A 144,179-nucleotide genomic window follows, 5' to 3' on the forward strand; every position below is an offset into this window, starting at 1 on the left:
AACTATTTCCTGGGTCCCTGCTACATTTACCTCAGGACAAACCCGCCTGCTTTCATATACCAAGAGAGCCTATGTTCAACTAATAAGCTGAGTTTTAAAAAAACATCATGCCAGAGCCAATCATAAATTAGTGATGCTCCCGGCATCCTTGGGAGATGGGCCTGGGTAATTGGTCCATAAATTGGTCCCCTTGTGCAAACATCATCTTTCCACCTTCACAGGGCAGTGCTACAGAGAACCCATGAAGGACTACAACAGTTGCTGGAGCACTCAACCCCGTCCGCTTTGATCACCACAGTACCCCTACTCACACTTGGGGTAAAATTTGAGCAGAATCCAGAATTCACCAGAATTTCTGCATGCCCCATGTCAAGGCATCCACCTTCCTTGCAGCAAACCATGAGTCTACCCTGGAAGATATGCAAGACAAAGAGACCATTAAGAAAACCAAGACTGCAAAGCAGTGGACATCAGGGATGGTAGGCCGGGTGAGGAAAAGAATACTTTGGGGCTATGTGTCCAGGAGTCAGCCGAAGGGCATCCAGGCAGGGGAAAAAGAGGCCAATGTGCCAGGCTTGCCAACATAAAAATGCTGGCTACCGTGGTGCCTTTGAGCTACCCCTGCAGACCCCAATCACGGTCGGAGCTGAGTTTTGCTCAATTTCCTCCGGTCAAATTTCTGACAAACAGTTCAGATGCATTGCTCTTGTAAGTCACACCCCTGTTGAGCCTGCACCTAGGCATCAATGGGTCCCCTGCTGCCCCCCCCCCTCTTTGTTTCATAGGTGAAAAGCCGCTGAGGAAGTGTGGGGAGACCCAAGAGCAACCCTTACACAAAGTTATTCCCACCTGCCAAGAATTACCTTGAGACCCACCTTACTTGTTGTGAGAAACCATTCTCAGGCCATATTTAAAAGAACATTAAAACAATAATCGTATAAAAAAATGCATTATTTATAGCATACATTGGTGACCTGTACTGAAAACTAGACATTTAGACCACCTAACTGTCAGTGCTTTTACTAGAGTCATGGCTGACCACAGCTGGCCCTTTCAGCGTCAGCCATGTGAATTGGGACTCCTACAACCTCCTAGGGACCCTGCTGCATTTAATTCAGGATGAATTTACCTGCTAACTAACAGCAGGGAAACCACGGCCAACTGGTAAACCAAGCCCCAAAATAACACCATGCCTATGCCTAATGAGGGATCCACCATTCCACCCTGACGGGTGGCCTTGACAAAAGGGGCATAACTTGGTCCCCTGGTGTAAGCACCATCTCCGAACCTCCCCAGGGCAGTACTCTGAAGTCCCCATGAAGGACTAGGGACACTCACTTTACCATTACCCACATTTGAGTTAAAATGTAAGCTGAATATAGAAATTGCCAGACTTTTTAAGTGTCTGATGCCAAGGGGTCTACCTGACTTGTGGAAACAATGAGTATATCCCACCATAGGCTTAGATGGTTAACTGACACTGTGTCGTTTGCTAACAAGGCCCACCTTCCAAACCGGAGAAAAATACTGCACAAAGAATGTTGGCAGCGAGTCCACATCTCATTACCTGGGCAGGTCAAATGAATGTAGCATAACTTTTAAAGCAATCTGATTCACATGTCTGAATTGGTTTAACCCCATAGCTGCATAGTGTAGGAGGCTGGCCTGGTTTGTAGGGGGTACCTAAGGTACTTACACCTTATACCAGGTCCGGTTCTCCCTTATTAGTGAAATGTAGTCAGTGTCTAGAAGCCAGGCTCTCTAGGGATAGCTGTAGCTGAGCAGCCAAGGCTTATCCAGGAGACACGCAAAGCTCATGAAATACCACTGTAGTCACACAGTACTCGCACTCATGAAAGAAAATACTCATTGTTACAAAAATAAAGGTACTTTATTTTGGTGACACACATACCAAAAATACCATAGAGACTATACTCCCATAAGAGGTAAGTAATACACAAATTATACACACTAGTATGCAGGAATGTGCATAAAAACAGTTAGAAAACAGCGCAATTAGTGAAAATCACAATAGTTAGAAATGGACCTGGGGGAACACAAACCATATACTAAGAAAGTGGAATGTAAATGTCGGTTTCCCACCTAGACAAGTGTAGTGTGTAGAGGGGCACTGGGAGTATTAGAAAACACCAAAGCCCAGGGAAGCAGGAGTAAATCACAGTAACTTTCCTAGAACACACAAGAACATGAGAATGAAGAGAATGCAAGAACCAGAAGAGACTGCAAGACACCAACACTGGATTCCTGGACCTGAAGTCCTGTGGAAGAAGGAGACCAAGTCCAAGAAGCACAGAAGAGTCCAGGGAGAACAGGAGCCCCTGCTAACCTGGATGAAGGTCCAAAAGAGGAACTACCGGTGAAGAACAAGTCAGTGCTGCAGCCAAGAAGATAGATGCAGGTTCCTGGTTGGTGCAGATGATGTCCCACGCTGGATGGATGATTGCAGTCTGGTTTGCGTCGCTGGATTCCGCCAACAAGCCTTGGCACACATAAAGCTCTCGGTTAGCAGAAAATGGAGCTGCCCGGGACCAGGAGGGACCTGGTGGACTCTACCCAGGAGGCGGTGTCAGAGGGGCTGCTCAGCAACTCAAAGAACCCTTAGAAGACCAGGCAGTACGCACAGGAGTCCCACAGCACGGGGACAAAGGAGGTGCAAAAGGAGGCCCACGCAGCACTACAACAAAGGGTCCCACACCGCCAGAACACCGCTCAGGAAGCTGTGCATTACAGGATAGAGTGCTGGGGGCTGGCGCTGCATGGTGCATGAAGAACTTTGTGGAAGGATGCCAACAAGCTTTGGCAACTGCAAAACACGAGGTGCACGGAGGTACTGTCTTGCGTGGGGAGGCAAGCTCTTACCTCCACCAAAGTTGGACAGTAGGACGTCAGGACTGTTGGAACCACTGCAGTCCACCACCCATAATGCTGGATCCACGCAGATCATCAGGAGAGGGGACCCACCCCACTGTTTGTCGATGGAGAGAGATGCCTGCTGAAGCAGGGGAGTGACTCCTTCACTCCAAGGGAGATTCCTTTGTTCTTCTGGTGCAGGCTGAAGACAGGCTGTCCTCAGAGGATGCACGACCTGGAAACAGTTGCAGTTGCTTGCAGGAGCTAAGATACAATGTTGCAGAAGTCGTCTTTGCTTCCTTGTTGCAGTTTGTAGAGTTCCTGCAGGGTCCGGATGCAGTTTCTTCGGTGAGAAGATGAAGTAAAGAATGCAGAGGATTCCTGCTATAGTCTAGCAATCTTAATCTGAAGAACCACCTGTCACGTAGGTTCTCATCATCCTAATGAGTCTACTGGATTTGGGCGGCAGATTCACTTGCCCTGCGGGGGCTGAGTCTTATCCCGCACTATGTGACACCTGTCTGCCTAATCCGAGTTTTGTTCCGGCTAACTAGCAGCGCCTCATCTCCACCCAGGAACAGGGATGATTGGGCAACCAGTCGCATGACATAAATGACTCCTCAGGGAAATCGTGGTCACTCAGATCTCATCCGTTTCTCTCAGTTACATTAGTCTCACGTATGCAAGGACAATCAGAGGTAGAGTATAGTTCAATAAGGTTTTATTGAAGTAACTGCATCTTAGATAATAAGGCATGTATTGCAATAACTATGGCGATGAAGCACTACAAGATTAAAATTGTGACAAGGAGAAAAAAACACAAAAATAATGCTACCATATTGTCACTAAGATTGTTAAGATAGTACCTAACAAAGCTATGTTAGAGCACAGCATGTCAAGCTCTTATTCTGCCCTTTAGGTTTCCCTTGGGAAGACTTCATCCCTCATACCTGAGCAAGAGTCCTGTAGCCTACATAAGCAGCTCTAGCGAAGCAATCAGCATACAGTCGTGGTCTTCTGGCTGGAATCTCCCGCTAACGTACATGGGTCAAAGTAGTGTTTTTATAATAAAACAGCTGATGTTCTAAGAAAGGATCCCCACGTAAGAGTGTGTGTTTCTGTGAACATTGGAGACAAAGCGTACCACTTTTGCCGGCAACCTATCTTACTGCAGCCTTGAGAAAAGCACAGAGTGGAAGAAATGTCTTGTTTAAGAACGCAGTGCTGACATAGGTGAAGAACAGCTAGCTAGAGAAAATAAAACAAGAACGCAAATGTGGCTATTGGTAAAAATAATATAACAAAGCTAAAATAATACCTATCTAGGTTAAAGTGCACAGTGGCAGGCCTAGTTTGCTAAAATAACATGTATAAAACTATAGCTAAAATGGCTACACAACTCACCCAAGAGAGAGACCCTAAATAGCCTTGAAAGGGGGATTGGTCAGCTAACAGGTAAGCACCTATCAGGGGAGGGCTCTGACATCACCTGCTGGCACTGGCCACTCCGATACTCCCAGAGTTCCCTGCCAACTTGGAATCCAAGATGGCAAAACCCAGGGACCCTCTGGAGGAGCTCTGAGCATCACTCCTGGGGTGGTGGTGGACAGGGGAGTGGTCACTCACCTTTTCTTTGTCCATTTCCGCGCCAAAGCAGGGACTGGGGGACCCTGAACCAGTGTAGACTGGATTATGCAAGGAGAGCACCATCTGTGCCCTTTAAAGCATTTCCAATGGCTTGGGGAGGCCACCCCTCCCAGGCCTGTAACACCTATTTCCAAAGGGAGAGGGTGTAATACCCCTCTCCCACAGGAAAAACCTTGTTCTGCCTTCCTAGGCTTGAGCTATTTTTGCAACAGGAGAGCAGAAACCTGTCTGAGAGGAGGCAGCAGATGGGGGCTGCCTGGAAAACCTCAGAAGGTTGCAATGGCAGTACTGGGGGTCCTCTAAGGAGCCCCCGAGTGCATGGAATCATACAACCAATGCTTTTAAAAGCATGGGGTATGATTCCTACATGTTTGATACCAAACATGCCTATGTTTGGAGATACCGTTATGTAGCTGGACATAGGTAGTGACCTATGTACAGTACACGCGTAAAATGGCGTCCCCGCACTCTCAAAGTCTGGGAAAATGGTCATGGAAACACCTTTGCTAGTGCAGGGGTACCCTCACACACAGGTACTTTGTATCCTGCCCTCAGGGCTGGAGGGCCCGCAACAGAGGTGACTTATAAGTGACCTGGTGCAGTGAAAGGGTGCATACTCCTTTTCACGCAGGCTGCAATGGCACTCCTGCAGAAGCCTTGGCATGGGCTCCCTGTGGGTGGCAAAAGATATGCTGCAGCCTATAGGGATCCCATGGAACCCCAATGCCCTGGGTACCTTAGTACCATATACAAGGGTCTTCTAAGAGGGCACCAGTATGCCAATTGTGGGTGAAATGCTGGGTTACTAGTATGCAACAACCAAATTTAGGGGAGCGCATAACTACTGGGGTGCTGATTAGCAGGATCCTAGTAGACACAGTCAAACACACTGACAAACAGGCCAAAAGTGGGGGTAACCATGCTAGAAAGAGGCTATTTTCGTACACATAGGCACCCCATTCCTCCCCCCCACCCCATTGCAACCTCTGTGTTTTTATCTAATTCTTTGCATCATGTTTCTCCTCCATGCTGGGGATTCTAAAGGTCCCCTTGGTTTGTGTGTTTTTTTTCTAAAAAGGGCAATAAAAAAGGTTGTTGTGCTAAGACCATAGGTGAAGGACAGGGGAATGGTCACTCACCTTTTCTTTGTCCATTTCCGCGCCAAAGCAGGGACTGGGGGACCCTGAACCAGTGTAGACAGGCAAGGTTGTTAAAAAAAATTGTTTACCCTAGTGTTAGCATTTTTCTATGTGGTATTCCATTTTTTCTGTTTTTTTTTTTTTTTTTTTTATCTACATGCAGTTTGTGGTGGATACAGGTGTGAAAATCATTGGTGAACACAGGAAGCTATATATTTTTCCTAAGTGAACTAGTAACAATTGGACAAAATAAAAAGAAAGCTGACTTTTTTCCCCTACTGCTGATTTACAAACGTAATATAACATTATACTGGTCAGTGGGATATATAGTACCAGCTGGTTGTTCCAAAACAAGCAATTCCCAGAGCCAACAACTGAGCTGCAGCTTTTTATAGTATCTTCATTATGTACTAACTATGCCTCACTTCATATGGTAAAATCTAATGATAGAAACATGGGTATGAAGAGAACCTGTGAATTGTTTTTTTTAAATATACCCAGATATTGAGCTTAGCAATAGTGGATATTTATACAACTCTGAATGTGGGTTACCCATACTATCATGGAGATCACAGAGCAGGTGGAACAATGCGTTCTTGGCTTAAATTTGAAATCCAAAAAAAAGAGAGAAATTAAATTGATAATAACAAATGGTCTACTATTCTGTGCTCCCACTCTTCTCTGAATACAAATGCTACCCCTCTTGTGTGGGTGGGCATATCACCCAACAGAAAAGGCTCCAAAGCACAATGTAGATACATCAATTTTTTACCATGAAAAATCACCCATTTGTTTAATTGTGGGTATTTGGGTATGTGCTCTGCATCTACCCAGAGAAACCTACTAAATCCAGAGATTTTAGAGATACACCTATGAAAGTGATGTGATTTGTGTGGATCCCACTATGTTTACGCAAACAGAATGCCCTGTATACGTCCAACATTTCTGAGACAAAAATGTTCACAATCTGTAAGGATCCACACATTTCCTACCACCCAGCATTTCCACACTTCTCCGTATTAAAACAGTACCCCACTTCTGTAGGAGGGCCTGTTGCCTGCGACAAAAACATATGAAAACTGTCACCATATGTAGTTAATGTGATCTTCGCACGATCCCTGGTTTGGTTCATTCTTATCTAAGGTAATTAGCTCATCCACACAAGTGGGGTACCGTTTTTCTTGGCAAAACGCAGGGGCAGGACCAGTGCCTGGACATGCTGCCCCCCACCTCTTCTCAGTCCTCAGGCAATCCCCAAGCAGGATCTACTAAGAAGGACCATGTCCCCTTTCCAGGGGTACCTCTAGTGCTTAGATCAGTGCTCGTAGCTTTCTAGTTGCACAACTTCAGTGAGCAGCATAATGTTTTCTCAGAAACAAGACTTGTGCATGCATAGTTGCGAGAGGGATACCTACATGGTCTTCTATTTCCTGGCACAGCCAGCCATGGTCCCTATTCACTCCTGATGTGCACAACGCTAGATTTCCTTACTGGGATTCCCATGCACCATGAAACCGTAGCTTTATTAGCATTGATAGGGCTACCACTCAGTGAAAGCATTCTCATGAGGAGTGCAGCAGTGGCCTGGGAGGAAGCTGGGATTACTACACTTGAGTATCAAAGCTCCAAGAAGAGTATATTCTGCATGGCATAACATTCTTGACCTATGGCACCATCAAGCAAGCATCGACCATACACTGAAATTTTAGAGGGTCAGATCCCGCCACCAACTCCCTACTACTCACAATAGACAGCATTGGGCATGGTGGATGCTTGATTACCTGGCTATTCTGGGCATTTCCATGGGAATCCCCACTGGCTTTGGTACACCTCAGAAATAAATGGGAGGACTCATTGAGGCATATATTTAATGGCTCGGATTGGCTGAAGGCCCTGGATTAACAATGAAATTTTCCGGAAACACCTGTTTCAGATGTATTGGAAATTCTCCATGCCCCCTTCCCCCCCCCTACTCTTGATCATGTAATGGAGGGCTGAGGTTACTAAATTACCACAGGCGGAGACCACAGCACTACACAGGGATGAAAAACGGGGCCTGCGAAAATTATTCCTGGCAATACATTGGGATGTGATCATTAAGGACTTTATAGAACATGCTAAAGAGGATGCCCGGCTGCACTAAACTACTGAAAAGATTACTTAATACTTGTGGTATGTCCTTCTGGCTGATTTGGGAATCCTTAGGGTGAATCCCTATACCAACTAAGCCCAATCCACAGTGTTTCATCATTCAGTCACACGTGCCTCCCAAATGCCCTCAACATTTCCGATATACCAATATACTCTTGCAATCTGACAGTAAGGTAGTCTTCTCACTGGAATGACAAATCACTGTAGGCTATGTGATGAGCTTCTAGTGGGGGTGGGTTTTTAGTAATTTTCTTTTTTATGCAGGTTGTTTCCTTTGTTAGCCAGTTCCTCCGTGCCGAAGAACTCGAAGATTAATTATTTCTTAAGCGAGGCACAACCTTCACCAATATGTACCTAATACTATAGTACGTGGTCTGTCTGAATGGACTGATCCGATTCTGTAAATTCACTTGTAACTGTTATGACCTCGATGCTCTAGCACAAGGTATACTGTTACTTAAAAAACGTTAAACAAAAAATGCATTTAAAAACCACAATAGACCAGTCTCACAGGTTTCTAGTACGTGAAGCAGAAGGATTTTCTTTATCCTTAATGAACCGTTCACTCGATGCGAACTATGGAAGTAGTGCACTTGAGGTCAATGGTTCGTTAAGTGCATTTAAAGGGTTACCTGTGACTGCATCAAGGCCCAACCCTATAGCATACGTGGATGCCCTAAGCCTGAAGAAGTGAGAACTAAAGCTGGAGTCATCTTACCGTGCTGCTTGTAATGCCATTGCCAGAGCCCTGCTAAACTGGAACCTGGTCAGGGGGGCTCCTCTACCATGTGCGAGTAAGGAGATAGCCCGACAGTTAAGATGGAGGCTCAGTAACACCTTCAGAGCTGAGACTGGTCAATCCACAAGACCCTTCCTCTGCTTCAAGATCATTTAGACACCTCTCCCTCGCTGGCCAGGCTTCGAAAGGGGAGGATGACCATCAGGCCCTCTCTCAATCAGGAAGCATTTTACAGATATATAGATATCTGTATTCGATCTTGCCACCAGTCCTGATACTTGGAAAGTTAGGGAAAACGTTAGGCAAATAATGGTGGAAAATAAAGCTGCCGAATAGTCCGAATTATAGACAAAGAAAACGGAGCAGATTCACCAAACAGTTTTTGTCAATGGGTCGCCTCTCATTCACCCTTTCCCCTCCAAGTCTTTCCCAGCATTTAGGGGCTTCACCAGTGAGGAAACATTTCCTTCCTCAGCTTCCTAAGGGGAAAATCTATATGTCCCCATGTGTGGAGTTATCAACATATGGCAAATAAGTGGAAAGCCCCCTCAAAGGCCTTATTTGTCTTAGGCGCTAAACTGGCTGATAGAAGGCCAGGAGGTCTGAGCAAGAAGACTGCAAAGTTGTTCTCACAAAGGGAGGGGGGGAGAAGGGGTGTTCCACTGCCCGAAATGAAAACGCCAGAACTCCTTCGACTTTAAACACGATAAGGCATGAACAGTGTTATTTAAGACACCAGGCACATGTTTATCTCAGTATGACATGTTGTTATGTAAATGAACCAGCAAAATATCTATTTCAGTCTCAACACCATCTTATCCTTGGCATAGTGTAGTTTAATGGACTTGACCACTGACACGCTGCATAACAGACTAACTACAGAAGCAGCCAGTCCAGACATGGAGGGCCACCAGAATGGGAAACAATTCTAAATAGGTAACATTCCTGACCAGTAACATTTAAATCACTGTTAAGGCCTCGGTTGTGCATACCACTCCCAACCTGAAATGGCACCAAAGCCACATTGCCTTCCTCATCACTAAAAAGGCCTAAAATGTGATTTTGCATAATGGGGCAGGCTATACCATTTAGGTGTTTAATTTTTCCTTGATTGATAACCCGATGCTATGGTCTTGCTTTAGCTCAGCTGATGAGAAATACAAAAAATGGTGGATGCAATGCTTGCAATTATCTCAATTAATGATAATTACTTTGGCCACATCCCAGTCCATTGTTTTCTTTGCCCACCATGCCACCTCAAATTAGACCCAGCCACATGCACATCAGGCTTGGTCCTGCTCTAATCGAAACAATCCAGCCCGAACCTCCAAGCCAGGTCCTCTCTGAACCAGAATACAAGCAAACCCAGACTGGTGCTGGCATAGTTTAGCCTCTTTGGTCGGGTGCTGCTAGGTTCCAGTGGCACATTGAGTATGGAATCCATGTCTGCACATACCCATTGCACTGATGAACACAAACAAGTGATGGCCACTGGTAATTACCCAGGGACGAATCCTAGTCAAAATATTTTTTTGCTCATCATGCCACCTCAGATTACAATCAGTCATATGCAAATCAGCCTTGGTCCTGCTCTGAAAGAAAACATCCACCACAAACCGCCAAGCAAGGTCCTCTCTAAACTGTAACACAAGCAACTCAAGACCAGTTTCAACCTGCTCACTGTGACCAAGCTCAGCTGATGGGCAAATCCGATAGTGCTTTCACCCCTTAGCCTTACAGCCTAGGAGATGCACCTTGAGGAGGAGCACCCCAGTGGAATGCTATGCAGGGCTACTTTGAGCTGTGACACCAAAACCTGGAGTTTATGAAGCATGACTTTGTGACCCCCAGACAGGATATTGTAGACTTCTTAAACATTTGAACCTTCTCTTGTGGCAACATGCACCCTGTCTTCAGTGAATATGTCTCTATCCCCAGAAAGATCAGCGGTAGAAGGCCCTGAAGTGTTTCCCCCCACAAGAGACACCCAAACCTTCCATAAGTTTGGAATAACATGCCATAGAATCTGCACACCTGTTGGAGCCCCCACATTACCAAGAATAGGAAGATATCCAGTAGGGAATGACCATGTCCATTCCTACCGTCTCCCTGAATGCGTACTTGAGGTAAGAGCTGAACCGTTCAAAATAGGAGCAGGACACATAACACCCTACGGGCATACACTTGTCAATAAAGAAGCCACCCTCAAATCGGAGACCCAGAAGCTGATATCGTCCAGGTGGACAAGAAACAAATGAAAAGTAAACTCAATGTTAGCCTTTGCTATGAGGGCCCTCCACCCCAAGGACCTCAGCTTCACCTAATGAAGCATAACTCACTGAGTACAGGGTGTGATTATTGGGATCATTCACTTTTTTAAAAGTCTGAACTCGCATGTCCCTTTATGAGGCCCCCCCTGGGTGAGGAAATAAAGTTATCAAAAGGAGGATCTCTTAATCAGCCTGCCACATTCCCAGGTCCGTTTCTCCTTCGCTGTCTTCTTCCTAGCCAATTAGTTGTTAAGCAGTACGGATTGTTTATCCTTGCAAACCTGGGAGCCAGTAGCCCTCACTGCTGGAGATCTAAAGCTGTGGCAGAAGAGTAGTGTTGCTGCACCACACCAGATTTTTGGGGTAAGAGCTCAGCCAATGGATAAATGCTTGTGTGCCACTGGGGGTGGAGAGGAGCACTTTGCAAGCCATATTCCCTTTTAATTCATTTCTGACCCCCTTTGTCTTTGGTCTTATTGAAACACATAAACTCAGGGTGACTCGTAGATGCACAGAAGAAGCCATTGCACTGAAATTTACAGATGCCAGCTAGTCATGTGAAGGCTTTTTTTTTTTTTTAATAAAGGCCCAACATGACCCCTTCTTGTGTCCCCCCCCATAAGAAGGTACCCTTTCTTCAGTACCATGCACTACAACCATGTTATCATCCTTTTGGTCCCAGAACATATTTATTTAGACACCTGTTTTGACCTGAAGGCCTTGTCATGATCCTTCTAGCAAGATCCCCCAAATTTATCATGTGCGCAGAGTGACATTTGGAGGCCTCAGGTAGGTTATCTCTCCAGCATGATATACTGATAAACAGTGAAATCCCTAATCCAATTATTCAAATTCTCGTCCACCTCCAGCTTCTTTTGCCAGTTTGAGAAGCCTTTCGCTATTTCTGATTCCTCTGCAAACGGTTTTTTCAAATATAAGTTAAAAACCATCAACATATGCTACCCTCCTAATTGTATAATTCACCTCCTCCATCAAGTGCAGGTCCAGCAGATCCCTCATGGATGGGATCAGAATATGCAGCAGGTACTTAAGCAGCCATTCTTTGCCTATTTTATCACTGCTCCCTGCAATGGCCGATCAGCTGTGGTAGCAAGGGTAACTGGGCTGTGAGCCAGAGTAGTTGCAATTGCTTGAGGCATGGCCAGGCTTTGTAGTGGAGTAGTTGTTATAGTCCGACGATGAGGAGCCCATGGTCACTCCTGGTCTCTGAGCTGCTGCTGCACTGGTTCTGCCACCCCAACCCACCCCCGCCCCCCACCCTGGCTGCTAGAAAAGCCATCCTTACCAGCCCCCACCTTAGATAAACATTTAAAACTCAAACCAGACTTGCTTCAAGGTCCCCATTGCTGGACCCATTCTCACCCACATCACCCCAGCCTACGTTCCTACGTCCCCCCACCAAAAAACAAAGAAGCACACTGTCTAAAGCATATCCCAGGGGAAAGGTTACTACAGGTAGTACCCAGTCAAAACAACCGCTTTTCATAATACGTATGAGTCAAGGTGGGTTTTCACTCTGGCCTTGCATGCCACTGGACACTGGGCCCAGGATGTGCTGTGTCAACATGCTGAGTAGGCCATAATAAGGCAAACGCACCTCAATCGAATCAAGATGCCCCATAACTAAGACCATGTCTACATATCCTATAGTTGGGGCCTAGAGCAAACTATTCGGCAGAACTGTCCTTTGCCACCTGCCTTTGCCAAACAGCAGTAATGTAGAGCAGTTAAATTTACTAAATCACAACATGAAGCCCCCTGTGCTGTCTCGACCTCCTCCTTATCTTGAATTAACAAATGTGTCTCAGATAACCCACTCCCCCAGTGACGGCGGAGCCCAGTTATGCGTGGAGTAAAAAGCTCACTTGAAGGTCCGCGGCTCCCCCTGCAGATGAAGGAGAGCAGGCTGAAAGGTCCAAGAAAGGGACTGCCTGCAAGGGCAGGAGACTTTGAGGGAGGCAAGAGCTGCAGCTGGCCCCACAGCGTTGCAGTCCTCATGCAAATGAAGGCGGCAGAAGTAGGCAACAAAGGACTCCTCCGAGGTAAATGTTGATGAAGAAAACATTAACTGGAGTCAGATATAAGGAATCAGTCAGGCAAAGAGAGGCCTATGCATAGAAAATCATATGATCTAAGAAATCCAACAGCATTGCTACTGGAAGTCTCTCCTCCACCGCTTCCGCTGGACCCACACCTAGTACGTCGTATATTTCAGAGCCCCCTTCGTTTCAGAGGCACCTGCGACTCAGCAAAGAATAACAACACTATTAGCGTTGGTGCAAAGCAAAAAATAAGAGCTAACAAATATAGAGCACTTAGATCAGCGAAGCCAATGTAGCCGAGTCCAAGAAATGACAGACAAGCATAGACAAACCCTTTACTAAAGAGGATTTGGGAAAAGTCTGTCACAGGATCAAAGGTATATTGAGCAATGTTCGATTTACGCTAGTGCAATGTAATTATCGCCACGTGACCACCTGACACCGCTTAAACTACAAAATATACCCAGGACGAGCATCCAACTTACCACGATGTTGGGAAGAGAAGACCGACATTCTGCATATTACTCGGTGGTGCCACAGAGTGAAGACGTTTAGAAGCCATGTCTAATAGGACTGATTCCCAAAAAGAAAAGAGAAATGGACAGGGCGTTTGTGGCGCTGGGAACTGTATTTACTAGGGGAAAAAGCCACCTGAAGGCTAACCTGAAAACAATCAAAAGCTAGTAACTGGGTAGAAACACGGTTGGCTAAATGTGGGAAGGAGTAATGGTGGTGGGCTGTTGGTATAAGATGTACTTAACATTTTATATTATCATGTTGACTGTGTGTATGCTTTGGATGTGTTGCTTTTTTGATGCCCTTTACAGCTCTTGTATATATTGCATATATTATATAGCACTTACTACCTCTATATGGAGAACTGAAGGGCTTGCTTACATGAATAACATGCTACATCATGTAGGATGTGTGGTTGGAAGTATTTTGTCTTTGTTTTGATCCTATGTGGAAAGTGTTTCCATGTTGTGAGTGATTATCACCAAGAGGCGGTTGTCATGTTATGAGACGGAGCGTGTAGTACTGTGGTTGATGAACAAGTGTGAGAGACAGATGCACAGTTTTATGGTTTTCAGTATCCTGGTACCTTTGAATTGCTCTGCTTCTTTATTGAATTTCTTATGATATACACTGTTTAGCTGGTTACTGCACTGGGTTGTGCAATCTAAGGTTTTGTATATAGTTGTAGTCCTGGGCTGGCATGATTACAAGTAGAAAGAAGTGAAGAGATATGTAGGTTTGGGCACTTTTATTATCATCCATTATCCAAGTGTCTTTGTGAGGTGTAAAGAAGTTGGCAGATTGTATACATATTCAGAATCTGCAGTGGTAGAACTTATGAAACTCCTCTGAATCGCCCAGCAATGACTGACAGATCCCTTCAGTCATTCCATGCCTGTTCGTTTGGAGAGGTTTGTTTTTTTGGACGCAAAGTGCTGGTGATGGACATCTCTGATATCAAATATGTAATATGTGAATTTAAGAGGTATAAGTTACAATTTGCTGCTGACCGCTGAGTATTATGGTCTTAGTATTATTGTGGGCTATTAACTGTTAAATATGCAAATATATAACAATATAATGCCACAGCGACCCATAGGTCAGCCCTTCTTAGTTTACATGCATATCGAAAGCAGTTTGCTGGCGAAGTTGTTTCTAATTCATGGGATGTAAGCTGAGGATTGAGTTTGAGGGTGCAACTTTTTTCTGTGTTCTTTTGCCAGGGTGTGGGTGGTGGAGTTATCTATGAAATAGTAATGTTTTCAACTGTCTTCAAAAGTGTATATGCTCCTGGGTGCTGGCAGTGGATTCCAGAAGTTAGCTTTTTGTACTGAGAAAGCAGTGCCTCCTACGGAGTTCTTATGGTAAGGTGGCAAGATGATAAGTGGAGCAAGCCTAGAGTTAGTGTTGTGATTGGTTTAAATCGCTTGAATTTAAATTGCAGGTATAGCAGTCCTTTTCCTTGAGGGGTTCTGTGGACAATGCAGAATGTCTTGAACATTGCCATCAAGCTATAGGTAGCCAGTTTCTCCAACCCGGCAGTGCAATCCCGCTGGGTTGTGAGAAATGTCAGTCCGCATGTCAGTTTGGCCAGCCTAAGAGGGCCGGCCAAACCAGCATGCGCCCTTTACAGTGTCCACCACTCCTCCTTCCTATGGCCCAACCCTGCCCCACACTTGCAGGCTCAGTCTGACAGTGACAATATTTGTCACTGCCTGACTGAGCAGGAGGGGGCGACGCTCCTCTACTAGTACAAAGGAGTCACCCCTTGAGAAGTGTGTGAAATGTCACCCCCCCGCGTCCTCTTCACTACTACCAACAAGGCCTAGGAGCTAGTGACCACTGGCCCACTTTGTCACCTGCATCACTGAGCAGGTCATGGAGGCATGTGTGCCATCTTACTTGCTCCTCTGTAACCTGCAAAATGTGGGCCACAGAGAAGTGCCTCAGATATTACCTGTACCTCTGCTCTGGTTAGCTTACATCGCAGATCAGTCAAACATTTCGAAAGTTATAAAAGGAGGACAGTGGGCACGATCACCTTTAAAATAGGATTTCCTAAAGGACATTTTTGTGCTTTGGTAACGTTACAACTGCTGAACAAATGTTTACCAAGAGTTTATGGCACTGCAGTCTTTTGCTGCCTTTTCTTGGTTTGGTGAACATCTGTTAAACCGTTTTGGAGATCTATGGCAAATTGTGCGTCCAGGGAGAGTTTGAGAGTATGTCTATTTTTCAAAAAGAATGTGAACCTAGAGTATACGTGTGCAAACATGCTGGACCACTGTGCATATGCAAAACAGGTGTATATATGCACTAAACACTCAATAGTGTTTTCCTCCTACTGTTCACAAACATTGATAGGAAAACAAAGGAGACAAATTAAAAAAGCAGCACAAGGGAGAGGCGAAGCAACATTACGAAGAAGTGGATGAGTTTTAGAGGCCAGGGAGATATCAAAAAAGAAAAAGCTCTTTTCCCCAGGCCTAGCCAGGATCAGGGCAGCTGATCATCCTCCACCCATCCAGTCTGCACAGGGCAGGAGAGACTGATACCCATGCCCTCCCAACTTGCGCCAGGCAGGATGGTAGTGTTAAGTTCAATCAGGGCACCAAAATCACACTACCAGCCGAGTCTCCTCATTTACAAAATAATGCTCCGGTGGAGCAGTGTGCCGCTAGGTAAATGTGGCCATTACAGAGCACAAGATCAGAGAGGCCATTCCCAGCTCCCCATATGTAAAACCCTAGGACCCAGTTGAGTTTTTCAAAGCCTACGAGGACCTATTGGTCCCTAAAATGCTTGAATGGTATCGAACTGTGTTACTGGAAGGCTGTCTTCTGCCGCCCCTCTGAGAATCCCTCATCTTCTCTCTTTAAAGCCCCACAAAGACCCCCCAGAGGTGATGTCTTATTGTCCCCTATCCATGCTGGGGACCAATTATAAAATCCTTAGTAAGATAATAGCAGTGCTACTACTTGAGTGCCTTCCTTCTCTGTGCCATAAAGACCAGAATGGGTTTATCCCCGGGAGGTCCACCACCCTCAAAATACACAGGCTCCATAGGGTGATGGAACTTGTAGCGGCTCAATGGCTGCATGCAGCTTGTCTTGTATTGGACCTACGGAAGGCATTTGATACTGTAGACTGGACTTCAGGTTCACAATGTTGTCATCCATGGGTATTGATGGCAGACTCCATGCCTATCAAACTCTTCTACATGGACCCAAAAGCCCGTGTGAAGACTAGATGGTGTATCTCGGATCCCATACAGATAAATAGAGGGAGGCCCACTGTCACCCCTCTTTTTTGCCTTGACAATGGAGCCGCTGGCACAGCGGCTCATGCAACAGGGGCAGAGGTGGGGCATCCCAAATGGGGATGAAATACACCTCGTCTCCCTCTATTCCAGTGATGCACTTACTTACCTTATAGACATAGGGAACGGTATAGCACAGATCTGATAGAGACATCCAGTTGCAGATTCCTTACCTTAGAATTTCCCCCAGGTGTCAGTCTCGATCTTGAGATTTGTCTTGAGCAGTACCCCTGCACGCCGTTAAGTGGTGTTGATCAGCTCCACATCCGGTGTTGGTGGCGTCCTTGCCAGATATAAGATCGCAGGTCCTATATAGGTGCCACCCCAGCATTCTGACATCATTTCTTTTCTTTTCATGCCAGCTAGCGCTGATCTAAAGAGAGCTACCCCTCAGTCGACTTTTGACTGGCCTCATGTCATCGAGGAAGACTGGGTCATGCCCTGAGGGTCATGTCATCGGGCAATGTCCGTGACAGATCCGCACCTCATGTGCCTGGAGCGCGACCATGACCCAAAGTCGTCCTCTGAGTGTTGGGCCATGCATCCGAAGTCTTTGAGGGCGTGGTCCCTAAAGCTCATTGCAGCCAACTCCGATGCTGGCAGGACCCTTGCCTCCTATGTCAGATCCTGAGCCCCTTTCTTATGGGCTAGGTTATGGTGAGGAATGGGAGGGGTCGCTAGACCCTTTAGAATACCAGATCTGAGACCCTATGGACTGATGTACACACTTGGGTTCTGCCAGTGGACTGAATACCTCCCCAGATACTGGCATGCTTTGTCCCCCTACTGTGGCTACAGAGGAGGGAGCGTCATATTCTATGGTGGTGCGAAGAGCAGCTGAGGTCCTGGACCTTGACTTGTTCCGGTGGCAGTCAGGACTAACCTTCTAACAAAGTTACTTCAAACTGGAGCTTTATCCTCCAAATCCCTGCTCCCCATCAATGAAGCTTTGCATGTGTCCTACTGGGTACCTGGTCCAAGCCCAGCACAGGAGCTCCTGTGAACAGGACAATTGCCCGCCACCATTGCCCTGCTCCGGGCGACCCAAGTTTTCTTATGCAACATCCCACCCCTGAGAGCTTGGTTATCCAAGCCTCCACCTCACATGGCGCGTTCTCTTCCACACCTGCGGGTAGAGAATCCAAGAGGCTGGACACACTTGGGAAGAAGATGTTTTCTTCCACCAGCCTGGCATTGCAGGTCGTGAACAACGCATACCATTTGGACTGTTACTCCCACACGCTGTGGGATACATTTGCGCAAGTGCTGCCACAGGTCCTGGAAGAGACCTGGGCTGTACTTTCCCAAGCAGTTCTTGATGGGGGAGAGGCAGCAGAGTTTGTGATCCAATGTGGACTGGACATGAACGACTCACTGGGCAGACCGGTTTAACCGACACTGGCCCCGAGGCACCACACCTGGTTGAGGGCGTCTGGCTTTTTTGGGGAATGTCCAAGACAATCTTATGGACATGCCCTTTGATGGCACCCCTCTCTTCGGAGACAAAGGAGACTCAGTGCTCGAGCGCTTCAAGGACTCTCATGCTATGGCCAGGCCCTTGGGCCTGGCGGCAGCCCCTCATCACCCTCAGTCTGCTTTTTGCCCCTTTTGTGACTAAGGAAGGGGTGCCCAGTGGTGTTTGTTGCTGTCAAGCCCCTGTGCTGCACATGCTGCCCAGCCTCTGCATGGCCAGGGACATGGGATCCACTCATCTCGTGGATCAGGGAGCAAGCAGTCAGACCAGTTCACCACCCTTCCCCACGTGCTGCCTCCAAACCTTCCTAGTCTGACTCTTCCCCACCAGGGACCAGTCAGAGGCAGGATCCCCCATAACCTGCTCTGCTGGCAATCCATCACGTCAGACAGGTGGGTTCTGCAGATAGTCCCGAGAGGCTACTCCCTCCCCTTCGAGACTAACCCTCCATCCATGCCACCATCCTACAATCAGATGATGGAGCATCACTTGGCACTTCTCCGAGAGGAAGTTATGGCTCTCTTGGCCAAGGAATCCATAGAGAGTGTTCCTGTGCCCGAAGTAGGTCATAGTTGCTATTCCCACTACTTTCTATTACCCAAAAATGACAAGAGCCTCTGCCTGATCCTAGACCTTCTTCTCTCCATCTCTTCCTCAAGGAGAAGTTCACAATGTTCTGGCTCAGGTTCTTTCTGCCCTGGACCCAGGAAACTGGATGGTAGCATTAGACTTGAAGGACGCTTATTTACATATTCCCATCCTGCCTCCCCACAGACGTAACTTACAGTTCACAGTAGGACACGAGCACTTTCAGTTCACCGTGCTCCCTTTTGGCATTACCAGGACCCCTCGGGTGTTCACCAAGGTGATGGTGGTAGTTGCAGCTCATCTGCGCAGATCAGGGGTTTCAGACTTCCCCTATCTAGACAACTGGCTACTGAAGGTTGGCTCACCCCAGCCTGTCGCCTCCTACTGCTAGACTGTTGTGGACCTCTTGCATTCACTGGGGTTCACTATAAAAGTGCCAAAGTCACACCTGTCTCCCTCAGAAATGCTCCCTTTCATAGACAATGTTCTGGACACAGTGCAGGTTTGGGCTTATCCTCCAGAGCAGCGGTTACAGTATATTCAGGCTATGATACCGATGTTTAAGCCTCTATTCTGGATTTTGGTGAGAATAACTCTGAGGTTGCTGGGCCTCATGGCCTCCTGCATCCTGTCGCTGACACAGGCCAGATATTTTGCAAAACATTGACTCTTGAGTCATAAACTCATATAATTTCTTTCCACAATACTACATCAATTATTACTGTGTAATCACTGTTCGTGTTACAAAGGAATCAATTTATCTTTACCTTCCCACATTGTAGTCCTTATTGATTTTTTCCCCCAAGCAGGGTAGAGGCCCGCTAGCACAGTCATCCTACCGTCCATTGTCAATGCTCAGATCAGATTACAAGATTCTGAGCAAGGTAATTGCAGGTCGGCTGCATGCCTTCAAACTGAACCTGATTTACCAGGATCAGTCCAGCTTTGCACCTGGAAGATCAACCTCCCTCAATATCGGAAGTCTCCATAGGGTTATGGAGTCTGCTCCGGTCCAGTAGCCATATGCTGCTTGTGTGGTACTGGACCTGGAAAAAGCATTCAACACTGTGGATTAGGAGTACTTTTTCTCAGTCTTCAGCAAGTATGGCATGTCTGGTAGGTTACAATGCCTAATTCGCCAGGGTGAAAACCGGCCAATGCATCTCCTGCCCTTACCTGCCCTTCCAGGTGAGCAGGGGGATGCGGCAAGGTTGTCTGCGGTCCCCCTTGCTCTTCACACTGGTGACTGAGCCGCTCGCACAGCGTCTCCATCAGATGGGAGACAAGTGGGACATTCCTCTACATAGGGATGCACATGCTGTTTCATTATATGCGGACGATGTGATAATGTGCGTTAAAGATATCTGGGAGGGACTAACGTCATCCTGGGAGTACTTCAGGAATCCAAGGCCGCTTCTGGGCTGGGAATGAACTGGGTCACATCCTGTCTATACGCCCTGCATCCGCTCTGTCCTCACCAACAGCTACTTGTGGGTGGGCAGACACTGCTCTGGCATTGGCATATGCATATACTACAACACGAAAGATCTCATACATGGCAACCTCACTAGAGCTATAACATCATTACGGCCCCAAATGGCTTTTTAGAGCACCTTGCCCGTAACAGTATAGGGCAGGGTCTCATTGCCAAAAATGGTGATGCTGCCTCGCCTTATTTATGACTTTCAAAATCTCCCAGTGAAGATCCCTCAATCCACTTTTCGCATGTTGCATTCTGCACTAGGCAGTTTCATTTGGTACAACGGGAGATGCAGAGTGACACTCTGTAAATTGCAGCTCCCAGCGGAAAAAGATGGGCTGGGAGCCCCAAACTTTGACACTATTACTTTGTGGCTCAATTCCAATGGCCAGTGAGGTAGTTAGCGGGTCTGCATACTGAAGAGGTGGGGGTACCTAACCCTGGCTCTGGAGATGATCCGCCAGACGTTTTTACTTGGGACCAGGCTCGTAGGATCTGTCAACAATTTTGAGTGGGTGGCTCATGCGAGCTTTGGCAGCCTACGATTGACCGGTTGCTTCATTGACATGATGGGGGGTAGGTGTGGAGGCATGGGAGCGTGCTGGTGTAGACACACTGGGTTCACTGTTTCTCTTATGCCATTCACTAGATTACAAGAGGAGCATTGGGTCCCGGATGGACACTTTCTGGCCTATGGCATTTTACTAGCTGAACTAACTAGGCTTTGGGGTATCACGGACATAGAGCCGGACCAGCAGCTGCTACTATACATACACTTCATATGATGGGTGGGAGTTGTCGAATTGTCACATGGAGTGTGCGGGCCCTAGATTACACCAGACAGGACCCACTGTCCGCCACATGCAGGAGCTGGGAGATTGACATAGGTAGGGAACTAGTTAAGGAGTGAGACGGGGCACTATTATACCCCAGGAAACTGTTGCGGAATGCGAAGTTCCACTACATACAGCTTATCCTACATAGGGCGTACCTGACACCGGCCGCGCTCCACCGTATGTTTGGGTCATCTGCCTACTACCACCACTGCCTCCACCAAGGGGCTGATTTGTTGCACATGTTTTGGACCTGTCCGGCTGCAGGCAAACCATGGGGTGCCATTGAGATCATTTTAAAAAGAGTGATGGGCCGCGACACCGTTTGTACGACAGAGGGTGCTTTGCTCGGGCTTTTCAGCAGATCCAAAACTGATGGTGTTTCCAACCGCTTCCTTGACCCTGTACTGCTTATGGTCAGGCGGCTAATAGCCATGAATGGAAGGCTCCAGCCTTGCCAGATGTACACCATTGGTCCGCAGCGACCCTTAAGTGGGGTAAGGCAGAGGCTGCAGCTCTGAGAAGTGAGAAAGTGCGAGGCCTGCGTAGGGTGCCCATAGCAACTGATTGGGAACATCTCCTGCAGAACTTGGGATTCCTCCCAACACATCTTTTGCCACCCCCGGTATTGACCCTCCCCCTGTAGGTAATCCTCTATCACTCAACAATCATAGCCTGGGTTGCCTTAGTCTCCAGCAAGATCCGTGACATGGATAGAAGAAGTCATGTACACTTGTACTTTTATGTAGCTTTGGTACCATACTGTAGTTCTCATGCTGCCCTTGACTGTACTATTAATGGACCATTATCATCTTAAACCCTGGTTTTGTTCATGTTTCATCTTCTTCTTGAAGTTTATGCTGGTGTATTGAATAAGAACCTCAAATTCTAAATGCACTGTATTACATGAAGAGCTGAAATGTTTGCCGGCGCCTTGTTGCACTGATTATACTTCTCTTCATGTACTCAACATGTACTAAAACTCAATAAAAATGGTTAAATAAAACTGTACCAATTGCTTTAACGTTTAGTCCACAGGCCTAAATGTTCCAGAATCAAGGTCATTGGTAAACAATTCTTGTTCACTGAACAATGGGACCCTTCACTGGTCATAAAAAAACAAACTAATGCAAAAATTAATGTTAGAGAAAGAATGATTCACCATTTTCACATGACTGCAAATACGAAGTCTACAGGCCTAATTATGCTAACACAAGAAACATGAACGCACTAATATTGCAGTTAATTAAACATGCACAATATTCAAACTTAAAAATTCATGCTAATTAATATGTCAGCTAAAAGGCATAAACATTTCATTTAATATTGCAAACTTTCTTGAGGCACCACGTTAACTATGACAGAGAAGTGCATTTATTTCTATGCGCATGTCTATTTAAATTCATAATCCACATTTAAAGCATTATAAATCCAAATTCGCTAGACTACAGTCAGTTATTCTAATGTCTAAATAATACTTTGGCATACTTTAAATCTGGTTAGTACATTGCTAAATCCAGTAGGCAAAATTGTGACCAACACAAAAACAAAAACGTGTGAACTTTTAAAATGCATGTTAGTGCAACTTTCTACGTTAGAAATGTAAACTGTGAATATAAATGCCACCTAATGCTGACGTCTGAGTCACTAAAAGCATTACTAAAATTCTTGCTCCAACAGTGCCATTTCTCTGTGAATATGGTGCTCTCCTGCTCTCTCCCTGTCACGCAGCGCAGCTTCTGAGGGTGCTGCGCTGCGTTGCCTGACAGCTTTGAGAATCTGGGCCAGTGACTTTTTGTCCATCGGGTAGAAGTCCTCCAGTGCACCATGTGTGGGCTCCGAGTCAACGTCATCATCACCTAAGGTGAGGAAGAGGGGGCGTCCTCTGGTCCCTCTCCGCTCCTGCCTTGTCTAGTTACTCACCGTCTATATCGCAAACTTAGTCGTCTCAGTGGATCTGCAGATCGTAAGGATTTTTGCTGAGAATTTTCACCTCGTGGGTTACTAGAGAGCTTAATGTTGCAGTGGATTTCGAGCCATTCCCACATCCCTTTGGGGCTGTCAAAAATGTGTTTTACCTTTATGACCTATAAGTGTACTGGATACAACATGTAGGTAAGTAGCATAGCCCAGAGTTTGTGTTTAACTTCCATAAAGGATTGACACTGACGTTGAACAGGAAAGGGCATCGCTGCTCCTGTCTTGAATATGGGGACCCCCTTTTTCCCTCTCCACCAGAAGGACCACGTTGCGGTCCCTGTAGTTAAAAAAGTAGATGAGGAGGGGTCTCACAGGCACATGACTGCAATGCTGTGAACAGGGTTTTAGACTGCTGTTGGTACAGTGTAGCTACTAGTCTGTGAGGGGTGTCCTATGGTAGTGTATTAGACTTCTAGCCTGTGAGCGATGTGGAAGTGTTGTTGCTAGTGTGAGCTATGTGTGACTGCTATCATAAATTCCAGACTGCAATTCAATCAGGGACTCCTGTGACAAAGGAAAATATATGTGAATGATATGGCCAAACAATACAGGACGTTGAACTCCAAGGAGCTTCAGATATTAAGCAAATCACTGAAAGACAGGTTAGCTCCACACTCCAGTCATGCAATCTAATGGTTAGCAATAGGCTGCAGACATTTTTTCATGACAAAGGAGAGTTTTCTGACCGTCCTATCGACATGGAAAAACAAATAAACCACAAATATGCATGCCATATGACAGTCACCATGGGAATAAATAAATGCACATCACACTGATACCTACTGTAAAAATAAGAGATACTGCCCAAGGGTGAGCTAGCATAAAAAGCAACCACGAAAAGGAAATCATATGTGATTATCTTGCTAACATCTGGTTTGAGCTTTTGATTTGCTCTACAGTGCAGATATAAACTTTTAGTCCCAGTGCCAATATGTAAGCAACAAGAGTATTCCTAACTATAAAGAAAGCTCTGATTGTCCTGCTGAGATGAACTACAACGTCACCATGGCAACTTGTCGGAGACACTACCTGTAAGATCGCTATATTACCTGGGATTCTGCAATACCTGTATAAATGCACATCTGTAATTTCTTTATAATTGGCGCCTAGTGACGCACTCAGTCGCAGGCATCTGAACTCGACTGTAATAAATTATTACTCTTGAGTTTTGACATCACCATGCCTGCTACCAGCAGCTGAGGTGAAAGGCAGGTTAGGTCACGGAGCAGCTGTTTAAAGCAACAAAAATGTAACTTTGCTTTTCTGATTATTTCTTGCATTCCTTAGATAATTATAGAAAAGTTAAAATCGTTCTGCATTCTTCTACACATTCTGAGTTACTGCAGCCTTTTTTTAAAAAAACTGTTTCTAATATATTTTTGCAACACATTTCTAACAGGTTTTTGATGTGTTTAATTTTGCACTAGAGGTTCTATATTTATTCTCCATGTTTGCAAATATGCAGTCCTTTTCTGAAAGGTTCTCGATGATGATGCAGGACCCTGCATCGCAGTCTCGCAGCACCGCTCCAACTGGATGGGGCATTTTCAACACGGATCCTTGCAACGCTCTGCAAATTAGGATTTGAGGTACTTGTTCAGCAGCATAACTGGATTCCTGTAGCCGGCCCACGCTCCATCACTGTCTGCTTGCGCCTGTGACTTTATCCTAGTCCAACTTGACCCAATATCCACAGTTGGCACTTTGTGTTTTTTGGCGCTATTTTCCCTGAAATCTTTAAAATTGCATATTTCCAGTTCACATCATTGAATTTTTGTTCTTTTGGTTTGGGTTCCTTTTGTGGTGTTTTTCACTCTGTTACTGTTTGAAGTGTTGCACAAATACTTTATACATTGCCTCTAAGCTAAGCCTGACTGTTCTGTGCACTGCTACCAGAGGGTTGAGCACCGGATAATTTATCACATTTATGTCACACCCTAACAAGGATTGTAGTTGCTGCTTAACTAGGGCTCTCACCCCAGCCAACTAGCAGCCCATATTTTAACACCCATGTATTATAAAGTATTTTCTGTCAAAAAAATGCCAGAATAAACCTAATGAGAACAAACAGGATGAAAAGCTCAGCCACAGATAAGGGCAGAATTACTTAGCAGTAATCTCCATTAAACCCATTCCTGGTATTACATGTCACAGCGTTCTTTCAGCTGGAGATTTTGAAATGCATAAGCAACCCTGCCATAAACTTTGATGCAGAACCCAAAATGTATTGTGTGTTGCTTGCTCCTAACACTGCAGAACCAATGTCACTGGAATGAGAGGACCCTTCTAATAAGAAATGTTATACAACATTACGTAGGCTGAAGTGGGTGCATTGCATATGTAAGTGACAGACGTAACCCTCTGCCCTGCCAATGAAGCGGCTTTTCCATTTTCCAATCATTCCCGAATACCTGAAGGCAGCAGAAGTCTTGCCCAGCAGTAGTATGTCGATGATGCTAGACAGATCCAGGGACAAGGTTTGCTTATAATGGTTCGTGCCCCTTAGTAGCCTGCTAATGCTTTGGAACTAGAGTAACTAAATGGAACACCTGCCATTTGCTGCAGGTAGCACAATAAATGTCATGTATAAAAATGTACAGCTGTGGAGTCTGTGCAGAATCATGATTAGGCAAAATGATAGTTAATATATGTCCCAATTTATATGAAAAGGGGAATCGGCCATTGGAACAAATATGGACGGGGCAGAGTCCCACCTTGTCAGGAAACACATTAAGATAAGGTTCCATTTGAGACAAGGATGGGCAAAGAGGCTCTGTCATGCAATGGAAAGTCTAGGGGGAGAGGAAAGGGCGGGGGAGATCTCAGAGTAATGTGGACAGATGACTGCACTTTGCAATTGAAGAACAACATTGCTTTGGGCTCAGGAGGTTGGGGCACCCACTGGGCGGTGACACGGACAGTGCTGCTGAGCCGGTCGAGAAGACAACACTGGCTGTTGTGGACACTGAGCTATCCCTCGGCTGAAATTTGACTGTGCATTACAGGTGATGGTATAGTGTGGTGTGTGTGGGTCGCTGGCTGGAGGGAGCGTGAAATGTATGCAGCCAATGGGCGACAACATTATGGATACTCCAGTTAAAGAATATGCGGTATTATATAGGCATGGGATGATGGGACGAGTATACAGCCCCTCTCTTAGGGTGCATTTGTTCTCCCTCCTGGCAGAATCCGCATCCACTCAGCATACTGGATGTGTACATTTAGGGCCCTAGGTCACTAGGGACGACTGCCATCTCTAGGTGTGCGACGCCCTCGGGAATCGGGGCCCTCGCAAATTATTTGACGGACTAGGTTAGACTGATAACCTTTCCGTTTGTGGCTATAATTTTGAGAATGTGCTTTTGAGCAGGCATTTGCTACAGAATTTCTAGGAGTTATTTGCGGAAATACAAGCAAAACTTTTACCCGGGGATAGGGAACCAAAAGTTGAGTTTGAGTGTGGGAGGTTGTGTAACGCTGACATTGAGACTCACAGCTGGAATGTACATTTCAAAAGAGAAAATAAAAATATAACGAACGAAGCAGAAGTCATACTTAAATAAAAGGCACAGCATTGAAATCCAATCAATAAAATAACCCCTCAAAGGATCAGGCAAACGCCTGAAAAAGGACAAACGTGCAGGCCGTGAAACCTCAACAAATTCTCCATCATCATCACTTCTCAAGCGACTTCGCATCCAATCACCATTATCATCGGGACTTAGTGCCACTCTGTCCTTTTTCCAGGCATGACAATCACGTGTGCACACCATATGTCCATCATACGTATTTAGACTCCTCTTTCACTACAAGGCCCAACTTCATTTTCACCCAACATCCTTCTTTAACATTCACACCCCCTCTACAACAATTTTTGTTCTGATAGCCAGATTGAAAGCCCTGCCTGATATCCATTACTGCCAACTGCAACTTGTCTTTCAACATACAGTTGAACAGTTCACCCAGTGCTTAATTTGTAAATAAAAACGTGCCACTGCCACAAAGTTCTCATATGAAACACACGGCTGCTGCCTTTAAATGAGGGAGCACTGAATACTGAGGCAGTGTAATGCTATAGCCATCTCGGGTCTCTTTAATCCGTTTACAGACACTCCCTGCCCCTTCAGATCACTCTTGCAGCTTTCTGCTTTCTCCTTCTGTGAAGTTTTTTCATTTTTTTTTCCTCCGTCTTTCCCATATGTGTCTTTTGCTCGCAGTAAATGCCTGATGCAGAAAAATAAGTGCCGGCCCTCAAAAACAATTGTCAGTGCCGCCCATAGGAAGCCACAGGTTCAAACTAAGCCCTGCATTCACCCAAACCATTACTCCTGGGATGGTAGAACGGGGTGAGTGTGGGATTTATGCCATATTTGCTTACAAATCTCTTCATCTCCTCAGAGACCATTTGCCTACAATTGTCAGTCAAATGCTCATCAGGATAGACTTACCTTCTTAACTCTTTTTGCAAACACTCTATTATAGTATGAGTTTCAATATTATTTACAAACGCCACTTGAGGGCACCTAGACATATAATCCATAATTAATAACCCATATTTGGAAATATCACCTTGAATCTTAAACGGGACGGAAATATCTTAAGCCACTTGGATCATGGTGCCAGATCAGTCGCTACTGGAATTACTGGAAGCGGTTTCATACTTTGGTTCTTGTCACTCATAATACAACTCTCATAATCACGTACAAAACACTCAACAGTCTTGTCAACTCCTGGCCACCAAAAGTCTTCTGTGACTCTACATTTCATTGCCTGAATTCCTAAATGAGACAAAACCACAAAATGTCCCTCATGACAAAAGGGGGGATCCTAAATATTTAGGAACCTCCCTTTTGTCATGAGGGACATTTTGTGGTTTTGACTTGTTTTCCCTAGTCCCACTTCTATATTAGTCAATGGGGAGCCCTTCTTGCTACTGAGTTCCTAAATGCCCATTCATGGGCCGACTAAAGAACCCTCTTCTTTAAGGTTATAGGTACGACCAAGTACTCAGTCCTACACACCAGACTTTCAATACAAATCATTTCAGATGCTATGTGCACACAAGAAACAAACTCTGAACTCACGCTTTTAACATGCAGCTATCGATTTGCCACCCAACTGTTAATCTGAGGCAGACTAATGTCTTGTTCAAGGGCGGCATCTCTCCATTTCTATTCCAAAATAGCACCACTGGGCAACATCAGCACCTGGCTCGCAGCACACATCATAACCTCTTCATCAGTGGCACAATTACCATATCAACTAATGGCATCCTGGACAAATAATCTGCCACAGTGTTTCTCTTACCAGGTACATATTCCATTTGATGGTGGTACACATACTAGAAACGCGGGCATTTGGCTAGCCTAGGCATAGCTCTTCCATTCCCGTTAGTGCAGAATAAATCGACCAGTGGTTTGTGGTATGTAACACAAATGGGACACCCCACACAAATGTCCTAAAATGTTGGACAGTCCACCATAATTCCATTGCTATTTTCTCAATGGAAGAATCCAATTATTTATTTCCTCCCGCCTTTCCTTTTTTGCAATAACACAGCCCCAGGGCCTTAATTTGATGGCATCAGTGACTTCATTTTATTTTTGAGGGTTAAGCGGCTTGAAAGGTAGCGCACACAAAATATCAGATTTAATTTTCTCAACAGCACATTGGCACTTCTCACTCCAAATGTATGCACTGCCTTTTAAGTACATTTGTTAGAGGTGCTGTTTTATGGGCAAAATTTGGAAAACATCTGAATAATATTCAATTAGACCTAAAAAAACTAAAATTCAACCGTTCCTTATCTTCTGGAGGTGGAGTTTCCTCGGAATCTTCATCTTGAGTTCCACACCCTTAATATGTTGCTGGTGTCCTAGATAATCCACGCTACTTGCGTCAAATTGTCATTAAACAGAGTGCAACATAAGACCCTTCTTTTTCATCACAGTCAACATTTTGTCCAATCTTTCATCCTGCACAACTGCATTTCTGCAAAACACCAAGATGCAATTCTGAAAATACAAAACCCCACTCAGACCCAGGAACATTGTCCCTATGAGTTTTTGGAACGTAGATAGGGCTGATGGAAGCCCGAAGGCATTCATTTTGTACTGAAATACTCCCACAGGTGTAACAAAGTAACAAACAGAGTTAGATGTTTGGAATCCTAGGTTAAAACTATCTGGTTATAGACTGTCAGTATGTTTAAACTGGTGAATATGAGGCCCACCTTCAGAGTGCACAGCATCCTATTAACAATGAGTAGAGGTGTTGCAGTCCTTGATCCTCAGGATCAGTGTGTTGCTCAAAAGGTCCAACTTCAGGCAGCACCACGTCTGGATGCTCTTACAGTGCTGATTATTTGTGCTGTCAGGTGAGGAAAAAGGGATTAGGGAAGGGGACAGCAGTGAAGGAGACCTGTGAAGAACAAAAGAATGTTACAGGTTTTATTTCTCAGCTATGTTACTTAGTACTCCCTAGATATTTATCTCCCAAATGAATGATAACTAGTGAAGAAGAATGGAGTTGTTTTCTTGAAATGCACTTTTCTGTTGTAGGTAGATAACTCCGGTTTGGGGGCTAAGCATAAACAAAGACTTACTTTCTTTCTACCATAGAATAACATTCATAGAATACATTTTAGTGTTGTCAGAAATTACATATCAACATATCATAATTAGGAGACTAATTCGTGCAAAGTAAATCGTTGACAAAACATTGAAAAATGTTAATCAAAAAGTGACTAAGGGGTAGCTCTTCTGCAGATCTGCACTGACTGATGCAGAAAGAAAAGAAATGACATCAGCGCACCTGGATTCTGCCTATATAGGCCCTTCTGGCATAGATGACGCTGACAACGCCATGCAGACCCGAAAAATGCCACCTACCGGCGAGCATGGGTGCTGCTCATGAAAAAAATTCCGGATCCAGTCTGACAGCTGGGGATAATTCTAAGGTAAAGAATTTAAGGCTAGAAGACTCTATCAGATACACCTTCAAATGAGTAGATAGCCTGCTAATTTCACTGCAGTGGTCTGCAAAAAGAAGCATAATGAAATTAGAAGTGCTTAAAAGAGACAGGCAGGAGAGTGGGTTGGGGTTGCCTGATTTGGAACTATACTATACGGGAGCTCCATTGCAGTATGCCACCACGTGGTGGGAAGAAATAGACAACTGGGAGAAATGATTACTATGGGGTACACTTGCAGAAAGGGGGCATTTGCCGACTCTGTAATGATGGTCAGAGGAGCATTGGGACAGATGCCACCTGTGGTGGTGTACACAGCCATTGTATGTGAAGACATGGTAAAAAAGAGTTCTGGGTCGATCTACTTTTGCTAGATAGCAACCATTCCGCTATATATATCACAGGGCATACCTGTGGACCTTTGGAGGTGTGAAAGAAGACAAAAATATAGACCTATATAGACCCATATATTTGAACCATTGTTCAAACATTAGCAATAGATTCTCCGTTTTACAATAGTTTTCAAAGACGTGCTCACATTCTTGTGAAAAAAGCCACTTAAGATGCAAAGCTTTAGTCTTGCTGAATTAATTATAAAATGCAGGTGCAAGAGTGTAGGCACACAAGGCCGTCTTATCTCAACTCTGTGTATGCTTTGTAACCCTGAACTCTGAGAAACCCGAGAAAATAATTGGCTAATTTGCAATGAACATCCTGCAAGAGCACTCACTTGTGAGAATAGTATTTTTTAGTTAAGATAAAAGTGACATGTGTTCCAAAATTATAGCTTTTTACACCATGTAACCGGAATGTGAACTTTAGGGAGGCTAGGTTCTTACATATGAAATGCATTTGCCCCAAACAGGGGTCTTGAAGCAGAGATAACAGACGAGTACAGGCACCCTTGAGATGTCAAAACTATCATAAAATACCCTTCTGATAAGCTTGTTTTTCTTTAAAATGTAATTATTTTTCTGTCAATTATAGGCCATGCAGCTGCTTGTAGATGATGAAATAGTGCTTGTAATGCAAACCAATGAGTGTTGAAATCTATAAAAGGTTCCTCCCAACTTGATAAACTTGAAGTACCCCACAGTGCGCCACGGTGTGCTTCTTCCCCCTTGGGCTTAATCAAATAAATGTTTGCTTCTCTTCATCACCATGACTGAGTATTGACTGTTATTTCTCTTCCAGTAAGATTTTGCTTTGACAGAGGAAAGTGGGTTGTCATATCCTTGGAGATCAGTAGCCCATGGTAGAATTTATAATCTTTGATGAAGCCCGAGAGGCATTTGGGATTGGTGCATCACAGTTCCTTCAGTATGCAAACTAGCCGGTACAGCAAGGAGGATGTGGCTGGGATCCCCCAATACCCCAGAAACGTCTGCTACTGTGATGGAAATGTTGTAGATGGGACAGTATTGACTGGTAATCTCACAGCTGTGAGACAAGGTAGGCAAAAAAAACATTAGCCATCAGACAACATTGGGACATGGACTTAGATACACGACTGACAGACTGTGAGTGAAAGATAGCATATGTTCAAGTACAGGAGGTGTTTAGTAATGAAATGCTTTAAATGAACTCAGTTCAATTTCCTGCACCGCCCCTAACATACACCACTTAAACTGGATAAAATATACCCAAACCAGCCTGGTGTTTGTAATAGTTGGGGGTAGTGGGAGCTGTCATTCTCCTTGTGACATGGTCATGTAGCATGCTACAGCACTGTTGGGGTGTGATTATATTTGGTGAGGAGGGTAACAGGGTGCATTTGGAGAGCTCTGCTAGACAGTGTCTATTGGAGATTGTACCAAACTTCAAGTAAACAAAAGTCCAGAATAAATATGTGCCCCTGGTCATGGTGTTGGCCAATCACCACATAGCAATAAAATGGTGAGACCCAAGATTCCCTGAAGTGTCCGATGGGAAAAAGATGTGTTGTAGTGGACCTTGGATGAGGCGATTAGAATTTGTGCACTGGAGTGGATGTGCAGGCCCCAAAGGACTTGCAGACCTGGACCAAATTAATAAATGATTTGTGGAAAAGGGGAGGTGTGCGGGCACTGAGAGTCCAGATAAGTAAACTGGGGACACTAGTGGGAGGGAATTGCTGGTTTGCATCCTTTTTTTTTTTTAAGGAAAACCCAGCATACCTGAATGTCACAGCAGGGGTCAGGAGATGAACTTGTAGTCAAACAAACTACGATAAGATAATGTGAGGAACTGAAAGAAGCAGGGGAGGCACTTTGATAATGTATAATATGAAAAAATGCACGTCATTAAGGTGTAGTTGTGTTCATATATATTTATGATATGCAATGTCAGTTTCTTACAGTGAGCGTACACTGTTTGAAGAGTTTGTAAAAATAAAAACAAATATGTTGTAAAAAGATACATTTCCATATTAATGAGGTTGCTCATTTCCCAAGGATATTTTGGAGATGCAGTAGCCAAACCAATTTGACTGACTCTAGAACCAGAAATGTCTCATGTAAGTGATTCTATGAAGGTACTTCAAGACATGGGAGGATCAGAGAAAACACCCAAACACAGGATTGTGCAAGAGACCATTGGACAGAGAAAACCAAAGTTGTCAGCCTTTGGGATACCAATTTGTCTTTCGTGAGGCGTCCAGGCACACTTCTCAAACAGAAATAGCTGGTGCCCCTAGGGTCTGTATCAAAGGTGAAATCTGCCCAATAGCAGCCATAAGTAGCCAAAGTTGCATTGACTTCTGAATATATGCCACAAATCCCAATGGCCCCACCCTCTCAATTTCCAAACATTAAGCGTACAGGACAGACACTCACCTTTAGAAGTGGGTGGGAGAGGATGGTGGATAACGGACTGGTAGGAATTACAGGATTTATTTACAAACTTGCCTACAAAGATGGAACCAATGCATCCACAGCCATCTGCAAGGATTCAGAATCACCTGCACTTGCTCTGCTTAAATATTGCTCAGTATCTGGGGAAGTACAGAAAAAGGGGATAAAAATAAGCACAACTTCAACAGCCAACAGAAAAATAGTGCATAGACTCTCCAAGGTAGCAGCAATGGAATCAGACAACGGAACCGCCCTAAGACAAGTATGATCTCTACGGCAAAGAAGCCACACCAAAGGCTGTCCACCATCTAGCAAATCATCTCAAATATTAAGGCCCTCATTACAAGTTTGGCCAGTGCTGGAGGCCACTGGCCAAAGGCCTGAACACCGCCAGCCCCATTAGGAGTTCACCACAGGGCCGGTGGGCAGAAACAGCATTTCCGCCTGCCAGCCCTGTGATGAACAGGACCTTAACATTGACGCCGGCTCATAATCGAGCCGGCGCCAATGTGGCTGTGCAGCGGGTGCACTAGCACCTGTCGCGCTTTCCACTGCCCGTAATTCGGGCAGTGGAAAGCACGACGGGGCTGTCCATGGGGGCCCCTGCACTGCCCATGCCTACTGCATGGGCAGTGCAGGATCCCCCATGGAGCCTCCCGGCACCCTCTTTCTGCCAGCCTTTGCATGGCAGTGCTACCGCCATGCAAAAGCTGGCAGAAAGGGGACTCGTAATCCCCAGGTCAGCGCTGCAAGCAGAGCTGCCCTGGCGGAGTACAACCATCGGGATCGCCAGGCTGTTGACTGGTGGCAACCTGGCGTGCCGGCCGTCCAACCATGGAGCTTTCGTTACGGTTGTAATTTCACAGTCGGACCGCCACTTTGGCGGCAGTCTGACCGAGACCTGTCATAATGGGCAGAAACAGCATTTCTGCCTGCCAGCCCTGTGATGAACAGGACCTTAACATTGATGCCGGATCACAATCGAGCCGGTGCCAATGTGGCTGTGCAGCGGATGCAATAGCACCCGTCGCGCTTTCCACTGCCCGTAATTCGGGCAGTGGAAAGCACAACGGGGCTGTCCATGGGTGCCCGTGCACTGCACATGCCAAGTGCATGGGCAGTGCAGGGTCCCCCATGGAGCCTCCCGGCACCCTCTTTCAGCCAGCCTTTGCATGGCGGTGCTACCGCCATGCAAAAGCTGGCAGAAAGGGGACTTGTAATCCCCAGGGCAGCGCTGCAAGCAGAGCTGCCCTGGCGGAGTACAACCATCGGGATCGCCAGGCTGTCGACTGGTGGCAACCTGGCGTGCCGGCCGTCCAACCATGGAGCTTTCGTTACGGTGGTAATGTCACAGTCGGACCGCCACTTTGGCGGCAGTCCGACCGAGACCTGTCATAATGGGCAGAAACAGCATTTCTGCCTGCCAGCCCTGTGATGAACAGGACCTTAACATTGATGCTGGCTCATAATCGAGCCGGCGCCAATGTGGCTGTGCAGCGGGTGCAATAGCACCCGTCGCGCTTTCCACTGCCTGTAATTCGGGCAGTGGAAAGCACAACGGGGCTGTCCATGGGTGCCCCTGCACTGCCCATGCCAAGTACATGGGCAGTGCAGGGTCCCCCATGGAGCCTCCCGGCACCCTCTTTCTGCCAGCCTTTGCATGGCGGTGCTACCACCATGCAAAAGCCGATGAAAGGGGACTCGTAATCCCTAGGGCACCGATGCAAGCAGAGCTGCCCTGGCAGAGTACAACCGCTGGGATCGCCAGGCTATTGACTGGCGGCAGCCTGGTGGGAGCCTGGCGGTGCCCGCCATCCAACCGTGGAGCTTTCGTTACGGTTGTAATGTCACAGTTGGACTGCCACTTTGGCGGCAGTCTGACCATGACCGTGACCCCTGTCATAATGGGGCCCTAAGTTATAAAGTGCTGTCCCTCGTGGCTCCTTGACGCTCAGAATATAACCATGTCTGTAATGCAACACAATTGATGGCATTCGATGTAAGAGGAAATTATAATTTCAATTGAATTAAACATGTAAAACAAGACAACCCTTTTCTGGCAATCTCAAGAAAGCATGAACTAAATTCAGTAGTGATGTAAATGATTTTTCTGACAACTATCTTAAAAAATAGTTGACAAGACTGATTCTCTTAAACTTCAAAAATCAACCACTAGGACTGGTAACCCAGACTTTTTTGAAGTCTTACTATCCAAGAGACAAGACCTCTACAAACTGCAAACAGAATGGAGATTCAATAGGTACCCAGAACCCTAAATGCACTGAAGGCAGATACAAAAAAACACAAAAGTGGCATCCTCAGTGCCAAAGCTTTCCACTTTCAAACCAAGTTTCAGAACTCTCTCACCAGACCATAAGAGGCAGTCTAGCGTGTGTAAATCAATTCCTAACTCAAAGTCCATTCTACAGATAATACAGAGAATGTCATCACCTCTTTCTTAACAAAAGAGCACAACTCAGAGACTATACTATACCATCAGACATTGCCTCTCACAGACCCTTGTCAAAATTATCTCTGGTGTCTGAACCAGCAATTAAGGACCATCAAAAATCTGAAACATATATTTTACCATGACAACTTAATTCTGTCCACGTAATTTAAGACAAAGCCTTTTCAGGAATTCTGCCAACTCTGGTGTAATTTCAACCCTACTAAAAATACCTTAGGCAGACGCCTCTTTACTTACCAATTGGACCTGTCACCTGGGGATTGGAATTTATTTTTAAAATGTACTTATCGTAGGGTTAGGATGCTTCAGAAACTACTTGTACAGAATTAAATTCCACTTGCTCCATTTGATGCCATGCAGTAAGGTGGCAAATTATTCTAGCATTTGCATTACATCAGAGCTCAGATACTACTCTTTCTGATTTATGCCTGTGTCAAGGTCTGTATTCTAGAATGGCTCAGATTATCCCACAATCCTGATAATACCACACTCCGACTATACCAGGGCTCTATTTATTCTAATCTTTGACGATTCATAGGCTCTGTTTATAAACCAGATCTGTTTACGACTGTTGTTTGATCAGAGTAGGTTCTGCATATGACATCACTTTCGTTAGGTTATAATTCAGATTACAGCAGTTACCATTGTTCTACTTTAACCCTTGCCCTCTTTCCTACTTAGTTTTTATGCATCTTGTGAATTGCTCTGGGAAACTTAATTTTCAGCATTCACTCATTTTCAGAAAATGTTACTGTAAATAAGCATAGGTTATATTTGCAGACTGGTGCTCAAGTTGCCAGCTCAAGATCAACAAAGCTACTCACAATTTGACCTTCTCCATTTGAGCTCAATGTGTAAATTCTTGGTCAGATCACTTAACTGTGCAGCACTACTTTGTTGGTGGTACATGTGTGAATATGCCATATGCTGGATTGATGACTGGTTTTAATTTTAAAACAAGTTGAACTCTGTTTTGTCAGAGACAAAATTATATGAGCCCAATTGTTGAAGCTTTTTACGCATGTACATTTTAATTTACAGATGCAAAAGTTGGTTTTGTACCCATAACAAGATTTATTTGCATGAAGATTTTCATTTGAGAAAATTCACTCACAGGAAGTAGGCAATTAGAGGTAGGTCCAGGGCAGGAATATCATGTGAGTTTAGGCACACACCAAACATATATGTCTAAGGGTATCACCGACTCCTCTCCAAACCTTTGGAAACCTGGAAAAGATTGGAAATGTACTCCTGACAAGGGTAGGAGTAGACAATTCAGTAAAACTGCCTGTAATCTTCATCTTTTTTTAAAACTACAAATATTATTTGGGGATTATTTTTTCTTTTGAAAGCAATCACCAATCTTGTTTCCAATCTTCTGCATGTATTTGAATTTAATCAAAGAGCATTCTGGAAGCTTTATAAATAGCAATAAGGTGTTACATTTGCAAATATGAGTACACATTTAACACTGGAAACACAGCCAGTATGGAAAGTTAACTTTAAAGCAACCATCCTTTAAGTGAATGCTTTGAATTAATGAATTAAATATGAAAAATATGAAATTTTGAACATCTTCTATTGGTAGATGTCTATCTTGAGTCAGCTGCACACAAATCTGACTCTCAACCACACTGTAGTCCTGTAAACTGGCAGCCAAATGTATGTGTTTCAAAGGAATGGGACTATTTACCAATTGGACAAAACAAACAAGAAAGCTTGATGTCCTTGACCCCAAATAATATTGCCTGACAATAGGAATTCCACAGCCATGCATCACCAATCTTGCTTGGCTTGGTAAATTATACAGAAATGTGTTTCAAATCAACCTACTACAGTCATAGGTTACAAACAATTTGCTGACATCCTCAAATCTGTTTTTTACCAGGGCTGTAGTACTGAAATATACATAACGCTCAATTAACTACTCATACCATTCACACAAAAGCAGGGAAAATCATCAAACATTGCACTCATTGGATTCCTCGAATTAGAAGAAATGCTGTGCAGGGAGAGGTTGAACAGATGCTACTATTGGGAGTAACAGAACCATCTTCCATTGAATGGTGTTCCCCAATAGTACTTGTTCCTTAACCTGAGGGACCATATGGTTTTGCATCGATTTTCAGACCGTGAATAAGATATTGAAATTCAATAATAATCTACCTAGAAAAGATGAGCCCAGTGATAAAGTGATAAAGAAAAGGGACATGGGGAGGGAGGCCTAAGGGGAACAAAATAGTGAGATTAGGGAAAAAGATCCTAGGAATCAGGGACTGAGCACTTACCTGGAGCCGTTCTTTCCTTAAGTGTCTCCACTTCACATGTGAAGGAAAACAGAAGAACAGACAAGGGACTCAGAGGCAAAGTCTGACAGAAGCAACAACAGACTTGCACAAAATGACTAATTAAATGAAACAAAAAAAAGGAAGTGAAATTGAGCCCCAACCTGTGTCAAGACTCTGAATTGTCTAGGCTATGCAAGTTTTTCCACGACCCACAATTGGGCCCTGGCAACATGCTGACAATGATTGTGTTTATTACGTGAGTAGGGCTTCCACCTGCTCAACTAATAACCTGGTTTATTACAGCAACTTTCTGAACCACAAGACAAAAATCTTTCCTGTGCACCAGACCAAAAATTCCAAAACCGCAACCGGTTAGAGGGACGAAAACTTCAACTAAAGACTGATCCAACAAGACTAGCCATTCACCCTATTATGTCCAACATGGTGCCAAATCCTGACTTACATGGAACTCAGGATGATGGAAGGCCTGCTAGATGATCCTTCAGCGTCTAGAAACACTGCCATAATTCCTTGCCTCTGGTACACCCATCATGGTGAGATTGGTTAGTAAAGTTCACAAGTTACTAGTTTACTCTCTGCCTTTTGGAGGGGTGTTACATGGGGAACTTCATATCCAGCACTCACCATATGTACCACATGAAACAGTAGGAATAACTACTAGAGGTCTAACATGACTAGCCCTTTTGGGCAGGATGAGATCCCCCACTCAGCCTATCACCCACACTGATACATAAGATAAGATTAAAGTGCTCATTTTGAACATCAAGGGCTTAAATTCCCCAAATAAAAGGACTAGATTATGGCACCTCTACTTAGGTGAGAAGGTGAATATTGTAGCCACTCAAGAAACTTATCTTCAGAAACTTTAAGAAACCTGTCCCAGTAATAACTGACAGTCCTGGTCTTTTTACTTCTTTGCCACCACAAAACACAACAGGGTTGTACTATCTCTACAATGGACATTGGCATTTGAATTGAAGGACAAAAAGAGGGAAAAGGAGGGCTTGACCTCATTGGTCTAAGGGGGCTGGAGGGGCAAAGAATTACATTTGTTAGTACATGCTTCCAATTCTCGGTTTGAGCTCTCCTGATGTGAGTTTCTGACCGCTATAGTGGGATCTGCGGAGGAAGAATGGATGCTGATGAGGGACTTTCACTTAACCAGACACCCCCATTTACATAGGCCAAGCGCAGATACATCACATATGGGGTCACTCTCGAAAAAGCTTAAAAGCAGATTAAAAGGACTGTGGCTGCAGGATATCTGGAGAACGTACCATAAAGACAATCATAAATATACTTTCTTTTCACATGTGCACAGGTTTCACTGGTGAATCAATTAGATACAGGTGAATAATGCATTTTTACCCATTAGCTCTAACACTGAGATAGGGCAAATTGGTCTCTCAGACCATGCCTCAGTTTCATTCCACTAGCATCACAAACCCAAACAGCAAGGACGATGGATTCTTCATCCCCTTCTCCTGAGAGACCTAGTATTAAAAGTTCAAATTCATACCCACATTTTGAGCACAATGACAACATAGAGATCTCAATGACAACTGTGTAGGATACATTAAAACAGTTTTGATGACACATGCATATTGCTCATGTACGTCGTGATGAAAATTAAAAGACTGCAGAGACAGCAGCATGAAAAAGAACTTCTGGTAGCAGATCAGAATTACAGACGCTCTCCCTGCACCTTCTTCACCTTGTCACAGGCATTCAGGGACAATTACGGACTCTAGATACAAACAAAGTGGAACTTTCTCTCCTCTGTTTACAAAGTACATATTACTCCCACACCAATACCGTAGAAACAGGAACAGGGCTATATCAAAGAAATCAAGTCAAGAGATGGTGCTGTCCTTCTCCAAGAGGGAGAAAAAGTCAGAGATTTTCATAAAATGTATTCTGCACTATATGCCTGAGAACCAACAGACACACAAACAGCATACCTCGAAAATGCCCAAATGCATCAAATAACTTTAACCCAGATAGAATTACTAGAAGCCCTGATATCTGAGAAGGAAGTGAAAATGACATTAAACTCCTAAAACCCCCCAAATCCCCCAGTCCCTAGGGCTCCATGTCAACCTTCTATAAAGCATTTGTCCCTTTGCTAACATCACATCTTACAAAACTGTTCAATGCCTTCATACGGGGGGGAGAGGGTTTGGGGGATGTTCGCAACTACAATGGCAGAGACCACAATACCCTTAGTCCACAAATATGGTGAGTATCCCAAAATGTGCTCCTCCTATAGACAAACAGCACTGCTAGTCCTTGCTGTTAAACTGTATTCCCTTACATCCTACCAAATTTATTTCACCATGGCCACCTGGGGTTCATCCAATATCGACAGACAAAGGATATCTTACACAGACGAGTCCATCTGGTTCCAAAATTCCACCAAAAAGCTGTGATAGTGATTCTGGTCAACTTAGACACTGAAAAAGCCTTTGAACCGTTGGACTGGCAATTTATGACACAGGTCCTGCATGCTAATGGATTTGGCCTCAGTTTTATTCAAATTGTACAAGCTAACTACTGTCACCCAACTGCAAGAATATACCTTAACAGAATGCAGTTGCACACCTTGCCTGTCCAACGAGGTACTATGTGTGTCTGCCCTCAGTATTGAACCCTTGCAAGTATACTTAGGGAAGATTTGGAGCAACTAACATTTGGTCAGGAAACACATAAGGCATTACTGTTTGTGGATAACATTTTGGATGCAGTTACTAGATACCTTCCTGTGACTACCTTCCCCTTCCCTCAAACCCATATACACTACAACCCATCCTTCATGCCTACTTTGTCCCTGGGCCCATTCTCAACATAGCAGGATGGGGATTGTCTAATGATAGCTGACATATTTGTCCTGGGAAAAATCTAATCTTTTGACCTTCAGGGTATGAGAGGTGGAGAGATATCACTGCACCCAGCTTCGCCACTGGGTGCTGCAACCTGAGTAGAGAGAAGATGCAAATATAGATTTCACCCCTTTGAAGCAACATATAAAACAAGCAACAGGCTCCTAGGAGTCATTGTCATTGTCACTTTGTTGTTAAGATAATTAAAACCATTACAAAAAGAATCAATAAATAATATTTCAAATTAAAATGTAATCACATTAAAATACCATTTTATCAGTAAAAGAGCTTGTGCAAATACTATTGAGCTGCAGTTTGTCTATGTCTCAGATTTCATCAAAAAGAGCTTAGACTTCCATTGATCCTTCATGCTCCATGCTGGGATAGAAGCCGTCTGAGTGTTGTAACATATTTTGCACATCTAGCCAAGGCCCAGGCCGTAGAGTATGAGAAGCAGATGTTAGATGTCTCCAATAAGTGCACGTCCCCAAGGCCAAAGCTACAGGCTGATTATTTGTCTCCTGTGAAAGGCTAGAGAGGGTCAGCAGCACAGAAGGTGCGTGTTGATAGGAGTATGGCTGAGGAGCCCCAATCAAGTAAGAGTCGTTTAACACTGGCACTTCTGATGGTGATTTGACTGACAGTAAGTCTTGCTCCCTTGAGAGTTCCTTTGATCTTCTGTTAATTGTTTTTTTTCAAGTGCTGAATGTCACAGTATCTGCCAACTGAATGGAGTGGCCAATTTCGAAGGTCTTCAGTGCTTTACTTAGCTGCGTGTTCCAGGGATTACCACGAGTTTCAAAGATGATTCTCAAGTAGTGTTTTAGTGAGGGCATGTTTGCCTTTCTGAGCCTGATGTAGTATTTCAGAATGGCTGCTTGGCAGTCTAACTTGTGCGACACGAGGCCCAGTTCCAATCTAAGCCTAGAGTGTTGGATGTACTATGGTTGTTGAAAAATTCTTAAATACGCCCTGGAGAGAACTTGTTCTACGGTGGCTTCTAAAGATCCAGGAAATGCCAGGTTACCATACTGCAGGACGGGCAGTAGAGTCACCTTTGTTACCCTCAGTATTGGGGCTGCTGACACGCTTCTTAGTTGATTACTCAGCTGGGAGATCCTGTATTGGATTACATGGGCTTTGTTTCAGATAGCACTTTTCTGTCTCCCAGCCAAATTATTTTCAGTGAACCACACTCCAAGGTAGTTGTATTTCCTAGCTGTGCAAATGGTCTGACTTCCGAGCAACGGGTTGTGATCTTTTTGTTTTTGTACTTTCAAAATATAAGGACTTTTGTTTTGTCCTGGTTTACTTAGAGCTGTTTGGCTATGTTGAATGTATTCAGCACGTTTAAGGCCCGATGTAGACCGTTTTTTGTGCAGTCCATTATCACGATGTCATCAGCGTACTGAATGGCATGAAGTTTTGTGGGGCCGATCTTTGGTGGAACCAGACTGCTAGCCTGTAGATGTGTCCCTAAGTCTGCTGTGTACAAACTGAACAGAAGTGGGGCCAGAACGCAACCCTGCTTTAGGCCTCTGTTGGTTTCTATTTTCTGAGACATTGTTCCTGGACCAGTTGTAACTTGGACAAATGTGTGTGTATACAGTGAACTGATAGCTCTTAAGAGTTGTGTGGGAATACCCCATGCTGACAGCTTCCTAAATAGGGTTTCATGATCCACCCTATCGACAGCCCCACTGTAATCCACAAAGCAGCAGAATGACGGCAGGTGATTGATTTCAAACACTTGCTGCTGAAAGTATGAGGGCGCCACAATGTTGTCCACTGTCGAAGCCCCAGGTCTGAAGCTAGATTGAAAATACGGTAGGATTTGACACCCCTGGATCCAGGCTTCCAGTTGGCCTAGCAATATGATGGCATATATTTACACCTCCACATCCAGAAGAGCTATTAGGCGATAACTTGATGCAACTGTATGATCTTCCTTTTTATAAGGCTACATATATACATCCAGAGGATATAGACCATCAGCGGAGCAGATAGGAGTCCCGCACAGGGACAAGGCTCTCCCATAAACAATATAAAAAAGAACGGATGCACTTACCAGGCTGTATTTTTTATCTTAGGAAGGGAGGCCCTCTATAAACTGTTACGAGACTGCTATCCTACTATGTTACACATTCTACCCTCAAGTGAGCCCTAAGTGTTGGAAAGGCTTTGACACAATACGTAATATGAAGCACACATGGTGGGACTGCTGTCAAATCACTCAATTCTGGATTGCAATTACAGAGGAACTAAGAAATATTCTGGGCATTCCTATCCCACTGATACATATATATTTTGCTTAGAGTAAGACCACCTACCCTCCACTATCCAACTAGGGCTGGTAGAATTATGTTAAAGAACTGCCTTGTCACAACCAAAATGACAGTGGCTTCTCAACAGAGGAACCCCTATCCTCTGACGATAACACATGGATATTTGTAAATTGTAGAGACTTATGGCCCTGGAGAAACTCCATAGACATGTCAGATCGGAAGGTCAACTTTGAAGCTGTTTCGAGCCCAGAAATATTACACCTTTCAGAGGAAATGGCTCTAATTGCCTGCCTGCCAAGATTGAAGAATCTGAATTTGTTATGTATATAACTGTATGCATTTGTTCACCATAGCTTAGCATGAGGGATTCACTGAATTTGATTCTGCAGTAGTGTGGAGCATTAGAATGGGACAAGTTTACATAAGATATTGATCATCATAATCTCTTTAATAATGGAACATTTTATTATTTCCTATCACGCTGCCTTCACAAACAAGTTAATTAACTCCAGTAATGATCTTTCTGGTAGAGAGTCTCTCTAGCTGCTGATTCCTCACATTTTGAATGATGTCCTGAGCCTGTATAGGCACCACCCCTGCATATTGACGTCAGCTGCTTTTGAGGCTGTTGCACCCTCCCCCCGACACACAGCCTCAAGAGCAAATTGGTTGTGACTAGTGTGCAGATTCCTAGACTTGGGATCTTATTAATGGGTAGAATCCAATCACAGAAAGGAGAGGCTGGGGCAAGTGCATTGGTGAGGAATCTGTAGCTAGAAAGAGTCTTTACCAGAAAGCGTTACTAAAGATATGTAACTCACTTTTTTGGATTGAGACTTCTAGCTGCAGAATCTTCACCTTTTGAATAGATACCAAAGCAGTACCTACTTGGAGGTGGGTCTATGACTGGACTCAAAACAAAAAGTCCTGTAAGACCAAGCAGGTAAAGATCCCCTCTTGGAACACCTGACTGTCCACAAAATAGTGCTTTGTGAACATATGGAGGGACACCCACATAGCTGCCTGGCATATGTTGAGGACAGAGGCTGACTCTGCATGCTAATGCTATAGTAGTAGCTTTGGCCCTGGTAGAATCAGCACGCAGTCCTTCTGCAGGCTATTCTTTGGCTAGTGTGTAGCAGATCTTAATGCAGAGTGTGACCCACTGGGAGATGGTTCTCTTCTGCACTGCCTTGCCTTTTTTTTGCTCCAGAGAACCCCTAACAGAGCTGATAGTGCCTCCGATCAATGTAAAAGCTGAGTGTTTATTTTGGATCCAAGCAATGGAGCCTCTTCTCCTTAGATGGGTAAGGTGGAGCATACAACGCTGGCAGGGTTATGGTTTGACCAAAGTGGAAAGGCACCACAACTTTCAGTAGAAATTATGCTTATTTCCGCAGTACCAGTTTGTCTGGGAAAAAAGTAGTGTATTGTGGAGTAACAGAAAAAGCCTGAAGCTTACTCAAACGCCATGCCAAGGTAACGGTGACGAGGAACATTGTCCTGATAGTAAGGTGCTGTAAGGACAGCTGTGAATCGGCTTGACTGGAGTGCATATCGAGTAAGTGAGGATCAGATTAGGATCCCATGGGAGCATTACAAAAGTAGGAAGAAACATATGCTGTAGCCCTTTCAAAAATCAGATCACAACTATTAACTTAAACAAAGGGGGCTGATCAGGCAACAATAAGAAGGCAGAAAGTGGTGTAAGATAACTCCTAACCATGCCCCAAGCAAAAACTTGCCAGGCAAGAGATAAAACAAATAACAGAGCATCAGATAACTTGGCCTGGAGGGGGTTCAATCTGGGGTGTGCTACACCAAACCACAAATGTGTCCCAACTGCAGGCATATACAGTTTTTGTAGATGGAGGCTGGCTGCCAAAATGACATCAATCACCTCAGGAGGAAGTTTGAAGGTATTCAGCTTCACCACTCAATCTAGAAGCAAAAAGGTGGCGCTTGTGAAGGCCTGGGTGCCAAACCTTGCCCTGTTGCTGCAAATGCAGGTCCTCTCAGAGGGGAAACCTGAGTGAAGCAACCAGCATGCTTCAAGATTGAGCGGCGACAGCTGAACACTTTCAACCTTCCTCCCGAGCTGGTTCATGCATCTGAGCACACACGTGTCCCTTGACGAAAATGTATATGCCTGTGGTTTGGTATGGTACACACCAGATTAACCCCTTCCTGGCCAACTTATCTGCTCAGGAGTTCTGGACACCACACTCTCCATGCCCAGTCCGGAGCCACTAGGATGACTTGGGCACAGTTAGCCCTGACTATCTTGAGAACGTGTGGCAGCGTGGTGTCAGAAGAAAGGCATACAGGCGTTCATAGTTCCACTTAAGGCGTAACGCATTTCTCAGGAAGAGACAGCTTGGATACTCAAACAAACAGAAACATTGACATTACATGTTCTAGGCGGTTTCATATAGATCGAGCCATGGTTGTCCCCATTCGCAGAACAGGTCTTGCTCCACTTCCGTGTGACAGTGCTGCTTGTGATCCACTGGCATTGGTGGCTGAGTTCATCCTCCCTAGTGTTCAAAGAGCCCACCAAGTGGTTCTGTACCAGGAAAATTCCCTGGCATTCCAGCCACTTCCAGAAGTGTAGGGCCTCTCGCCACAGAGTCCAAGACCCCACCCGCCCTGTTTGTTTCAATACCACATGGTGGTGGTGTTGTGCGTGAGCACCAGAACCAGCCTCCCCATGATAGACAAAAGGAAGGGTTTCAGCACTGAGCGAATGGCCCTCAGCACCAGAAGGTTTATGTAGAGGCAGGACTTCACAGGAGACAAGAGGCCTCTAATCACCACCTCTCTCAGGTGGTTACCTCAAATCAGAAGCGATGCAGTTGTCACCACTGTCAATTCTGGGTGGAATAGGGAGAGGCACCTGCCGCTGCCCAACTGTGGTCCAGCAACCATCACTGCAGCTCTTCTGCAGTCTCCTCCAAAATCTTTACATGGTCAGCAAGGTCCCACTGACGTTGGGCCTACTGGGACTTCAGATCCTTCTGCAGAGCCTGCATATACCACCTGGAATGCTCAACTGGCAGGATGCAGGAGGCCATCAGCCCCAGTAGCTTCAGCGTTGACCTCAGTGAAATCCAGAATCGAAGCTGAAAGACCAGGATCACAGCTGAACATCCTGGACTCTCTTTACCAGGGAAAGGCCAGAAACTGAACTGTGCCCAGAATGGCTCCGATTAAAAGGAGCGTCTAAGAAGGAATCAGGTGTGACTTTGGCATGTTGATAAAGAACCCCAAGGATGACAGGAGGTTTCCCGTAATCTGTAGGTGGGTAATAACTGCCTGAGGCAAGCCTGCCCTCAAAAGCCAGTCATCGGGGTAGAGGAAGGCTGGCACCCCCGACCTCCAAAGGTGTGCTGGGACCATCGCCATCACTTTCGTGACCACTCGAGAAGCACTGGTGAGACCAAAGGGGAACACCGCAGACTGAAAATGCTCCCACTCCAAATCGCAGGTAGCACTAGCGGGTTGGTAGGATGGGTATATGGAAATAAGCATCCAGCAGCTCCAACACCACCATCCAGTCTCCAGGGTCTAAGGCAGATAGGACTCGGGGTAGATAAAGCATTTCGAATTTCTACTTCCGAAGGAACGTGTTGAGAGGGCATACGTTTAAAATAGCTGCAGGCCTACATCTTTCTTTGGCACCAGATAGTAGCACGAATAAGAACCATGCTTCTCTTCTAGCACTGGCGCCCTCTCGACAGCATCTTTGACCAATAGAGCTTCTACTTTTTGATGCAAAAAGAGATGGTTCTCCGTTAGTTGCATGGGTTGGTAGTGAAAGGTTAGACAGGGAAGACAGGAAGGGTAAGGCGTATCCCCTGCAAATGATCTGTAGGACCCACCCGTCGAATGTTTTTGCCTACCAACCCGGGAAGAAGAGGTGGGATCTGCCTCCCACCAGGTAACCGTGTTTCTGTAAGGGCACACTGAAGAGGTTTGGGTAGTGGGGATGCAGGGGGCGGGGTAGGCTTAACAGTCTAATGACCTTGACTGCGGGGACGGTGGGCACAATGGCCTCGACCAAGAAACTGCTGGTTTCCTTGTTGATGCTGAACAGCTGGCAGCATGGAGCACTTCAACCAAATCTGCAAAAAGAGCAGTAAAAGTGTTGCAATTGCCAAGATGTGGGCAGCCCCAGAGAGCGGGTGGTAGCCCTCCTCTCCTTCAAATGCTCTATAGCAGAATCAGCCTTATCCCCAAACGGGCAAGCCCCATCGAAGGGCATGTCCATCAGGGATCACTGGACATAGCCTGACAACCAAGTAGATCGCAGCCACGCATGGTGGTGAACGGCAATGCTGGTGCTTGTGGACGGCCTGATGGAATCAGTCAGACCAAGCCACAACAAATTGTGAACCTGGCTGAATCACAACTGTCTTGAATTGCCTGAGAGAGAAAAGGTCAGAGATCTTTGGGCACACTAGGGATGACTTGTGCCACTGAGTTCCAAAGAGTATGGGAATAGTCTCTCACCAAGCAGCTACTGTTAACTGATCAGAGTGGAAGACTGGTAGAGGAACACACTTGTTTCCCAAACATTTCTACCTGCTTAGGTTCCTCATCAGGAGGATCAGTAGTTATTGTGTTGGAGTTAGACCTGCTCATGGAGGATTGCACCACTAGACTTTCGGGGGATGGATACTGCGAACCTGGAGCAGGTCAATTGAGCCAGGCAATTTCTCAATTGACTGGTGGGCCAGAACAAAGTGTTGCCAATCCCCCCAATAGAGTATCCATCAGAGCTTCATTAAATGGAAAAGGGGCTCAGGAGATTTCTGGCCTAGATGTAGGACTTGCTACTACATTAGTCTTAACCTCCAACGTGGTGAGCTGGAGGTCAAGTACTTCAGCCACCACACGCATTACTATTGCATAGAAAGCGGATTTCTCTGTTGCTAGTCCAGGGTGTGAGAGTAGACCCGTTTTCAAGAGGGTATCAAGACTACTAGCCTCCTTTTAGTCATAGTACCACATATCATCCTGGTAGGGCTGAGTGAGCTCATCACCCAGGCCAAATTTGTTGTCTGAGTCCATATCGAAAAAAGAATGAAGGGTTTGTGTTCTCCCTTGTCAAGGTGGTAATTTAAGTGGGGGAACTAGTGCCTCTGGGTTATATGATGAAACAACGAGTGCTTCAACCACCCATGCCTCAACAACAAGGTCGGAACAACGACCTTGTTGTTATCTCTAATGCCTTTATCACAAATGCCTTTTTTGTTGTAAAAGCATTCCTGGTAAAGGCATTAGTGATCAGCATGTACGGTTCCAGCATGCATCCCCCCTAGCCCCCCACCCTGAAAATTACCGCGACCCCCCCACATCCACCCCAAACCCCACCCCCAAAATTACCCCAACCCCAACGCCCCTCCCCTAAAACCTAAAGCACCCCAACCCTCAACCCACTCCTAAAACCTAAACCCTGACCCCCCTCTCCCCGCACCTAAACCCTAATCACCCCGAGCCCCCCACACCCAAAAACTAAAAATACCCTGAGTCCCCACCCCCTCCCCTAAAAATTAAAGCACCCCAACCTTCCCCTAAAACCTAAACCCTGACTCCCCTCCCCGCCCCTAAACCCTAATCACCCCGAGCCCCCCACCCCACCCCCAAAAACGAGAAATACCCTGAGTCCCCACCCCTCAAACCTAAAGCACCCCAACCCTCCAACCCCCCCAAAACCTAAACCCTGACCCCCCCTCCACCGCCCCTAAACCCTAATCACCCCGAGCCCACTACCCCACCCCAAAAAAACAGCCCCAGCCCAACTTACCTCCTCCTTGACTGCGTCCACTCCCTTCTTCTGTGCCTTAACCACGCATGTATGTGGTTCACACATGAGTGGTTAAGGCCCTAAAACAAGGAAGTCGTGGAAAACGAAAGTGTTATTTCGCTTCGTGGTTTAGGACTCGTTGTTCCGGGTGTTTCCAGTGCCTCTGTGGTATTGGATGTGACTTCGGTTGACGTCAGACCAGCATTGATTTGCATCTGAGAAAATTATCTGAACCTTCTACTCTAGCACTGATGAAGTGGACATTCATTTCGAAGTGCCTGGGGATGGAGACAAGACTGGCTTGGAGGGTCTAACTCGCACCGTGGGCGAACCTGCTGGCGATACTCCAGGTGGAGGGCCTCTCAGCATGCTAGAGGGAGACAGCAGGAATCCAAAGGGCATACCTTTGTGGATCTCTTTGATCTTATATCACATGGGTGTTCACCCTGGAAACTAGGGTTGTGCCAGAACCAACTGTGGGATTGACTCCAAAGTTGGATGACTTCAGGATCGAGATTCAGAGTTGTGGCCCGCCCTCTTCTGTTCAGGTGAATGTGAGTGGCATGAGAAGGAAAAATCCTGCTTCGATTTCTTGCTCTTCTTTTTTAACTGACCTAAATAAAGATTTGGGCCACAGCGAAGACCAGCCTCTAGAACGGCTTTGTTGACTCTGGGAATGGAACTGAAGTTGAACCTTTGATGCGGACCGCAACTTGGAGCGGTGCTGGAGAGGAGTAGTTTTATGTTTGACGATATAAAGCTTCATCACGAGGTTCCTGGTGGCCTATGGGTTCATTGATGCACAGTTGCTGCAGGCCTTGCTGTGTGGAGGGACCCCAGACATCACAGGCATACATGGTGGGGATCTGTCAAGGACGTTTATTTGAGACAGTCCCTACAGGACTTAAAACCTGTTGTTTTTGGGGATACTGTCCCTTGCACATCGAAGAAAGATTTTGAGGCAAAAGCCTTGAGAGACACGGAGTGAGCTTCAGATCCGCGTCTGGTAGCGCAAAAGAACTGACGTCAACGCGCAGGGGTCATGGGCATAGGAAGTGTGGGGGACACAGGGGACGAGGGTGAGGTTGACAAGGGGACAAAATAATCTCCCCTTTCACTTCTATGATTCGCAGGGCCATTAGCGTGCAAAAGTGCTACTTAGAATGGCCCTGCTTGCTGATTGTCTGCATCCCGCCATCCTCAGCACTACCCCCACCTACCGCCTTGAAGACATACCCTGCAGAGCACATGAGGAAGATCAAAAGAGGGAACAGAGTCCCACTCAGCCTGACTCCTGTAGGCTAGAAAGGAGACTCTGTGAAATACAGTATTTGCAGGGCCCAAGTCGGGCGTACACGCTGTCTACCCTGCCAAGACGTTTGGCCCCAGTAAAATATGGCGAATTTGTCCTGATATAGCAGGACATTTTCAGTAGCACCTGCACACTTTCAAAAGCGCTTTCATTCCTTCTGGGCAGCATGGGAGAGGGCTTTCAGGTTTTAAATTCCTGCTGGCGCAGGACAAAGGCCAAATTTTGTTTGTTTAGTCTAGTTGGAAGCTGCCTGGAGCCTCACACCTAGCTGCTATGGAGGAAAAAATGGCACACAGCTTGCTATTACTTCACAGGTATCTAAGAGAGACATGGTTTTCACTTTGTTCAATCCCTGTATATAAGAGATATGTATGCACTCTAAGAATATCCTTTATGTTGGTCTGCCCCAGTATTTACACAAATAACAATTTAAACACCACTATTTTGCTTTATTTCTTTTATAGTGCCACTCATCCCAATGCAGGGTGTCTAAGCACTTTACACCATACACATTTCCCTGAGATATACTGGGCACACAAAGATCTCTTCACCAGGTGTCTTAACACCCACAAGGTATTTGAAAATGCACACTTTACAACCAACAAAGCAGAACTGATTTACTGCCACATTTCTCCTTTATGCCAATTACTTTATGGCAGAGACCCTAAAAAATAGATGTAGAGATTGAGGCCCAGATTTTGTGTCAGGAATGCATAACTTTTTTGGCACAATCCCAAAGCAAAATCAAATTTATTAAACATAGTAATGCATTCAAATGTGCTCATGATAGACCTGATAAAAATATGTCTGAGGTGTTCAGATTGGATGCCACTTCCTGTGAGGTCATGGGTTATGATGCTAAGTGCATTGTCACGAGTTATGATATCATGCTCTGTGATGTCACTTGCATATTGCCTAACTTGGTTAGTCCCCCTACTTCTTTTTTTAGGACTTGTGCCCTGAGTATTTGTAGTTGCCTAGGATCTCACCATTTGGTGAAACAGGGAAGGCGAGATTTTACTTTTTCACACTAAACAATTTAGCTACTAGAACGGTATCTCTTTCTAACATTTACACATAATGTTTTTTAGCGAAGTAATGACTAGTTGGATTACGGCGCGACTAACAGGGAGAAGCCATGTTTTATTCTGGGCAGCTTTGCCTAGAGTTATTAGTTATGTTGTTCTTATAGTTGCATACTTAAGCATATTGAAGTATTTATTTTGAAGTATATTATCTTTTCTGTTTTTAACAGTTACATGAGGATACATTTGTATTATCTTTTCTGTTTTTAACAGTTACATGAGGATACATTTGTGATAGTCAGGGCCACTAGAATTAGGCGACAGGAGAGGGCCAAATTATGTGGCAGGGTTGCCTATGTTATGCAGCAAGAAGCTGAAAATTATGTGGCATAATGTGACACATTTTGTGATAGTATTTTGTTATTTTGTTATTTTTACACTTGTTAACACTCTCTGGGCTTAGTTTGCACCTCATTAATATCAGGTTAACATCTCAATATAGCAACTAGCAAAAGAAAGGTTAGCAGTCAGCTTTTGTAAAGGGGCCTTCCACTGTGCACAAACATGTGTTTTTGCGCTTTTAGTCATTTTTATCCGTTTGAGCTAGAAACTATTTTTTTTCATTTAAATCTGCAGCTTATGCAGCAGATGACTGATTTTGTGGCAAATCCATAACTATGCAAAAAATACTGCAGCGCACAATCGCATAATTCCAGTGGCCCTGGTGACAGCCAACCAAGGCATCAGCAATACAGTGTTTGTATAAAAGCATTTGCATACATCTGCACACATTTCATAATCTTACAGAAAAATACAGTGAGTGCAGCCCAGGCCTATAAGAGAGTGTGTATAAGGCCCTGTGACCGGGCGGTCCCGGTCACGAAGGCAGAACGGCATGAAAATGACGTATCGGAATCCTCCGATACGTCATTTCCGCGTCCCGGCGTTTCCACGGGAACGCGTCCAGAGAGAGGCAGGCGTCCCGGGGTTGCCACGGCAACCTCGGACGGCTTCCGCCCCGAGAGATTGAAGAGCCCCTGGAGTTCGGCGAGAGAGGAAGAGAAGTTGGAGGAGGTTGGAGAGACGAGAGCAGCGACTCAAGAAAGAAGGAAACCCAAGGACGAGGAAGAGTTTTCCCGAGACGACTGGCCGGAGACATCCAAGACAAGAGATCCCGCGTCCACGAAGGTGTCAGAGCCGAGTCACCCCAGCGAAGGAGATCAGCTAAGGAATCACGAGGACGCCAGCCACGACCCTGGAGGGTCGTGGCTTAACAAGGTACGGTCCCTGTGGGCTCACAAGCGGGACACTACTGGGAAAAGGACTGGGGAGGGGTGGTAACGAGGGCTGAGTGGGAGGAATGCTTATGACTCCGGGACTTCACGTGTGAAACACTTAACGGGCACAGAAAGAACCCCTACCGTGAGCACTTGGTCCCCATCCACTCCTCACTGGCACCACCCCACCTTTTTGTTTTCCCTATTTTACCCCAGTCCGTCATAGTTTATAGAGAACTAGAGGTGGTTATCCAGCCCACTTACCGTGGTGTTTTCTGCCTTTTCTGTTTCCGGTATTCGAGCCTGAAAAGCACCCGGAACTATAACCTGGAAGAGAAGAGGGAAAGAAAAAACGGAAGAGACCCTCAGTCCAAGACGGAGATACCTACCTAATCCTAAAGAAAAACCCAAGCTTCCTGGATAAAATGAACAGTTAACCCTTACAAATAAAATAAAACACTTACCTGAGTAATACCAGCGCCTCTCAGTTGCCTTTATACCATTCGTACCGCTACAGTGGTGTCAGAAGTGGGATCAGATATTACCCACTCCGAGTACGAACCGTATAAACCATGAGCGAGAGCCCATCTTTGGAGAATATGATCAAACAACTGGCAGAAGGCCAGCGACATTTGCAGTTGGTATGGGAGGCACACCAACGAGAAGCAAAAGAGGACAGGGAAGCCTTACAGTCGGCTTTGAAAAGCCAGGCGACCATCCTTGCAAATAATCAGCTGGTACACGAGACCGCTATGAAGAAATTAACCGAGACTATTGCTACCAGTAAGGTCCACCCCAATGTACCCAGCTCTGTGTTACAGAAATACCAGGAAGGGGAAGACCCAGAGGCATTTTTTACTAACTTCGAGAGAGTGGCCTCCTCAGCTCAGTGGCCTGAAGATAGATGGGGACAGTACCATTGTTCTTGAACAGTACCTAGATGCCTTACCTACTTCCACCAAGCATTGGATTCGCCAACATCCAAAAGTAAATACTGAGATGGCGATCGATCTAGCCTGCGCACATCATCGTTCTGTGGATGTAAGGGGTGTGCCACCCAGGCCCAGTATAAAAATGGGTGTGTCCGGTCCAAAAAGTACTCCGAGAGCCCTTCCTGACGAAACCGTTCCCCGTAGACTAATAGAAAGCCCGCCGGTACAGGGACCTCAATGTTATAACTGTGGGGAATGGGGACACATAGCCCACATGTGTCCGAAGAAACATGTACCGGAAGAGGTAACATGAAGTTTAAGCAAGTAATGAGTATTAACGGACGATCGGTATGTGCTCTAGTTGACTCGGGCTGCAGCCAGTCTGTGGTGAGGAAAGATCTTATAAGACCCGTTGACAGGGAACCAAGACAGTGGGTGAATATTTGCTGTATTCACGGGGACAAAGAGCAGTATCCGCTACAAATACTGACAATAGAGTGGGGCAACCACAGGGATTTCCTGCCTATGGGAATCATGACACAATTGATTGAGGAATGTATCATCGGGACTGACTATGAACATTTCCAAGAACTCCTGGATCAGGTTAGAAACCCCGAGGGGACACAGGGCTGGTGGAGGGAAGCACCTTTTTCGAACGACGATATTGAGCGCCCTGTCACACGTAGGAAACTTTCGCGTCGAGAGAAAAGGGAAGGAAAAGAACATTTCAGGGGTCAGAAGGGCCCAGAACAAGCCCAAAGACTTGTAGCAGAAATACACGAAGCGCCTATCAGTTTCCAACAAACCCAAAGGGAAGATCCATCCCTCACTCAGGCTTGGGGTTCCGCAAAGTCAGAAGAAACCGATGAGGTGGGTCCTTACTTCCTAATTAAGAAAAACCTCTTATACAGGATAACCACTAATCGTACGGGGGAACGTAAACAACAACTATTGGTACCAGCACAGTTTAGGGATTATGTCCTGACCCTGGCCCATAATCAACCAGGTGGGGGTCATTATGGAAGAGAGAAAACCGAAGAATACCTCCTCAGGCGATTTTACTGGCCGGGGGTGTTCGCACACATAAGAAAATATTGTTCTCATTGTCCCAGGTGTCAGCTTACGGAACCAGGGAAACCGAAAAAAGCACCGCTGATGCCCCTTCCCATCATAGACATACCCTTTAGCAGAATAGGAATGGATCTGATTGGACCCATAGTACCCTCATCCAAAGGCCATACATATATTCTAGTTATGGTTGATTACGCCACCCGATACCCCGAGGCTATTCCACTGACAAGTATAACTACCAAATCAGTAGCCCAAGCAATGATAACTGTCTTCTCTCGTATTGGGTTTCCCCATGAAATACTTACCGACCAGGGGACCCCTTTTATGTCTAATCTAATGGGACAGGTGTGTAAAACGTTAGGTGTTGCACAAATCCGAACCTCGGTTTACCATCCACAGATGGATGGATTGGTAGAACGATACAACCGAACCATAAAAAACTTACTGAGAAAAGTAGTACAGGACTCAGGAAGAGACTGGGATCAGAAATTACCACTGGTCTTGTACGCTATCCGAACCCATGAGCAGGCCTCAACCGGCCATAGCCCCATTGAGTTAGTGTTCGGCCGACAGCCCCGTTCCCTTATAGATATGGCAGTGGAAACATGGGAAGAGGAGGCAGAAGGAGAGGGAAGGCCCCTATTAGAATATGCCCACAACCTACGGTCCCATCTACAAACCATATGGGAAGAGGTCCGAGTGAATATGGAACAGGCCCAAAGAACCCAAAAACAGTATTACGACAGAGGTAGTAAGCTGAGAGTTTTACAACCAGAAGATCAGGTATTAATAATGCGTCCCACTTCAGAACACAAACTCCTAGCAAGATGGCAAGGCCCTCATAGGGTAATCCGATCAGTTTCTCCTGTTACTTACTTAGTTGAAATCTCGTCCAATCCCAAGAAAACCCAGATTTATCACATAAATCTCTTTAAAAAATGGGAAGAACCCAATAACCCGGCCAGTCCCACAGGAGTAAATAGGTTCCTATGTCCCAGTAAAGAGTTAAATATTGAGTTTTGTCCCACCAGATCCCATGAGGAAAAGGGTTTACCCTTGATAAATGAAACTTTAACGAATCTAGAGAAGGGACAAGTATATAGCTTACTGAAACAGTTTCAACACTTCTTTTCAGAAACGCCAGGCAAAACCACCTTGATACACCATAAGATAAGAACCACACCAGGTAAAATTGTTAGGTTACGTCCGTATCGTATCCCCGAGGCACGGAAACAGATTATGGAGGATGAGATACAGAAAATGTTAGAACTAGGAGTAGTGGAACCCTCGAATAGTCCCTGGTGTTCCCCAGTCGTTCTGGTACCAAAACCGGACGGCACGATCAGATTCTGTATCGACTTCCGGAAGCTTAACGAAAATTCCTTGTTTGACACCTATCCAATCCCTAGAGTAGACGACGTCCTCGAAAAACTGGGAAAAGCCAAATATATGTCCACACTAGACTTAACAAAAGGGTATTGGCAGATCCCTTCAGACCCAGAAGACAAAGAAAAAACGGCTTTTGCGACACAGTCCGGTCTGTATCATTTCACGGTACTACCTTTTGGACTACACGGAGCACCTGCCACGTTTCAAAGGTTAATGGATAGGCTATTAAAACCATTTCATACCTTTACAGCAGCTTACCTAGACGATGTAGTTATATTTAGTGAAACCTGGGAAGATCATCTAACCCATTTACATCACATATTCCACACTCTTGCAAAGGCAGGGCTAACTGCTAACCCAAAAAAATGCGTTATCGGAAAACCAGACATTTCATATCTAGGATACAAAATCTGCCAGGGAACTCTGCAACCCCAACACAAGAAAGTAGAAGCCATTCTCCACGCCCCTAGCCCAACAACTAAAAAAGACTTACGCTCGTTTTTGGGATTGGTCGGCTACTATCGAAGGTTCATACCTGAGTATTCCACCCTTGCAGCTCCCCTCACAGATCTACTGTCTAAAGCACACCCCAACCAGTTAGTACCTTTTTCAGATTCCCAGAAGGCTAGTTTTGAACAACTGAAATCCTATCTGACCAAAGAGCCCGTATTGCGGTGTCCCGACTTCTCGAAACCCTTTCATCTATATACGGATGCTTCCGACGTAGGACTGGGGGGGGTTCTAGCTCAACCCGACGGGGAGGGTCGTGATCACCCGGTAATATATATATCAGTAGGAAACTGTTTCCACGAGAACGCCATTTTCCCATCATTGAAAGGGAGTGTTTGGCCATCAAGTGGGCCGTGGACGCTTTACAGTATTATCTGTTGGGTCGACCATTTGTTCTGTTTACGGATCATGCCCCCCTCACGTGGTTGGCTGCACATAAAGATACAAATTCCCGGATTCTGAGATGGTTCCTTGAACTGCAGTCATTTTCCTTTCAGGTACGCCACATACCGGGATCACAGCAGGCCCCTGCTGATTATCTGTCTCGTTTTCCGGGCTCGACCCCGGTCCTCGAACAGGACCGTTCATGGGAAGAGGTGTGTGACCGGGCGTTCCCGGTCACGAAGGCAGAACGGCATGAAAATGACGTATCGGAATCCTCCGATACGTCATTTCCGCATCCCGGCGTTTCCACTGGAACGCGTCCAGAGAGAGGCAGGCGTCCCGGGGTTGCCACGGCAACCTCGGACGGCTTCCGCCCCGAGAGATTGAAGAGCCCCGGGAGTTCGGCGAGAGAGGAAGAGAAGTTGGAGGAGGTTGGAGAGACGAGAGCAGCGACTCAAGAAAGAAGGAAACCCAAGGACGAGGAAGAGTTTTCCCGAGACGACTGGCCAGAGACATCCAAGACAAGAGATCCCGCGTCCACGAAGGTGTCAGAGCCGAGTCACCCCAGCGAAGGAGATCAGCTAAGGAATCACGAGGACGCCAGCCACGACCCTGGAGGGTCATGGCTTAACAAGGTACGGTCCCTGTGGGCTCACAAGCGGGACACTACTGGGAAAAGGACTGGGGAGGGGTGGTAACGAGGGCTGAGTGGGAGGAATGCTTATGACTCCGGGACTTCACGTGTGAAACACTTAACGGGCACAGAAAGAACCCCTACCGTGAGCACTTGGTCCCCATCCACTCCTCACTGGCACCACCCCACCTTTTTGTTTTCCCTATTTTACTCCAGTCCGTCATAGTTTATAGAGAACTAGAGGTGGTTATCCAGCCCACTTACCGTCGTGTTTTCTGCCTTTTCTGTTTCCGGTATTCGAGCCTGAAAAGCACCCGGAAGACCACGGGAACTATAACCTGGAAGAGAAGAGGGAAAGAAAAAACGGAAGAGACCCTCAGTCCAAGACGGAGATACCTACCTAATCCTAAAGAAAAACCCAAGCTCCCTGGATAAAACGAACAGTTAACCCTTACAAATAAAATAAAACACTTACCTGAGTAATACCAGCGCCTCTCAGTTGCCTTTATACCGTTCGTACCGCTACAGGCCCTAAATAGCAAGATACAGTTTGACTGCCATAGTGTTTAGATGGCATGTTGTATTCTAGTCTGTCAGATCTCCGAGTAGTGGCCGCATTTCAATGGCATAGAATTCTTACTCTGATGTGTGGGTTAGGCCAGAGGAGGTCAATGGTTCAACATCCTCGTTCAACGTGGAATAAAAAGGTACATAGCAGACCTCAGATATCTTTTTGTGTCTCAAAGAAGGAAGTGGTAACTCTGCATATATTTTAATCTGTGTTACAGAGGGTAAGATCTCTTAGTCAGTCTTCTGACATGTATCATAATTGGCTCATCATGAATGTTCCATTTCACACAGCGCCCCTCCAAGTGATGTAGGGGATTGAGGATAGTACACAGGCCTGGGAGGAGGGGATATGGAGGTGGAGTGTGTAGGCTCACCATGCTTTGCATGAGGTTATAACTTTCAGTACACAGTTCTTAATATAAGGCAGTGATGCTCAAAGGGCATCTCTCCTGACCTTTAAATTCAGCCCCCTGGTCAAAATCAGCTCTGGGCTGCTGTTTACTCTACTCTGCATTATGGTCAAAATGATGTTAAATAAACAGGCAACACTTTATTTAAATGTTAACTGAAGGTAAAGAAATGAAGTAACTAGGTTGTCATGCACCTTTAACTTTGGGAACACCTTTAGTTTTAAAGAAATATTGCACCTTAAGTGTAAAAATATGATAAGGGCAATTCAAAAAATCAAAAAGTGTATTTCATTTACATGCAGAGATGTTTCATCTTAGTGCATCAGGTTATATCAGTGCATTGAGAAGTATTTTCTTTTTAAGTGACAGTTTTTGAACATGAATTCAGAAATATTAATCTCCCCCTCTGAAAAAAATGCCAATAGTGAACTAAGAGGAAAGTCATTTGTTATATGCTCTCTTCGGGTGGCCTGGGTTCCTTTTATACATGAACAACAATATAGTTTACTAAATGAAAGACATGAAAATGTTTAGTACAGCACAAATCCTGAAGTATTATATTTTGAGTTTCTATTACATGCAATAATGAAGAAAAAGGAGGGAAAGGGAAGTAAAACAATTGCCTAGGATCACACAATTTGGTAAAGTGGGGAAGCCAGGACTAATCCCACGTTTCTGGTTCCAAATTACAATTCAGCCACTTGGTGAGAGTCACCAGATCCTCGGGGTCTGTGCATGCTCCAACACTTCCACCACAAGACAGCTCCAATACTCTGATTAGAATTGTCACAGAACCTAAGAAAGTCCAAGTGGGGAAAAGGGAAATTAGGAAGGGAACAGCTGGGAAGGAGACCTGTGGGAAGCAAAAGGTTTAAAAACTCTCTGTTGAATCTAGGGTTCAATGATGATTGGAACATGAAATAATACTCTATTGAGTACAGAGTTCTATGACACTCGGAATATGAAATAACACTATGTTGAACCTAGAGTTCAGTGATACTTAAAACATGAAATAACACTCTGTTGAGTCTAGAGTTCAGTGATACTCGGAACATGAAATAACACTCTATTGAACCTAGAGTTCAGTGATACTTGAAACATGAAATAACACTCTGTTGAGTCTAGAGTTCAGTGATACTCGGAACATGAATTAACACTCTGTTGAGTCTAGAGTTCAGTGATACTCGGAACATGAAATAACACTCTGTTGAGTCTAGAGTTCAGTGATACTCGGAACATGAAATAACATACTGTTGAGTCTAGAGTTCAGTGATACTTGAAAAATGAAATAACACCTTAAACTAAAAACTAAACTCTAATTAGACCTCACTAAATCTAGGTACCTGGAAAAGAATAAAAAATGGTTAGTACAATGTTTCACATGGAATTTTCATGAATTGAAAACATACTGTTCTAGGAATACAAGAACCTTCCAGAAAAATGTCCCAGAACAAACACGGCCTCATTACATGAGGATGAAGGCTATCCCAAAATTCCTTGGAAAATAATAGGAATTGTACTAAAGACCTTACATGCATATAAAATATAATATCCAGAATTCTAGCACTATAGATCTTTAGAATGCAAGAACACAAATTGCGCACATTGCGGATTTCCACAAAAGTTTTGGAAATGTCATGAAATAGTTGCGCACCACGAACAACATGAATTAAACACAGGAAAAGGAATCGCGCGTCTTGACGATTCGAAGGCCACCATGTAAATGCCAAGAAATTATAGCACGCACAATGAGTAACATGAATTAAAAACAGGAAACAAATCACGCGTCTTGCTGATTTGAATGCACTCTTGTAAATGCCAGAAAATGGTTGCGCGCAATGAATATCTAGATTTGTATGCGAGTAAAGAATCACGCATCTTGCCGATTCGAATGCAACCTTGAAAATGTCAGAAAATGATTGCGCACAATGAATACGGTGATTTGTACACGAGTAAAGAATCACCCAGCCAAGAGAAAGGGCGAGGCCTGGAAGATCAAAGTAGGCCACCGGAACAGGAGCTCAGGAAGTTGCTGCTGCTCTGCACCGGGACCTCTGAATAGTGAGCACGTGGAGCTGGGCTAGCTCCCTTTTATAGAGTCTTAGCCCAGCCCACAAACCACACCCAGGCATGCTGCAGGGAAAACTTCTAGAAGGCTCTGGAAAGGGACCACACCCTGACACACTCTGAAAGCCTGCAGAAATACATTGCAAATGAACAGTATTTACAAGCACCTTAAATATAAGCCTTCAGAATTAAACTCTGCAATGCAAAAGGTTAAACAACAGCATATCTACATAATGCATGAATTACGTCATCTCATACGTGCTGGCGTTTTTGCATTCCAGTCACCCGTAGAGCGCGCACTGCCCAGATGTTGACACAATCCCTCACCACCCTCCAGCCCTCTCCCTCAGCACTCTGCAACCATCAATGCGGCTCTTAGTCACATCACAAACCAAACTTTGTGGCCCCTGGGAAAATGTTTGCGAGTACCCGTGATATAAGGGATAATGTACCCACTGCCATACAGTATAAGGATTTTGCAAGTAACTGGGAATTTCCATAAACATATAGAGGAACATGTTTGAAAGCTGATTTCATTAAGTTGAAGCCTACCAGACAGCACATCTATATGGTTTGCTAATGATATTTAGGGGACGTTTGGAAAGCTCCCCTGGGAATGTAGTCCACCCATTGCTTCTACCTTTGGCTTTGTGGTTTGTAGTTCACATTTGCTTGGTTTCTATTTGTATTAGGCTGTCCAGCTTGAGTTAGTCCCTCCCGTAGAGCATCCCTTGTTTACTCTATACTTCTACCAGTGTTGGATTCCTGTAAACATGCCTTTAAATCTTGTTCTTATCTTCTTTCACTTGCTGTGCATTTAAAGACAAAGGTCAAATGATAGGCTCTGTCTTCCCATGGAGCTTGGTGTTTATCTTTCTTTCTCTGGCTTCAAAGTGAGAAGACTTTTATGACAATCATGCTGGCTACTGGGGGTGTGCTTTAGGATGCTATTTTTTTCCAACACACAACAAACTTTACATGTCTGTAAATCAAATGTGCAGGTATTTAAGAATATAAGTGTAGGATAAACAAATATTTGAAAATGATCAAAACAAATCAATGCACTCTATGCTACTTCACTCTATGCCACTCTACTCTGCATCACTGCACTATAGACCATTCTATCTTGCACCACTCCACAAAGCACCACATCACCCTATGACCCAGCTCCCTGCACCACTGCACTCTGCGCCACTGCAATCTATGCTGTGCCACTCCACTCTGTGTCCCTCTACTCTTCACCACTAGAGTAGTGCACTCTACTCTAAACCAATGCACTCTACACCACTTTACTAAAATCCAATGCACTCTATGTCAATCTACTCTAGACCACTGTACTCTGCACCACTTCATTCGACCACTCTACGACACTTCATTCTACGACATTACACTCATGATAGTCCACTCTGACACTCTACTCCATTAAACTCTACTCCACTCTGTGTCTCTCTATGACACTTTATTGAACTCTGTAACTCTCTACACAACTGCCTCTATGCCACTCCATGCCACTTTACTCCACTCTATTCTATGCACACTACTCCACTCTATGCCACTCCATGACATTCTATGCCACTTCAATCTACGATACACTACTCCACTCAACGTAACTCCACGACACTCAATGCCACTCCACTATGCGACTATGCATGATGCTCAACAACACCCTGTTCTACTCTCTACACCCCTCCACGTTACTTTACTCCACTCTACACCACTCCACTCTTCTTCATGCCTCTCCACTCTATGACACTCTACGCCACTCTATGACACTACTCCACTCTACAACACTTTACTCACTCATCGACACTCCATGCCTCACCAATCAATGGCACTCTACGACACGTCATTCTCCATTAACCTATAGCCATGCTGAACAGTAGCCATGCTAGTTTTCAACATGGCTAAAACCCCTTTGACAAAGCCAATAGCTCAGCACAGGTGAGTCCTATTTGGCTTTGCCAATGCATGTTTATAAAGTATGGAAATTCAAGGTGACTTGCAGTATCCTTATCATCTACGCCAGGGGGTACAGTTGCCCATATTATACATGGTAACACCATCAATTTTCCCACAAACCACTTAAAACCTTAGTGCAGCGGTTACCAGCCTGTGGTCTGAGGCCCCAGTGGTCCGTGACACATTCCCAGGGGATTCGCAGGCCTGGGCCAGCAGGAAGGCACTTCTCCAGCTGGGGCTTCTAAAAACACGTGCATTTTTTTATTCATTACTTCTTTTGTTCAGCAGTTTTAAAAGCATTGCAAAGTCCCTTGTACACCCAGCAGCTTTCGGGCAAATATAAAAGCATCAAGATAACTGTCTACATCAGTACCTGATACTTGGATTAATTTACCTGCTTAAGAGAGATGGGAGTGTTACCTAGTGGCAGTTTTGACTCATCTAAGGTAGTGCAGATTGTTAATATACCTGCTGCAAAGAACATGAATCAACAAAGAACAGTATTTTATGTACATAGCACAGTGGTTACCACTTCTGTCACAGAGATTCTTTTGTTGCAGTTTGTAAATTACAATCTTAATCGAGCACAGTAAGCTATGAACTGCCGTCAAAGAGCTTCATGCAAACTGCATGGCACAAATTAAAAAGTTTTGTTTTTTCCCAGTCTTTCATTTTCCTGCTGCTAAAAAAAAGGTTTGCTTCTGTAGAAATATAGTCTTATTATTAAAGTCAATGCTAACCACTGTGTTATGTTCCAAATACTGGGTTTGTGCTTCTCCAGACCAAGCACTATTAAAAAATGCCTACCTTTGTGGATGACATGGGAATCCTCCACCTTGTAGTCCCCTGCAAAAGTGATCCTACACCCTACACTGGTATGAGAGGTGCTATAAAACAAATTAATTACATGTGACAGAGAGGCTTGGGAGAGATGAGAGGCCCTTATGGTTTTACTTATTTTCCCCACCACATATTTATGTGAAAAAGTCTTCTCAGATCTTATGTACCTAAAAAACTAAAGACAGAACTCGCTTGGGAAATGTAGAATCTGACCTGAGGATTCGGCTTCACTGAATAAGACTAAACATTAAAAAGTTAGCACCTGAAATGCAGTGCCAACCTTCCCATTTACATTTTTTTATTTTTGCATATTTTTTCAATATAAAATAATTATACCTTTAGTAATTCGAGTATTTGTTTGGTGTGAACTTGTTTGTGTATTTTTTGCTAATTACTATTTTAATGTTTGAAATTTAAATCGTACAAATTGCTTGGAGGTCCCCGGCTTCCAGTAGTGATTCAGTGAGGCTCCTCAGAAGTCAAAAGGCTGGGAACCACTGCCTTAGTGCGTATCTTCTGTCACTGTAGGCTATTAAAATAGAGCAAAAGAAAAAAAAGCAACGTTGCTTTAGACAGCTGCTTTACTTCTGCTCTGTGACCTGACCTGCCTTTCACCTTGTCGGCTGGCTCTGGCCGAAGGCATTGTGAGTCAGAACTCGACTGTAATAACCTTATAAAAGTCGAGTTATGACATATTTTATATATAATTGGTGACGATGCATCAGAAGTAGGCGATTATATAGAAATTATTGACTGCCATTTGTACAGGGATCACAGAATCCTATGTATTAAATAGCCTGTAACACCAAGAGCTTCTTCAGTGTAAATGCTCCCAGTTTTGACTGATGTGGAGCTGAGCTGCCCAAGATCACACAGAGGAGCAGCAGTGTTATTAGAACTACGGTTTCAGAGCACAGTTTACAATTCTACGTCAGGACCGGAGGCGAGGATTATGCATGTCTTTCTTCACTTTTACTTAACAGCCATTTCAAAGTTCAACAAATTCAAGAAAAAACTAGAACACCTATGAATCCAACGTCTCCATGGTAAACAATGTCCAATTGTTACTCTCTCCGACGATGTGTATACATATCCTTTGCTGTCGTCGTCCGACCTCTTACTTCACTTCTGGAGCATCAGCTAAGTCTCTTTGCCCTTACTGCCTCTTGAGTGTGCTTGTTACATTGCGTATGAGTGTTTTTGTGGTATAGCCTTGTGCCAGCATTGTTTAATCACAGTATTCTTGTGTGTGACAGGAGACGCTCACCACGCGCAGTCGCCTTTTTTGCCCGAGCGTTGGTTCCAAACTCAGTAACGCATCGGCTCCACCAAAGGGCGTTCTTTCGTGCTTGCTGGTGTTAAGAAGCACGTTTTCCTAGCGATTTGAGTTGAGGTGAGCGCTCGATCGCTAGTGGGACAGTGCGACAGGGGTTTTGGGTGTGAAGCTCACTTTTAACGTCTCCAACCCCCACAGAACACCGCTTTTGCGATAAGTTAGACTCCCATCTGGGGAGAACAGCACGACTTCAAGAGCGCACGCAGAGGCCGTTTGGTCTCTTCCTTTTTTGACAGGAGTGTGGAGGGGCTGTCCTAAGCATCTCTACAGGGTGTTTCTCCTGTCCAGCATCTACCTCTGTGTCCCGGCAATGCAGTCCAGTCAGGACCATGATTTCTTCCCCAACCTGTCCCCAGGGGAGGGCCCTTCGCAGTGCACTCTACCCCTTGAGGTAGATTTTTGTTCTCTCAAGCCATAGCCCAGGTCCTGGCCCCTATTCAGGAGAGTGTGGCAAAACTGTCAGATCAGGTATCAAAGGGGACAGGCATGTTTGGGGGGATGGGAGCTCATCCTAAAACTGCGAGCTTGACGGCTCCCAAGAAATTGTGCAAGCGCGACACAGGGCATCTCGAGAGCTTCGAGCACCTCACGGAAGCCTTTTGCAAGAGTGTGCATGCTAAAGCGCCAACCCTATCGGGAGGGTTCTTGGCCCAGAAAGACCAGTGAGGAGGTTCACCCCATATTAGGCCCTGACGTGGGTTCACTCAAGCAGGTTGAAGGGGACACAGAGGGAGATTCCTCCTCTGACGAGGAACAGGACTCTGGTCGTCCATGGCGCCCGGTTTCCACCACGCCAAACCCGCAGGAGGCAGAGGACTCCAGTTCAGAAATGTTTGAGCCTGAGGGCATCTATCACCCTAGATCCTCGGAGTGGCGACCGGAGCAGAAGGTGGCCGTGTATATTGCCACCAAGATTTGGCAGCCTCTTGCCAAAGAGGTTCGGGCCCGCCTAAAGGCCGAATGTCCACGCCCTACTTTGCCAGGCAAGGTAGCGGCAACAGCGGACATAGATCCTAAAATGTGGACTTTCTTCGCGAACTACACTAAGGATCCCAAGAAGGGCATCGACCAGTCCTGGAGGGCATGCCAGGACAAGTTGTTAGACGTGTTAGGACCCCTAAGACAGATTATTCAATTGGCCAAGCACACAAGGCACACGGACACCCTCCTGCCGACAGATGTCGTGGCTGGGTGGGCCCAGAGGGCGGTTTGCCTCCTGGGCAACGCCAACTGCGCTATCTTGGCAGAGAGGCACCTTTCCTTACTTATCAAGATAGACCCCAAACTGGGGGGACTCTCTAACTCAGAGGCAGGGGCGGTCGCCCAAGGAAACTTATTTGGCGATCCTTTCGTCAAAGAACTGGGCAAGTTTGTGGACACTTTTTTGGCACTTGACAAGGCACAGTCCTCCATAAAGAAAAATTTTCCTGGGAAGGTTTTTGGGGGGGTCAGACGAGGCAGGGGTCGCTCCTCCGGCCGCCTATATCAACAAGGCCCCAACACCTACACCTACAGGAATAATGGATGGCGGGAGGGTCGTCAAGGTGCCTTCTTCCCCAACTGAGGTAGAGGGAAAAGCAGAGCAGGCAGAAACGCCTGTGGCGGAGCTAACACTCCAGGAGCCCCTAATGGTAAGGATTACCCTTTCTTGCCCTCAAATTCTCAGAGGGAGATTGCGCTTTTTCACACACAAATGGGCACTTTTAACCTCAGATGCCTGGGTTTTACAGACAGTGATGGGTTTTCACATAGAGTTCTGGGGAACACCGGTCCAGGAATGTCTTCCGAGACCTTTGGTCTTTACGGCAGTGGATTCCGCACTGATAGACTTGGAAGTTCAGGACCTCCTACGAAAGGAGGCCATACGAAGTCTGTCCTTCATCCCAGGGCCTTCGTGAACAATATCTTCCTGGTAGAGAAAAAGGACAAAGGCTTGTACCCGGTTATCAATCTCTGAGCATTCAACGAGTGGGTAGTCTACAGACACTTCAAAATGGAGGGCATTCATATGCTCAGGGATCTTCTATTACAAGGGGATTGGATGATTCGTCTGGACCTCAAGAATGCTTACCTGATGGTCCCGATTTTTCGCCCCCATCGCAGGTTTCTGCAATTTCTTTGGAGGGAGCAGGTGTTCGAATTCACGTCCCTCCCCTTCGGCCTATCTTCAGCACCGTGGTGCTTCACGAAACTGCTCAAACCAGTGGTGGAGTACCTCTGACTCGGGACAAGGTCTCTTACGTTGTCCTTCTAAGGATGGACAATGTGTGCGCAGTGCAGTACATGAATCACCTAGCGGACACTCGCTCAAGAGCCCTAGAGGAGTTGGCAAAGGACTTTTGGCATTTTTGTCTCCAGCACCAAATTTCGGTGACAGCGGAGTACCTTCCAGGTTCCCAGAACACTCTGGCTGACTGGAACTCCAGATTTCTGGAGGACTCCAGCGATTGGCAGCTGGACAGAGGGCTTTTTCTGGCACTTGTGAAGCGCTGGGGTCCGTGTTCATTGAATCTCTTTGCGTCCAGATGGAACGCCCAGTTACCAAGGTACTTCAGCTGGCGCCTGGACCCGGGGGCGGCAGCAGTGGATGCGTTCATGCAGGATTGGGGGTGAGACCAGGGTTACGCGTTACCCCCTTTCTTACTGATTCTGAGTGTGTCAGCCCAGGTACGTTGTCAGGGGGCTACGGTGGTCCTGATAACCCCACTTTGGAGGTCACAGGTGTGGTTTCCATCCCTGCTGGAGCTTTCTTGCAACTTCCCAATTCTTCTCCTGGACTCTCTGTCAATTCTCCTGGACTACGGGGGCACTTTCATACTCTGGTCCTTCAGGGCCATCTTTCTTTGATGGGTTGGAAGATTTCTGGGCTCACTGGGAAGACAGCCGACTTTCAAAGGACGCTAAAAAATTCATTAGACAGGGCTGGGCTCTGGGAACATGCAAGCGGTACAGGTACGCCTGGAATTGCTGGATTTGTTGGTGTATGGAAAAACACGTCGATCCCATGGGGGCCAAAGTTACAGGATGTCCTAAATTTTCTCGCAGAGCTAGCGGAGGCTGGTTTATCTTATTTCTCGATAAATTATTTTTGATCGCCGATCTCAGCGGGACATCCCCCGTTGAGCAATTGCCCGGTGCAGGAGCACCCATGGGTGTGCAAATTGCTTTAATGAATATCCAGACCTCCAGACCTCCAGAACCCAGGTATTCTGAATTATGGGACATCAATCAAGTTCTGCGTCTTTTATCCTCGTGGCCGGATAGCCAGTATCTCTCTCGGAAGGAATTGTCAGCAAAACTAGCTATGCTGCTATGTCTCATCTTGTGCAAAAGGGTGTCGGACGTCAGAGCCCTGGATCTATCTGCAGAGGTTTTTTCCCCAGAGGGAGTGACTTTCACTGTATCCAGGCGGACCAAGTGTAATACCAGGTTGGTAACCTATCCAATTTCCCACACGCATCGAAATTGTGCGTTGTAAGATGTCTGAAAACATACGAAGAGGTGACGGCCAAACATTGACCACCTGGAGAAAGGCAATTGTTGATTTCGATAAAGAAACCCTTTAAGGCAGTTTCCTCGCCTTCGATAGCTAGGTGGATCCGATGGGTTTTGATGGAAGCGGGCATCAATGTACATGTATTTGGGGCACATTCCACTCAGGGTGCCATGGCTTCCAATGCCGTCCAGGTAAGTGGTAGGTTGGAAGACATCATGAACGCCGTTGATTGGTCGTCAGAGTCTACCTTCAAAAAGTTTATTTTAAACCTATTCACAAAGCAGCCTCTTTGGTGGTAAGTAAGCTTTAAACATGCATAACCCTTTCCTCCGGTCCTGACATAGAATGAGAAATTTCCTAGCTAGCGTGAAGGAAAGTTTCAATTCTATTAAGGACACGGAGGCGAGGATTATCCCGCCCAACACAAGTGATGTGTCTCTCGCCCGGGAGCTGTTTGGACACTACGCCATTGGAGGTGGTATCTATGTTTACAATGATTATATGATGAACCTTGGTTTGAACTGTTGCCAACTTGGTGGTGGATTTCATATATTTACTGTGGTCTGAAGGGGGAATGCATTCTCTACAATGTATAGTTATTTCAACTATTCAGAATTTTTTTGAGGGAGACTCGGTCATCTTGCTCAATATGTTACGTTGTTCTCGTAGGATCGGAGACAGCAACAACTTAAGGATGCCTTAACTTCCTGTCGCAGTGAAGTTGAGGGCGGACGGCGACAGCAAAGGATATATATACACATCGTTGGAGAGAGTAACGATTAGACACTAGTTACCATGGAGACTCTGGCTTCATGGGTATTGTAGTTTTTTTCTTGAATTTGTTGAACTTTGAACTGGCTGTTAAATAAAACTGAAGAGAGACATGCATAATCCTCGCCTCCGTGTCCTTAATAGAATTGAAACTTTCCTTCACGCTAGCTAGGAAATTTCTCAGTATTGTTTTGATATCTTCAGTGTGGTTTCAATTTGCATGAGGCAAGGAACATGATCAGTGAGGGGCACAAAGGGTATGTTCTTTCTTTTCTCCCTCCTCCTTTTATTTGCTTGCTGCATGAAGATACAAGGTTAATCAATATGTTTTTTTCACATTTGGTCTAAATACCTTGTGAATGTAAATAACAAAAAAAAATACTTTCAAAATGTGACCACGTGCCTTCCTTGCTCCCCATTTCACGTCCAAACTATATGATTGTGTACATTTATCGAAGCCTACACTTCGCAAACAGCGATTTGTATAGGGTCAATTGAAAAGTCCCCAAGGTTTATATAGGCTCCACATGTAACTTCTGTAGCTCAATGCATCAGTACAGAACAGCAAAGCCCCACCAGACTACGCATGGAGGTACTACTCAAATGATTCCCTATCCAGCCAGACGGATAGGAACTATTCAAAAAGTGAGAAATCCGATGTGGGGCACGTTCCAGATTTAAACTTGAGGTTTGCAACTTTGTAACAGAAGGTGTAATTTAGTCTAACTTTCAACCTTAGAATTCCCCCCCAAATTCTTTGCAAATTAAAGAGGAAAATAAATTCGCCGGATTCTTTTTCTACATCTCACTTTTATCAATTCAAAACCATGGCATGTGAATATAGACGAAAATATGAGCTATCTTCAAAGTTCCTAGCCTCACCACTTTCAAAATCCTTGTCGAATTCTTTCTCTGATTAATGCAACACTGCGCCGGCGCCCTCCCTGGCGTGCGTGACGTCGCACGTACTACATTCGGCAGCTGCCACCAACTCATTCAAAATCCGCGCTTCTCTCCCTTGTCATCGCTCTCGCTCGTTTAGAACCACACGGGCTGCCGTACCAAAGCATACGTCATCGCCACGGCGCTGCGATTGGCCCGTTTCAATAGTCGCGGGCTACTTGAATTCAGAATGCAGCTGCCCTGCATAGGAAGAAGGAGAAAGTGCAGGAGCCGCTAAAAGTAGAGATTGAAGCCGAGGGAGATCGCGCGCTTAGACCCCGGAGCGCACCGAGAGACGCGAGCCCGCTGCAGGGGAGCACCGCACGGATCCCAGGCTCGCGCCGCTCCGGGGCGTAGGTGCTCTGCATTACCGCCATGCACAGCACCTGATCCATCCCACCCAAGGACCTACGCTTCCTTTTTCTACGATCCCGCGGTTGCGGGGTCCGCATGTTGTTACTTTCCTGTTGCTCCTTTAACTCTTTTCTCTCCGCATTCGCTGCCCAAGACCTACGCCGGCCGCACCATGTTCACGCAAATGGCCTCGGAGGTGCGAGACGAGAATCAAGAGAACGTGCAGCCGGGCAAGAACGGGGCAGCCCTGGGCGCCGCCGGCGGTCGAGTCGTGCTGGGCGTGTTGCAGAATAACCGCGTGGCCAGGGTGCAACCGCAGAGGAGCAGCCGGCAGCAGCCTCAGCAGGTCAGTAGTAGTACTTCCTTACTTAAGAGATCGTGTCCGGGATGCACGGCCGCTCTTCAGTTCACTCTGCCATGGGGCGCTGCAGAAGGACTCACTTACTGCAGTCTAAAGGTTGATGAGCAGGCCAGGTTTTTCCTCTGTGCCAACCATTGATTGTCTCTTTAGAGCGTCTAAGTCTCCGTGTGTGTCTGTACATAGCTCCCGGTGGTGTACCTAGGAAGCAAGTTCCCGACGTGAGTTATCTGGCGTAAAGGGGGAGCAGACTGGTGGTGTGATCCGTCTGATCTGGGGGTACTTGCAGGCAGGCCGCGCGCACTGCTCCTGTAACTCAATTGACAACCAGCAGCTGAGCCGCTTTTGGCGGCCACAGCCGTCTGGTTTGCATTGTCCTCTACGGACCCGCCCGCTATCTGTCCTTCCGCGCTAACCATCTGGGACTCAGTACATTGCTGGATCGCATTAGCGTTAAGAAATGCTGAGTCTCTACACACCTTCTAGATTCCTAAACGTTTGCACCCTTGTTCATTTTCTCAATTCCTCTCTCTGCACCGCAGTCAATTCCTTATTCTAAATATAAATATCTGCCATGCATGTGTGCCCACTCCGCCCGGCGACTACCTAAAAAGAATGGCCTGCCAAGTGACCACACTCTTACGCTAACCGCATGCAGTGTTTTAAGACGATAAGGTAACACCTGCCCATGTGATCAACTGCTCGTACCTCCTGGCTACGAAAGCATGTATGCGCTTACCTTGGCATAAAGTCTAATTTTTAACACCGTGCCCCCCTTCCAAAAAACTGATCTCACCCAAGGGTGGTAGCCATCTGCACGAAGAGTTCTCCTTCCTGCGCGCTAATCCTAAGTAGATCTGTGCGTTTGTAACGATAGAAGCGAAAGCTTCTACTCATCATTAACAATAGCCAATTACTCCGAGTAGCGCTCTACTCGCCGTATAGCGCTTCAGTGCCTTCTCAGGGGTAGTGAGCGCTGTATATATTCGTATATAGTTTAAACGCACTCCCCCTATGCTACACTGTTATAGAAGGCCAGATACACGCACTACTCTGGCCCTCGCACATAGCGCCAGGGAAAGTCTGTTTCAAACACAGTAAAGCATTTCCTGGTACAGAAAGTTAGAAGGCAAATACACGTCTGATGCTCAAGCAAAACAGCCTCCCAGCACCTTAACGTTATCTCTCAAAAGATAAGCAGCTTTCTTCCTTTTCCAGAAAGGAAACTGTCAGTCCCGTTTAAATGGGTGAGTACCCCGACAGCATCTTGTGGCAAGTTTCGGCTATGTCCAATAGCCGGTGCATGCCTAAATCTAGGGTTACATCCCTTTCAATTGAAATGACAAAGGAGTGGGGTGTCTACACCAGGTTAACCTTTTTAGAATGTGTGCGGATTCCCACTGCGCTGGAGAAACACCGGTGTCTCTTACTCCATTTTTAGCCTGAGTAACATTTTTTTTTTTTTTGACAATACGTGTTGGCTACATGTACGCAATCTTGTTCAAATCATGTAGGAACATGCAGGGACTAAACAGTTTCAGATTAGTGTACTCAAATTTAACGCGCCTTCTTAAACTAATCTCACATAGCATGTATGTCACCTCACCCTCATTTGATGGTGGTTGCACTCTTCATACTTTCACCTCAACAAAATGACTCCAGTCCTCTGTGGGGTTACCCTCCTTTCAAAGCGGTCACCCTCTAAACACCTCATTCTCCATTCACTTTAAGGGGGCTCACCATATTAAACGCGTACAATACCCGTCGTTAAGATGTTTTCTGGGGTTGCTTTCAAATGTAAGGTGTGTGTGTTTTTTTTTAAACTGCTTTGTATTGCAGCTTCCTGGGCAAATTAACTGGATCATGCTATATTATGGAAACATTTGGAGTAGCATCTTCTAGCTTCTACAATGTAGATTTAGTGTAAAACTCCAAATACTGTAAGGATGTGTCCAGTAGCAATTTGGCTCATACTGTAACCAATTTTGCCATGGGTGTTCCGGGGCTTTACTTAACTGTGGGTCCCAAAGGCAACTCCTCGAAAGTCTCTAGTCACCTTGTTTTTTACTTGTAGTTCACTGAAATGTTTTTACTAGCTCTACCCAGTATGAAAGCCCCTCTACTAGTGTGAATTGCAGAGTTCTTGGGCACAACTGTGCTTGGTCTGCCCCGACCCTTCTGACACAAGTACATGGCCTTACATATCTTTGACCCCTGTCCTTGCAAGGAGGGTATGCTCAAACCATCAAATGAAGAACCCACCCAGGTGGCACTGTGGACGTCTTAAGTGCCTAGCTCTCCCAGGCAGTGGTGCTTTGGTTGACAGTACTTGAATGTACTGGTGAGTCTTCTCGTGTAGTGCAGAGTCACAATTTATTTGAGTTGGACTGTCTTGAGGGGTCACTTATTGTCCTCACTTGGATAGGGTGAGATGGGCAGGGCCCAGCCTGTAAGCACAGATCTGGGAAGTCTGGCAGTTCACTGTAGCTGGACCCAGGAAACAAGGTCCCCAATGACCGGGCAATGCAGATCCTTCCCTAGCTTAGTGGCTGGCCATTCTCCTATCGCACATCTCTTGGAGGCCCTCCTTCCTAGGGAGATTATGCATGGCTGTCTCCAGTGCCCTTCTCCTGCAGTGTTTGCAAGGTGTAGTTTCAGGTGGTTGTTCCCCCCCCCTAACCTGGCAACAGAAGTTTGTAGCTGGTGACCACAAGCGTTTGCCTCATCTGTGGGACCAAAAGAGTCTTGTTTGATTTTTGGCATGTGACTGAGGGATTTAACCCCATGCTTTGTCAGGTGCAGACAGGAAGTGTGTATTTCACAAGTCAAGCTTGGAGACTGCATTTTAGCAGGTTTGTTTTCCCCCAGGCTGGATCACGCCAGGCTCTGACTTTCCATGTCAGCAGGAACATGGGTTGGAAATGGTATTTCTTTGACAGGGAAGATCCAAAACACCAAGATGTTTTCCTATTTCCCTCAACATTTGCTTAAGACCGCTGGTGAATATTGAGGTAGGCAAAGGCAAGTGTGTTCCCTACACCTACCAAGGGGACCATCTGTCACCAATCATCCAATAGTGTCTGCTCCAATATAAAGTATCTTGAGAATGCTTGTGAGAAGCTGTGCAATTCACGCTGATCCGAGTCCCCAGCACCTCATATTGGGTATCACTTGTTGCAGGAATTCAAAATGGATTCCTGGTTCGCCACTAACACCTACCCCTCTCTCATGCAAAGGTTGCATACACATGTGCTGTCACTGTCCCACTTAAATGGAGTGTGGACTCCGATGTGGTTGGAGGGTGGGGGTGGTGGTGTACAAGTTGGAAAACTGAATTGCAGAGGTCAGACACTTCTCTGGGCAACAAGTACAAGACTTGTGCTATCACCAAATTGTGTTTTCCACAGCTTTGGGAACTGGCAGTTGTGCTTGGTAAAGAAGGGTGCACATGGTCTGCTATTTGTTGGTAGGTGGCTGGCTGTCTATACAGTGCACGAAACCAAAGTACAATGCAAAGTCCAGTGGATCCCCAATTGGTTTTGCAGAGGCACCAGTAGATGGGACTCAAGCCCTATTTTGTGGTCGTGTGGCTGAGCAGTTAGGCTTATTGGAGGGTAGTGCTAGGTATTTGTACTCAGAGGGAATAAAGGAGAGGCACTCAAAGAATAAATCTGAGACCAAGTTAGAAAAATAAATCTTTTGATATGTTTCAAACACAAAAACTTTGTAATCAGGTTAGTAGACTTTTAAGCATAAATACCTTGCAGTCTCAAATCAACACTTAATGCAATTTTCATAGTTCTTCTCAATGTTCAGCAAACACAAGGGTAACAGACTTGCAGGGCCGAGCTCAGGGAGCAAAGGTAAGTACTGGGCACTGATCAGAACCACACCAAAAGGTCCTACCCGGTGCAGAGATGCAGTAAGGCAATGGAAACCAATGGTTAACTATATGAGATGGATCTAGTGACAAACTGGCTGGAAACCCAGTCAGGGACGACAAACAGGTAGGTTATAGACTTGGGGTGCATGGGGACATAAGTGCACCTTTGGTCCTCGTCACCTGGGGTGACAGATGCAGGTGTCTCAGGTTTTCATGCCCAAGAGCACTAGAGGTCAGGTGATCCTGTGAGGCTGCAGTTGTCAGTCCAGCAGGTTTGGACTTAAGCTCAGGGGAGCTGGGGTGAAGTTGTTGGCACCATTGACCCACCTCGGTTGTGGTCAGGTGCAATGGGTGCAGTGTGTGCTAGATGTGTTGGAGTTTCTCTCTCCACCAGGCTGTGGGAGAGGGGGTCTGCGTGCAGAGGCTGCAGGTGTCTGAGTCCAAGATGGGTGATAACACACTGGACTAAGTCTCTGGACAGCTGTGGAACCACATTGGCACTGTTGGTTGGCTTTACCTCAAGTTATGGACGTCACCTGCAGTGGTCACTTCAGGTGTTCGGTTTCTGTGGCTCCCGCAGCTACAATAGTTTCCTTGGAGTTCTTGTTGCTGGGTAAATCCTGTGCCCAGAGGAGACTTGAGTACTTATTGAAGGCAGGACAAGCTGACTTTTTGTGCAGAGTCCTTTAAGGTAGGAAGGCAGTCTGGCATGGTCAGCTGCTTGTTTTACCTCTTCTGCAAGTGCAACTCTTTGTCTGGGTCGTCTTAGATTGTCAAAATCTGAGTTCTGTGGTTTGGGGGTGTTACAGTCGGTGCCGGGTGATATCCAATGGACTGCCCACCATCACAGTGACTACATCCTTATGACCACTTCTGTTGGGAAGTGGGCATAACCCTAACCCAAGTGGCATAATTGCTTCCAAACAAGATGGTGGAATTTAAAATGTAGTGTCCATTTCCACCTTAGTGGTGGAACTGGCATGAAGTGGGTACACCTAATCTGCCTAATGTTCCTGCCTGTGCTCCTGTCAAAAGTGGGGTCAGGGCAGGAGGGCTGGTCATCTCTGCCATTTGAAGATAACTGGGTTGCAATACAAAGGGAGCAAGGCCTTCAAAGCTTCCTGCCCAGAAATGTCCACCCTGCGTGAGGTGAAAAGCCTGCACTGGTCAGAGGTTGTCTGTGGCCCTCGAGCTCCAGCTGGCATCATGGGTGGGGGGGGCAGAAACCAGTCTGTGGTGGCTTAACTGTTCAGGACCAGTCGGTTAACACACTAGTAGTTGGCAGATTTTCAGCAGGTACCTTTTTTAAAGTGCACTGTGTGCATATATTAAATCAATCACTGGAATCAGTGAGGGCTTGTGTAGGAAGTTGGCTCTGTATGCACTATTTCAAAGTAAGGAATAGTATGCAGAGAGTCCAAGGGTTCCCCTTAGAGGTAAGATAGTGGCAAAAAGAGAGAATACTAATGCTCTATTTTGTGGTAGTGTGGTCGAGCAGTAGGCTTATCAAAGGAGTAGTGTTAAGCATTTGTTGTACATACACACAGGCAATAAATGAGGAACACACACTCAGAGACAAATCCAGCCAATAGGTTTTGTTATAGAAAAATATATTTTCTTAGTTTATTTTAAGAACCACAGGTTCAAATTCTACATGTAATATCTCATTTGAAAGGTATTGCAGGTAAGTACTTTAGGAACTTTGAATAATCACAGTAGCATATACTTTTTACATAAAACACAATAAGCTGTTTTAAAAGTGGACACTTAGTGCAATTTTCACAGTTCCTGGGGGAGGTAAAGTAATGTTTTTGCAGGTAAGTAAACCACCTACGGGGTTAAGATTGGGGTCCAAGGTAGCCCACCGTTGGGGGTTCAGAGCAACCCCCAAAGTCACCACACCAGCTCAGGGCCGGTCAGGTGCAGAGTTCAAAGTGGTGCCCAAAACGCATAGGCTTCAATGGAGAGAAGGGGGTGCCCCGGTTCCAGTCTGCCAGCAGGTAAGTACCCGCGTCTTCGGAGGGCAGACCAGGGGGGTTTTGTAGGGCACCAGGGGGGACACCAGTCCACACAAAGTACACCCTCAGCAGCGCGGGGGCGGCCGGGTGCAGTGTGCAAACAAGCATCGGGTTTGCAATAGGATTCAATGGGAGACCAAGGGGTCTCTTCAGCGGTGCAGGCAGGCAAGGGGGGGGGGGGCTCCTCGGGGTAGCCACCACCTGGGCAAGGGAGAGGGCCTCCTGGGGGTCACTCCTGCACTGAAGTTCCGATCCTTCACGTGCTGGGGGCTGCGGGTGCAGGGTCTTTTCCAGCCGTCGGGATTTTAGAGTCAGGCAGTCGCGGTCAGGGGGAGCCTCGGGATTCCCTCTGCAGGCGTTGCTGTGAGGGCTCAGGGGGGACAACTTTGGTTACTCAGTCTCTGAGTCGCCGGAGGGTCCTCCCTGAGGTGTTGTTTCTCCACCAGTCAAGTCGGGGTCGCCGGGTGCAGTGTTGCAAGTCTCACGCTTCTTTCAGGGATTGCAGGGGTCTTTAAATTTGCTCCTCTGAAACAAAGTTGCAGTCTTTTTGGAACAGGGCCGCTGTCCTCGGGAGTTTCTTGTTCCTCTTGAAGCAGGGCAGTCCTCTGAGGATTCAGAGGTCGCTGGTCCTGGAGAAAGCGTCGCTGGAGCAGGCTTCTTTAGAAGGCAGGAGACAGGCCGGTAGGACTGGGGCCAAAGCAGTTGGTGTCTTCTTTCTTCTTCTGCAGGGGTTTTCAGCTCAGCAGTCTTCTTCGGTAAGTTGCAGGAATCTAAATTCTTAGGTTCAGGGAATACTAAATTTAAGGGTGTGTTTAGGTCTGGGGGGTTAGTAGCCAATGGCTACTAGCCCGGAGGGTGGGTACACCCTCCTTGTGCCTCCTCCCAAGGGGAGGGGGTCACATTCCTATCCCTATTGGGAAACCCTCCATCTGCAAGATGGAGGATTTCTAAAAGTTAGTCACCTCAGCTCAGAACACCTTAGGGGCTGTCCTGACTGGCCAGTGACTCCTCCTTGTTCTCATTATCCCCTCCGTTGCTGCCAAAAGTGGGGCCGTGGCCGGAGGGGGGCGGGCAACTCCACTAGCTGGAGTGCCCTGTGGTGCTGGAACAAAGGGGGTAAGCCTTTGAGGCTCACCGCCAGGTGTTACAGCTCCTGCCTTGGGGAGGTGTTAGCATCTCCACTCAGTGCAGGCTTTGTTACAGGCCACAGAGTGACAAAGGCACTCTTCCCATGTGGCCAGCAACATGTCTCGAGTGTGGCAGGCTGCTAGAACTAGTCAGCCTACACGGGTAGTTGGATTAGGTTTCAGGGGGGCACCTCTAAGGTGCCCTCTGGGGTGTATTTTACAATAAAATGTACACTGGCATCAGTGTGCATTTTTTGTGCTGAGAAGTTTGATACCAAACTTCCCAGTTTTCAGTGTAGCCATTATGGTGCTGTGGAGTCCGTGTTTGACTGACAGACTCCCAAACCATATACTCTTATGGCTACCCTGCACTTACAATGTCTAAGGTTTGGCTTAGACACTGTAGGGGCACAGTGCTCATGCACTGGTGCCCTCACCTATGGTATAGTGCACCCTGCCTTAGGGCTGTAAGGCCTGCTAGAGGGGTGACTTATCTATACTGCATAGGTAGTGTGAGGTTGGCATGGCACCCTGAGGGGAGTGCCATGTCGACTTACTCGTTTTGTTCTCACCAGCACACACAAGCTGGCAAGCAGTGTCTGTGCTGAGTGAGGGGTCCCCAGGGTGGCATAAGATATGCTGCAGCCCTTAGAGACCTTCCCTGGCATCAGGGCCCTTGGTACCAGTTACAAGGGACTTACCTGGATGCCAGGGTGTGCCAATTGTGGAATCAAAAGTACAGGTTAGGGAAAGAACACTGGTGCTGGGGCCTGGTTAGCAGGCCTCAGCACACTTTCAATTCAAAACATAGCATCAGCAAAGGCAAAAAGTCGGGGGGTAACCATGCCAAGGAGGCATTTCCTTACAGCTTGGTTTTGGTATGTTTGTTACCAAACATGCCAGGATTCGGAAAGCCATCATGTTGTGGGGAACTCATATTGACCAGTGTTCAATACAAACATTTACAATGGCTTCTATGTACACTTTGTGTCTAGGAATCAACACATACTGGCATATTTACTCATGCATATATGCCCTTACATGTAATATAATGCACACAGCCTTAGGGCTGTAAGGCCTGCTACAGGAGTGACTTGTATATATTGTCTGCAGTGTTGGGGTATATGGAACACGGGCTGTGTGCCATGTCTTCAATTTTGGAAGCACCTTGTCATGCAGTCTGCATAAGGTTGTTGCTGGGTCCCTCAGGGTGGCACAAGTTGTGCTGCAGCTCTGAGGAGCCATCTTCAGTACCTATGCCCTAGGTACCAAGGGTACCATATACTAGGGACTTAAAGAGCGGAAGGGTCTAGTCACTTAGATAACATGTCTCCTTTTAGGGAAGGGACTCTGGAACTGGGGACCTGGTAAGCAGTAACAGTGCATTTCAGTCAAAAGTTGCATCTAAAAATCAGGCAAAAAGGAGTACTGCAACCACAACCCAGCTCCCCTACACCCTCCTAGGCTAGAATGTGCCCTGGTTTGCATTCTATAATAAAGTTCATGTATAATTGCCTTTCAGTATCCAGTTCCCATCCTGACTTCAGTTGAAGACAATTTCTTGGTATGGAAGTCTCATTTTACATTCATCAGTATGGTGTCCATCACCTGCTTTCTTAAAGAAAGCCATTCTCTTTCCCTTATCTCCCCTGGAACCAAGGGTCCCTGGGGCTACTGCAACCTTATGTGGACTCTGGACTGCTTGCACTGTGACTAATTTCTGTATAAGTCTGGAAACATAAAACTATTACTTTTCCAGGTACAAATCCTGTGAAATCATAGTTAACTTCTACAACATAATCCTACCTATGGCACACATTGGCTGTCGGATGAGCTATGCAGCACCTCACCTCTACCACCACATCATCTAACTAAGTCAGCATGGTAGAATTCCATTCAATTCTATTCTTCTTGCAGTTTAAGTATTTTTTTTTTTTACTGTACTCTAAATTTGCTAGTGATAGAGATCAGTCCTGTGTCCTGGAAGGGCATCCTACATTTTCAATTTTGCACATGTCCACTTGCTAGTTATGAGACTTGTTAAATAATGCATGCAAGCCTCATTGTGTAGAGTGGTTATAGATTCTTGGAACATGTCCCAAGTATGACTCATGCACTTCTATAGTAGTCTATTTGACATTACTTTTCTTCCTTTTCAGGTACTTGGCCTTCAAGGCATCAATGATGAGAACTATGGAAAGGCTGCAGCTGGGAAAGCAGGCAGCAAACAGCCTGCTTTCACTATACACGTGGATGAGCCTGATGGTGCAAGTCGCAAGAGGCCCACCGCCCTTAAGAAGAGCACATCGCAGGAGAACCTTCTGGATTTAACTTCAGGAGTAACCTCCCTCGGACAGAGGAAGCCTCTGGCACCTATACCAATAGAATGTTCAATGGACGTTAGTTTTGGTGCGTCTTGTGCCACGCTTCAATGCCTTGCGCTTGGTGAATATCAAATTGCTGTGGGATTTGGAGACCTTCTTATTGGGGCTACCTTAACACTTTTCTCAATCTCATGGTTTGGCTTAATGTGAGCGCAAGAAGTTAGTTCTGGCTTGGTGTCTTACTGTAATGGTCATGGCTTTAAGAGGGTAGGGCAATCTTTCCATGTTACAAGGGCCTTGATTTCTTTTGGAAGTCAGCTGCCACATTAGTAAAAAAGTAAGCTGGAAAATGCCATACACAGATGATGGGACTTGCCTGGCATTTAAAAAATCTAGCTCCTAAAGCTTTTCTACTCTTTTAGCCGCCGCCCCCCTTATTTGCACTCTGTCAACTAACATTGTATAATTTACTCTTGACCTGGACTTCACACGTTGCTATTGAAAGCCACCGCTTCAGTAAAGTGTAACATAACATAGTCCTTCTTATGAGATCCTTAAGATGTAGCACTATATTTGACATAACATTGTCAACATATGCTTTTGGATATTAAGTGATTTACATTTAGCAAGTGATGTACACTATTATTTGAACGAATGACTAGGATCCATTAAAGCGCCTCCCTCCCTTTTGCATTCTTCAGATTCACCAATGGTTTTGGACATGTCCGTGGTACATGAAGGTGAAGATAAACCAGTGAACGCGAATGAAGTTCCAGACTATGCAGAAGACATTCATGCCTACCTCAGGGAGATGGAGGTAAATAATCCATCTTGAGTGATCAGTGCTTTGGCCTGAAATCCACAAGGATATGTTGAATATTTGACGCGTCTTAAACTTGGCCTGATCTCAATTAATTGCAGCCCCAAAGTACTGTAACCTTCACTGCTTCTGAAGGTGGTTTGCTTACCATGCAGTATTAATGGGTTGAACTGGCCCTATTGCTCGTGCAACTGGTTGTTTGTTTTTTTTTAACAGACCTTTTGGGTTATTTATTCTCCCTCTTAGTGTGAAATGTAGCATTTACATTCCGATGGAGGTATCAAGTGGCTAAAGGTGGCAGTTTTAGCTACACATTGCTATACTGCCAATCAGTAGTAAGGGTGATATGTCGATGGTTATTAGCCCTCTGGTCCTATTTACATGAAGTGGGCAATTAATGTAAGGTTCATTTCCTGTTCAACTGATGAATTTACCCACGTGGTGTTGATTGCAGAGTCATTAATGCAAGGTATTATAGGAGTATATTTATACTGCTTTTAGTCTTCATAGCCATGTCAAGTATTTGGTACTGCCACGTAGGTGGCTTTCAACTTTTCTAAAAGTTCAATGCTGGGTCTTGGTGACCGAAAGAGCCAACCTATTAATTTTCCTTTTTTTTTTTTAAATGTGTACTTCAACTGCTTCGGAGAACTGCATTATTTGACAATTAACATACAACCACTGTCTTAACTCGAGACCATGACTTAGCTGGATTGATTTTGTTTTACAGATAAAATGTAAACCTAAAGCAGGTTACATGAAGAAACAGCCAGATATCACGAACAATATGAGGGCCATCCTTGTTGACTGGCTGGTGGAAGTTGGTGAAGAATATAAATTGCAAAATGAGACTTTGTATCTAGCTGTGAATTACATAGACCGCTTTCTGTCCTCCATGTCTGTCCTGCGAGGGAAACTCCAGCTTGTTGGAACTGCTGCTATGTTGCTAGCCTCGTAAGTATTTGGTTTTTGTCAATGGTCCCTTTTTGATATTTCTTAGATTCTGTAGCATCCACGTATTGGGTTATTTTACCTGGGCTACCTTTTTCTTGAAATGTTGGTACGCAAAGTGGAATTTTTAAGCTCCACTTGTACTATACTGGGCCTTCAGTTATGCTGCAGTGGCAATTCTTCAGTTACCAGTGACCCCTTATTAGTTTCTTCGTTGTTAACCTGCGTCTACAGCTACTGGTCTCTAAATGTGGTGGTTGAAATAGTGATTAGATAAGTTTAACACTTCTATGACAGATTATCTGAATACCACATTTCGGAGTGACCTGGTGTGCAAAATAACGATGGATTGGGATGCAATGAGCAATTCCCAATGGCTTGAATTCATTCAAGAATTGGCAGCTCAGTAAACATGTGTTAAACTGATCCCCGAATACAAAGGGATGTTGGAGCAAACTTAAGGGGTTTTGTGAACTTTGGCCTGAAGCCTTTTTCTGATCAAAGTGGTCAATTGCAGTAACGGGCAGGAGGAACTAATACAGTAACTTTGCATGTGTTTGATTGGTTTTGGATATAAAGTTGAGTACTGACCTACAGTAGGCTACAGTCAGACATTGGGGGTCCTCTGGTGTGCTGGTACCATTTTGAGCCCCTTGCCACAAGTTTTGCGAGCATGCATGGGTTAGTTAATGCCCCATTTCTATGTATGTTGGCCATTGTATGTGCTAGATACACAATCATTGTTTATCTGATGGTCAAGAATCCTGTATCTCTAGGGTAACGGATGCTGGTGGCCCTCATGTGAGCCTTCTACATAGTCCGATATGCCATACCCATTCCCCCAAATCAAGTGACATGTAGCACAAAGCAGCATTTACTTGGATGATAGTTCGTTGGGGGAGTTGGTGTAGTCCATAATTTGTAACGTGGTTCTTTTAATTTTAGAAAATTTGAAGAAATCTACCCTCCAGAAGTCGCCGAATTTGTTTACATCACAGATGACACTTATACAAAAAAACAAGTGCTGAAGATGGAACACTTGGTTCTGAAAGTATTATCGTTTGACTTGGCAGCACCGACAATACAGCAGTTTTTTGCACAGTACTTTCTACACCAGCATGTCAGTCCTAAAGTTGAGAGCTTATGTATGGTAAGAGCATGGGTATCTTTCTTTAAATTGCATTAAATTATAAGCCATGTGACCATGTCAAACCACCACACTTCATGATGCTTGCGCTGCCATTGCATCGCTTTCAGTGGTACAGCAGCAGCGCAAACCTCAACCATATGAGACCACACAATGCCACTGCCTAACTTTGAATGACCTAGATATGGAGAACGGGAAGACAGCGCAAATCACTGCCTTAATCTGCACCAGGGATGCATTTCATGGGCGTTGTGGTGGGTCTTCCCATTCAACACGAATTATGACGGATCCTCCAGATTTACAGGCGCCTATAAACCTGGGGATGTGCCAACCTTTCACATCTCCAGGGGAGGTGCAATGAGATCTTAATTTCTCCTTATTTTGTCCTGTGTGCTACATTCTGCAGAGCAGAGGGAAAAAAACACCCAGGAGTGTTTTTGTGCATGAAGGTACCCCTTCATGCACAAACAATCCTGCCTACAACAGACACCCTCGAACCATGGTGCCTGCGTTGGTACTAGGTTGCCAAAACAGCACCAGCGTGAAGGGCAAGGACAGTAATGCACCATATCCCATAGGTATCACACATTTCTGCACTTTTGCTTTGATGCCTGGCAGGGCAGCAAGATTACTTGCTGTGCTGCCCTGTGCCAAATCCTCAAATTTGGGCTTAAGTTGTCTTCCTGTGTAACTGTTGGCACCTACACCAGTCTGGATAAGCTTCAGGCTGGCATACCCTGGTTGGTGCAGAAGTGTCTGAAGTATCGTGCCTTGGTGGTCAGAAATGTCTACTTGAATTATTGTCTGGGGGGGGGGGGGGTTTATTTTTTATTTAAATAAATACTGGGGTTACACACTCTGCTAGATCTGAACGGCAGTGGCCCATTCGAGCCCTTGCTCGTCCATGTTGGGTTCTTTCTGTATTGTGGGTAAGTAGTGTGCTACTTCATCATCGCTCACCTGTTAAGCCGCAATTCTGGCAAGCACCGTGCTTGGGTATCTGAACACTTTAGAAGTAAAATTGACAGTCACTTTATTTAGCTGGTATGAATAGCTTGGAGTCCTAATTCTCAAGGACTTTACCCATAAGTGGAAAATTCCACTTTTATTGTATTGCACATGGCAAGACATCACCACCTACTGCACCTCTAATCATATAACAGGATTTCCTTTTGTGTGACGTTATGGTAGTCTACAAGAAGACCCTAATTTAGTAGCCTTTCTCTTCACTTAAGCTATGCATTGTCCCATCTGACCCAGAAATGTTAGGGTAGCGGTTAAGAGTAGTCTGGCTGTTGTGGTTTCTGCTTTGAGTGATTGCTGATCACCTGCTTGAAATGGCCACAGATCTGAACATATTTGAATAAATGTACCTTTGAGGTGATGCAGGTAGATGCAGAGACTTCAGCTGACTATTGATTGGCATCTGTATTGCAGTAGAACCTATAGCTCTATGCAGTGCTGGTTAGGAACATGACATGAACACCTGTTATACACAGGCTTGGTTTAATTAAAGATATTGAGTGTACCTATATAGATATACCACTTTGCCTTTTAAGTACCATAAATAAGATCTGTTACGATTACTCCATTTAATGAAGTTTTCTATATAGTGCTGTTGGGTACAGAACCATGCCACAATGATTCATCTTAGATTGCCTTATTACCTTAAAGTATGCAAGATGTAGAAATTATTGTATCACTGCCCTGGGCTGGAATCAAGAATTACTGCCATACTTCAGTTATAAATACAGCTTAAGGTATAGTTTTCCAGACTACTTGATATTCTGGCTATCTCCCAGATTGCCTTTTTGGAAGTTTGAGCACTAATTCTAGCTGACTCTGATCAGTCCTTGTTGATCCTCCTGTGGAGAGGTACCTTTGCTGTGAGTCATTACTTTAAATTTGAGGACCTGCAAGTCCGGTTCTCAGCAGTTAACCTCCTGGTGGGTATCCAGTTTAGCAGGGCTACCATAGCAACACTTCATCCCATCCCTTAGTATTGGACCGTGCATCTGTAGCAAGCTCTGGAATTACTAGGTCAAGGAAAGAAAGTGTTTAAGAGTTTCAGTGTTATTGTAAACATTCAGGATTTGTGAATGGTTTTTCAGTGTGCATATTGGAGGCTACATCTTGTGTACTTTTATGTTCACTAATGGCAATCAGCTTGGCACACTGCAGATAGTTGGGGCATTACACTAAACCGCACAGTCCACTAGCTATCACTCTATGCAGACAATATAATTCTGTATTAAATGTACAAACCAACCAGGCCATGGCCACAGATATATTATCTGAATTCAGTGATCTCTCTGGTCTGCAGGCTAATGCCAACAAATCGTATACTTTATCCTTTAATGATACGTACACAGATCAGATTGTGAGCTTTGGGGCTCTCCACCTTAAGGTAGCTCCAACCTGCTTTCGATACCTTGGTATTCACCTGTACAGAGCAACCCAACATACTAGCAAGCAACCTAGATAAAGCAGTATCAGGTAACCTTTTGGTCCACACTTCCACTGTCCGTGGTTGGTTGACTATCATTGACATAAATGGTACTGCAGCCACGTTTATTGTACTATTTTACAAACCTAACTATTGTTGTTCTGGCCCAAACATTTAAATCTATTTACTCCATATTAATAGACCTGATTTGCGGCAGGAGATGCTGGAGTGTCAAACTACAGTGACCGTTAGATGAGGGATTACTGGAAGCCCCAAATTGTCAAGCCTATTGCATAGCTGGTCCATTACAAGGGCTCTCATATTGGCTAGCTGGCCACAATTTGGAGGAGTACACCGGTGACATGCTCCAACATGGGCTGCTGCACCGGCTGTCATGCCCTTGCCCTGCTGCACCCACCACAAATTATAACCTGATGGACATGACCCTTACATGCAGGAAGAAGGCAGTACAGCACACAAACTCCTCAGACATCATCCCCCCCCCCCCTTTCTAACAGACACTCCAAATGTTCAGCTGTGTGGACATTATCTATAGGCACCTGATCGGCTAGCATGTTGCGTTTTGGGAACAAGATGGGCCAAGAACACTGGGAGACCACTTCAACAAGGCACCCTAATGTCCTGCACAGACTTTACACAAACTCACTGACTTCCTGACAGTTTCTCACCCATGCCAGGGTTTGGCCTAAGTCCATGAATACTGGGCACCAGAGGGGACAGAGCCACAAACAATGGGACATGGCAGGCACCCTATTTGGTGGCTATAGCGGTCTCCCTGCACACCTCCAAATATCTACACTTTATTAAAATTTTAATGGGAAGCGGACCTACACAGGACTTACTGAAAGAATGGAGCTTTCTCCTGAAATGTGCCTAGATACACTCCTGCAATACAAGATCTAGGTTTATACAGTTCCTGATACTACATTGAGCATTCCTCACACCACACAGGCTCAATGTGATGTTCCCTGCAGCTACAGTACATTGCCCCGATGCCAGTTCACAGATGCAGACTCCACACATGAGGACATGCTCTAGGCTTAATTTACTGGTCAGGGGTTGGGGGTAGAGTTGCTCCACAACTTAACAGGCCGTAATCATTGGCACACATTTATTTAAACATTATATTCTGGGTCCATTTCCTCAACACCCCTCCCAAAGCTGCAAAGACACCACACATTTAATAGATTTGACTCTCCTTTTAGCAAAGCTCCTATTAACTAGACACTGGAAATCCTCACGTGCCACCATTAACTCAATGGCGCAACAGTTCTACAGTGTGGACTGGACAAAAGCACAACAGTATGTCGTGTAGAATATAGGAGACCATGTAAAAAACTAATCTTGATGCAGTGGGACTCCATTCTAGATACATTTGATGAAGGGGATGGGAATGTGCACGATGGGACCATCTAATACATGGTATTCCACCCCACCACCAATAGTACAACCCTTGAATAGCCCTGCTGGCTAGCTCCTTCCGGCCACCGTTGTCCCAAAGTTTAGCAGGTATAACCATTATTTACCATGTATTGGCTAGTTCACAAGAAAACACTTGCATATGTGATACCCAGGTTGCCTTACTATGGGTCACTGACATCCTACCATATTCTGTCATCTTAAAGGAGTGTTGCATTGATTCAAACATTGGTTATCGCAGCAACCAAATAAACTGCTCAGAGCCGAATGTGATGTAATGCTTTGCCAACTGAAACCTGTACATTGTGATTCACAAAAGCAACAAAGCTTGCAGGGGACAGCTGCAATCAGCTGTACTGACATTTGATTACTAGGCCCATTCCTGTCTAATGGTTATTGCTAATTTCTAAGTTTCTGTAAACATTGGCACAAGCTTGGCGGAGAAATGGTACGGAACAGGAACCTGGTTAGATGTCCCAAGATTGTACACATGAAGTGAGGGGTTCATCTACTGCTATAGCCTAGCTTTTGTTTACTAGGCATGGGAATATTGTGGGACTTTCCTACAGAGAATGAGTCTGGGTTGAAACTGGGTCATACAGTCCAGGTTAGCCACTAGGCCACATGCTTTGTAACCCATGGGTAGATTTCCAGATCTTATGACCTGCTTCTTGCATGCTTTCAAATTTCTTGAAACGTGGTTTTAATCCTGCTTTCCCTTTTCAGTATCTTGGCGAGCTGAGCTTAATTGATGCGGATCCTTTCCTGAAGTATCTTCCATCTGTTCTTGCTTCTGCCGCATTTATTCTAGCAAACTACACACTCTCCTGTGTACCTTGGGTATGTATGGTTTCTTAATATTGTCTTGGGGAATGGGGAGGGAGCTTTATTTATAGGAATTGAGCATTACAGCTTGCCATGAGCAAATGTCTAAGATTTTGGACTTGTGCAAACATGCAAGCTCAATTGCTATTGGTGGCTTCAGTGCACTGCAACATAATTCTGATCTCTTGTGTCAACACTAAATTGCCATGGCCAGGGAATAGGTGTTCTTGCATATAAATACATGGTTTTGTTTCAAAGTAACTAGTGTACAACTGCAGGGTGGTGTTCAGGAAAATCTGCATTGTGAATGGTGTTGACTGAATTTTAGTTAATTGCTTAGAGGATATCCTTTGGAAGGCCTATCTAGTTTTTGGGTGGAAATATTCATGCTACACAGTGCCACACCTGCTCTAGATCATTATGTACACCCTTTCTTCTCCCCCCCCCCCCCCCCCCCCCCCCACCCCCAACACTGTTGGAGTGAGGGGTTACAATTGCCCATTAAGTATAGTAACCAGTAGAGATGTCCAGAATCGGGTACAGGTAGGATTCAGTTTTCCAGAGAATGGCTTTAAATACATGAGTGGCATGGGGGGTGGGCTATGCATTTCTCAGCCACTGAGTTCATGTAGTAGACTAACTGGTCATTGATACCTTTATACTGCAGTTACACACATGGCGGAGTTTCTCAGACTTCGCTATGTTTCCTTGTTTGAGCGCTTAATAAAAGCCATTTCAAATCGAAGCTTTTGTTGTGGGCTTGGTATATGGGCACTGATACTTAAATGGAGGCACATGTTTTGGCAGTGATTTGACTTAAAAGTAGGTTGTGGACTCCATTTACAGGCCAAATGGACTAGTGCAGTTGGATGGCATTAGTTCCAGTAGTCAATAGTTGTTTGCAATAGTATTTTATACATTGGAGGGTACAATTGGATACTAAATGAAACCAAATTGGGCACTCTTTGGGGCCAAAGATCTGGAGTTTATGAAAGCTGTCCATGAAGTACATAACAGGATGTAGGGTTGTGAATTTACCACTACTATAGTGTATACATTCTGCTTCAGCAAGATGCACAGGATGTGTTACTGTTAAAGTTGAAAATGTCCTCCTACCCAAGTTGGTAATGGACTGCCCTGTGTTCATTTTTGGGTGAATGGAAATGTTCTTGCTACTCTTCTGAACTAAATGGCCAGCCTGCTCTGCCCTAAAGGACTGCTGCCACACTGTATAAAGGTTTGACCAGAAAGTGTACAGGAAATGCTCTAGATCTGTGGTTCTTAACCTTTTGACTTCTGTGAACCCACAATCATTGGCATGCCGGTACTTCTGCCTAAGCCGTTTTGATTTGTACCACAAATACACATACGCATTAATCAAATATAAAAATAATAAATGGGTGGAGCTTCTCTAAATTCAATTGACTGGCAACTGCTCCCATGAATAAAATTTCACATTCCTGCACACTTACAGAACATTTTAAAATGTTCAATGTTACATTATCTTATCGATTGTCTTCAATCATAAGAGCACATACAGTATACTGTTTAACTCAGAATTGAAGCATTTCTCCCCCTTTCCTGTGTCACAGATCCCCCCCACCCCCCTGTCCTCAGACCGCAGGTTTACAACTACTGCTGTAAATGGAACTGTTGGTGTGGGTTTTTTTTTTTCTTTTTCTCCTCTCTCGCCCCAGAGAAATACTGTTGCAAGTTTGCTTTTGTTTAGCATTTCACCTGTGCCTTTCTAACTTTAACAGACTGAACCTCTAGTTCAGCTCACGGGCTACACTTTCCAAGACCTGAAACCATGCATTGTTGACTTACACCGAACCTTTATTGGAGCTGCAACTCATCAACAGCAGTCTGTGCGGGAAAAGTACAAATCTGCAAAGTAAGAGCAAATTTTAGTTTTAACTGCATGAGCTGGTTGTATTGAACTTATGGGCAGTCTCTTGGGACCAGATCTTATCGAGTGCTTGGGGAAGATTTAACTTTCTGTGGCTGCCTGTGCTCAGTTGGCTGGGACTTTTCTGGTAGAGGGATATTCTTACCTGTGCCGCCCCCCTCCCCCAAAAAAATAGCTTGGTCCCTTCAACACATCTTTAAGCTTGTGATTTCACTTTTTTTTTTAATTTAAATTCTCACTGAGAAACAATGCATTAATCTATGCTTCCTTTGTTTCAGGTACCATGCAGTATCCCTCATTGACCCTCCAGAGACATTCACTTTATTTTAATGGACTGAGCTTTTATCATGTATATTACACTGCAAGCACATGTTGTACAGTTATTTTAATTTTGAGTTCAACTTTTTGTTTCATAATGACTACAATCACTTCAGACTGGATTGATTAGATCACACAATTATGAAACCAACTGTTCAACTTTTTTAAATTAAGTTTTAAGTGTAAATTTGTTTTGTACATTTAATTTAGATATTTAGCTTTGGCTAAGCTTTTATACAGCTGGTCTGTTGAACACAACCAGGCAGATAGCAAATTGTTAATCTGAAGCTGTATGCATCAATGTTTAATATTTTCATAATAAATGTTGGCAAATGCAGTACATTGCTTTTACAAATATTGCCAAAAAATGAGTCTTTCTTGGATTAAAGCGTTTGGATGAAATGGCCATGACGTGATCTTGAATAGCTGTTAGGATTGGGGTATGCTGAACTTTGGCAGAATCCATAGGTATTTGAGGGTTGGTGTGCTGGATGCATTGGTTTGTACTCTGGCGTCCTTCTGGTGCCCAGACATACATTGCATGATGTGCTTGGCAGATGGTGCAAACTTTTTTTTTTTGTTGCTAGTAATCTTGTTAGGGCCTTATCTTTTACATTGCATTGGAGCAATTAAGCGTGTATTTTAGTAACCCTGTAGTAAAAGGCTAAAGCCCCCCTTTTCTGAATTCACCAGCAAGGACCCCCATCTAAAATGCCTCAAATGTTGCAGTAACTTAGTATTCAAACAGTCTGCCTGTACTGCTTGCAACTATTGCAGCCAGATTTTCACTGATCAGAAATTGTGATGCACCACGTCTGCTATAACATTGTGTGGTCCAACTGTGGAGCAATTTTGAAGCATGCTGTGCCAGTCCAATGTTGGACTAAAGTCCCGAATTCGTTGGAGCACAGCTGTGTATCAAGATGGGGGAGGGGGGGGTGAGGCAAATAGGTGCAGCACTTGATGTAAATCCTGAACCCATTGTGGTGGGCAACTTACATTTGTACTTTTTGAATTTATTTTCTTACTACCTGTCCTCTAGCTGCTTCTTAATGACTGGTACAACCTTGCTGCTACTAACCTAGATGTTCCTCAGATAATGGAGCTCCTTGGATACTACTCTTAATTGAACTGGCAGTGTAGCAGTTGGCATCAATATGTTCAGTATGATCGTCAGGCTACTGGTCAGAGTATATGTATATCTGGGCACCTTATGCCACAAGGAACTGCTTCTCAAAGCAGGGTGGAATACTGTTATGGCATGTTGGCAATAGCCCTCTTTACACAGTTATCCCCAAACTTTTTTTTTTTTAATTTGTTTTTGCTGGTTTGTCTGTGCGCACTTTAGAATGCAGATCAGTGCAAGTGATCACTATGTAAATTGTATTCGTGATTGGCATATGTGATTTACTAACCACTCCCTAGTAAAAAGGGCACCATGTGTGCCCAGAGCCTGTAAATCAGATGCTACTAGTGGGCCTGCAGCACTGATTGTGTCACCCACGAGTAGCCATGTGAACATGGCTCAGACCTGCCAATGCAGTATCTGGGCAGTTTTAACCTAGCAAGTGTACACCCCTTGCCAGGCCCAAACTTTTTGTAAATGTGAGGCACACCGAAGGTATGCCCTAGGTAGCACCATGGGCAGACTGCCGTGCATGTTAATAGTAGTACGTGTACTGATGTGTTTTATTTGTCCTAACAGTGCAATACTGCCAAATTCATTTTCCACTGTTGCAATGTCTATATCTCTCAGGTTAACATGGAGGCTGCCTTTAAATAACTTAAGTGCAGTTTCCCTTTGGGAGCAAATGGTGATGTGGAGTTTGCGGTCTCTGAACTCTCAATTTAAAAACACATCTTTTTGTGGAGTTGCTTTTTAAAATCTGAAAATGCCACTTTTAGAAAGTGGGCATGTTCTTGTTTAAATCTTTCTGTGCCTCTGCCTGCCTGTGTATTCCACATCTGGATCAGACTGACAGTTGGCTGTTGTGAATTTCCTCTAGACGGGGCACAAGGGTAGCCTGCGTATCCTGATGGGACATGTGGGCTAGAGTGGAGGGAGGAGTGGTCACTTACACCTGAATGGGCTGTGCCTCACTCACACAATGTAGTCTGTGTGGCTTATTTTTTTCTTTGTTCCCCGTCTACTTCACCCCACACCCGGACAGACTTTCCTTTTAAGTTTGCCTACTTCAAAGGCAGAAAGGGGTATACGTAGTGGACCCTAAACCTTCCGCTTTTAGAATATTTCTGGATCAAGAAGAACCTCTGCCAAGGAGAAGAGCTGGAGAACTATCCCTTTTCTGTGTTGATTTGCTGGGTTGGCCTGCAGTTGCTGCTTCTGTCTTAAGAGAGCAGAGGGTGAACTTTGTTATGTATCCTGCTTGAGCGAGTTCTCCAAGGGTCTGGAGTCACTTGTTTCCTGTTTGAAGTCTCAGGGATATCAGACTTAAGTATCATCTGCCTACAGCACTGGGTACAGTTTTTGTGCTATTCAGGAAGAAAAACCACTGCACTGGTCTTGCGCTGCTTGCACCATGACGTGGGAGCCCCACACTCCTGCATCGCCTTGCTCACACGAGTCTGGGCACTGGTGCTGCAGCCTACACCATTGCCTGTGGACACTGCTTGTGAGGTACAAAGCAGCATCCCATCCTGCACTGCAGCCCTGGTCCATCGACTCCAGGGTCATCACCAGATGTCCCTGTGTGCACTGACTTGTGGGCTCCACAGTCTGGCCTGTGCTGCACCACCGACTTGGGCCTACTGATGACCACTTCAGCAGTGATGCCACTGCCTGCACCGTGACCTGGTGACACTGCACATCACACTGACCACCTTCTCACCGCAGCCCTGGTCTCACCAGTGCCACAGACCGATGCTGTCACAGAGCCACTGTGGGCACTGCACGTCGCATCGTCCAGCTTCACACTGCAGCTGCTCTCTGGATCTCATCGTGAGGGTCACGATGCCCTTGCAATTCCAGAGGTACTGATTGTGGGTATTCCTGACACTGCAGCTGGCTTGAACTGTTTATTCATGATGCTGTGATGGCGCCAGGTGGAGCTATAGAGTTCAAGGAACTATCTTTTAAATAATTCATGCAAAATGCATATTTTATGTTGGATTTTTATCTTATTTGGTCTTGTTCTATATAGATTGGCTATTTTTCTAAAACCTGTCATTTTGTAGTGTCCACTCATTACTTTATGTGCAAATGCTTTACACACTCCTGAAAAGCCTGTCTGCTTGTGCCAAGCTACCAAGGAGGTGAGCAGGGGTTATCTGAGTGGGTATCTCCCTTATCCTGATTAGAGTGAGGGTCCTTAGTTGGACAGAGTGCAAACTGACTGCCAACTAGAGACCCCATTTCTAACATGGCTTTTTTATTTTTGGTTCACAGAAATGGTTGTTTTTTTTTTTTTTGCAAGCAGACTGTTGCAACGAACTGTATTCTGGTTAGTAGGGAAATAGCACATTATTCATTTAATTAGTAATTCACAGATACTGCTACAAGTATGCCAGTGTGCAAACACTTCACATGGATGTGGAAGTTAGTAATTTGGAGGCAGTAGGCTACACCTGAGCTTCAGATGGTACATGACTGTGCCACATGGAATGCAATAATCAATTGTGTGCCCGATTTGGGGATAAATAAAAATTGCCTAAGCCTAATGCACCTTACATCGGATAATTACACTTTTGCTGATGAGTTTTGGCGTGCCAACTTTTTCCTTTAGTGTTTCTCCTTTGTGCTCATGGTGGTGCTTTTGAATCTATTCGCTTATGTGAACTTACTTTACATTTTCAATTATGTGGTAGAGAAAGTCGTTAGGCACTCGCAAAACGAGTAGCTTTAACTCTCAAACGTGAAACCCACTGCATTGCAAATGCTAGTTATAGACTGGTGGGGGGATTCTGTCTGGTCAAGCTACATGGCACCACCTAGTGGTGTTCTAGTTACTGCACTGAACATGTTTAGGATCTGCCCGGGGACTATTTTTTAGAGGTGTGGAGTCTGCAGGAAGACATTCATCCAAATGGGTATTTATTAGTTAATAAATCCAACAGAGTACTCTGCCCCAATTCGCATGCAAATCTTAACATTTCAGTAAGGGCTGAAAATGTCAATTTTAAACCATTTCAGTTATGACTGGGAACATGACATGTGTTTAACAAAGCCTGGGTATTTACATGCAGTAAGTATTGTACATATATTTCAAAATTATATTTGAAAATGCACTTGTGTACTGGCAGAGAGCCACGATTCTTGGGCCTGACAGGCTTAGTTTTTTGTGGGATGCTGAATTTTATCAAATTCTTGGTAGTAGGAAACTGTGGTTGTACCCATGTCGTCAGTTGGCCTTTAGCACTACTGTAAGTTTCATGCAAAAGAGCCCCATATTGGCTTGGAAAATCAAGGGTGAGCAATCTTGCTCCTGTACTATTGAAACCAGGGTGAAAAACAATGTTCTAGTCCATGCAGGTGTGTGTAAAGTTGACTTTCCCTTACTCTATTTCTACATTGTTTACTTTTATCCTCCATGCCGGATTATACTTTGAAAATGTGCCCATTTGGTTATCGGGTAATGCAGACTGATGGAGAATACTACTGGGTAAATAGATCTTCCTTCAGAAGAAGATTGGGTCAGCCTACTGGATTTCAAATGTGTGCCCTTCAGATTACATATAGGTAACTGCTAGGATTGATCTATTTGCAACCTTTCCACCTAGGAAGATGAATTTATTGTAGGAAAGTCCTCCTTTTTGCCCTGGTCACCCCCACACTTTTTGGACAGGTACTTGTGGTTACTGTCTCTTGGCTGGGTATGCTTACCAGTCCCAGGGCTGTGTAAAGTGGCTATGCAAATTAGGCTAATTATAATTGGCAAAGTTAACCTACCTAGAAGTCCCTAGTATATGGTAGGGCATGGAGGTTTAGGGACCCCAGCATAGGTACTGCCACCATAGGTACACTGCTGAGGGGGCCCAGTGTCATTTTAAAAGCAGGCCTGCCTTGCTGGCTGCTTTTAAATTAAAGTTACATGCCAATTCGACTTTGGAATTAAAAGTAGTTCCAAAGTCTTGAACTACCTTATTTTTACATGTCACCCCTGGGGTGTGCCCTATGTGCCCCTAGGGCTGGGTGCCATGTAACTATAAGCAGGGACCTTATAAAAATAGTCTTATAAGACCTGGTGAGGTAAAACGGACAAATTCGTTTTCCCCCCTCATTGTAGTGAATGGCCTCCATAGCCTAGAATGGGGAAATTTTATTTTAATTTTAAAAGTCCCCTTAAGTGATAGATGCCAAGAGTTTGGTATCAAATTAATTGTTATAAGTCCCACAACTTCCAGTTGTGGGATTTAATATAACTTCTTCAGGTAAAGCGTTTTAAACTTTACCTAAAAAGTTGCCGACGTCAGCCCTGCAGTGTTTTTGCTGCTGTGCTCTGATTGGGCAGCTTGGCCAGGCTACCTTGATGTGTGAAGTGCCCTGGCTTAACACAAAGATGTTGCTGTAGGAGGAGATCTCCCCTAAGCAGATGGTGAGGCAGGAAGGCTGCCAAACTGGTCTTCAAAGGCAGAGAAGGCCATCTGAAACACCCCCCACCCAACATCCTGCAAACACAAACAGTTAGGTGCCCCCTTTATTAGATTAGGAGAGTGGGTGTGTTTAGGATTTTTAGCCACACCAGTGGGTGGGCTCAGCCAGATGTAACCTCCAAAAATCACTTTCAGCCATGATGGATTTTTGAGGAATGTTGCCGCATGGGATTGATTTTTGCCACATTTCCCCTGTGATGACCACTTCCTGGGGAAGGACCCTGCACCTGATTGGAGACCCAGGACCCCCTGTTTTTCACACGGGAGCAAGGATAAAACTGGCAGACCTGCACCCACACCTCCGATTCCAAAAAGGAACAACCAAAGGACTGCCCTGCTGGACCCTTGGCCTGCACTCTGAAGGGCTGCACACTTGGGCTTCACCACAAGTAGGACTTTGCCTGGCTTCAACTGGTTAGAGGTGAAAAATTGCTAACAAGAGGCCCTGCACCAACTCCTGAAGAAACCAACTGTCCAGTGGCCACAAAGGAGTTTGCGCCAGGTGCATTCTGGGAGTTGTACTCCACACCCCTGAAGGATCGCCTCAGAGCCTCTGGAACCATGGGGTGAGCTGTGGACCCCAAAAGAACCTTGAAGGAACATCTGGGAGAAGATCCAGAAGTTTGGAGAACTTTTGAAAAAAAAAAACAGCTCCATAATGACCAACCCGCCGCGGCAACTCTAGCCGGCTTGCCTCAACCACGACCCGGCCTGACTTGTAGGTTCATCCCGGTGAAGAAAATCTCCCAAAAAGAGACTACGTCCGAACATAAGGAAGTTGCCTGGGACCTCCCAGCCAGCGTATCTAAGGAGGGCTCCAAGGACGTCGGGTCAAAATCCAGGTTTGCCCTGGTTGAAGGATTTTCACCTAAAAAAAATGACTAAGTCCTGTGTAAATCTCCACAGAGGGCTCCCGCAACGGGTATCTGGAGAAGAGTTCCAGGAGGTCAGATTGGACTAGCGGGTTCGTCCCACTGAAGAAAATCTTCAGAAAAACGACTAAGTCCGAAGGTTAACTTTTGACTGAAGCCTCCTGTGGGCTGTAGCAGAGCTGGGCTCCATCACAGTCTGCCTTAAACTTTGACTTTGCCCCGGTCGAGGTGCAACCAGGTGGGTGCTTTTTGTTTCTAGGCGCTAGAAAACAATTCTTTAAAAATTCACATCTCCAGTTCCCGTTATCTGATTTTATTAGTTTTTGTCATTTTAAAGAGATTTTATTTTTATAAATTGGTTTTGGATTTTTAAACTGTTTCCTGTGTTTTATTTACTTACTGTTTTGTGATATTTGAATGCTTTACACTCTGTCTCCTAAGTTAAGCCTTGTCGCCCGTTGCCAAGCTATCAAAGGTTGAGCTGGGTTTAATTTACTGAGACCTAACTGGACCTAAGTGGAGGTTAGTGGCCTATTGTTAGTGTAGGTACGTACCTGCCCTTACCAATGACCCATTTTCCAACAATTGCGCATTCATATTTTTTTGTTGAATGGTTCTAAGGCAGGTTTGGGGACTCCAGGCATTTTCAATACTTAAAATTCCCTTTAAGATTGAGGAGAAATTTGAGGCTGTGATGGTGGGCTGTTTTGGTCTCTCCATGCACATACATATTTTTGAAAGGAAAATGTTTCCAATAAAGCTGGACAAGACCATGAAGGCTTGCATTTTTTTTTTATTATAGTTTGCTTATGGAAATGTAGGAATGACAACAGGTAAGGGGTTAACTTTCTGAGCCACAATATCTTGTTTGAAAACAAGTTTGTGTTATGAGCTGGAGGGTGATAAGGTTTAGACACAGCACTGTTTAAACAGTTTTTTTTTTTTTTTTTTTTTTGGCCTCTTTAACAAAAGTTAAATACATGCGTTCAAGACTTGACAGCAATTGTAACGCCCATTTGCAATCGGTTTCGTGTTTGCTTGAGTTAGAGCTATTAGTGTTGACTCTTATCTGGACTTTTCTTGTCAAACTTTAAAATTAAAAATAATACAATTTCACATACGGGAGCTGATTTTTTTTTTTTAATAGCGCCATGAGCATGAAGGTGACTAGTTGGAACAAAGACTGATTCAGTTTTGCCTTTGCATAGTAATAAAAACAAGTGTGATTGTGCTGTAGACACAACTGAATTAGCAAAAGGGTGCTAGGACAAACAATAGAATTAAACTGGTAGTTAAGTGTTTCATTACTGCCCAGCGAGATTTCACTGTCTCCAAAACGAAAGAGAAAGTAGTTCAGAAAACCTGGAGCCTCGTATGTTTTCAGTAGTTGGCTGGTGCTCTCAAGAAGGGCTAAACACCAGAAAAGGCGTGAGGTATGCATTTCACTAGCTAAATCAAGCTAATTTTAAAAGGCAACCCCATGAAGGGAAGCTTCCCTTTTTGTCTGCAGAGCATTCTTCCTCTGAACTTAGCTGTAAACAAGGCTGTTATCTTAACAAGATTTGGTTTATGTGGGCTCCTGCACCCTCTCAGCTGCCGGCTCCTGGCCTTGTGTGGCTTGGATTTTCTTTACAAAGCGTGCTTGCCAGTGTACTGAGAGCAAGGGTGGAGGATTGTTTGTAATTGGTTATACTCTAGGCACCCAGCTCTACCAGGACTCTAATCATTAGAGACCGTGCCCACTTCTGATCTATACTTGGATACCCCTTGCAGTTCCATCAGTGCACCCTGGTACACACACACACCAAGCTCTGTGCCAGGAACCCCACATGTGCTGTCTGAAAGAGCATGTCAGTACACTCTGCTGCTCCAGTACTGGTCCTTGGGTGCAGTGCCATCAGTGCACCACAGTTCACTCCAATTCCTCAGCCAGGCCAGTGCCATGAGCCCCACATACATTGTCTGCCAGAGCACCTCAGTTCTTCCAGTCAGTACCTGCTGTTGCTCCAGTATTGGGACCTCGGGTGCAGCCTAATCAGTGCACTGTAGTTCACACATGCCAAGCCCTCAGCTGTGTCAGAACCTAACACATGCTGTCTGCCATGGCACTGCAGTGCTTTGTACACTGCTGTTCGAGTACTAGGACCGCTAGCGCGGCTCCTTCCTTTCCTGTACTGGGACCCTGCTTGCATACAGTTCCATTACAACAGCTCAGCTCTAATATTCAGTCCTTCTGCCAAGCCAATACTGGACCCAAAAGAGCAAAGCACTGCTCAGCCAGTGCACCTCCAGTCTAAAATCCACTGTGGTGGAACCACCACAGATCCTGCCAGAATCAATCCATTCTGACATTCAGTGCACATTCCTTCTCAGTACTAAGGCTCACACTCCCCCTTTTTCAGACCTTGATTCTGTGGTCCAGGGGCAATGCCACTCCCATACTGGGCCCCACTCAGTTTCACCAGGGCATCTCCAGGCTAACACTGGCACACCAATACTAAGTTCCACACACAGCTCCATTAACATACCTCGCTTCTGACCTTGTCTGCCCATTACTATTCCAGTACTACCGTAGCCCTTTAATGGTCAGTGCACCTCAACCCTAACCTGCAGTGCCCCATTAATCCAATACTGTGAATTACATGATGGTGCTGTTTTTGTTATTCCAGCACTGGACCTGGACACAACTGTCTATACCCCAATCCTGATTTCGAGTGACCCAATCTTGCTGTATTGGGGTTCACATAAAACTCTGATAAATGCATCCCCTGCTGTTCCCCACACTGACTTCTGTTTGAGGATGTGGGGGTGCCATTTAAATCTGTTCTTAGCTGCCATCTTCATTTGAGAGGGTCTGTTTCAACTATCTCACTCTGTTCTTCCCTTTACTGTCAATGGGTTTTTTCTCTCCCACTTCTTTCCAGCTCTTAAAATCCACACACTAAGTTTTGCTCTTTCAATTGTTTATTTCTACTCCCCTCCCCCTCTTGCTACTTCCTCTTTAAAACTTGTAAAACATGGTTATTGCTTCCCTTGTTTCATTTCTTTTTCTTCATCAGGTGTTCATTCTTTCACTTTTTTCTCTCTTCCCTTTTGTTTTTTTAAATATTAAATTCTGCTCTTTTCTTTGACTCTGTATGTGTCCTTTCACTTTTTTAAAGCTCTTTCTTCCTTTGTGTTTCTTATCTTTGTCTGTCAATTCACGTTTTACTACAAATCCCTCTTTCCCATCTGTATGAGGGAGCCACAAAATTCTTGTTGGAACTTAGTGGTTTTACCTTTCTGTGTCTAGGAAATGTCAGGACACACGTCCTGGTTCTTTTGTTTCTCTCACCACTTTTTTTTATAATCTAATGTTCATTTTTCTTTTCACACTTCTGTTTGATATTTTGTTTAACTTCCTTCCCTTTATTTGTTTTCGCTCAAACATTTGCTCTTTCTTCTTAGTTGTCTGTTTTCTCGTTCATCTTTTTCTTCTTTCTTTGATTTGCGTTCCCTTTGTCTCTGTTGCGTTCCCTTTGTCTCTGTTGCGTTCCCTTTGTCTCTGTTGCGTTCCCTTTGTCTCTGTTGCGTTCCCTTTGTCTCTGTTGCGTTCCCTTTGTCTCTGTTGCGTTCCCTTTGTCTCTGTTGCGTTCCCTTTGTCTCTGTTGCGTTCCCTTTGTCTCCTCTTTTTCTGCCTTATTGGCTTTTTCTGCTGAGGCATAGTTGTCAATGAAGCGACAGGTGCAGTGGCACTGGGGCCCAGAGACCTATGGACCTCACTCCTCTAATTATTGCTGTAATTTCCTACAGATATTGAAATCAACCATTTTCCTTTCTTACTCCAGGGCCCATGGCAAAGTTACTATACCATTTGTCCTCTTCACTCCCTCTTTCCTTTCACCCTCCAATCTGTCCCAAATCATATTTTTGTTATGAGCATTACTCTAGTGCTAAAAATGTATTTCTGATAAAGGTTTATATGATAATTGTATATGTTTTAAGATAGAGGAAGAAGGTAAATTGAAGTGCTTTAGTTAAATGCTGGGCCACTGGAATTCTGACGGGAAAAGATGAAATTATGAGGCATGGTTGACCAACTTATGTGGCTAGAAAAATTCAGTTATGAATTTACAATGCCAATAGCTCTAACTCAAGACAATGCAAGACCTATTGCATTGCAAATGCTTGTTATGGCTTTGCTCCAAATTAAGAAATCACTGCAGATGCCAAGGCCACTTAAATATCTGCTATCTGGGCCCTTGATAAACACAGACTGATGAAATGGGAGAGGATAGGCACATGGGAGTACAGGGCTGATGGAGTTCAAAGCACACAATTCACCTTTGTGAAAGAACCTACAAATTGGGCAACTTCCACCTTAGTGTACTCCTTGCGCAATCGTGTTAAAATGTCCCACTCATGTCACTCAATACTAACGTGCAGGATGACAACTCAAAAATAAAGTAGTCCATTGGCAAAATAAAGCACGGGGGAGGGGAGAAACAATGAGGGCCTTTGGAGTGGTATTATTGGAGTAATTGATCATGTAATGATATCGAGGTCCTGGTGGGAAAAACTGGGTGTTAAAGTTGTGCCAAGTGGCCTCAGCGATCATTATCTGCTGGTCCTGTTCAAATATGGTTTCAAAAAACGAATCTTCAGAAAATGGGAGGGCCTGTGAATACCATAGGAATAAAGGTGTGCTATATAATGGCATGGCAAAAGTGGACCAAGAAACCCTTAAGTAGGGTTGTGGGCAAAAACTTGGACACCTTTGAAACCTGCCTAAACACTGAGATACACCCGTCCCTGGGAGCTCTTGCAGACATTTGGGTAGGTAAAGTTACATGGGCCCCACCATGCAAGCTCCCAAAATCAAACTTGTAAAATCGTTTGATAATTCAACCACTCGCTCAGATTTCATACAGGTGTTAAAATCCACTCTGAGAAACAAATCAGAAGTCACAGAATGTAGGGCTCAGTACAAGAAGGCAGTTTCGGCTAGGAAGAAAGTCGTGAGAAGAAGTATAGGAGAAATTGACCATTCCCGCCGATATTAATGATGGGGCACAAATCTGGAAAGTTGTCAATACCTTATTTATTATATAAAAAGCTCTGATACTAACAAAGGTGTTGAGGTAAACATCTCAGCGCAGAGATGGGTCAGTCATTTTACATAGCTGTATGAAGGTCGATTGGATGACTGCGAAATGACTGTTGTAAATACCCCTGCCATGCTTGGCATTGAGGAACTGTATATTCATCCGAATTATGTCATACTAGCTATTAAGGGCTCATTGCCAGATAAGGCCCCAGGGCCAAATGGGGTACCAGCTGATCTCTAACTATAACATTGATCTTGGGGCTCCAATTTTGGTAAAAGTTTTCAGAGCTGAGTCAACATCTGCCCTCCCTCCTTAATGGTCCAGTGCCATTATTGTCCTGATTTGAGAAGGGAGACTGTAGTGATCCTGCTTGTTATCGTCCAATTTCTCTGATTAATGCCACTGCAAAGATTTTTGGGAGAATCCTCCTGGACCATTTGGAAGCCTGAGTTTTTGACGACATCATCATTTCCAAGTCTGCTTGGCCTCAGGAATGTGGTGGGGACAGTCAACCAATGTTTGTACCGCCACCTGATCAGAGAAAGTATGTGGGGGGCGAAGCAAGGGTGTCTTTATTTTGCATTTATGGATAGAAAAGCAGCTTTTGATAACCGGGATAGAAGGAAATTGTGTGATGCTAACCTATAAAGGTGTTAATCCAAAAATAGTGTTCCTGTTGGCCCAACTTCACAATGATGTGAACCCCCCCCCCCCCCCCCCCCCCCCCATTTGCTGACAGACCACAACCAGTATTAATGTATGCTGATGATTGTGTCCAGATGGCATGAACTGGAGGGGGCCTCCAAAAACTTTAACATATTTGTGCATTTCATGACTGCCTTGGGATTGTCCACAAACAAAACAAAATCATACTATGATCTGTGGCCGACCAAGAACTAGAGCCCCGTCAGTTTTATATTGAAGGCATCCAACTGAGCAGTGTGAATACCTTCACATATTTGGGGATTACCTTTGATAATGGGTCTAACTGGAAGCACTTTAGAGAAATTAGGGTCACACAATACAAACCAGCAGTGGCAGCTTTATGCAAATTCATTATCAAACTAGGCTGCACACCATTAAAGCCCATCACCACCATCTATAAGGCAAGGCCTACTTCGATTGTCAGATATGGAGCTGGGGTATGGGGCTATGTGGGTGCATCATCTCTGCAAATAAGAGAAAACACATTTCTGAGAAGTTTACTCTCTCAGCGTTCCAGCTACAATTCCACATGCAGAATTAGGTCTCACTTTTCTGGAGGACTTGATTAAGTTAGCCCATTTATCCCTCTGGATGTCTTTTTGGACCAGGCCAGAAGCAGCTCTCACTCGCTGCCTATGGACTGCATGAGGCTATATGTAGTACAGAGATGTCCCTGGGTTATGTACATTAAAGAGTCCCTGATAAGCCTTAACAGATCAGACTTCGTATTTAACCCTGGGGCCATAGTCAAGCAGGACATCCCAGTAGTAAAAAATGAATTTCAAGAGAAATTGGCTACTGATACAGAGAGGTACGATTTGGGGAAGGGTATGGTGATAGCTGATCTTCCCTTATGTACCACATATAAAATTGAACCCTATCATAACTGTCCTGTGGCACCATAGATTTTTTCCTGACAAGGTTTTGCTTGGGCCTGGCACTTTTTTTTTGGCTTATCTGCCTAAGGTGTACCGCAATAGCAACCTAATTCCCTGTCCATGTGATATGCGTACAGAACAATCACAAATGCATATGTTTTTATTCTGTAAGCTGTACAAGGAGCAGAGGAAGGTCTTTTTAATGTCACCTCTTAAATCACTAAATATCAGGAGGTGTAAGGAAGCTATTTTTCATCTGCAGTTACTCCAGTCTGATTTGATATGTATGGTTATTTATCGCTTTATTGCTGCAGCGGTAAAAGAAAGGAAATATCTTGATTCTGTTAAGCACTTTGCTATAAATTTACACAGCTTGGCAAATAATATTTTGGATGTCCAAATGACTATCTGATCAGGTATGCAAATGTTAAGAGGTTCTAATTATTGTAATGATCATCTTATGTACATATATCCCGTTTGCTATTTATTGATGCACAGTTCAGCAAATATTTTAGATGACAAAATGACTATCTGATCAGGTATGCAAATTTTTGAGGTTACAATTATTGTAATGATCATCTTATGTACATATCCTATTTATTGATGTTTCTTTTTATCTTATTAATTAACTTTGTACATATGTTATTTTATGGATACCTATAAAAGATCCGAATAAAGATTTTTGACTGACTGATGAAAAGAAGGGTATTTATGAGAATACTGGTATTTTTATTTATTAACTGTGCTGGCTAGGATGGGCTTCTAAGTAATACCTACCTTCTTGCAGACTTTTACGTATTTAGTTATTTACATCTATAGGCATTCAGAGGATGCCAAAGCAGGGAAACCGTAACAGATCAATGGCAGTCCTGCAGTCTTCAGCGATTTTCTGAAAGAGTCCTGCTCTTTTCTCCAGGACATATAACATTATCAAAAATGGTGGCTCGGCCACGCTGCTGTACTTGTTGCCAATGTTTTTTTTTTTTTATATTGCATGGACCTGTATTCAGCAGCTTTAATAAATGGCTCACTGAGCTGATATGGGAATCAGGCAGACGCCAAGTGGCTCTAGAGAAACTGTTTCTTCCCTTGGATGCTGGAGGCCTAGGCGCACAGGGCTGCAAGTAATAATAGTTGGTGACGCAGCTTCAGTAGATCATGACTTGGGTTGTCCTGGCTGTGCCACCAAAACAGATTACCTCTGGCGCCGCACAACTAAAGCATCCTTTCTTAAGGGTATTCTTGGCAATAATTCCTTAGGCTCTGCTTGCTTCGCGATAGTGTAGCTGCTGAGAAACCGCAATGGATGCAGGCCTCTATTGTGAATATAGCCAGTTAGAGGACATAACTATTTTGTTTGAACTGCGTGAATCCTCTAACCTCAGGGCAGGTTAACTCATGGCACACGTAGCACTCCGAACAAGACATGGATGGAGCTCTAGGGCACCATGGGAATCACACAAGTATACCGGGTGCTTTGGTTTATGACATTCTGAACCTGCTACTAGGATGACACACATATGTAACAAACTGCAATGTATTTTTTTGTTGGATGCGTCAAAACAAAGCATAGTTATAAATAAATACTTTTTTTTTTAACTGGGCGCTTCAGCAGAGAGATGCCACCTTTACCTCCCTCAGATCCCGATGGAGTCAATATCTCCAGATTTAACTTTCAGACTTGTCCATAATCCCGAGTCGCATATCCAAGATTTCCAGAAATGCCAACTTAACGTTACTACCATTTAATTATACCCATTGCAGATACCTAACTCCAGCTAGGCTACAATGGATATTTGTTACTGCACCCTACAAAGGCTCTAGATGTTCCAAAGACTAGGCTGACGTCTTTAACATGATGTGGCATTGCACAACGCTGCAGCCCTTCTGCAATGTGAATTTGTTATGCATCTCACAGGCCAGCAACATACTAACGCACCAAAAATATGCTTCCTTAGACTGATGCCTCGGCCCAAAACAAACATAGCAGATTGACTTGGTTTTTGTGCTTGCCAAACGAGCAATTGCATCGAGTTGGTAGTCTACTTCATCTCTTCTTTTGCACACTTGGGCCCTTATTTATACTTTTTTTTTGCCCCGCATTTGCGTCACTTTTTGACGAAAACGCAGCGCAAACTTACAAAATACAATTATATTTTGGAAGTTTGCGTCGCTTTTGTGTAAAAAAAAAAAAAAAAAATGCCACAAATGCACTGCACAAAATTTATAAATATGGGCTTTGGAAGCTAACGCCGGGGGTGGGTGCAGGAGGAGGAAGATGTGGTTAGATGATTATGGTACAGAACTGGGCAGCAAGCAGATGTTACAAACTGGGATACTATATTGCTGATCCTAGATACAGAGTTAGACATCTGGCCACCAAAGATCACCAATATGAGTTTAACATCACCGGCACATTGCATACTACCTCCCTTATACAGGCACACAGCAGACACACCAGTGAAGCACCCCTCCCGCACCAATTCTCGCCTACAGAATTCTAATGTCAAAACTCGAAATTCAAAACAAAGTTCAAAACGTAAGTTTAAATGTCACTGCCAATTGGGTCACAAACCCTGGAACTGTATTGTATATATTGCACTGCCACAAATCTCTCCTTTTGAGCATGAAGCAAAATACTGCACACTATACATTGTCCTGATTTCAATAAAGAGGGTTAAAAAATATATTTTGTCACCTGGATGAAGGAAACTATACAGCATTACAAAGCATCTATCTGCACTAGATGAATTGCTCGCATTCCTCTAAAAAAGTAAAAATATACGGAATCGAAACATGAATCACGATTTGCATGTGGAAGACTGCAAAAGAAAGAGGAAGTATAATAAATGAACAATAAGCATGATGTAAATTTCTGTGGCGCAATAAAAAATAAAAAAAAGACAACTATGTGGTACTGAATATACAGTGAAACAGACTAGTTAAACTAAAAGTTTTCGAAGCGATCCGAAAAGACTCGAGTTGTTCAATGTTTCTCTTTTACTTCAGTAAATCCTTTCATGAGGAGTATGCAGTTGTAAAGGCTATTCTTGCTCCTCTACTTAGTTCTTCCTTCATAACACTTTCAGGAGAGGCCATCAACCATTTCTCCCAGAATCTCAATAGACTATGGGGGTTATTCTAACTTTGGAGGAGGTGTTAATCCGTCCCAAAAGTGACGGATTTACCACCAGCCGTATTACGAGTCCATTATATCCTATGGAACTCTTAATACGGCTGGTGGTATATCCGTCACTTTACCGTCACTTTTGGGATGGATTAACACTCCTCCAAAGTTAGAATAACCCCCTATATGTATTATAAACCCCCCAAACACTTATTCAACCAGTTAGGATCTTTGCTTCATTCTGACTTACAAGTTAAGGTCAAAGCACCTGAAGGTGCAAGGATCTTTATATCTTAGGGTGTGATTAAGACATTGGCGATCGAACCAGCCGACCACAAATGCTGCGGGGAGGACGCCAACATTATACCAGTGGCACAGCCCGCCCTATTACTGCCTGTCTAACCGGTAGGAACATTGTAATAGAGCATTCCTTCCAGTCAGTCCGGTGGAACAGTGCTACGGTATAGGACTCCGCTCACTTAAAGGGAGCTGACTCCTATACCGTAGCACATAGGGCCAACCAGCACCCTCTGAATATGCACTGGCTGCAAAGCAGACCGTGCACATTCAGACGGTGCTGGGTAGGGGGGTCGACAGCACTGGATTTTGGCCAGCCTTTTTACGCCAGGGTCACTGCCATGAAAAGGCTGGCAGAATGTGGGATAATCTGCCAGACGGTGCTGAGTTCAGTACCGCCAAGGCTGGTTACAAGCCTGACCGCCATCAACCTGTTGGGATCTATGATCCTGGCGGGGACAGTGGTCTTTAGGCAGGTCCGTCTACCGAAGTTGTAATTGGGCATTCGGACTGCCTGGAGAGCAGTGCTTTGACCATCAATGCGAGTGTGGCGGTCCTTGGACTGCCACACTTGTAATGATGCCCTTAATCTTCAGGTGTAATTATTAAATAAGCTTTGCCAGTGGTCGTATAAACCTTTTACTCCTTTTAAACTCTCTTTGTTGACAAACAATCATTTACATTTATCCTTCAGTATAAGCTCTTTTGACATTTATAAAGTCAATAAAGAGAATTTTTTATAAATTAGAGGGTTTTAATAATACTTTTAATAAATTCAAATTACTTTATTGTGAAATGAATAGCTTTCAGCCATTGTTATTACAACTTTAAATAAGCCAGTCAATATGTCAAAACAAGGTAAAATACAATATTAGTAAAAATTATAGTCAGACTAGAAATAATCCAACATGCGTGTTGCATAAAAATACTTTCCCTAATTTAAATTACATTAGAAATGGAGTAAGGTGTACGTTCAGAAACCCAATAAAGAGTTCTGATGAGAGAATACATGCATAAGTTTAAAACCACAGCACTTCAACCGACAAAGAAATTATTAAAATAGAAACTATTCTCAACTATAAGTCAGCAGACCTCTTTTGCAAAGGAATAGAAATCTCTCATGAAGAAAGACATGGTGGCAGATTTATGGAACGTGGCACTGCACTGAGTGCAGCACCAATCTCCCTGGCCCCTTAGCACCTACCTGCACCATGTGTGCACCATGGCAGGGAGGAAATATTAATTTCTCATGACGCTATAGATGTACTCTACATGAGTAGCGGCAAAATATTGGCGCTACTCCTGCACAGTACATAGGGTCCCATTCTAAAGAATGGAAGCCTCCTTTTAACGCCTGCACTTGAGCAGGCGTTAAAAGTGTTGTTAAAAATGGTGCAAGGAAATCTCATAGATTACCTCACGCCATTATTTCGGCTCCCCTAATGGTGGAACGCCCCCTTTGCATACATGCTGCCTGGCGCAGGCATAATGTAACGCAAAGGGTTACAGGGTGGTGCAATGCATGCATTGCGCCACCCTGTAAATACAGGGCAAGGATTTTGGCCTCGTTGGGCCAAGTTAGAGTAAAGAATAATGATGTTAAGGTGGCACTAGGGCATTATAAATATGCTCCATGTTCTCAAGAAACCTCAGAAAGGATATCCAGAATGAGATAACTTACTCTAGGATCACATGCTAATATAAAGTTACAAAAGTGCGCATTGAAATATTGGTTACGCTCTCTGTTCTCAATGTGCAATAGGATTTCAGAAAACCCTGGGAGCAGGTGAACTCACTAGTTTCTCACATTTTCACAACATACCTCAGAAATAGGCTCTTGAAAAGATACTTCAGCCACATCTTGGAGTTCAGAAATTTAAGTTGTTAGACCTGACAGCCTTTTGGTGGTCATCCCCCAACTTTTTGCCTGCCTCCCTCCACTTTTCTGACACTGTTTTTTGCTGGTTTTAGGACTCTGCACACTTTACCACTGCTAACCAGTGCCAAAGTGCATTTGCTCTCTCTGTTAAACATGGTAACATTGGCTCATTCCCAATTGTCATATTTGATTTACTTGTAAGTCCCTAGTAAAGTGCACTACATGTGTCCAGGGCCTGTAAATTGAATGCTACTAGTGGGCTTGCAGCACTGGTTGTGCCATTCACATAAGCAGCCCATTAAGCATATCTCAGGTGTGCCATTGCCAGGCCTGTGTGTGCACTTGCACTGCCACTTCAACTTGGCATTTAAAAGTACTTGCCAAGCCTTAAACTCCCTTTTTCCTACATATAGGTCACCCCTAAGGTAGGCCCTAGGTAACCAGCAGGGCAGGGTGCTATGTAGGTAAAAGGCAGGACATGTACATGTGTGTTTTATATGTCCTGGTAGTGGAAAACTCCTAAATTTGTTTTCCACTACTGTGAGGCCTGCTCCTTTCATAGGCTAGCATTAGGGCTAACCCCACATACTGTTTGAGTGGTAGATTCTGATCAGAAAGGAGTAACCAGGTCATATGTAGTATGTCAAGAATGGTAATAGAAATCCTGCTTATTGGTGAGGTTGGGTTTTATATTACTATTTCAGAAATGTCACTTTTAGAAAGTGAGCACTTCTCCGCACTTTAATCTAACTGTGCCTTGCAGCCTTTATCCAATCAACGTCTGGGCTGGACTGGTTCCCTTGTGCATTTCACTCAGACAACCGCAAACAGGATACTCATTCACACTTGTACTCATCTGCATATCGAATGGGTCTTCCTGGGCTGGGAAGGTGGAGGCCCTGACATTTACATATCAAAGGCTAGTGGCCTTCCCTCACACAATGGACTGCCAAACCCCCCTACTGGGACCCCCGCAGACAGACCTGTACTGAAAGAGGAACTTGTGCGCTTCTAAACCATTCTTTTAGGTCTCCCCCACTTCAAAGGCATCCTTAGGTATATAAACTGGGTCTCTGACCCTACCAAATCAGACACTTATGGACCTGAACCTGCAACCTGTCAAGAGGAACTGCCTGGCAGCCCAAAGGACTCATCTGGACTGCTTTGCTGAGGACTGCTGCCCTTGCCCTGCTGCCTTCTGACTTTGCTGAGAAGTGCTCTCCAAGGGATTGGATTTCTGAAGTCTCCGGCCCAAACAGACATCATCTCTTCAGGAAACTCCTTGTGTGTTGAAAATCAACGCAGCACCTGCCAGAAACGTCGCACAGCTGTGGTGCGCCCAAGAAATCGACACACAGCTGAACCAGAACGATGGAGCCTGAGTGAAGAATCAACGCAGCGCCTGCCTTGCGGCTGGAAATTTGATGCACCGCTCTACCGAATGTACTCCCAGCCAAACCGGAACAACGCATCACTACTTCTCGAGTGAAGAATCAACACAGCTCCTGCCTTGCGGCTGTAAATTTGACACATCACCATACCCGATCGATACAATGTCGTGACTTCATCCTGCACGCCCAGGATTTCCTCCCATCGTACCTGGGTGTCAAAAAGAACCCTGCATCGCAATGAGGAACCAAGACTGCATGCCGCAAATCAAACAAAGCCCCTTGCAGCATGGAAAGACACATCGCATTGTCCGTGCCGCATAGGAAAGTCCAACGCACAACCTATTTTTCCACGCATCTCCTCCTCTGTGGTCTCTGACCGTGTTATTTTTGACGCAAACAAGGTACATTGTGAAACCAAGAGACAACTGTTGATTTTTAAGACTTAAGACTCATTTTAATCCTGCAAAAAGTGATATCTCAACTTGTGCTTATTGAATGTTTATCATTTTGATCTTAACTTAACCAGATAAATAACATATTTTTCTAAACCTGTGTGGTGTTTTCGCTGTGTCACTGTATGATTTATTGTAACAATAATTTACACATTGCCTTCTGAGTTAAGCCTGACTGCTCAGTGCCAAGCTATCAGAGGGTGGGGGCACAGGATAATTTGGATTGTGTGTGACTTACCCTGACTAGGTTTGTGGTCTCTGTTCGGACAAGGTTGTATAACTCTGCCAACTAGAGACCCCACTTCAAACATACGTCATCACACCTAGTCACAAAGTGTATTCTGTTGGATTTGAAGTAGGAGAACAACAAAATGCTCCTGACCTACATGTGAGACCTCCACTTCTACTGTTTCTGTGCTACAATCCTCACACACCTAAGTCTAAATTATAAAAGTAAACGTGGGAGGGATGGGGCGAGTGGCTGGAAATTGGAGAATACCTTTACTGAAAGGGGCGTTTTGGGAGGGACATGCAAATACAAACACTTGTCCACAAAAGAGTAAGCCCATTGTTATTCACAATTTTTAATTCTAAAGTTACTACAGCCAAAAGGTCCGAAAACTGTAGTGAGTGTACTCCAGCATAGCCTTGGGTAAATCCCGCACCACATATGGCCATTCAAAGGTACTGAAACACCTTCCCATAGAAAATAATGTATGTTGGGACTTGAAGTTTTGGAGTATTTATTGTGATTTTCAGTTTTAACACAATCATTAAATATGTATTGTTATGCTGAAAATAAAGATTGCTTATTTGACTTTACCATCATACAGGAAATAATGTTAAATAAAAAAACCTTAGTCTTTAAACAAAACATATGTCTATATGCTAAAATATACATAATTATAAAATGTAATAAACATTTTAATATTAGCGCTACATTTTTTAACTTGTAAAAAATGTACAACAATAAATTATTTTGATACATATCTTAAACTTATTAAATATAAATTATAGTTCTAAAATTCTTTAAGAAACATTTGAAAGTAAAATTATTTTGAATAATACATGCAAGTTATTGTGCTGTGAAATTTTATTTTATTATTTATAGGTTTAAAGAATATATTTTATATTAAAATAATTGTAATTTAAATAAATAAAAAAAAACTTGAATACTTCTCTGTATACTTTCCCATAAGGAAATCACCAACACTGTGGCAGAGGTGTCCAAGTAAATGTGAAAAGTTACAGGTAGTAACTTTACACTTGTGAATTGTGGTGTAGTAGGCTCGGAATGGGGTTGAGACTTTCAAGATTGCACCTAAGCATAACGTTACACTTTGAAATAGTGTATAGCAAGAAAAGTGTTAATGTTAGTACTAAGTGCAGTAGTAGATTTATAACTGCAATAAGACCCTATGGTTTCAAAATGTATGTAAAAGATAAATGTAGCTTAGACAGAGTCGGAAACGTTATAGATCTGTGGTAGGTCAAAAACGCTTGAACTGCTGAATTTTGCAAGTCTTGAAGTTTTTGAAATTCACTGTAATTATTCCAGACAATAGTGCATTATCATAGTCTAGTTTGGCATTAATGGTGGCTCTTCCTACTGTTACCCTGTCAGCCTCTGTCAGTAGGTGCCTTCTACTGCTCAACATTTTAAGATTATTAGAGAAAGAAATTGATATTTATCAGAATATCCACTGCCATTCGAGTCCTATATGACCGCCAAAGGTTTACTTTTGTTGCTGAATGCAATTTCCAACTCCCCAACGAAATATGATGTATGAACTGTGCTGCTTTCCGTTAGGCAATGGCCTGTGACCACCAGCATAACTCTATTTTGGCAGTGTTGAGAAAACATCATCAAGCTTTGTATGCTAGCATGCAACTTGTCTACAGTCTTTTGCCAGGTCCTGTTAAGACAGAACACTACATATGGATTGGTGAGTCAGAAAATTCAAACCATGAAAATTTAAATGCATTTCAGCTTGCATTTTTCTGGAATTCATCCTTCAGAAAAGCCAGAGTGATAGTATGGCAGGAGAGCTCCTGATTGGAAAGTAGTGTGCATGTGCCATAGGTATCAACTTTGTTCCCTCTTTTCCTCAACCTATATGGCAAACAATTCTATCAGCAGCTCACAGAAATCTGCTTTACTTAAAAGATTCTGGATTACTAGATTGGGCCTGATTCACAAACTGCATTTTGGAGTATGTAAATCGTAATGTCCTTACTTAAAACAAAGGGCCATATTTATACTATGTGCTGATTTAGTGTCATTTTTTTTACGCTAATTCAGCGCAAACTCAACGCCACATTTATATTTTGCCGCTAGACCCATCTAGCGTCTAAATATTGGTGTTAACACAATTTTTCGGATGCATGAAACCTCTTCGTGTCATTGAGATGCAAGGTAGGCGTTCCCATCCAAAAAATGACTCTAACCCCCTAGCACCATATTTATCCACCCGGGCAAAAATGATGCATGGGTGGGAGGCGGACCCAAAAAATGATGTTAACTCCGATTTGGGTCCAAATTTAACGCCTGGGTCAGGGCAGGCGCTACAATGAGGCAAACTCATCACTACTTAAGAGAACACACAGAAGAAGATGGAGGTGATACTGATCCAGCTTGTGAGACGACAGCAACAACTACAGCAATCACCACCACCACAACACGGTCCACAAAGGCAATGCAAAAGGCAGGAGAGGGTCTTCAGAACCAGGACAACCCTCCTTGATCTCAGGGACCAGGACATCATAATGACCTACAGACTGATCCGGCAAGTCATACTACACCTGCTGCACCACATTGAGCCACAAATCGCAGCTAGCCTGCAGACCCTACACACATACCACCTGTGACAAAGTTGCTAGCTGTCCTGCACGTGCTGGCAAGTGGCTTATTCCAAACAACTGGTGCCCTGGTTGCTGGTGTCACACAGCTGTCATTCTCTGCATTCCTGCCAAAGATGTTAGACGCTATAATCTCCCTGCCACCCTGCCACATCAGCTTACCCAACACCCTGCAAAAGGAGCAGGAGACAAAACAGGGTTTTTACCAAATCCATGGCTTCCCGCATGTGCTCGGTGCAATTGACCACACCCATGCCCGGCTCATACCACCTGCAGCAACCAAGCACTTATACTGGAATCGCAAGCACAAGCATTCCATTAATGTGCAGGGCATAGTGGAACACCGGGGACTATTCAATAACATTTTGGCCAAGTATCCTGGGAGTGTCCATGACGCCTTCATATTCCTGCACAGCAGGATCAATTCCAGGATCGACAATATGGAAATGGCCTAAATCTGGATAAGTCAACAAACCTAGCAATATACACACAAAACACCAAACCTGTAGGACACAAAAGACAAACACCACTACATTTACACATGGCCAGGGTAACACAGATGTACAGGTAACAACACATGCACCATGCTGGAGTACAGCACAATCAGTGCACACCACAAACACATACACCCACATGTACATAACACAGCCACTACTTGACAGGCACACCACATGAAGGACAGGTGCACACATGTACCCTTTGCTAACAGAAGAACTACACAGACCACTACAAGTGCCCACATGTTGCCTACTACGTACACTTCAAACACACAGTACACCAAACAAAGAATAGCACAGCCATGTCAATTGCATACACTATGCCTCTGTTATGTAAGTTCCATATAGGCACAGATCCCTCAAATCATGGCGTGCAAATTACTGCCAGAACAAACATCAAATACCAGACAACTGCTGCCTATACCACTACACCTCATCAACACATACCTGACTTACCTGTAGTGTGCAGAGACATCTGCCTGACGCATTGGCTCACACACATGAGAATACAAAATCAATGCCCATCACATACCATGTGCCAGATATGTAATAAGTGGTACCACACCTACTGTAGTGCCACCTCACATGCACCACTTACGGATCCACAACACCATCATGTCTGTACCAGATACAATAAATGGCCCACCTTGGGAGAGTAACTGTCAGACAGTGCAGATCATGGATGCCATAGTGGGACCCTGTAGGAGAATACAGGACATAGCTGACCCCACATGCACTTTGCCAAGGGACACATTTGCTAAGTAGATGAGCTTTATCCCATAGCCAGCACTGTGCATGTGTTGACAGTATAAATGCTGGATCATGCGTTTGAAGATAGGAGAGACACTGGTAGTTATGTTGATCATCCTGTAACAATGGGATACACACACTTGTACACCTCATGGCTGCCACAAACATTAGCTGCCCCTCTGAATCACCAAGGGACCTATGTAAAAGCCCACAGTGCTATTGTCATGGCCTGCACTGAATGTACAACTTGGCAGATAACCATTTTTTAATGACTTGAAGCCACATTGTAAATTGGCCACCCTCCCATGCAGTATGTAGCGTGGAAGGGGTGTGCAATGTGTGTTGCTACGGGTCTGTCACCACAAGATACATAGCATGATGATGCTGACAGATATAGGTGTCACCTAAAACCTGAGGCAGTGCCAACAACAAACACCACCCCACGGTTGCCGTTTGCAGATTGCAATAAGGAAGTAGACTGTGCTTTGAACTCAGATGATTGTGCCACCAATGCATGCTGCATACTGCTGCACACATAGAAAGAGCCAAGTGGCCATCAAAACAGCATATGCCTAGGGTGTTGTCCCTGCCTGCACAGATACATCCACCTCCACAGGTATGGTAGGTAGTGTAAGTGCACGGCTGCATATGAGCAACTGGAGCACGGGACAATAAAGGGTTGTCTTGTAACATTTCACACATGGAGCATTCTTGCATAGTCTAAATGTTGCAGGACAGTGCTGCCAATTTTGGAGACGTGTTGTGCATTGTCACTTACCAATGGGCCTAAGTGTTGCTCATCATCTGCAATGACAGATGGCAAAATGGATGGGATGTCCAGGCTCTGTAGCCGTGGTGCCACCACATCTGACCCCATTATGTTGTGAGAATGTATCATGTCCTCTCTAGTGATAGCACATCGATACCAAGCTGCACTACTAAACGCATGGTACATACATAATCACCATCAGTTAGGAATCAAAATCATATGTCCCAGGTCCTTGAGCCAAACACAAGATTGTCATGTCCAACAACCCAGTGCTGAGAAGACCTTACACAAGGCCAGGAACTCACACCATACCACAAACACATATGAGTCACAACCAACTCAATATATCAACTGCCATTCTACATGACAAACCAGTTGAAAGCCTTAACAACAACTTACTCCTTTAATCCTTTGCAGTGGATCAGGGTTATGGAATACAACCATGGATAATGACCTCATTTCCCTGCCCAAGCACAGCAGCAGAGCGTGCATATAATGAGGGACATCGGAGGACAGTACTCAGTGTGAGAGTTGCAATGGCTGCATGTGTGACAAAGGGGGGGACGTCATTAGTAACAATGGTCATAATGATTGGCCCAGGTATGACAAGCAATTTAATTATTTGGGCCTGCGCAGTACATCCATGGTAATCAGTTCTGCCACTGCCATGGGGCCTAATCCTGACACAGGGTACACGACCTCACACTTTGCAGGAACACGTCTGTAGAATGCACATCAGGATGGATGAGAACATATGCAGCTAGGGCTGCAGGTCCACCACACAAAAACAACCACCATTGCTAAATGTAACGAGTTTAATCAAACATTTGTGGACAGTACATAATATGGGTGGAATGTAGGCAGAGAGTGTATATCACAGTATGTACCAAATATGTACACGTCAGACATATGTGTAGTCCACACACAAGTCACCATAAACTCAAAATCTACATATTGAGACAGTTGTCGTGTAACATTTCCTAGGCAACATTTATCAGCCATCGTCAACAATGCCTGAGCTGTGTATGTCGTCTTAAATGTTATGCTCTGTAAGACAACTACACACGTCACATAAGTAAACACAATTCACAAGCACAAACCAGAACTGTTGCATAGTACTGACTGCCATACATATGTGGATACACTCTTGTCACACATGCATACATATGCACGACATGCAAATATTTGCATGCTGTTGAATCTGTAATACACACATCAGTGTAACAGACCAATCACACCCAAATCACATTGTTGCATGGACTACCACATGTGGCCATACACAATATGCCACACTGCAGCACAGCCCATTCCATTTGTATGTTTATACAGGGTGCATCCACAGACAATGGAACAAAATCACGCAATCAGGAATAGAGTAAAAAAAAATTGACGCAAATGCATTGAAAACATCCACAAACGCAAAGTATATGACCCATGGGCCCTTCGCGTGAATTTCACCTTCGCACTTATCTCAATGCTGATTTTCTGTTAATTCAACACATAAAGGTAATGCGTCAAATAAATACATGCATAACAAAAAATGTGACGCACGGGGACAGGAAGTGATGTAATAGGAAATCCTGTTTACAGGCATGGTACAGTGGGTGTACTTTCACTTTCTCTTTACAGTCTGTGCCTCTTTTGACTGTGTGGTTGTGTCCTGGAGTTGGTGGTATGTTTTCCTCAGTATTGTATCTTCTGGTATCCCTCCTGTTGTGATTTCCGTATTTTTGACTGTACTTGTCCCAGTGTCAGTAAATGTGTGTGTTTTTTGTCTATCATTGTACTTGTACTGTGGGGTGTGTGTCCGGGATAGGTGATTAGTTGGGATTCATTTTTGGGCCTTAAGTTTCCTTTATATTTGTTTGTTTCTTTTGTCATCAACCTGTACCTGGTAAATATGTCTGGTAGGGGAGGTTGACACGGATAGGAGAGGAGGACCTGGGAGGCTTTGTGTGGCTGGTAGCCCACTACCTGCCATTTATTTTGGAGATGGGGGGGCTGTGTAATCCAAGGTTACCAGACGGAGGCGAGGTTGCTGCAGTGGAGCAAAGTGCTGCACCACCTGAAGAGGGTGTTTTGCAGCACCCGGAACGAGCACCAGCTCAAGCATCGCTGGGCAGATCTGGTACCCAGGGAGCAGGATCTGCTTGATCATCTTGGTGTGGTGATCGGTGGCCCTGTTTGTGAGTCTCCCATTGGCATACTATTTACTGTACACCGCTCTTGAATTACAGTAGCAGATGTGTTGGAGTGCTGCATGCAATGCTTGGGGACAGGTTGGATGCAACGAGAATGAAGTGTAACTGCGCCAGTCTAGACATGGAGTTCACATGTACTACCATTTTACCAATGCAGATCAGATGTCTGGTGAGTCATGCACAACCATCACTAAGTCACACATTTCAGGGGTCATGGCAACACCTGTGGCCTGGCACAGTGTCATGTATGATACGTCAAGACACTGCCAGCCTACCATATTTAACTGGATTGTGTCAACAAAGTAGGGCAATCCATGTATAGCCCTGCATTGTCATCATTTCACACACATGATCCCTGCCATTATGTTAGCAAAGGGAGCTTACCCACCGCAGGGAGCACTAGAAATGGGACATTTGATACCATCAGACAACTTTGCCACATCAGTCATGGATTACTCAATGCATGGTCATTCCACACTAATAACTGAGCTGCATATCCGTCACGAAGTGCCTCTGGTTGCCTTGCAGTCAATTGTCTTGCAAATCACCAGGACAGTGTCATGTATTTGTCACCCAACTCTCCCTCATACCATGGAGTTCCATCTTCTATAGATTGGCCACATGGTTGTTACAGGGTGTAGCACTACATGAGTCTCAGGCCCAGTGTAAGTGTGCAGTGCCCAGTTTAAGTGTGCAGATGTATGGCTGTCAGTGTCATCATGAGTTTACAGTGGTGTGTCTGTTGCACTGTTTTACACCAGGATAACTAGCTCACTCCTCTAAATTAGAACACACTGCAATATGTTGTCCACTGGTAGTGATAGTGATATGACACTAAGCATGGTTTTCCATCCATCTCTTACAGGTGGACCTGCCCTCTACACCAGTGGCGAAGTGGCAAGATTTGAGGACCCAGATGTATCCAGTAAGTGTGATAATGTCTGTCCTGTGTAGTAATTGAGGGTTTGGTGTGAGTGAGTCATGTGTGTTGCACACAATTCTAGAAGTGATAAGCTGTCATATGATTAGATATCAAAGTAGGCTGGATGGTGACATTGTGTCCCATTTAAAGGTTCTCCACGCACGAGCAGAGTCATATCTTGTGATGCTCAATGGGCAGCATAGTGTAGACAAGGTGATGACAAGCTACATGTAGGCCCATATGTGACTAAGAAATGCACTGCTGTAAGAATATTGGCACTGGGACACACCGTCATTCTCACAACACAGTGATGCACCATTTTGAACACAATATGGTGTATCCCTATATTGTAATGTATATGTAGGACTGGGTGGGAAATTGTACCCCAGCATGGTGCTCCGTATTTTGTAATCCATTTACGTGACACTCATGTGGAATGTAATAGGCGTGCATGCAGGTCAAGGACAGACGTGTTCTGGCATGGATAGGGGTGTGTAAGAAATAGTATTGGCAGATCAGGTATTAATGGGTGTCTACATCTGGACTCATGAATGTAGATGTGATAGACCTATGGATACCAGCATCCTAGCTGGCAGCCCTACTAAAATGGTCCACACCCTGACTCCATGTATCAGTGGCCCTGCCTTGGTGGATGACCAGGACAGTTGAGATGATGGATTGCATGGCCATCCCCCCTGAGGCACAGGGGAAGAGGAACCACAAATTTGTAGGTACATGTGATGCTCACAGTGTAGGTGACAGTCGTATTGATCAGGCTTGCATGTGTACCTATGAACACTGACCCCTTATGGTTACCAACTTCATCCCATTCTCCCAATATTCTTCAAGTTACTGGTGATGTATGGTCGAAAATTGACACAGATGATGAGGAATATTGGCCCTGATCTATGTGAAGTTGACGCTGCCTTTGCATTGTTATACATGGCACAAAATCAATGCATACCTAATTTGGTTTTGTTCCTAATCTTGATGTGCGTCGCTTTATGCTAAGGCAGTGTTGTTGTGTTTATCAGGGCCATTGTTTTTTCCGGAATGTGAGTTGGAGTGCATGTGCAGCTATATGTAGAGTGTAAGCTAATATTCTGTACATACTCCACACAATGCTGACATTGATGGTTGCCTGTCTCAATTTAACAGCTGCCAACATGAACAATGAGGAACTGCGGGCATCTCAGAAGAGGGCAGTCTGCTATAGGCACATCCTGGCAGTGGAATCTGGGTTCTGAAGGATGACACGCCGCTATCGCAGGGAGAGATCCACCGGGGAATGGCAGGCATTCACCCAAGGGGGACCCACACTGACCCACACAGAGAGGATCAAGCTCCACAGCTGTGCGGGGGGCACAGCTGACACCACCACTACAGCCCCCGCTGCTACACCATCCACATCTGTACCACAGCCCACACCACCTGCTGCCTTGGGCATGAATATGATCAAGGAGCTACAGAGGGAATGTAACACGGGTCCTTAAAAAGGTGGACAGTCTGGAGAAGGAGGTAGAAAAAAACACAAAGAGGCTTAAGTTCATAAAAAAAAAAAAAAAACTCAAGAAGGCCAAGCTGTAATTGGCTTTATGCCTGTCACCCCAGTTCTGTCCCTTCCCTCCTCATTTGTTTTAATGTTTTATAGTGGGTTTTAGGGGGTTAGTGTCAGGTTAGATTGAGTTAGTAGTTAGGATAAGTGAGTTTTGGGGGTGGTTTTTCTACTTTTTACATGTTTCGTTGTAGGTGGGTGGGTAATTGGGGGTAATGTTGGGGCATTTATGTGTTGTCTTAAAAAACACACACATATATATATATACACACACACACATATATACACATTAAATATATATATATATTTGTTTAAATTAAGGTAGTATATGTGTAGTTCAGTATATGTTGCCCTGCATTTGACTCCAAAAATAAAGGTGTTGGGGGGACAATGTTTAGAGAGTGTGTTGTTAAATGTGTTAGGTAAGTTTAGCATAGGGTAGTTAGGGTCAGTTGTTGGTTATGTATAGTTAGGCTAGGATAGGTGTTCTTCATTCTTTTTAGTTTAGTTTCATTCTTATTAAAAATTCTTTGGGTGCTCCCTTATTTCATGTGTCATATGCTTGGGTCTCAGGGTCTTCCCATGAGTGTAGAATGAAAATTGTGTGTTGGCCTAGGGATTCCGTCCTGCCTCCAAATCCCTCTCTTGACATGTTCATCACCTTCGTACAACTGAGCTGTCACATTGGCAGCTACAACATATCTACTTGTCTATGCATCTGCCATCCAGTGTACCCACCACTCAAGTTGACTATGTTAACTTTGTATTGGACAGGTAGGTGTGGTAAGTCAGCTGTCCTTGTTTGGGTTCTGCGTAGGAGTGTTGGGCACTGTGGTACATCTGACAACAGCCTACATTTAATATCTATCCTGCTAAACTGACTAATGCCAATTACAGATGAGGTTAAGTACCTCTGTTTCACACCAATGTGTTCTACTGGTACTTCCAGCCGACGATATTGCCTGAGAACTGTTTCACAGCCATTCCTGCCATATGTAGTGGGTGAAGCATATGTGTTCAACATTTTTGACATACTCTGTGAATTGCTTGCAGGGGATGAGACCAGCATCGACGTTCATCATGTAGGTACCTTGTGCGTAGATATGTGCCCCTATATTCCTGCACTCTTGTACTGACACTCTGACTAAAGACATGTTACACACATCACAATTGCTAAGCGTAGTAGATGTGTCACAATACACAAAGACATGCTGGTTGTATAGGTGGTGTTTATTTACAAGTGTTGTAGTGCAATATTTACAATGTCCAGGTCTGTGACCCCATTAGTAAAATCCATACAATTGTGACACACCACAAGTCCAGGGTTGAGGGACATGTCATTGGACATGCTTGGGTAAAGTGTCTTTCAGTGCAGGAAAACATGAATTGACAATTGAAAAGTGAGAGACAATTGCAGTCCATAGCAGAAAGGTCAACAGTATGTCGGTGAAGAGTGCATATCTCCCACTGTGTTAACACTGGCATGATGTCAAGCACGGGACAAAGGAAAACACTGCCCATGTGGCATGGGCTGGTGCTACCGGGAACTCCTACGGGTGAAGATGATCTGTTCTACATCTTCATATCCGATGTGTGTGGTGTGGAGCAACATCATTGACCTAGTCAGTGAACTGCTCTGCCTCCCCGTAGCTCTACCAGCCCCACCCCCTCCTCTCTCTTGCGCTGTATCCCTGCTGCTGCTGCCCCTGTGGCCCCACCCCCATCATCTTTCTTGCGCTGTATCCCCGCTGCTGCTGCCCCCGCAGCCCTGCCCCCTTTTTTTGCGCCATTTTCCGTCCACGCTCCCGCCTCACAGCTGTCCTCTCCTCCCTACTTAATGGTGGCCGCTGTGCGGTAGGACGAGCAACATCACTGACCTAGTCAGTGAACTGCTCTACCTCCCCGTAGCTCCACCGGCAAGTAGAGCCCTTCATTCCTCTGACCTCTGTCAGGAGTTCGAGGCCCTCCTCCACCCGCAGGTACCTCATCCCTGGTGTCTAGTAGGAGAGCTCTGCTCTTCTACTAGGCTGCCCTAGTCTCTCCTCTTTTCCCTCTGTCTCACTCCTTGTGTGCTTTTCCTTACGTGTTCTGTCCCTTTTGTGTTCCTTTTGTCTTTCGCTTCTGCATTTTACTATGTCCTCCCCGTTTCTTTCTCCTCTCAATTCGCTCCCCCTCTCTCTCTCTCCCCCGCTGCTGCTGCTCCTGCAGCCCTGCCCCCTCCTCTCTCTCGTGCTGTATCGCCGCCGCTGCTGGCCCGCCCCCTTTTTTCATGCCATTTTCTGCGCCTGTTCCTGCCTTCCAGCTGTCCTCTCCTCCTCCCCTCCCTACTTAATGACAACCTAGTCAGTCAACTGCTCTGCCTCCCCGTAGCTCCACCGGCAAGTAGAGCCCTTCGTTCCTCTGAACTCTGACCTCTGTCAGGAGTTCGAGGCCCTCCTCCACCCGAAGGCTTCTGCTTGCGCCTCATCCCTGGTGTCTAGTGGCAGAGCTCTGCTCTTCTATTAGGCTGCCCCCTGCCCCTCTTCTCTGGTTTTCCTCTTTTGCCTCGGTCTTACTCCTTTTGTGCTTATCCTTCCGTGTTCTCTCCCTTTTGTGTTCCTTTTGTCTTTTGCTTCTGCGTTTCACTCTCTCCTCCCCGTTTCTTTCTCCTCTCTCTCTCTCTCTCTCCCCCCCCTACCCCTCTGCCCCCCTGCCCCCCCGCCACTGCTGCTAGACCATGCACAGCGCAGGAAACCCCTGGTTCTTGCTCCCCCCACCGCCACGACGCCGCTATGACGTCTTCACCCTCCACGCACTCAACGCTGACTGCTCATCAACCTGCCACCAGTCCAGCCCAAGGCTCACCCGCGGACCCTTCCCCGGCAGGAGCTGCACCTTCACCAGCCTCTATGCCAGCGACCCGCCCACTAGGGCAGGACGCAACCATCTCAGGTGCATCCTACTCAACACCTGCTCCGTCCACGAACACACCATTGAACTCTGGAACCTACTCGACTTAGCCTCCCCAGACGTCGCCTTCCTGGCCGAGACCTGGATGAACCCCTCCTCAGCGCCCGACATTGCCATAGCCATCTCAGGCGACTACAAGATCACCCGTAGGGAACGCACCAACAAACCAGGAGGAGGCATCGTCATCATCCACAGGAATACCCTCAGAATCACGACCAGCACTGAAGACACCCTCAGCGCTGCCGAACACCTACACTTCCAGATCCACATCGATCCAAACACCACCCTCAGAGGGACCCTCATCTACAGACCCTACAGACCCTGACCGCAGTTCAGCGACTCCATTACTGACGTCGTCAGCACGCACACCCTCGCATCCGCAGACTACATCCTCCATGGGGACCTGAACTTCCACCTCAAGAACACCAACAACAACAACTCCACCAACCTCAGACTCAAGCAGCTCATCACCATACCCACCCACTCCGCAGGACACACGATCGACCCCATCTTCTCCGCCAGCAGATATGTCTCCTTCAGCCACACCACCGAACTCCACTGGACCGACCACCGCTGCATCCACTTCACCTTTGAGAAACACACAACGCACCACCAGCTGCAGCAGATTCTCCGCCGCAGCTGGAACAAGGTCACTGAACACCAGCTGATCACCACCATCTCCCGGAACCCACCAATCGACACCACCAACACCGAGAAAGCCGTCCGCAACCTCAGGCAATGGATCGACGACTGTGCCAACACTTTCGCCCCGATCAAGAAACCTTCAAGCAGACGCACCGACAGAAAGGCCATCTGGTTCACCGCCGACCTCCAAGAATCCAAGCAAACATCCCGAAGACTCAAGAAGTGGCGCCAAGAACAGACACCGGACAACCACACAGCCTTCAAGAACACCATCCGCAGATACCACCAACTCATCCGAACCGCCAAAAGAACCTCCTTCAATGAACGCATCAAAAACAACGCACACAGTTATAAGGAGCTCTTCAAGATCGTAAAGGAACTCTCCAACCCCGGTTCCAACGCCAAAGACATCCCGTCACTGCAAGACACTTCTGCGACTCCCTAGTCACATTCTTCTATCACAAGATCGCAGACATCAGTGACAGCTTCAATACCCAGACCCCACTGTCGACCACCGACACCACAGACTCAGCGCCCCCCCCCCAGCCACACCAACCTCCTGCTCTCCTGGACTCACGTCAATGACACCATTAAAATCATGAACACCATCCACCCGGCTCACCATCCGACCCATGCCCTCACCACATCTTCAACAAAGCAAGCTCCATCATTGCACCCCAACTCCAGAAGATCATCAACAGTTCCTTCGAGACCATTACCTTCCCAGAGAGCTGGAAACACGCTGAGATCAATGCCCTCCTCAAAAAACCCAAGGTGGACTCAAAGGACCTCAAGAACGTCCGGCCCATCTCCCTGCTCCCCATCCCAGAAAAAGTCATTGAGAAGATTGTCAGACAACTGACCCGCTTCCTTGAGGAGAACAACATTCTGGACTCTTCCCAATCCCGCAGCAACCTTAGCACTGAAACTGCCCTCATCGCCGCCGTCGATGACATCAGCATCCTTCTTGACAATGGCGAAACCGCAGGCCTCATCCTCCTGGACCTCTCAGCCGTCTTCGACACCGTCTACCACCACACCCTACGCACATGCCTCAAAGACGCAGGGATCTGTGACCGAGCCCTAAACTGGATCACCTCCTTTCTCACCGGCAGAACCCAGAGAGTTTGCCTCCCTCTATTCCTCTCTGAAGCCACCAAGATCATCTGCGGCGTACCCCAAGTGTCATCACTCAGCCGGGCCCTCTTTAAGGTTCACATGTCACTGCTTGCAAACATCATCCAATCACACTACCTCAACATTGTCTCATACACCGACAACACTCAGCTGATCCTCTCCCTCACCAAGGATCCCACCACTGCCAAAACAAACCTCCACGAAGGAATGAAGGCCATCGCTGAATGAATGAATGAAGAACAGCTGCCTGAAACTGAACTCTGACAAGACCGAAGTCCACATCCTTGGCTCCACCCCCTCCACCTGGGACGACTCCTGGTGGCCTGCCATACTGGGAACCGCACCGACACCCACCGACCACGCACGCAACCTGGATATCATCCTGGACTCATCGCTATCAATGACCCAGCAAGTCAATGCCGTCTCTTACTCCTGCTTCAGCACCCTTCGCATGCTTCGGAAGATCTACAGATGGATCCCCACTGAAACCAGAAAGACGTCATTCAAGCCCTATTAAGCAGCAGACTGGACTACCGTAACGCCCTCTACGCAGGAACCACAGCCAAGCTCCAGAAAAGACTGCAACGCATAAAGAATGCCTCCGCACGCCTCATCCTGGACATCCCCTGCAACAGCCACATCACATCCCACCTGAGAGACCTGCACTGGCTCCTTGTCAACAAGACAATCATGTTCAAGCTCCTCACCCACGCTCACAAAGCACTGCAGAAAGCCGGACCAGAATACCACAAGACGACTCACCTTCTACACCCTGGCCCGCTGGTTTCGCTCCACTGACCTTGCCCTCGCCACTGTTCCACGCATCCATAGAACGACTGCTGGTGGCAGATCGTTCTCCCACCTCGCTGCCAAGACGTAGAACACCCTTCCTATCCACCTGCGGCATACGCAGGACCTGCTAACCTTCAGGATACTCCTCAAGACCTGGCTGTTCGAGCAGTAGCAGCACCCCCTGCCCCCAGCACATTGAGACCCTCACAGGTGAGTAGTGCGCTCTACAAATGCTATGATATGATATGGTGTCTCCTCTCATATTGATGGTGGTAGTGGGAAGGTAGAGGGGACCACACACTTCAGTGGTTGGAGATGTGGACTCCCAATTCCCAGCGGCTGCCATCTGTGAAACAATATATGCATCACTGCAGCAAGGAAGAACTGCTGATTTTTTAGTACAGCAGCAACATCCCTGTGATTGGCAGCCATGTCTACCCTGAGGGAAGTCATTTCCCGGTGCATGGAGTCCATCTTGTTCTCAAGCACGCTGATGCCAGTTCGGAAGGGCAGTTGGTGTGGCCTCTCCCTCATGGCAGCAGCTATGTCCCTCAGACACTGCTGGACTCCATGCATTGGGGAGTGTGTGCCTCAGTTGGCTGCAGTCTGTTCAGTAGCCGTAATGATGCACATGCGCATACCCTCTAGGCTGGCTGCCATACTTTGCCTCTCCACCCGCACCTCCTTGGCCAGCTCCCACTGGACACCTACCACTGTCCTCTCAAAGCTGGTCCCTGGGTTCTCAGAGTCCTCAGCTGTGTTGGTGCTGGCAGGTCATACTATTGGGGATTTAGGTGGGGCCTGTGGGCTGGCTGCTACATTCATACTCCTTGCGACTGGAGGTGGTGTCTAGAGGGTTACAAGGACTTCTTGGAGGGTCTCTTGGCTGATGGTTGTCAGCTGGTCATTCAGGTCATCCGGGTACTCCAGGACAGGCAGATCTGTAGGAGAGCCATCATCCTCTGCAATGTGATAGTGTAAAATCACTCTATCTGTGTTGTGGCAGTTGATATGTCACGTCACTGGCTTGCTATTTGAGGCTCATTGTCATCTTAGTTACAAAACATCATGGCTGTAGTCTATTAGCCCTATGCCCCAACTGCGTGTCACATGAAGAGAAGCCCAGTTGGTGCAATTGGCTGCGTCATATCTTCTAGGATGTGATGTATATCCTTTTTGTTGCTTGACACCATCTTGTTGTTGTCAACCCTCCCTATGATTCCACTTGCATGGTGAGGAGGCCTTGCAATGGGTGTTGCTGTGCTCATGCCACAGCACCACACATGGCAATTTTACCCTGTCCCAGTCTTACATGTTTCACATACACCCATGCAATGCTGAAACCTTGCACCACCCCAGGGATGGCACTTCCAGGACACTATGCTTGTGTTACCATTGATGGCTCCTCATGTTGATGTTTGTATAAGTGTGCTACATTGCATAACACTCATGGACCTAGCAGAGTTTAATTTCATCTTCTGTCTGTGCAGGTGTGTTTGCCTTCCTACAAACCAATGTCCTCCCCCTCAATGCAGCCCTCCTTGCACTATGATACATGAGTGCAGCACGGTGGCAAAGCAGCTAATTTGACACAGGCATAGGGTTAGACCCAGGGATGGCCAGCATGGGCATGAAATTTCTGATGAGTACATCATTATGTACGTGACAGTGCCTGATGGTAATGAGTCTATGGACATAGCCAGTTAACAGGAGTTGTACTTAGATCAGGGCCAGAAGCTAGTTTGAGGTGATTCTGCAGGTAACCCTACTGGTCCCTCATTTCAAGTGTGTCAGTCCTATAGGCACCTGATTAACATTGTCTATTTGACTATCCCCAACAGCATAGGTGGTAGTGGCAACTGTTGTCAATGTGAAGTACCCCATGGGCCAATGGCCAGGCAGGTTTCCAGCAGCTTGCAGACTGTCAATGCCAGCTGTCCTGTGACACCAGACCAGTATTACCTTCAACACTACCCTCCAGGTGTGTTTCCACATTTCCACCAGCCTTTGCATGGAGATGAAACCCCCATGCAAAGATTGTTGGTGGTGTGGTGTGCCACTGCACAGCCCATGCACTTGGCATGGGCAGTGCAGAGGGTCCCATGTCCAGGCCCTTTGCCCTTTCAACTGCCTGATTTGCAGGGCTGAGTGCAGCGTGTCCTGTCACACCCACTGCATCCCAAAACTGGCACTGAGTCTGTTTGATCCATCAGCAATGGTGTACTAAGTGCTCCACAGAGCTACCATGAGCATACAGATTTTCAACCGCCATCCCAACGAGTGACTCATACTGCCAACCACAAAAGGTACAGTGCACTGGCAGTCTTACCAACACCGGACTTGCCCCTGCACCATACCCCACCCTTCATTGTGGAATTATACGCCGTTATGTTCACAGTCATACCCCATGTGTTGTATGTGTGTGTTTATTTCCCATTTATATGTGTCCCACATGGTTGTGTCAGAGTAGTTGTGGGCTCAGCCTGTGACTATTGTGACCTACTATTTGCTATCTGTGGTACATATTTTCTGTAGTGGCACATTTCAGTTCAGCATCAAGATGTGTGGTTCAACACTACTGCAGTTTAGTTGGTCTGGGTAGTGGCATGTTACCAATGATACAGGACCAGCCTGTAATTCCCACAGTGCCTGTTCAGTTCATTGTTCCCTGCACCCAGGGGGCACCCTGACTACATGATGGAATGGTGGCTGCCTTATGTGGATGTGTTGTCAATGTACGGGGTGGTGGTGCTACCAGCACATGTCTGGGTGCTGTTGGGACAGTTGCAATGACTTGTGTGCTGTGAGATGCAGCACACATGCGTTTGGGCAATGAGGCAAGGCAGTTGCAAGGTGTTACTGCAAGGGACACCACCATGATGTGACCCCAGGAGTGGTACTGACTGACTACCTAGTCTCTGAGGACTTGCTTGTGTTGGTAGGGTTGATATGACTATATGCAAGGGATGTTGTGATGATACAACCAGAGGCATAGTGATTATACATTCCATCCATCCCATGTGCTGCATATGTACATGTAGGTATTCAGGCCTGGTGATCACGATATATCCAGGTTGTGTATGTGTTATGGTGCATGGCACTACCAAGGTGTAGGTACATGTGTAGCTTAAGTCAGCATGGTGCAACTTGCTTCATGTGAATTGTGTCCCTCTGAGCTCCTTTGACATGCATTGTGTGAGTCCTATGTGCCTCCCCCTTCTTGCACTTGACATTTCAGCATTAATTTCCTCCATTCAACTTACCCTGCATTTGTGGTGTTTCCTGGTAGCCTGCGCTGTCCTGTCCTATGATTCCTGTGACGATTTCCTCCGGGATGACCACTGCAACTATCTCCTCCAACTCCTATTGTGGTGCTAGACTCACACCTCCAGTTTGCAGTGCTGCCTTTCTGTTCTTTGCCATTTTTTCCTTTGTCCTTCGCTTGCAGTCATGCCAGCGTTTCTTGCACTCTGTTACGGTTCTCCTGACCTCTGCCACACTGTTAATCTTGTCTACTAACTGCTGCCAAATTGCCTCTCTCCTTCCAATTGGCAGTTTTGAGGTTTGAGAGTTGATTTTGATACTCCGTCACCTCTCTCACCAGTATTTCGTGCTCCTCCGCACTGAAACACTTTCTCTTTTTTTTCTCCCTCCCCTGGGTCTTGTCTGTGTCCTGGCTTGTTCCTGGTTGAATGGGGTCTCCCTGGACTTTCTCGTAGCTTCCTGGGTCCATTTTGTCTCTCCTTTGCACTGTTTTCTCCGTTAGCGTCTGTATTTGACGCTATTGTGGGCAAAAGTGGTGCATTTCATTTTGCAAACATGTTTACAAGTCATAAAACGGATTAGTGTCATTTTTCCAGTGTTAACATCATTTTGCCTTACGTCAAGGTGCAATGGTTAACGTCATGAAAAATTACTCTGGACTATTTTTAGCGGCACCCAGCGTCATAGTATAAATATGACGCCCATTAAATAATGGTGCTAGTCAGCGGTAAACCTTTTGACGCAAAACTGCGATAGTGCAGTTTTGTGTCAAAAAGTATCAATCCGGACCAAAATCTACAAGCCTACGGCTGGATGTCCCTGCCTCTCCTATCTTTTCTGTTTGGACACGTGCACAGATAGGCATTTAATTTTGTAGTAAATGTGGGAGGAACAGGGGAGTAGTAGGACAATGGGGAATAATTACTCAAAATGGACAGGAATGGGATATTTGAAGAGGGACATACTAATTTAAAAACACACACAAAAGAGTAAGACAATGCTAGTCACAAAATAAAATTCCAATTGTACTACAGCTCTCAAATGGACAAAACAGTTCAATATGTTCTCCAGCCAAACCTTGGATTAAGTCAAGAATCACACTTGGCCAATTACTGGCTCTTCAACAGTCTCTCATATAAACCAATGGAAACACCAAATACCTTTACAGAAAAATGTTTTTTATGACGTAACAATTGAAAAAAAATTGTAACAATTTATTTTCAATCAAATATATTACAACAAGGCGTACAACACATAGGTCATAACTACTAATATACAGAAAGAGGGAGAGATGACTGAATTCCACTGCCCAGCTGCAGGTGAAACTCACCACAACACTGAATCAATCAGATGCAGATTGACCACATAAACAATTAACTTGCACATTAAACAGCCTTTTGGGTTCACTATGTCAATTAATGTCTTTGTAGCTTTGCTCTTCATTTTGAGGACATTTTTAAAAACTGTTTATTTGATTTACCATGAGAAACAACCAGCAACAGTCAGAAACCCTTACCATCCCACCCCGGTGCCCCCCTACAGGCAGCATATTTACTCAGCAATCAGTTCCTGGATCAGCTGTGTTTCCATTTAAATTTTGTTCATCAATATACCAGTTATGTTCTACTCTCCCACGCAGCGTCCCCTCCCTTCACACTGTTCAGGTGTTCAAGCCGCTCCTGTGTCATGAGTGGGGGGTCTCCCCAGTACAATACGTTCTCATCCTTTTTCTTCCATTCCCTTACACAGGCCCCATATTTTCTGACATGGTTTGGGGGCATCCTCTTGCTTTATACACCTGTTCCTCTGCCCTCTTGTACCAGTCCATGTTTGCCTCCCATGTTTCCACTGTCGAGCCAGACCCCTGTTTTTATCTCTGTATATCACATTTAGCTACCAATACAGCCATGTTGTAAAAGAGGAGGCAATAGCAACCCAGCGCTTGTTCTCTCCAGGCTTCCAGTGTGATCACCTGGGGGATGGGAGGAGGGGTTGTAAGTTCTATTGGATCTTTTAGGGTTTGGGATACCCTGCACTATACTACAGACCAGAAGCTCTGAAGACTGGGCAATCCCACAGCATGTGTGGTTGCATACCCCTCTGACTACACCCCATCAGGTAGATATCAACTGGGATTCTCCCCATTGCATAGAGCCTTGTCCTAGTGAAATATGTCCTGTGGAGGAGCTTTCATTGTATTAAGTGAAACCCAACTCTAATTGCCACCTCTCCCAGGATTCTGCACACTGTGCCACAGTCCTCATCTTCCAACCATCCTACTTCTCTATCAGCACAGTTAGCAGGGACCTGCTGTGAGTTAACAGCATACAATATGTCACAGATACTGCATGACGGTGCAGAGGAGCTACAAATACCCAGTATTCCATTGGGTTATCTTCTCCTATCTCCTGGACTGGCTCAATATAAACCCTAGGATTTGCCTAATCTGGAGGTATTGCAGGTATTGACTATGTGTCAACTCATATTGTTGCTAGAGGTCTGTGAAGGTCAACATCCCATTCGTATTGCAGATCTCACCTAGTTTTGAAATAACCAGGGCATTCCAATTTTTATAACCTTCCACCTTCTGCAGTGGCTCGAGGGGCCACTTTGTCACACAGTGGCGACTTCAAGGTTAGTTTGTCCTGTCACCTAATTTCTACATCACTTGTCTCCAGGTTGTGACAGCAATCTTCGATAGAGTCAGTAGGAGGGGGTCATTAGATATCTCCTCATGCCGTAAAGGTATCTGGTGTAGCCTATAGCATCATAGCCCGTCTGTCTGCCATCAATGAGGGTTCCAGTTGCTAAGCGAACAACCAGTCATTAGCCACAATTAATTTGGCCGCCCAATAATAGAGGCTTAGGACGGGTAAGCGTTATACCTCTGTCTGCGGGTTTCCTGGTCAAAGTCAACAATGCTATCCATGGCGTCCCACGATCCAGGAGCACAACCTGATTTTTGCATCCACTGATTTCAAAAGAAACCCGGGACCTCACATAGGGAGTTTTTCAGGAAATACAGAAATATGGGCAAATACACCACTTTCTAGAGTTTCGCTCTGCCAAACATCAACAGTCATAGCTGACACCAGTGACTATCATCCCATCAATATTCCTCTAAGAGCACGCACAGATTTGGGGCATAGAACAGTTTCTGGTCTGTAGTCACAAATATTCCTGGATCTACAAAACTCCCTTCTTCGGAAGGGATTAGGTAGTTCCACCCCCTGTGCCACCAGTTTGTCAGGCACTGATTTCCCCCAGTTCATATGAACCCCAGAGTGCCTTCCGAAGATCTCTAGGATCTCCAGAATCCTCACAATTGAGTTCTCTGTGTCTGCTAAGTAGAGCAGAATGTCATCTGCATACAGTAAGATGACATCTTCCCACTTGTAATTTTATTGAAGCCCAGATATCATGGAATCCTGCCAAATCCAACATGTTACTGGTTCTACGGCCAGATCAAACAGCTGGGGAGAAAGGGGCAACCCGGCCTGGTGCCCCTGCCCAGCTCAAATTCATCCAGCACTACCGCATTTACTCTGACCCTCACCATGAGTCGGTGTCGTGAGTGAGTAGTAAACGCTTTATTCAGCCTCGAACATCAGCCAGCGTCAACACCTCCTATCTTCTCCTCTCTCTGGCTCCAACTGACCACTCTCCAAATCCCTTTCAAATATAACTTTCTATTACACGTAAACAGAACCGAGTCTCACACAGGAGGCAAAGCAGATTAGAACACAACACATTTCCTGAACAAATAATTAAAAACAACCTAAAAAGAAAACAACCCGCAACAATACCCAGAAACAATAAAAATTAAATACAACCTTCCATAATACACCTGCAATAATAAAAATCGTTCACATAATATAACCATTTAAATACACAGGTTTCTTGACAGTACAACCAGATTTACTTTGCACCAGCCTCCCGGCCACCATTGTAGTATATATCTTTTACTTCCTCCACATTCCTTTCTTCCATGGTATTCTCACACCTTGTGTCAACCTCACTCAACCAATTATAACACATCTTCACTGCCACACCATGGGGCTTATTTACAAGCCCCTAGCGCCACCTGAGTGTCACTTTCAGCAATGCGCTAGTGGCACTGTGCCCATTTCCATACTTATAAGGTGGCGCTAAGCCACTTTGCGTGGCTTAATGCCACCTTGTAAATATGGACACCCACCCTGGTGCAGTTTTCTGTGGCAGAGGGGCATGCAAAGAGCTGTTGCTGTGGGCGTTCCAACTGCACTAGACATTGCCTCAGATTTATGAGAAATCTTAAATCTGAGGCAGCGCAAAAAACTAATGCCACCCCAGGGGTGGTGTTAGAGTGGTGCAATAAGGAGAAATACTTTTATTTATCCTTGTTTTTGCTTTTTCTATGTGTGCTGCATTCTGCAAAACAGTATTAATGATTGATTATGTGCAGGAAGGTGTCCTTTACTGCACATAAACAATCATTAAATAATGAGGATTTGCTGCTTCTAAGTATGCTGCATTATGCAGCACACATAGAAGTAACAAATCACCATTATTGATTGTCTATGTGCGGGAAGGGATACTTTCCTGCACATAAATAACCGTTCCCTGCAACACAGGCACTAGGCAGCTAATTTTAGCACCAGCACTAGGGAAAACAGAGGGGTGCGCCATATTTTCGTAAATACGACGCATCCCTGCATTTCTGAAGTGATGCAGTGTTTCGCTGCCAATTTTGGCACAGTGCATCGCCACTTTCTTGTATATGTTCTTTCATCCCAACACCTTTGCACCCTGCCATCCTGCTCATATGCCACACTCACCCATCAATCATCCTAGCAGCACTTACACAAATCTCCTCCACCCTCAAAGGTTTGGAAAATGTACTTCCTTCCTTTCTTATGCTGGTTTTTCAACTCATACCATTTCTCCCACTTGCATCTGCACCATTTTGGGACCTGATTTACTGTATTTATACAATTTATACTTATCCTGCGCATTTCTGATATTTTCCCTAATCACCTCCGGGAACCACTGAAACCGCTTGTAATTCCTCATCCACACCTGACAATCCTCAGATAACAGAACTCTTTCACACAGGATAGTGAAAGGACTGCAACCCCTGGTGCAATAAGATACACCCACACCATTTTTTACATCCAACATCCTTTTTTTCTTTTATGGGCCATCTGCAAAGCGCCCCTGATCACACGGTTGAACCTCTCACCTTCACCAATTCCTTCTGGATGATACACCGAAGTACATTTATGTTCCACACCATTACACTGAAAAAATTATGCAACCTCTGCTACCCTTAACTGTGTGCCATTATCAGTAATTACCTTCCTGGGTAAAACGTCTTGCACTTTCACAAAAGCCACCTTAGGCCATTTGGAAAAATAGTCCATGGCAACCATTCTCTTTCCCCTCACCAAATTACTATCCCACACTAATAACCCCTCACAAACACCCCAGAACTTGAAACATTCTTCTTCCAGAAATGTATTTTCTGTCCAACCTTTTCTGCCCCATCACATCCCTACTCAAAGCTTTACTCTACTCCTCCTTAGTTATAACACTCTTTTCATCTCCCCCATCCAAGCCACCTTTAACTCCTAACTTTTGACAGGAATCTCACATAATGACAACGGTAGACGATTAAGGCAGTTTGCCACTTGTTTAAAATCTCTTTCTTTAACAACTAGTACATAGAGCAGCTTGTAGTTATAATCCACAAGCCTTATGGATAATTCAGACATTCTGAGTGTAGATGTCAACAACATCCAGACAAGTTTCTGGCCAACAACAACCAGACAAGTTTCGGGCCACATGGGGAGAGTGCCTTTGTCACTCTGTGGCCAGGAACAAAGCCTGTACTGGGTGGAGGTGCTTCACACCTCCCCCTGCAGGAACTGTAACACCTGGCGGTGAGCCTCAAAGGCTCACCCCTTTTGTTACAGCGCCCAAGGGCATCCCAGCTAGTGGATAATAATTTTACAAGAAGTTTATGATCACATTTAATCAATACATCTGTAGTGATTATGCATTTCTTGCTAGGGTCAAACCCATGCAGGGTATTTGCCAGACTCATTTCCTCCTTGATAGAATTAAATTAATTCTGTATTTTATCTGACCACTCAAATTTGACTTTGCTGTTCAACAACTGTCTCATTCCATAAGTTTATTTCAAAACCTTTTTTTTTTTACAAACTTGGAATAATATTCCGCTAGTCCTAGGAAAGATCTTAGGTCATCTTGGTTAGCTGGTACAGCAGCATCACATATGGCACTAAACAATTCCCTCCTTGGTTTTATGCCCTCATTGCTCATATCATGTCCCAACTAGTTCAATGTTTGCGCCCCAAACTTGCATTTGGAAAACTCTGCCGTCAACCGATTCTCTGCAAAGTGTTCAATACTTTCCTTTTCCAATTACTAATATGTTGTCCTGGAAAAATAATGTTCCTTCAAAACCTTTCAAATGTGGCTGTCATAAATGCAATCAAATCCTTACTGTCTAGGTGCAGACAAATCTGATGCTCAGCTGATGATAAATCAACTGTTGAAAACCATTCCATTCCCCTAATAATTGCTAAGATTTAGTTAATTTTTTACAAAGAAAATTTCTCCACCACAATATTTTTATTAAGGTACTTCAGATTCACACAAACAAATATTTCCATTAGGTTTTCTTTGTTACAACTAAGGGGACAATCCATTCTGAAGCCTCCACAATTTCAATAATGCCAGCTTTCAACAATCTTTTAATTTACACATCCATCTCCTCTCACATTCCAGGGAGAATTCCTCATTTTATGCACATTAGGTTGCATATTTCTCTTAAGAATTATCTTATGTGAAAACCCTTTAATACACCTACCTTTCCAGAAAATGCTTCTGGAAAATCTTTCAAGAATGATTTCCAGTTTCTAAACCACCACCAATGGGCAACACCTACTCTGGGCAGTTGAGGTCCAGCATTTGATCCATTCACCCCTACACTGATGGACCTTCCTCCACTATGTTCAGTTTTCCTATCACTCTTCTGGTTTCAAAAACTGAACTGACTTGTCTGTTACCCTACCATAGGTATGGGTTCCCCTGTGAAACTCTGTGGGGGTAATATCAGATTGAAAGAACCGAGCGCCCAACACTCCTCCTTATCTGCCATTGTGTAAGGGGATCCAGAGTCCACTACTATCAAGATCTGCACTCCCCCAAGTTTAATCATCTCACACACAGGTTTGTTTCTATAAGTTTTAGTCCGACTAGTCACAACCCCCTTCATCTATGCTTAAATCCCATACTCTCCTGATGCTCCGAACATCATCATCAGAACTGTGCGAATCAGATTCTGAACATTGTATTTAATGGTCTTCACCCTTAGTTTCCAGCCTTTTCTTTTGCACACTTTAGAAAAGTGCCCTCTAATACTGCATGCTGAGCATTTTTGATAGACTGGTGGGCAATGTTTACTGTATACAAAGTGTTCCACACTTCCACATCTATAACACCAGCTCTATTTTTGGTTCCACCATCTTTGCTTGTCACCCTTATATCTTTACTATGAGAATTCTTCTTTTTCCCAGAGATTTAATTTTAGCAACCACTTCACAAGAACTTCCTCCAAGCTTTCCAGTGCTGCCTTCACACTTCTGCTTTTTTCATCAGGGCAATTACCTCCCACAACAAGGACTTCATGTGCCCACAATCTATCTGGCAAATATTCATTGTTGACCTGCATAATTATTTGATCCCTGATACACTTGTCGTGCAGGGGACCAAACTTGCAATTAATCACCAATCTCTTTAAGGCTGAAACAATCTTCTATTCTTTGCATTTTTCCTTGTTTCCTATGGAAAAAAAATTGAAGCTGCCTGTAGCAACACACAGGTGGTGAATAGTAATTGTCAAGATCTGCTAATGCGTTCACAAACACATTCTCCCTCCTCGGGGACTCATGGCTTCTTTTCTATTCTATTATTAACCTTTCAGCCCTGAGATCCCAGGGAATGTAAAAGTATATTTTTCTTTTCTTGACTCAAATCTTCATCTTTAATAGTGTCTATATAATTCAAGAACTACTCCTTCCATTCTTGCCATTTTGATAGTGGATCCCCAGGCACTGCTAAGAATGGTTGTGGAGGTATCAGCAAGAAAGAGAAAGTTTGTGAGGCACACATTTTATCTCTTTATATTGTTTCTAAATATGGAAGATTCAGGAAACTATAAGATGCAAATTTTATGCTGACAGTCTGCGCGTATAAATAAACTCTACAAAATGTAAACTGAAAATGTATACTTGACAAGAAAAAGCTGGTCCAAGTGCAGGATGAAAATTATTGGAGCCTTTTCTGTTCCTTAAGCTATGATAAGGAGGCCAGCCAATTAGTCCTTGGAGTAGACCTGCTTGTTGCAAGCAGGTCTCAAGCAGCAGAGCAGTCCCATGAGGGCACAGGCTTCAGGCAACATGGCAGTCCTCTGAAGTACAACACCGGCCACAGACAGCAAGGCAGTCCTTCAGCAGGTTCAGCAGTGAACTGAAGAGTAGGTCTGAGGGTACCATTTTTATACCTTGTCCCACTTTAAAGTGGAAGAAGGTTCTGGAGTTTTCCTGTCACGGTAGTGTCTGGAATATCTTGTCTCCCTGCCCTGGTCCCAGGTTGTCTGGGGGCATAATGACCTAGTGTGAAGTTCTTCGTAACTGTGCTGAGGTAGCCCCTTTGAAGTGCAATTGTGGTAGGTAACCGGCCCACCACCTTACCCATTCTGCCTAGATGGCCCATCCTGCCATCACCCAGTCTCTCTATTGTGTGGCTGTATGGGAGGAATACACAAAGGCCAATTGTCACACCTAGTCATGTGATGCAGGAGCAGGCTTCAGACACCAAACGGTTAGGATAAAAAAATGCCAACTTTCTAAAAGTGGCATTTTCAGAATTGCAACTTACAATCCAACTTTACAATTAAAGAGGTTTAAATTACACTTATTAAGATGTTAAACTGGATATTCCTACCTACTCACAATCATAAATTATCACTCATTAAATGTAATAAGGTGACCCAGTCTTATCCTATGGGAGACGTAGGCCTGGCAGTAATGAAAAACGAACTTAAGAACTTTTCACTACCAGGACATGTAAAACTTAGCATGTCTAACTTTTGAAATACACTGCACCATGCCTTATGGGATGATTAGGGCCTACACCCTGTGGTTGACATATGTATTAAAAGGCCTGGAAAAAGGCTTATTTTGCCAGGTTGAAATGGCAGTTTGAAACGCCAGCCACAGGCTGCAATAGCAGGCCTGAGACTACTTAAGTGGCCCTGGGTATCAGTAGTGCCATTTTGCTGGGACTTACAAGTAAATTTAATGTGCCAATTAGATGTAAGCTAGTTTCACTATGTTTAAAAGAGAGTGCACATGCACTTTAGCAGAGGTAACGCGTGCCAAGTCCTAAAAGCCAACAGAAATAGGTTCAGGATACAGGAAGGGTGAAGGCAAAAAGTTTGGGGGTGACCTTGCAAAGAGGGTGAAGTCCAAAACGACTCCCTTATAGCTAAAGGCCAGGGAAGACTAATCAATACCTGGATGGACTTCTCTGGTTAGGCGATAGAACATTTACAATGGCCCTCTAGTGCAGACACGCTTGTCCGTTCTATTCCCCTATGAACTCAGTTGGATGATCCTGTATGAAGCTGGCTCTGTATATGCTATACCAAAGTGAGGTATAGTGTGCACAGAGTCCAGGGGGTTCTCAAAGGTTTTACAGGGGCTAAAGTAGATAATACTAATCCTCTCTTTTGTGGTAGTGTGGTCCAGCAGTTAGGCTTATCAGAGGGTAGTGCTAAGCATTTGTTGTACACACACAGTCAAGAAATGAGACACGCACTCAATGACTAACTCTAGGCCAATGTTTTATGTATCAAAAAACATACTTTTTTACTTTATTTTTAGAACCAAAAGGATCTTCGTTGCAGGTAAGTACAGTTTCAAGAATGTATCACTTTCAAGTATCAAATGCACGTTGTTCAGAATTCAAAGTTAAAACAGTTTACAGTTAAGTACTACTTTTCAGGTTCAAAAGTGGACACAGTGTAATTTCTCATAGAAAGCAATGAATTCCTAGGGGAGGAAAAGTAACAACACAATTCACAGATACAGGTAAGTACTTGACTTAGGATCCCAGTCTTTGGGGGTTGAGGTGGAAGACACCATGAGTGTCCCACTGGCAACACGGGGCCGGCTGTGAGCAGAGGTGAAAGTTGGTGTTGGGCACCCAATGCAATCCTACAGAGACAGGGGCGCTCAGAAAGAAACAGCTTGCAGGTAATACCCGTGACTTCAGGGCACATAACTGGGGGGGTATAGATCAGCACCGGGTGGGCCACAGGTCAGCACTAATCATACACCCTCAGCGACACAGGGTTGGCTCGGTGCAAGGTGCAAACACAGCTTCGGGCATTCAATGCTTTTCAATGAGGGAATCCCTGGGGGTCCAGGCAGTTGACTGAAGAAATTCAACTGCTGGACAGGTAAGTAGGGACCCACTTAACGTTGCTGGACTGTCGGAAGGGTTCCTCAAGGCCAGGGGGCTGCAGGTGCAGTGGTACCTTTAGGCATCAGGAAATCTTCACTGGAGCCGGTTGTGTCAGGGGGGTCCTCTTGATTTAGGCTGCAGGCATCGTCGTGTTGGTCAGGAGAGGTCAACCCAAGGTGGACTCAAGGTCGTAATCGCCTGGGGACCTTCTCTGCACTGGTGGGCCACCTGGACACAAACCATAGGCATTGGTTACAGAGTGAGCATGACTCGCTGATCCGGGGCGACGGGCATCCTTCAGGGAGGTTTCTTTGTGGACAGGAACGCTCTCCTCAGGAGATCTCGTCCTTGGGAAGGAAGGCAGTCTGGGGGTATGTAGAAGTTGCTGGTCTTGCAGGACAAGTCGTCTTCTTGTAGCAGGATTCTTGAAGCTGCAGACAGGGCTGTAGGGCTGGGCCAAGTCAGTTGTCATCTGGAGTCTTCTCTGCTGGTATGGCTTTTCAGTCCTTCTTCTTCCTTTCAGTTTGCCAGGAATCTGGAGAGCAAAGTTCAGAGGTGTCCCTAAATACTAGATTTAGGCCTGTTACAGGAATCAGAGGGCAGTAGACAATGGTTACTGTCCCTGAGGGTGGCTACTCCCTTCCTGTGCCTCCCATTTGGGGAGGGAGGCACATTCCTAACTCTACTGGCCAATACCTTCCAAAGCAAGATGGAGGATTCTGCCAGGAGGGGTTCACCTCTGCTCTAGGGGTGATCCCAGCTGGGGTGGATACTCCTCCTGGTGTTCACTAATTTTCCCGCCGGATGTGCCCCCAAAAGTGGGGCCTGGTCCAGGGGCAGGCATCTCCACTAGCTGAAGTGCTCTGGACAGTGTAACAGGAGGCCCTTGCAGCTCACTGCTAAGTGTTGCAGTTCCTGCAGGGGGAGGGGTGAAGCACCTCACCCAGAGCAGGCTTTGTTCCTGACCCCAGAGAGCACAAAGGCTCTCACCCCTTGGGGTCAGAAATGTGCCTGTTAGTGGCAGACTGGCATAGACCAGTCAGCCCTACACTAGAGGAGTTGGTGAAATACAAGGGACATCTCTAAGATGCCCTCTGTGCGCATTGTTCAATAAATCCAACACTGGCATCAGTGTGGGTTTAAAGAGATGAGATGTCTGATACCAAACTACAGACTTTACCATTTTTTTTCCACCAGCACACACACAAGCTGCAATGGCAGTGCACATGTGTTTGGTGAGGCATCCCTTAGGGTGGCGTAGTGCATGCAGCAGCCCCAAGGGACCCTCCCTGCACAGAGCCCTTGGTACCTTTTACAAGGGACTTAGCTGTGTGCCCGGGGTGTGCCAATTGTGGAAGCAATATTACAGTTTACAGAAAGAACACTGGTTCTGGGGCCTGGTTAACAGGATCTAAACACACAGTCAAGTTAGCATCAGATACCAGGCAAAAAGGGGTACTTTCCAACAGATTACTCTGTCTACACTCGCTTGAGCCAATGGACTGACCCATGGGGAACCCTTCCCATCACTTGTTGACCACCATTTGTGAAATACCTAACCCACACATGCACCCCAGTAGACAGACAGTAACACCATTGTCAACACTGATGTGGCCCATTCCGCCCCTAAGATCAGACTTTTGTCCCCAACTCAAGTCATACTCTCCCCATAAGGACATCAACCAGCAGAGGCCACTGAGATGGCAGTGTCACAAGCCAGGCCCCAGGCCATCCCGGGATCTCTATCATCTTAGGTTTCTCAATGTGGGGGTTAACGGCCCCGGGTGTTAGGCACCCTTCTTCTACTCTCCTTTCCATCAGTCCAGGGATGGTTGTCCCAAAATGATGGCTTGGGATGTGGCCTGAGCAATTGCCGGCTGAGATTATTTCAAAAATTCCATCCATCACCTTGTTATTCTTCTATGTGACGCCCTAAATGCCACTGGTATGCCCAGACATGGGTCTTGTGCTCACTGTGCCACTGGAAAAAAGTATACTTGGCTGATGAGTACTTATCAGGTTGAAACCAGTCCTATGATGCTTGTATTCTGGTTGAGGGAGGATCTGGCGTGGCAGTTTAAACTGGATGTTCCCATCAGAGAAGGGTAAAAACTAAGTTGTATATGGCTGGGTCAAAACTGAGGTAGTATGGTGGGTGAAAAATGATGGATTGAGGTGCAGCCCGAGTGATTACTAGTGGCTAAGGTTTATTCAAGCATTCCATTCATCACCTTGTTATTGTTGCAGTTGATGCCCTAAGTGCAACAGGTATGCCCATACGTGGGACAACTTGAATATTCATTCTTCTCCAACCTTCCCCTTCTTCCCCTTTCCCCCATCCCCCCGAAGTTGTGAGCCTTTGGCATTGTAAGGCAATGCCTCCTTGGCATGGTTACCCCCTAACGTTTTGCCTTTGCTGATTTTGATTGAAAGTGTGCTGGGACCCTGCTAACCAGGCCCCAGCACCAGTGTTCTTTCCTTGAACTGTACCTTTGCTTCCACAACTGGCACAGCCCTGACACTCAGATAAGTCCCTTGTAACTGGTACCCCTGTACCAAGGGCCCTGAAGCCAGGGAAGGTCTCTAAGGGCTGCAGCATGTCTTATGCCACCCTGGGGACCCCTCACTCAGCACATGCACACTGCCTCACAGCTTGTGTGTGCTGGTGGGGAGAAAAAAGACTAAGTTGACATGGCACTCCCCTCAGAGTGCCATGCCAACCTCACACTGCCTGTGGCATAGGTAAGTCACCCCTCCAGCAGGCCTTACAGCCCTAAGGCAGGGTGCACTATACCACAGGTGAGGGCATATGTGCATGAGCACTATGCCCCTACAGTGTCTAAGCAAAACCTTAGACATTGTATGTGCAGGGTAGCCATAAGAGTATATGGTCTGGGAGTTTGTCAAACACGAACTCCACAGTTCCATAATGGCTACAGTGAAATCTGGGAAGTTTGGTATCAAACTTCTCAGCACAATAAATGCACACTGATGCCAGTGTGCAATGTATTGTAACATGCACCCAGAGGACATCTTAGAGATGCCCCCTGAATACCAATCTGACTTCTAGTGTAGGCTGACCAGTTCCTGCCAGCCTGCCACAAACCAGACACGTTTCTGGCCACGTGGGGAGAGTGCCTTTGTCACTCTGTGGCCAGGAACAAAGCCTGTACTGGGTGGAGGTGCTTCACACCTCCCCCTGCAGGAACTGTAACACCTGGCGGTGAGCCTCAAAGGCTCACCCCTTTTGTTACAGCGCCCAAGGGCATCCCAGCTAGTAGAGATGCCCGCCCCTCCGGCTCTGCCCCCACTTTTGGCAGCACGGCTGGAGGAGATAATGAGAAAAACAAGGAGGAGTCACCCACCAGTCAGGACAGCCCCTAAGGTGTGTTGAGCTGAGGTGACCCCTACCTTTAGAAATCCTCCATCTTAGTTTTGGAGGATTCCCCCATAGGATTAGGGATGTGTCCCCCCTCCCCACAGGGAGGAGGCACAAAGAGGGTGTAGCCACCCTCCAGGACAGTAGCCATTGGCTACTGCCCTCCCAGACCTAAACACCCCCCTAAATTTAGTATTTAGGGGCACCCCAGAACCCAGGAGATCAGATTCCTGCAACCTGAACTACAAAGAAGGACTGCTGACCTACAAGCCTGCAGAGACAATGGACGACGACAACTGCTTTAGCCCCAGCCCCACCGTCCTGTCTCCAGAGTCGAAAACCTGCAATCAGCAATGCATCCAACAGGGACCAGCGACCTCTGAAGCCTCAGAGGACTGCCCTGACCCCCAGGACCAAGAAACTCCCGTGAGCAGCGGCTCTGCTCAAAAATAGCTACATCTTAGCAACAAAGAAGCAACTTCCAAAAAACTCACTCTTCCCGCCGGAAGCGTGAGACTTCACACTCTGCACCTGACGCCCCGGCTCGAGTTCCAAAGTAACAACACCACAGGGAGGACTCCCCGGCCACTGCGACCCCGTGAGTAGCCCGAGACGACCTCCTGGATCCCTACAGCGACGCCTGCAGAGAGAATCCAGAGGCTCCCCCTACCGCTACTGCCTGTAACAATGGACCCGACGCCTGGACCCAGGACTGCACTCGCAGCCCCCAGGACCTGAAGGAACTGAACCTCAGTGCAGGAGTGGCCCCCAGGTGACCCTCTGCCTAGCCCAGGTGGTGGCTGTCCCGAGAAGCCCCCCCTGTGCCTGCCTGCACCGCTAGAGTGACCCCGGGTCCCTCCATTGAATCCTATCTAAAACCCGACGCCTGCTTTGCACACTGCACCCGGCCGCCCCTGTGCCGCTGAGGGTGTGTTTTGTGTGCCTACTTGTGTCCCCCCCAGTGCTCTACAAACTCCCCTGGTCTTCCCCCCAAGGACGCGGGTACTTACCTGCTGGCAGAATGGAATCGGAGCACCCCTGTTCTCCATAGGCGCCTATGTGTTTTGGGCACCTCTTTGACCTCTGCACCTGACCGGCCCTGAGCTGCTGGTGTGGTAACTTTGGGGTTGCCCTGAACCCCCAACGGTGGGCTGCCTATGCCCAGGAACTGAGAATTTTAAGTGTCTTACTTACCTCACAATCTAACCAATAATTGAGGAACTGTTGATTTTTGCAGTGTCCACTTTTAAAATAGCTTATTGCCATTTTAACAAAGACTGTATATGATATTGCTTTAATTAAAAGGGCCAGATGTAGAAAGCATTTTGCATGGTGCAAACTGCGAAAATCACAGTTTGCGCCATGCAAACTGCCTTTTGCGATGCACATTCACAATTTGCGAGTCGGTACCGGCTCCCAAATTGTGAATGCGACACGCAAATAGGAAGGGGTGTTCCCTTCCTATTTGCGACTCGCATCGCTATGCTAAATTACTTTGTGACCGCGAATGCGGTCGCAAAGCAATTCGCAGTTACCACCAGTGTCACACTGGTGGTAACCCATTCACAAAAGGGAAGGGGTCCCTATGGGACCCCTTCCCCTTTGTGAATGTTGCCAATAAGGGTTTTTCCGAGCAGGCAGTGGTCCAATGGACCACTGCCTACTCTGAAAAACCGAAACCAAAAGGTTTTGTTATTTTTTTTATTTTGCAATAGTTTTCCTTTAAGGAAAAAGGGCTGCAAAATACATTAAAAAACTGCTTTATTTAAAAAGCAGTCACAGACATGGGGGTCTGCTGACTTCAGCAGGCCACCATCCCTGTGAGTGCAGGGACTCGCTATGGGGTCGCAAAATGCGACCCACCTCATTAATATTAATGAGGTGGGTCTTTGCGGGTCTTTGCCACCCCATAGCGACTCGCAGTCGGTGTCTGAGACACCGTACTGCATCCGATTTTGCGAATCGGAAATTGCTACATCTGGCCAAAGTTCCTACCTTACCTGTGTAGAGTACCTTGTATTTTATGTATTTACTTCAAATCTTGAACTTGTGTTTCTAAAAATATATTTCTCTATATAAAAACTATTGGCCTGGAGTTAAGTCTTTGAGTGTGTGTTCCTCATTTATTGCCTGTGTGTGTACAACAAATGCTTCATTC

At 45.3% G+C, this 144,179-nt stretch overlaps 1 protein-coding gene and 1 long non-coding RNA gene across 4 annotated transcripts; one reads left to right on the plus strand and one right to left on the minus strand.

Moving 5' to 3' along the window:
- Positions 1-28,683: 28,683 nt before the first annotated feature.
- On the minus strand, positions 28,684-69,603 carry LOC138302215 (uncharacterized). Of its 2 annotated transcripts, XR_011205342.1 has the most exons (5): positions 69,489-69,603; positions 57,422-57,495; positions 52,502-52,564; positions 32,854-33,011; positions 28,684-29,490 (listed from the first exon to the last, which is right to left on the minus strand). It is a non-coding gene; the product is annotated as an uncharacterized lncRNA (long non-coding RNA). The 2 variants fall into 2 exon arrangements; XR_011205341.1 differs by lacking the exon at positions 52,502-52,564.
- A 45-nt stretch (positions 69,604-69,648) lies between these two features.
- Positions 69,649-89,842, plus strand: CCNA2 (cyclin A2). Of its 2 annotated transcripts, none has more exons than XM_069242539.1 (8): positions 69,649-70,248; positions 79,448-79,733; positions 80,314-80,429; positions 81,163-81,386; positions 82,329-82,533; positions 87,143-87,256; positions 89,002-89,135; positions 89,429-89,842. In XM_069242539.1, the coding sequence occupies exons 1-8, from the start codon at positions 70,075-70,077 to the stop codon at positions 89,478-89,480; spliced, it is 1,305 nt and encodes a 434-aa protein (XP_069098640.1). In that variant the 5' UTR covers positions 69,649-70,074; the 3' UTR covers positions 89,481-89,842. The 2 variants fall into 2 exon arrangements, with proteins under 2 accessions (XP_069098640.1, XP_069098645.1); XM_069242544.1 differs by having other exon boundaries at positions 69,651-70,248; positions 79,448-79,697; positions 89,429-89,840.
- Positions 89,843-144,179: the final 54,337 nt, after the last annotated feature.

The sequence above is a fragment of the Pleurodeles waltl genome, chromosome 1_2, assembly GCF_031143425.1.
Source record: "Pleurodeles waltl isolate 20211129_DDA chromosome 1_2, aPleWal1.hap1.20221129, whole genome shotgun sequence".
Classification (NCBI taxonomy): Eukaryota; Metazoa; Chordata; class Amphibia; order Caudata; family Salamandridae; genus Pleurodeles; species Pleurodeles waltl.

Bases quoted from the DNA above. Each gene is read 5' to 3' on its own strand.
- CCNA2 (XM_069242539.1), top strand. From the start codon at position 70,075: ATGTTCACGCAAATGGCCTCGGAGGTGCGAGACGAGAATCAAGAGAAC. The intron at 70,249-79,447 runs GTCAGTAGTAGT...CTTCCTTTTCAG, and splicing joins GCCGGCAGCAGCCTCAGCAG to GTACTTGGCCTTCAAGGCAT. The intron at 89,136-89,428 runs GTAAGAGCAAAT...CCTTTGTTTCAG, and splicing joins GAAAAGTACAAATCTGCAAA to GTACCATGCAGTATCCCTCA.